Source organism: Tenrec ecaudatus, chromosome 2 (assembly GCF_050624435.1).
Source record: "Tenrec ecaudatus isolate mTenEca1 chromosome 2, mTenEca1.hap1, whole genome shotgun sequence".
Taxonomy (NCBI): domain Eukaryota; kingdom Metazoa; phylum Chordata; class Mammalia; order Afrosoricida; family Tenrecidae; genus Tenrec; species Tenrec ecaudatus.
In genome coordinates this window covers 294,355,382-294,499,560 of record NC_134531.1, presented here as the reverse complement: position 1 = coordinate 294,499,560, position 144,179 = coordinate 294,355,382, and the positions used below count along the sequence as shown (strand labels likewise).

The window sequence follows — 144,179 nt, the reverse complement described above, 5'->3', positions numbered from 1 at the left end:
ATTAAGAAGAGTTGTACAATCATCGAAATCAATTTCAGAACAGTTTCTTTGTTTTTGTAGTCATCTTCATTAGGCCCCCATTTCCCCACAATCTCTCCTATGCTTTACCTCCAAGGAACCATTAATCTAGGTACCATCACTATTGATGTATCTATCCTGAATTTCATATACAGAAAAGTATTTAGAAAAAATTAAAACAAGAACAGAGTAGAACAGATAAAACCTCAGTTGAAAGGAAAGAAGAAAATATGAAAAACTAGAGCTAATTTAAGATGAATCCATAGGGAGATCCAATGATAAGGTATTACATTTTAAGCTTACTTCATCTACAATAATCTACTTTTCAGTGTGATTCACATGCCTGGTCTATGGTCAGAGGGAATTCACTGGAGGCTTAATTCTACATGTATCTCCCCTTCACTTAAAAAAAACAACAACTGAAACACCTTGCAAATGGGTTAAGAAGGAGATCGGATGATAAGATTTTATATTTTAGCCAAACTACTTGATGTAAAATTACTTCTTGATATAAAGTTCTTTCTTATACGTGGATGGGATGAGTGCCACTTTTTTCATTTCCCTAGACAACCCAGCTTAGCACGGGAAGTACGGGAAACACCACAGGATAATCACAATTCAGTACTCTGCAGTGCCAACATCCACCGGAGAACTTAGCCCCCGTGGATTTGAGGCACTTCACTGTACTTAAATCTTCAATCAACACCAGTGAAAGCAGCAGTCAAGAAATCAACAATGATGTGTTGGACAAAGCTGCTGTAAAAGACCTCTTTAACCGGTCAACAGCAAAGGTACCACTTTGAGGACGAAGGTGCGCCTGACCCAAGCGATGGGTATTTTCTTTTTCATATAATCATTGTACTGGGGACTCTTATCACAATCCATCCATCCACCCATTGTGTCAACCACATTGGTACATGTGTTCCCATCATCAGTCTCAAAACATTTGCTTTCTACTTGAGCCCTTGGTATCAGCTCTTCATTTTTTCCCTTACCTCCCTGCTCCCCCACAGACCCTTGATAATTTATAAATCATTATTATTTTGTCATCTCTTCCACTGTCCGTGATGGTATTTTCAAGTGCCTGCTATGAGAAAGCCGGGAAATAAATCAGTAAAACTGAGAAGCATCGATGTCTTTGAATTATGGTGTTGGCAAAGAATATTGAATGAACCACGAACTGCTGGAAGAGTGAACGAATCTGTCTGAGAAGAAGTACCAACAACATGTTTCTTAGAATATGAAAAATTTGATAATTCATCGATGCCTTCCCAGTCTTTTCTCACACAAGCCTTTATCAGTTGAAAGGCTTCAAAGGCCACCTATTTTAGTGCTGTACGTCTTGTTGGCCGTGGTTGACTTGGTCTAACTCATGGTGGCGGCAGTGTTATGCACAGTGGAAGGAAACCATTCCTCCCCAGAGTCTGTACTGTGTCTGAGCCCTTTGTGCAGTCATTGTATCAATCCATCTCCTTGAGGGTTGTCCTCTTTTTCAATGATGATGTCTTCTCCAGGGACTGCTTTCTCCTAATGGGTCCAAAGTAGAGGAGACAAAGACCCGTGAGCCTTGCTTCTAAGACTGTACTTTTCTCAAGACGGATTTATTCATTCCTCTGGCAGTTCATGGCGTATCCAATCGTCTTTGCAAGCACCGTAATTCAAAGGCATACATTCTTCTTCAGTCTTCCCGATTCATTTTCTAGTTTTCTCGTGCAAATGAAGTGATTAAAAATACCATTGTTTGGGTCAGGCTCATCTTTGTCCTAAAAGTGATATCTTTGCTTTTGCACATTTTAAAGACGTCTTTTTGCAGTAGCTTTGTTCAGTCGGACACATGATTGTTAGATTTCTTGACTGCTGCTTCCATGGGATTGTGAATCGAATGCAGCGATTTCTTCTGATGTCTCTCACACTTGTGGACATGTTATCTGAAGGAACCGGTCTTTGGAGAAGGCTATCATGTTCAATAAAGCTATTGAAAAAGAGTAAAACCGTCATGAGATATATTGATAGAGTGGCTGCAACAATGGCTTCAAACCTAGCAGAGATTGTGAGGATGGCGTAGAACCAGGCAGCAGTTTGTTCGGGTGTGCTTACTATTGCTAGGAGTCACAACTGACTCAGTAACACCTACCACCACCACCACCACTTCCTCCAACAATGGCAGCAACAACAACATTTACAGAGTGAAAATAGGTGGCCCTTGTGACTTTTCAACATACCGTATATATTCATGTATAAGCTGAGTTTTTCAGCACATTTTTAATGCAGTTTTGGTAGTAAAATTAAGTGCCTCGCTGATACTCGGGTTGGCTTATACTCGAGTAGATATGGTAATTGCTTCTGTAAGAGAAGACGAGTGTGCTATTGATGAGACACACTTTCAATTTCCATGGCATAAGATTTCATAGTAGAAACCCCCTTAGCAGGTTGCAGCGGTCAGTCTGATAGTGAAGGAGAAGGAAAATGTGGATGTGAGGTCCTGATTTGCCTCTTTCTAGTCCGGGGCCTCAGGAAAGTTCCATCTCCTCTCAGATGTTTAGGTTCCTCCTACCTGCATGTCTAGAAATACTGGCTGGCCTGGGCCTCTTTGGCCCCAGGTTCTAGTCTGTAGGCATTTTTAATGGTCGAGCATGGTCAACATTTAATAACAATTGTTCTATGAGCTAGTACATATTAGGGTAAAAACCAGAAACTGTTTTAAAAGTGATGCATGTTGAGCGTGCTAAAACATTCATGATTTTGGACCAGAGTGTTGCCTTACTAGAATCAATTCGAGAGTAGTATGACATGCTCTCAACCCAAAGTGGAAGTAGATGCAGGCTCTTTTGCCTTCTCTCTCTCTCTCTCTATGGTCATGGGAGCATGCACATTTTTTTGTGGCTGCACCAAGTGTTAACCACATGAAACCAGAATCACTTAGAAATTGTGGGGCTTGAGGGACCCTAGAAGTGATCCCTCCCTTGTCACTCAGATTGTTTGACTGCTTGGTCCCCAAGCAGAGAGGGGATTCCGCTGAGTTACCATTTCTTCTCAGAGCCAGTGGCACCATTGCTGGCCCCCTCTGGGGTCCCCTACTCCAGGGGAAAATATGACTGTACAATAAGACCTGAGAGGAGATGGGGCTTGCCCAAGGTCTCAGTCGAAAGGGGCCGATCAGGACCTCACACCCACATACTTCTTGTTTCTTTGAGCTCGCATCACTACCGGGAGTGAGTATCCCCAGAGACAAAGGCCTGCTATCACAGACTTTGTTCCAAGTGAGGTCAGCCAGCCCTGCCTTTCCTGTATTGGAATGAGGAAACAGCTCACCGGGGACTTTTTGGGGGAGGGCAGTGGGAAACGACAGGAGTAGCAAACCGTTTCAGAAATGAGGTCAAGCGAAACCGGTTGCTTTTTGGTTAGTCTTGACTCATAGTGACCACGGGGCAGAGTTAAACCATCCCATAGGGTTTCTAAGGTTGTCAATCTTTGGGGAAGCAGGTCATCACATCTTTCTCCTGCACTTTTTCCTCACAAAGGCTGGTGGATTGGAGGTGCACACCTTTCAGTTAGCAATTCAGTGCGTGTGTGTGTGTGTGAATAAGGGGGCTTCATAATGTTCATGGAAAAAATGGACTTAAAAGATGATGTAATTTCCCCTAAACTTGTTAAAGGCCCCCTTATGTCTACCTGGTTTTCAAGAACTCATCCTCAGGCTGTTCCTGCTGTGTGCTGCTTTGTCCAGGGCAGTCTGTCCAGAGGCTGGACGTTCCGCTGCGATCTCTGATGGCAATGTTTGAGATCCTGGTGACATAGCTTCCAACAGCACAACAACACCCATGCCGCCACACGTGTCAGTCTGGGTAGACTAGAGACACAAATCCATGGACACATATATGCATATGAGAAAGAGATGTATGTACAAGAGTGATTGAACGTTGAGAAAACAACCCAGCCCTGTCCAGTCCAATGCCATAAGTCTCATACTAGCCCATTATCAGATACCAATATAAAGTCCTCTTTCGACTCATGAAACACATGCAATGAAGCCAAATGCAGGAACATCACAAGTCAGTGGGTAGAAAGTCTTAGGGTCCAGTCGTGTTATAAGCATCTCAGTGCTGGCAGGGGTCTCTCTGTGGCTTCTCCAGCTTCCGAGTCTGGTTGCATCCATGGGGCTTGTCTTCTGCAATGTCTCCCAGGGAGTAGGAGAGAGAGAGAGAGAGAGAGAGAGAGAGAGAGAGAGAGAGAGAGAGAGAGAGAGAGAGAGAGAGAGAAAGGTGTCTTCAACCTCCAAGGAGGAAGTACTAGATTTCCCAGAATTCTCTGGGAAATGCCCACACAGAAGTCTCATCGGCCATCTCCAGATTGACAGACTAGACCTCCATCCCTACACTCTTAACCCTTAAATTGACACATAGTGGCTGCAAAAATGGGCACCAAAATAACCATAATCGTAGGGATGGTACAAACCGGGCAGTTCCATTCTGCTGTGCAGAGGGTCACTCTGAGTCAAAGCTGGCTCAAAAGCCCTTAACAACAACAGCAGCAACAACAACACACATATACATAGGTATAACTGAGCCCAACGTTTCACAAACCATTTACCCTTAATAAATAAGATGCATTCAAAAATGTCTATCCCCTTTAAGTTTCTTCTATTCGAATAGGTTAGTTTAGGTATAGCAGGTTTGTTATCTTAGTTATGTTGCTGACAACCTAGGGATGTTTAGGGTGTCGTTTCTCCTAATACGTAACTCCTTTCTTGGAGTTAGGTTTTTAAATGCACAAAACACAACTCATAGGATTACAAAGGAAATCAATTATATTGACATGCAGTCCTAACCTCGGGCCTCTTGCGGGGATGGAGGGGTGGGTGCGATGTCCGTGAACTTCAGGTTGCAAATCCCTGAATGGCTCCATTGTTTCTTTAACCAGCTACTGGTCCATAGCCTGCAGTGTGGAAACTGTGACTGCAGACAGTCTTAGAACATGTCGTAGTAATTAAATATTTCAGACGCTTATTATCCTGTCACGGTTTTACACTCCTTCCTCTTCCTTTCCCATGCTTTCCCTATGCGACCTCTTTCTCTTCTAGTGGAGCACATGTGTGTGCAAACACACACACACATACACACAGAGAGATCTGAGGTCACATGTTTAAAAGGAGCTGACGCACTAGATCACTGTGTCCCAACCCTTCCAATCTCCTCAGTCCCTGATCCTGGCGGCCCCTCTGCCCCAGTTCCTCCGGCTTCTGCCTCAGAGCCATTTCGGTGGCTCATTATCTCCGTAGGAGAGAGCTCCCAGTCCTGGCTTTCTCGGTTTTCTTCACAGCATCGTGAGCCGATGGGTGCATCCTGCCCTAGATTAACAGCAGAGACTGGTAGTGGAACAGCCCAGAGCCCTGGACCTCTATTTTCTCAGGCTTCAGTGAACCTTCGGTGGCAGGTGTTTCTCTCTGATAGGCGGCTTCTGCCTCCCACCACAAGGCTGTACTCCATGTGTCTCTCCCAGTCTGGGCCATGCTGAACACATGTATCTCCGACACACAACAGCTCAGGGTGGGGGAGGCTGGGGGAAAATGTAGTTTCTTCCCCCACAACTGCACCACCCTGCGGGTGCTTTCTTGAACTAAAGAGTCTTGGTAATTCAGTGGGCTGTGTGGACCATACTCTAGAGTGAGAAATACATGTTGTTTCTAATTGTCAGTTATTTACTTACACATAACAGTCTATCGGCTACCGGATGTAAGAGTAAAGTCTAACATGTATATGTGTACATATATATAAAATTTAAAATTAAGAGCGCAGAAGGTGGTGGAGCATGAATATTTGGGGCCAATGGATTCGACATTCCTGCAGATATTTGACATTGCATAAGCAGCCCAGATACATTCCAGCTGGACTGTCGGGCGGACAGTAACCAGCTGGCACTGACCACAGCCTGTAATGGACGACAGAGGCCTTTTCTACCTTGTTAAAGTCCGAGTTCATTTCAAGAGGATAAATCTCCCAAGTGCACAGGTTGTTTTGAGAGGTCTCCAGGCCCCAGGAAGGGTTAGAAGAAGAGGCCTGGGCGGGGTCCCTTCCTGTTTCCACTGTCAGGAAATGGGCTCCTTCCTGCCAAAGCACTGGGGCCTGGGCGTTGTGCCTTTCTGCTTTCTCTGCTGGTAAGACATCCTTTCTTATCAAAACAAAGGGATCTCCTGAAGAAATAGAGGGTGTCCCCCACCGGGAACAGTCTAAATGGAGCCATGGGATGGTGCAGAGAGGGGAGCTCTCACGAGTGCCCAAGGGACGGGAAAGAGCTGCAGAAAGGACAGGCAGCATCTAAGGCAAGGAGCTGGACCAGCTGAGCCGTGGGTGTGCTAAGAAGCGGTCTCCACCAGCCTCGAAGTCCCCTGCAGGATTCCCAGCACCAGGGAGAGTGAAACTCCAGAAATACAAGGCGGTTCAGCAACAACAAAGGCTGGGACCAGGCCAAACTGTGCACAGAGATGAATCAAGCTAGTTCCTGCTAACGTATTAGTAGAGTTCAACGGAAACGCCTATGACTTGTTTAATTTAGAACATATGAGCTTCGCTGGGACAGGAACGTGTTCCTCCTCGCTTCTGCGGCCAGCACCACTGACACAGAGAGGGGCAGTAACTATTTGTAAAAGGGATGTCAGTTGGTCCGCCGGACACGCAAATCCTATGAAATAACAGCAATGGTGATGGTCACTGACAATTAAACAGGACTTAATAGCTTACGAATAGATTTCACAAACGCTACCTGGTTTAGTTCTCACACAGACCCATGGAATCCCAACACCATCGCGTCCAACTTAAATGTGGGGAGATTTGTCCGATTGACGCCATGAAACGTCTTGAATTTTTCACCAATTTTCTCTGATGCCAAAGCCAGGGGAGCACGGGGTCTCTTTTGGAATGGTGTACATTTAATGTGAATGTGTTGTTTTATTTTTTAAATTAGTTTTCTTTATGCATTTAACTATGTAACTAACCATACGTTGACATTGAATTTGTTATCTTCATTCATGCACAGAGTGGAGCTGGCATAGGGAGTCCTGCTGGCATAGAGCCCTGCTGGCATAGAGAGTGGAGCTGCGAGCCGCAAGGCCAGCAGTTTGAAACCAGCAGCCACTCGGTGGGAGAACGGCGGGCCTTTCAAGGCCTGTGAAGCAGTTACAGACTAGGAACTTACCGGAGTAGCTCTGCCCTGGCTTTGAGGGTCGCAATGTGTTGCCACTGACTCAAGGCAGGGAGCTCGGTTTCGGTGTCTGTGGGGGTCCTGGAGGAAGCAGAGGAGCAGGTGAGTAGGAAAGAGGAAGACATGGGAAAGAAAAGAGGAGGATGCCGCTCTAGCAATCATGGAAGGGGAACGAAATCAGCAGAGCCCCGGGAGCAGGGCAGCCCTAGCAAAGTCTTGGTCTACGCAGCAGGAGTTCCAAAGCCAGGAGTGCATTTGACGAAACTATCCAACCCCCGAAGCTTGACCCTGCTCAGACATTCTCTGGGTCTTCTCTGGGTCTGTGCTGCCCCAGGGTGAAGGCCGAGGTGGTTTCGGAGGGCGCTTAGTTGAGCCCTGTCGGTCCACGGCACTTCTTGAAGCTGGATGGTAAGCTCTTTCTTGAAGGGAAAGGCAAACATGTCAGCTCCATGTTTAACACACCGTCTATCATAATTGTTTAAAATAACATTTTTTAACAATCCCGACTGAAATTACTTTAGTAGGATTTTATTTTATCTAGACACTCTGATTATCTAATTAGTCAATGATAGCTCAGACAGAGACGAAATGTCCCAATTTGGTACAGCCAGCGTGTTCCTTAGAAGCAAGGGTAGTGAGAGTTCATCTTACATACTTTGGACATGTTGTCAGGAGAGACCAGTCCTTGGAGAAGGACCTCCTGCTTGATGAAGTGGGGGGAAGCCAGGAAGAAGGCCCTTAATGAGATGGATTGACACAGAGACCGAAAACATTGGCTCAAACATAGGAACCATCGGGAGGACAGTGGCATTTTGTTCTTCTACATAGAAGGTCCCTGTGGTTGGAAGCGATTTGATGGCACCTAACAACAACAACAACAACAACAAACAACTCTCGACAGGGTTTAGGAAAGAGAAGCTATGACATTGGGTCGAGCAATTAGAATTTGATAAACTAGCTCAGGTCAACTATTACAAAAACACAGGTGCTGCCGCTCCACTTTTCAATTCCGTGATGAATTTGGCCGATTGATCCAACACGCTTTCTCAGTGAGTTGTGTTCCCCGCCTCAAAATTATTCTCAGCATAGTGATCCTGGCAACCACTACCAATCCATCAATGTTGGCACCTGCGATGAAACCAATTTATCATTGCAACACTAGGCAATAAAGGCAATGTAGGCCTTTGAACAGATGTGTGTGTGTGCGTGTTTGTGTGCACACACGCACACACACGCTAGAGAGTGCATGGGGCTGAGGGAGAAATAATGAAAATGAACCCTCAAATTTGTGTGTTAGAGGATTATGTCTCAAAATTTTAATGTTATATGTCTGTTTGAACCCAGAACACCTTTTCTCACAGAAACTCAATATTATATATAGCTGTGTATAAGCCATACCTAAATCCCCACCTAACTGATAATATATGATCTTGAGATACTAGCACCTGGATCCTAGTAGAAAATTCAGCCTTAACACATAAGGTTTTCCTTTGTTCTGTTTTTCTCCCATAGTAAGACATTTGTAGGTCAGCAACTGTCAATATAGCCTTTGGGTTTTCATAGCCCAGCACCGTGATTCTGTAGCTGTTTCCTCCTGGCTTCGGCACAGTGGTTGCTGTTTCAGGCACTGACTCACTTCAATGTGGAAAGAATTTGGAGTTTGGGGTGGTCAGAAGTTCTCTCAGTAGCTTCCATCAGGAAATTTCCATTGACGATTCGTTTGCACCCGAACACACTCCAAGTATTGTCCCTAGCATCAGAGAAACTGGGGGAAGTGGAGATTTTTGTTTGCCAGGCTCTGTGATGGGAGACGGCACCGAGAGGTGGTTTAAGAGCAGCTTGTGGATAGGTTATCGATCATGAGAGCCACTTAGATCTAAAGAATAACAACATTCTAGAAGCTAAAGTGACTCTCACATGTTTTTGACCATGGCTCCAGCGAGAGAAAAATCCCTTGTGTTCATCTCATCCACCCACTTTCACCTTCCAGTAAAGGGATGACTCATTACCCATGAAGTGTCTCTGTCCAAGAACATTTGTTGGGTGCAAGTGGATTCTACGAACATGCGCCTTGGCAAAATAAATTGAAATAATTCAAATTTGAGTGTCAGTGAAGCTGTGTCTTAAAAGTTAGTCATCAGAGGTCAAAATACTATTAATACATGACTATTTCTCTAGGTTAACTCAACAACCTATCATGAACTAAACTGACAATACTAAAATTAGATTAACAATGCATTATAATTAAAGACAAGAATGGCAGAAATTGAAATTTCTAACCCATTTTTGTGTGGTAATAACACTCAAAATATACTAACTAAGCATCTGTATTAAGAATTATAGAAGTTTCCCATTAGCTCCATAAGCTAGTATTTCTTTGGTGGTATTCAATCTTCTTAATTGAATATGGAATTACGTCCTTGGTAGACTGCACTAATGTGTCAGTTTTAGATTGTAATGCCTGATTTTAGCAACCTTGAGCAACATTCTTGGGAGGAGACTAGAAATTAGCCTTGTTTCTATGTAAAAAAGAACATTTTAGGCATTACCTGCCAGTTGCTTTCACCGAACAATGAGAAATTGGGGGATAAATTTGTGTCCATCAATAGGACAACCTGTTGAGTCATGGTCTAGTCGTTGAGCCAGCCACACACTGGTTTGAAATAAAAGGCTGGACTTGAATTTTTCAGTCTACCTCTGACTACTACTTGCATGATTTGGGGACAATTTCTTCACTGCTCCAAGACCACTTTCCTCATCAGTAGGCTGCAAATACTGACACAGAAACTCATCTCTACTGAGAATTAGGTTGTAAGTGTATCCATTTGTAGAAACGTCGGTAATGACTAAGCCTGCTGTTGCAAACGCATTTCCAGGAATAGAAGCATGAACAAGTTTCTTGTTCTTATTCATACACGTTCTAAGCTCTATCTGCCCTTTTTTTTTCTTTCTCCAGAACTGATAGTGCTGAGTTGATTCTGACTCAGGGTGGTCACATGGGTGCCATCGTAGAACCGGGCCACCCAGGGTTTGCGGTGGCTGCTTTCTCAGAAACGGGTCACTCGTGGGCTCTTTCTCGGATGCCCTTCTGGGTGAACTTGAACCTTTTATCGTTTGAATAGCAGCCCACATGCATGAAATGTTTACATGCCCAGGGTCTCCCATGGCTGTCCGAACCCCAAACCACACTCACCGCCATGGGATAGAGGCAGACTCCGTGCCCCCGCAGAACAGGGTCGAACCGCCCCTGTGAGTTTCCAAGACAGTTGGCTCTTTACTAGAGTAGAAAAGTCCCATCTCTCCCCTGTGGCACGGCTGGCAGTTTCAACCTGCTGACTTGGCAGTTAGCGGTCCAATATATAAACACTCTGCCACCAGGGCTTCCTCGTGGATGCCCAGCAGATAGAATCGCGTGTGCCAGACAGAGGCACTGGGCATCTCCATTTTTAGAATTGAGTGAATGACATCTCCCTTCGTCACCCCCACCGGTGACATTCTGCTTTATCTCCCCTGAACGGCTGTGGAGGAAGATAACTGCCCTCTGTGGGTTCTCCTAAGTGCCTCAGGATGTGATCTTTCTCAGCCGCAGCCTCCAGCCTCAAGACCTGCCCCTTCAGTGGAGGGAATCCAGATGGGAAGAGCCGGTTGCTTTGGCTCCAGGCAGCAGCTCCAGCAGCTTCGGGAACAGTGTCCCACTGGCTTGGCTGAAAGTCTCCAAGGTTTCTCCTTCCTGGAATGGGCCTGAGGCTTCCCACCATGCAGCGTCCTGTCACACAGGAAAACTCTCCTGTCTGTCTCGTCCATTCGCTGCCTCCCTAGTCATGGGGTACCTGCTCGGGCCTTTTTCAGGCTGCCTGACTTGCTCTTTGCCCTTGAGAATAATTTCAACTCTTGAATAATTCATACTATATTCACAAGGAACCTGCCTTCTTTTTTTCCCCCACCACTTTTAATTTTTAAACTATCTTACTTCCGTTTCCATGGTAATTGTGTGTCTGTTTCAGCAGGCACTTCTCTAGAACTTGCTGGACCCGATATAGCTAGTAACGAGATAGAGCCCTTCAAAATAACCATGATGGAAGCACATTGCCCTGATGACGAACAATGCCACTTTGGACCTTCCCCAATCCACGGTTGGGATCTATTGTTTTGTGTTCTCAGAGGAGGACTTGGTTTTAATCTGCGAACAACCAGAGGTGGGAAGTTGGTAAGCAGAAGCGCGTCTGTGAGCTAACCTACTTTCTGCGCGGGTTTGTTGTGGAAATACCATCAAAGTGCCTTGCCAACTGGAAAATGCTACTCACATCTTGGCTAGCCTTTCCACGAGGCATGCCTTATTTCTGAAGTTCCATCCCAAGACCCCCTCCCCACCCCCCCGCAATGGGGATCTTCCCACCATAAGAAAAGAGGGGACCTCTGGGCTGAATCTCCTCTTCACTCCGAACACAGGGATACACACACACACACACACACACACACACGGTATAAGGAAACAGGCAGAGGTCCTGCTTCAGAGGCTTTAAGAGCATCTCACAGCAGAGTGGTGAGTGGAGACAAAATTCCTCCTTGCCAATAACTATGAGTTCTTCTCATTTTCACACCAAAAACACACCTCCCATCATTTGCTTAATGGAGGGCACCTTTCCAGTCAATCACTCGACAGATGTTCTGAATTGGATTTCCAAAAGGGACACAGGTGGAGACTAGGGTGAGGAATTGTTGTTACATTCTGGAGGGCCTGCATAAATTATACCGCTGTGATTTTCAGGTGAAAGCTTTTCCAAACAATAAGCTGGGAAGAGAAATGTACAGAAATGAGGGCGGGTGGGCACTAGCAGCAGCCCACATCTACCATCAAACAATGGAAGACCGATGATGGTGCTGTGATTGCTAATCACATACTTATAGATCAGGTGCATACAAGGGAGGGCCATGGCGATAACCCGTGGGAAAACAGACATAACTCCTTCCAAAGCGGTTTAAGCACACTACCTGGTTTGGCACAGCCTCAGATTTTTTTTTGAAAGCTGTTTTTATTCATACCTTTTACGTGCACTGAGTAGTAGACAAGTTGGGGCATTTTCTTCATCAGGAGGTTTGCAAGAATTAGCTCAAGAGGAAGAACGGATTTTAGGCAAAACTGGAACCTAGGTGAAGTCACGGCTGTAGCCCGTGCTTTATTTTAGTAACTTGAATCTCAAACCCAAGCCAGACACGCAGCCATAGAGTCCATGCTGACTCATAGTTTTATTTATTTTTAGGGGCTCTAGAAGCCCACTCTGTATTTGATATAAAAGGTGAAGGAGCAGAACCAAGACACCTTTAATTCACAGAAATCATACAGAAAATGCCATGGCTTCCTTCCAATGTGGGAATCCATTGCTCACATCGAAACTGAGATGCAATCACTCTTCCTGTCAAAAGAAGCGGTGAAGGAAACAAAAACAAAATGTCCCCATTCCTGTGCTATGACACCAACTCTGGAGAAAAGAAAGAGAAAGACGGCCTCAGGGAAACACAAAGAGAGAAGGCATTCAAAATAGCCGGAAACATTGGGCTTCATGTAGTGGAAGGCATGGCACCCTCCTGGGGAATGCAGTGGTAAGGGCTCACAGCAAGTGCCCGGGGCTCGCAGAAGAGCGCCACCGCTCTGAGTATGCAGGGAGGGCTCAGCAGATTCACCTAGGTTAGGGAAAACCCAGCTCACCTACTCTCATTAGGGGTCTGAAAGGTCAATCTGTCCCGGATTCCCTATATTTATAGCTCTTATCTGTACCAGTGTACATGCTCTGGTCTAGCCTGATTTGTAAGGTAGAAATGGTATCATGATAAGTGTGGGGGTGGGAAGAGGAGAAACATTAAAGAACTAGAGGAAAGTTGTATGTTTCATCAGTGCTATACTGCACCCTGACTGGCTCGTCTCCTCCCCACGACCCTTCTGTAAGGGGATGTCCAGTTGCCTACAGATGGGGTTTGGGTCTCCACTCTGCACTCCCCCTCATTCACAATGATATGGAATCACGATTTTAAAACATAAGTGCACAATACTCATCTATGACACAGCTTATCCATGCAACATGGCTGTCAACTGTCTAATAGACTACATTTACAGTATTCCCTCATTTTCAATTATTTTCTTTTCCCTCCCCCCCTTACAGTATTTAAAATTAAATTACCTTTTCTGACACTTTTCTAGACAGGTGTATATGGACCAACAGAACCAATAACTAAATTAGTACACAAAATGGTCAAAACCTAGTAAGCATCTAGCTTCTATAGGTCTATTTCCACCTGAGTGCTATATGTTTTACACACACACACTCATTTAATTTCTTGAACATCCCTATTTATACTAACATTATGCTCATTTGGGGGGGTGGTGTAAATAAATTCAGGTAGGTTAACGTTGCTTGATCAAGGTCAAGCAATTAGAATACGGGACATGAATTTCTAACTTGTCTGGCTCCAAAGCCCATATTATTTTCCCTCCAGATCTGGAAATACAGGAGGTACACAGTAGATAAAAATCAATGTGGTAATTACTGTTTAGCTTAGACTGGGTTATAGTGCCCTTGTCCGTAATGGAGTAAGTGCGTTTCCCTTCACTGGAAGGGAACATTATTTTAAAGCTTTGAGATACAACAGAAGACAAGCTAAAGAACCCATTAGCCTCATGGTTTTCCCCTGGGTTGTCCAGGTCAGAGGACACAGGGGTCACATTCCTGGCATGAAGATACCATGGACAGGATGTCTTTCTGGATGAAGGCATACGAATCCAGGACTTCAGTAGATTCCTCCAAGCCTCAGGCAAGTTCCTCTAGAGTCCTGTACACCTCACACCCTCCCCCAACCACCTGCCGGGGGAGATTGGCATGCTCCTGGCCAACATTTCGGACTCCAGCACTCTGAGTTCCCATCTCTGACTTATAATAGAACCTGGGGCAGGATCAGAATGTAGATAGATTTTAATTAGCCCACATGCCAAATCACAGTGTTTGAATTGGCCACTGAAACTTGATGGAAAGAATAAAGACTTAGATGTGGAATTCATATGCAGGAACACCGTGAAGTACTTTGAGTACTTTTACCAAGAGGATAGAGATGCAAGATATTGCATTTAGAAATTGTTTAGGATCAGCAAACGGAGAGAAGCAGCATTTTGCTTTAAAAAAAAAAACCAAGACAAAACAAAAAAAAACCCCATCACAACCCCTTCATTATGTACAGCACACAATTTAACAGGTGTGTGATTTATTCATTTATTCAGAGACTCGTCGGCTAACCATTCCATCACAGCACTATTGTCTGTGAAGCAAAACACATTTACAATAAACTGTGTCAGCTTCTTCAGAGAGCCTGAATTTGTCCTTCTCGGGAAATTCTACACTTCCAGTTGAAAAAGAGGGTTAATAGTCACAAAAATCGTGGCCATAAAGAATTAAACTTTGCCTCACCAAGGCCCTGTCCATCCTTGGAATTCTGGGCCATGTACAGCCAGTGACCAATAGGATTGGGACACAAAGCAATCTGGGTATTGTTCCTATGAGACTGATAATGACATAGACTCTCCCCCTGTGCCCCCCTCCCCATATCTATCTAGAATGGCCCTCTTGTGGGAGGGGCTAGGGAAGGGCCCGTTGCCCTCCTTTCTCCCCCTACTCATCTCTGCTCTGGTAAGGAGGAGGTTTCCCTGATGGGGAGTTTGGGGAAAGTTGGGCACTGCATTGGCCACATTGCTTTGTTAATTCTTCAGAGGTTGGTCAGTAGGTCGGTGGGTCATTGATATCTGTCTCCCAGTCTCTCAGCCCCAAATGGGCTCCTAGGTGGCCCCAATAGTTTATGCTCAGCTACTAACTTCAAGGTTGGCGATTCAAATCCACCCAATGGCACTCTAGAAGAAAGGTCTGTGATTCTGCTAAGAGATTGCAGCCAAGAAAATCCCATGGATGAGTCCCACATGGGGTCATCAGGAGTCAGCGTGGGAGGTAGGTGCCTACCTCAAGTCTCCCCATGGTCGGCATGACACTGGCAGGTTCGGCCAAGTCTTGCTTCTCCTCTTGCAGCTGCGTAGTACTAAGACATGGTGTCGTGGGTCGCCAGGCAGAGATCTGGAGCAGAGAGATGGTAGGTATAAAAGCGGCATCTCCCGCACGGTTTCACAAAGAGCCCTGTGTTCTCTGGCCTTTTACATGAACCCGAGATGGTGCTTGGAACGGGCGGCGTCACCCAATCCAGCATTATCGGTGGTAAAGCGGAAACTGTGCTCGGATCTCTCTGCTTGCTCCGCTTGCCAAGTTCTCACCTGAGTGGATGGCGAAGAGGAAGACTGGGGTGCGTGATTTTGTTGTTGTTGTTGTTTTTTCCCACCCTGCTCCCAAATTGCCAGAGAAACTAAGGGTTTCTGAAGAGGGGATGAGGCAACACAAGAACGAGATGAGACCAGGGTGGGGGGTGGGGGAAGGGAGGGAGAGGAAAAATAGCAATGTTTAGGTATGCTTAGGGTGTGTACGGAAATACAATGACTTTTCAGGTTTTGCCTGCCTTTTATTCAGTTCAATGTCCTAACTGAGGAAAATAAAACAGAAAGCAAGCAAGCGACATTTGAAAACGAAACCTGAGAGTATTATGTGCTGGCACCTTTTGAAGCCTGCAGTCAATAAGCAGACAGACAGACAGTGTCCACCCGAAGACCTTAGCGACATTTGTACATAGGCGCCGAACAATTAGGGGTAGATTTATTCCATAAGGGACAATTTATTTAAACATCTCCCCAACCCTGCTTTGAAATTCCAGGTGATACTGTTTCTTCGTTTGAACAAACACTGCCTGTTTGTTTCTGGCTGAGAGGAGCTTGGGCTAGCGACCATTTGGTATTCAACCTGTGACTATTTTAGTCTTGGGGATGAACTACAGGAAATTCATGCTCAGTGGAACGATTTTCTCTGACTGAGACCAATTCACGTTTTGATTCCTTCAGCGATTCATCAGTCTAATGGGAGAACTAGAAGGTATCATATTAATGAGAAGAGGCATCGAGGAGCATGAGCCAATATCAATACTTGATTTACTCATGCAAATACTATGGCTATCTGCTTGGTATCAATCCCAATTTGCTTGTGGCTACACTTTCTTGCCATTGCAGGCCCTTCTCCTTCACTCTGTCCACATGCATATACTTGCTCCCATACGCACACACACGCACATTTCTCTCTTTCTGTCTATCCGCCTGTCGTTCTTTTCACAACGGAGCACAGGAATCACATTTGGAAAGATCCTGTTGCTATTGGCAAGACCCATCCTGACACTGACCCCATGATGACGATGACGATGATGATGGTGGTGGTGGTGGTGATGATGATGATGATATCAAACCCATTTGGGGTGTGGCTGCAAGCTGGATCTGGGATAAATAAAATACATACTTCCTGCATGTGGAGATTAGGTCTATAAATAACAACGCTGAGAGGCCCAGGAAGGATTTCTCTTCTACGGTGGCACCTTAAGCGAAAGTATCGCAAACTCCAAAGTACAAACTCACTGCCATCGAGTCAATCCGACTCAGAGGGACCCCCTGGGACAGGGTAGAACTTCCTCTGTGGCTTGAAGGCAATAGAACACCTCTTCTTCCTTCGGCACCATGGCTGCTGATTTCGAACTGCTGACGTGGTGGTTTGCAGCTGAACGTGTCGCTCGCCGTGCTCCGAGCGTGAACATTTCATTACATGTCGTGACTGAACTTGCGTAACACAGGACACCCCTAAAACTTTGAACTGAAGGGCCCATTCTCCCTTCGCCTCACTGCCTTTGAATCAATCTTGGCACATAATGGCCCTGTAGAACGGCTCCTGTGGGTTTCTGAGACTACATTTTTTTTTTAACATTTTATTAGGGGCTCATACAACTCATCACAATCCATACATATACATACATCAATTGTATAAAGCACATCTGTACATTCTTTTCCCTAATCATTTTCAAAGCATTTGATCTCCACTTAAGCCCTTTGCATCAGGTCCTCTTTTTTTTTTTTTTGAGACTACATTTTTAAGGGAGGCCGAAAGCCTCCCATTTCTCCTGAAATGTCCGGTGGTTTCAAACTGCTGACCTCGGAGTTGAATTACAGAGGTAGGAAAGTCTACTGTTCCATTGAAATTGCAGAAAACTTACAAATATTTCTAGGGTAGGTTCTTCCAAGGAGCGGGTTTCTATCTATTGCAGGAGAATAATGACTAAGATCTGCTACGGGGATCTGGAATCCTATGATTTCTCCACCCTGTCTTCATCCTCGACCCCCCCCCCCCCACCATGTTGACAATCATGTCCCAGCTCCTGTCTCTTTTGATTCCAAAATGCTCCGACCCTAGGTGTGGAGTCAAAAAGTCATGCTACCAGGGTGCCAGTACCTCCGTGCGTGAGCTAATCCAAGACAAAACATGATTGCTTGTTTGAGAACATCTTTGTGGTCAGCGAATGGCTGCGGAAAAGGTCTCGCAGCAATACGATTGCCTTAGTCTTGTTCCGGTGCCTTCCAAACAAACAAACAAATAAATAAAAATGCCCAATCAAAACCGTGGCTTCTGATGGGATTTGTGGACCAGCTCAATTCAGGGCAGAGAGGGCAGCTCAAATGGTTATGGTGACTGGGGGGTTCCCAAGGGGTAATCTTGATAGATTTTCTGTAGATGCACAGGACAATCCTGAGGTTTATTAAGAATACGTTTTAAGAAAGGTAAAATTTCATTGTTGTTTAAAGGTCTAGGAAAGTGGCACCACAGAGTCCCCACCCCTCTCCACAGTGGCACAATGCACATGCTCATTCTTCATGGGGAACAAGCAGTGTCCCAGGAGCATTTTGCTGGGAACCTTACCATAACTACCTGAGAGCCCTGATCTTACCCCTTCATGCTTCTTTTTGCGTCGCAAACTCATAGAAAACGAACTCAGTTTGAGTTCCCAGGGGTTGCCCACACTGCCTTTGTGACCTGGGGAAACCCGAGTGCAGAATCCTCCTGGGAAGGGTTAGCGAGAGGGAGACACCACCTTCCGAAGCGGAGAGACCTAGAGGGAGGGCCTAGTGAGAAACAGTGGCTTCCAATTTTGAAAACAAAAATAAAATCACATGAAAGATTAAATTAACAATTTAAAAACCTAGGCTGTTATCTTCCAGGACCACTACTCTCAACTTGTCTTCTTTTTTTTTCTTTTTCTTTTTAAAAATCATTTTACTGGGGGCTCGTACAACTCTTATCACAATCCATGGATACATCCACTGTGTCCAGCACGTTTGTATATTTGTTTCCATCATTCTCAAAATATTTGCTTTCTACTTGAGTCCTTGGTATCAGCTCCTCATTTCCCCCTCCCTCCCTGTTCCTCCCTCCCTCATGAACCCTTGATAATTTATAACTTATTATTATTTTGTCATGTCTTACACTGTCTGACATCTCCCTTCACCCACTTTTCTGTTGTTCATCCCCCCCCCGGGAGGAGGTTATATGTAGATCCTTGTAATCAGTTCCCCCTTTCCACTCCCCTTCCCTCCACCCTCCCAGTATCGCCACTCTCACCACTGGTCCTGAAGGGATCATCTGTCTTGGATGCCCTGTGTTTCCAGCTCCTATCTGTACCAGTGCACATCCTCTGGTCTAGCTGAATTAGATTTGTCTCTTTATTTCCAGTTTGTTCCTCATTCTGTGTTCCTCATGCCAACAAAAACCCAAAGTCACTGTGATCGAGTCTCTGCCAACCGACAGCGATCCTATAGGGGAGGGTAGAGCTGCCCCTTGTGAGTTTCTAAGACTGCAGCTATTTGTGGGAGTAGAAAGCCCTGCCTTTCTCCCCTCTGCTCATTCATCCCCTTAATTGCTTTGCCCAGGTCTCTGACGTTGTCCTCCTCCACAACCCTCGACTCCTCTGTCCCATGACTGTTTTCAGAGGGCTAACCCCCCAGCAACTGCTGCCCTAGCTGTAGTTGTTGACCTACTTTTTCTGGTGGGCGGATTTGGACACTACAGACTCCGATGTAACTTGGCTGCTGCTCATCCCTCTTTATCCAGCCATTAAGTGTTGGATTTCCTTAAAGCTTATCCACAGGCCCTGTGAAGGAGGGCTCACATTTGTTGAGTGCTCCCTAGATACTGAGAACCGTGCTAAGAGTTTTCAATGCAGCAGGCCACACCATGCCCTCCACAGTACTATTGGGTAGGTCATATTATTGCCTCTGCTTTATAGAATGGGAAATTGTGGTTTAGAGTATTTGAATAATATCCTCATGGGCACAGGGCTAGGAACAGGCACTGGGGACACAACTGTTACACGCTCAGCTGCTACAGGGAAGGTTGGTGGTTCAGATACCCTCAGGCTCTCCATGGCAGAAAGACTTGGGAGTCTCTGCCTGCAAAGACGGTGGCTATGACCCAATGAATCAAGTTCTGACTGATCATGACCCCATGTGATAGAGAAGAATTGCCCCACAGGGTTTTCCAGGCTGGAATTTTTCTGGGAGTGGGGTCCTCAGGCCTTTCTTGTACAGCGTTAAAGTTGCAGCTGAATGTTTAAAGGTGGATGTTCCCAGTCTCTTGCCATAAACCTCATAGCCTAGAAAACCCTATGGGACAGACTGATGCTGTCACATAGGAATTGCTCTGCCTTGAAAAATGGAGGCAACCGAACAGTAAGTGGAGCCAGAGCTATGAGGTTCCTGGGGGTACCAAATATAGACTCTGGGGCCAGGGCATTGCACCCCCATCAGACTCAACCAGAAAACTCTCCTAAAGTTCAACAAACAGACCTTGAACTATTTATAGGCTTTTCTCTTTTTCTGTAGGTGTGGGTGGGTTGGGAAGAAGTGGGTATTAACAGGCCCAGGGGCAAAGGAACAACAAGTGAACTCAAATTGATGGCAAGGAGGGTATAAGAGGCCTGGTAGGGCTTGATCAAAGGCAATGTAACAAAGAGGAATTACTGAAATCCAAATGAAGGCTGAGCATGATAGTGGGACAGAGCAAAGTAAAAAGAAATAGAGGAAAGAATTAGGAGGCAAAGGACATTTATAGAGGTCTAAATACAGGCATGTACATATGTAAATATATTTTATATGATGATGGGGAAATAGATCTATGTACATATATTTATAGTTTAGTATTAAGGACATTGGGTCTCTACTCAAGTACTCCCTCAATGCAATAACACTTTGTTCTATTAATCTGGCATTCCATGATACTCACTTTCCCAACATGATTGCTGAAGACAAAGTGGGTGCATAAGCAAATGTGGTGAAGAAAGCTGATGGTGCTGGCTAGCAAAAGATATAGCATCAAGGGTCTTAAAGGCTTGAACAAGTGGCCATCTAGCTGAGAAGCAACAAAGTCCACAGGGAAGAAGCACATCAGTTTGCGTGATCATGAGGTGTCAATAGGATCGGGTATCAGGCATCAAAGACCCAGAACAAAAATATCATATCATCATAGTGAATGAGGGGGAATGCGGAGTGGAGACCCAAACCCCGTCTGTAGGCAATTGGACATCCTCTCACAGAAGGGTTACAAGGAGGAGAAAAGGCATTCTGGGTACAGTACAGCACTGAGGAAGCATACAACTTCCCCCTAGTTGTTAATGCTTCCTCCCCACTCTCCCCCTGACTATCATGACCCCAATTCTACCTTACAAATCCAGCTAGACCAGAGCATGTCCATGGGTACAGATAAGAGCTAGAATCACAGGGAATTCAGGACAGATAAACCCCCCAGGACCAATATTGAGAGTAGCCATACCTGGAGCGAAAGGGGGAAGGTGGGGGGAGATAAGGAGAACCGATTACAATGATCTATCTATAACCCTCTGGACAACAGAAAAGTGGGTAAACGGAGACATCAGTCAGTGTAAGACACAGAAAAAGAATAATAATTTACAAATTATCAAGGGTTCATGAAGGAGGGAGGGTGGAGGAGGGAGGGGAAAATGAGGAGCTGATACCAAGGGCTCCAGTAGAAAGCAAATGTTTTGAGAGTGATGATGGCAACAAATGTGCTGGACACAATGGATGGGTGGATGGATTGTGCTAAGAGTTGTACGAGACCCCAATAAAATGATTTTTAAAAAGAAAGAAAGAAAATGGACGTAACAGCTCTCAATGACAAAACAGCAGTGGAGTTTAGTAACGAGTAGGGGTGATTCTTGCCAGGACCCCCTACTCTCAACTATGACCCTCCATGGACGCATGGCTTTTCATGTGGCTTCTCTCGGCAACTCTACCCACACATACATTCAACCACAAGTCAGCAATCGGCCCATCAGCCGCTCCACAGGAGAAAGGTGAGGCTCTAGGTAAGAATGAGGCATCTTACTCGTGTGAAGATTTGTAGCCTTGGCGAGTGTGAGGCTTCTGCTCTGTCCTTCAGGATGTTTGTTGAGTCAGGCGCTCAACAGCAGTGGGTTTGGATTTTGATTCAATGGTTCCATACAGATGTCTCAAAAATCCTTTATGCTAATCACTCCCCGAAGTTAGCTCAAGGATCTCCCCCTCCAACCCCAATTCTCTTCAGTGTTCCTGCCATCATCTTCATCCTCCGCTTAATGGCACAAGCTCGACACAAGCCCCCTCTTCTTCAATCCCATACACAAACCTCCTGTGAAGTCTTACCATGGATGCATCTGAAATAGGTTTTCAAGTTGTCCTCTTTTCTCTATCTCTCAGCTGCCAGCCTTGTCTGCTCCCCCTTATCTTTTATCTGATCTAGTGACAGCAAGTTTGCTGACTCATCTCCTCATATCCACCCTCTCTTCTCCAATGCTTGACGATGTGGTCTTTTAAAAATGCGCCTCTGATAAGCAAAAAATGCGCATCTGATAAGGCTCAAACTTCAGTCATCCTCATTGATCTTAGATAAAGAACAATCTATTTAGCATGACTAATAAGGCCTTGCACAATTTGGCCCCTAGCTAATGCTCCAGCCAGGACCGGGTTCCCTCCTCTTTTTTTTCTCTGCACTCTGACTCACTTGCTTTCTTCCCTGTGGCCCAGGTCATCCTACTACAGTGGCGGCTCCAAGGACAAGCCCTTTAAAGATGGCCAGCGTGCTCCTTAAAGGCAAGGATGGCGAGACTTCGTCTCACACGCTTCGGAATGCTGTCAGGAGAGACCAGTCCTTGGAGAAGGACGCCATGTTCAGTGAAGCAGACAGAGAGCATAGAAGAGGAAGGCCTTCCATGAGAAGATGGATCGACACCGTGGACTCAAGGGCGTGGGTGAGGATGACGCAGGCCTAATCGAGCTTTCATTCTGTTGCACGTGGAGTCACTAGGAGTCAGAATTGACTTAATGGCACCGAATAACAACAGCAGCAACAGCAGCAACAACAACACTATGTACACGCTGTTCTCTGCAATGCCCCCCTGCCCCCAGTCTGGTTAACTTTTACTCATTCTTCACTTACAAGATGCATGCCAATTCCCGGGGACTCTCTCCCACCATCCTAGTCTAGACCAGGCTCTTGTGTCCTGTATTTGTATAACACCACAAAACTCACTATCACAGCACTTGGCACCGTTTCTAATTATGCATTATCAGCTAGGCGATTGTTTATCCCATTCTCCTCTCCAGTGGACTGTAAACTAGAAGACAGTGATCAAGCCGTATTTGCTCAACATTATATTACTCACAGGCACTTGGTAAATATTTGTTGAATAATAAAGGACTTATAAAAAGCATAATGAAATTAATTTAAAATGTAAACACGAAGTCAACTTGGCTAGAGCGGAATCTCTCTTGAGTGGTAGGTCATCTATTAAATTTTAATAGAGTCAAACACTTTCTGTTTCACCAACTCCTTCTATTGTGAGCTTCTTAACAGTCTCTGACTACCTCACTGCACAGCTAGGTTCATTTTCTCAATGCCATTTGACAAAAGGCAATGATCTGGTCCCTCCCATCCTTGGGTTTTGAGGACTGACCTAGCTACAGGATGGCACTGAGAGCTTGCGGTATTGATGTACTAGCCTGACAATCTCCTTCTACACCACACTCACCCACTTCCTACATCTCTGGCCTCTGGGATTCCCAGCCACCTCACCATTGCGTCAGAACATACTATTGGCCCTTCATTAGGGTGATCTTTGAGACTCCATTTCCTGCTACATCCTTAAATCCTGTGCACCTGTATCCCTTAAAGGGTGGGGGTGGGTGATGCCTCAGCTAATTCCTGGGCCCCGAGCAGGAGGGGGATTTTGTGGAGACCTGATCTGGGACCCCCAAATTGTACGATGTAATAACATGGTCTTTGAAACAAGCGAATTTTTTAGTAGTTAGCACCGTAACAAATATCTAAATTATTTTGCATTCCCCAGAAGGCTCGGAGATAAGGAAGCAAGCGAGCTGGTGGGAAATATTTCCAGGAAGTACTGAAAAGGACATGGGGAAGTGCGATAGCAAGCGTGTGCTATCAACACACTGTTCAGAAGCAAGGACAGGGAGGGATGAAAGTTGTATGGAAATGGTGCTTGAAGAGCATTGGGAGTTGGTGACTCCTGGAAGGAATCAGTGTTTCGGTACCTTGGGGACGCGAGTCAGTTCAGGCCCACTCCCTCTGAAGCTCTGGGACCGGTCCGAGACGCTGCATTTTTATTATGTAACCCAAGGATTCTGAAGCATGCGGTCCCATCCTACACTGGAGAAAAACATTGGCATAGAGACACCCTTTTTTCAGAGCAATCTTAACACCTACTCTCAAAAGAACCCGAAATAAAACAGAACCCCAAACTATATTCTCTTCTCTGCTCGCTTAGCTTGAAACGGCATCTGTACACCACCAGGTGAGCTGACTCTCTGGTTTCTCCCTTGACGAAGATGAATGGATTTTATGGTGCTTTTATGGTAAGAGGCATAGAAGAGGGGTTGCCTTTTCTTCCTGTGAGTCCCAGGAACATCTGTTGACGGACACTTGCTGTTCTCAGTAGCAGGCATGTGTACTGGAGGTGGCAATGGTTAACAAAAAAAAAAGAAAGAAAAAAAGTTATATAATGTCAGCTGAGATCACAATTTACAGCCGTCACGCCTGACAAATGGGTCTGTTGAGGTGTAAGCAACAATTTGAACAATGTGTACATATAATTTGGGGAAGTGTCACAATTTAATAGAAAGCACAGAAGAATATGACAGGACTAAGATAAGCAGGTTTCAGCTATCTAGAAACTTTAAAAAAATCATTAAAAATGTTTTTTGGGGGCTCTTACAACTCATAACATTTCATATATCAATAGTATCAAGCATATTTATACATGTGTTTCTATCATCATTTTCTAAACATTTACCTTCTATTTGAGCCCTTGGTATCAGCTCCTCTTTCCCCTCCCCCACTCCCTGAGACCCCTTGATAATTTATACATTATTATTGTTTTTATATCTTACACTGACTGCTGAAACAGAATGAAACTTGTTTTTCCCCATATATAAAGTTCTCAGTCCTTCCGTACGTATCCCTAAAAGATGCAGCTATTTTCAAAGAGTTTATGGAGGAGATGAGATTTCAAATATCATTTCAATAAAAGAAGACAGTTGTATGAGTGATGGAGAGATATTAGACAGTCTTTCTATTACTTGGCTCAAATGTTATATTATGCAGATGAGGAAATGGAGGCTCAGGGACATTATGTAATTGAGTCAGAAGGCAAATTACATTATCTTTCATTCTGTCTGAACCCAAAGCAGAACTAGAACTCATGTGTCAAATACAGTTCATTTCCCCCCCATACTTTTATTGGAGGCGCTTACATCTCTTATCACAATCCACACATCCGTCCGGTGTGTCGAGCACATTTGCACATGCACCGCCCTCATCATTTTTAAAGCATTCTCTTCCCACATGAGCCCCTGAGATCAGCTCCCCACAAATACAGTTCATTATTCTTTTCATATCACCACCCTATGCAACTAACAGTGTTGTAACCAGAGGAAATGACCAACGATACTCAGTGTCCTGCAGGGGCAGTACGGAGCACACCTGAACATACTGAAAAAAAAAAAAATCCTCACAACTGGACCACTGAACATTAAAATAAAGGGAGGGAAGATGGAAGTCGTCGAGGACTTAGCCTTGCTTGGAACCATGATCAATGTCCATCGAAGGAGCAGTAACACAAAACAAAACAAGGCAAACAAATAATGCATTACCCTGGATGAATCGGTTGCACAATATCTTTTTTGAGTGTTAAAAAGCAAAGATATCAGGGCGGGGGTGGGGGCGGGGGGGTGGGGAGAGGACCTGATGCAAAGGGCTTAAGTGGAGAGCAAATGCTTTGAAAATGATTAGGGCAAAGAATGTACGGATGTGCTTTATACAATTGATGTATGTATATGTATGGATTATGATAAGAGTTGTATGAACCCCTAATAAAATGTAAAAAAAAAAGAAAGAAAATGATTAGGGCAAAGAATGTGCAGATGTGCTTATACAATTGATGTATGTATATGTATGGATTGTGATAAGAGTGGTATGAACCCCTAATAAAAAAAAAGCAAATATATCACTTTGAAGATTCATGTGTGTCTGACCTAAGTCATGCTAATTTCAACTGCTTTATAGGCATGTGGAAAAAGTTAAGAAAAAGCTATGAAGAATTGATGCCTTGGAATTATAGTATTGGTGCAGCATATTGACTATACCATGGACAGCCAGAGTGAACACATTTGTTGTGGAAGCAATGACTGAGCACCTTGCGAGAGAAGGCACCTGAAGTGTGACCCAGGAGAAGCTGCTTTCTCAAAGTAAAGAACCATGGTGACATGAATGGACTAAAGCCTGGGGGAGCAGAGCCTTCGGGACCTTCATTTGCTGGGGGGGGGGGCACAATTCAAGGTAAGAAGATACAGTTGAAAAAAAAATCTACTAATAGGGGAGGGAGGGGGGGAAATGAGGAGCTGATAACAAGGGCTCAAGTAGAAAGCAAATGTTTTGAGAATGATGATGGCAACCAATGTACAAATATGCTTGACATATGGATGGATGAATGGATGGATTGTGATAAGAATTGTATGAGCCCCCAATAACATGATTTAAAAAACAACAAGAAGACAAAATCTCCTCATAATCAGAACTTGGAACTATGAAAGATGAAGCTAGGAAAATTGGAAGCCATCCAAAATGAAGTAGAAAACATGAAGTTCCACCAGAATCATGAGCTTCTATTTTACACCGGTATTGGCTATTTTGATTTAGAAAATCATATGGTTTACTAGACCAGGAATGACACCGTCCAGAGGAACAGTTTTGCATTCATTGTCAGTAAGGACACGTCAAGATTTATCTTGAAGTACAATGCTGCCTGCGATGGGATAGTAATGTCTGTCTTCAAGGAAATCCAATCAGTACAACAATTATTCAAATGCATGCACAACCACTAAAGCTAGGGATGAAGAAGTAGAATTCTGCGAATGTGTTCGTACGAAATTGGTCAAATATGCACTAGATACATCGATAGTTATTGGTGATTGGAACGCAACAATTGGAAACAAAAAGGAAGGAAAGGTAGTTGGAAAACACAGTCTTAGTGAGAGAAACAAAGCTAGAGGCCACATGATAGAATTTTGCAATCCTATGACTTGATCATAGGAAATGCCATTTCCAACTACACAAATGGTGACTATACACATGGATTTCTCTAGATGGAATATACAGCAGCCAAATTGACTACATCTGTGGGGAGAGAGGACGTAGAAGCTCACTATCAGCAGCTAAAACGAGGCAAGGGACTGACTGCGGAAGAGACCATCAATTGCTCAGATATAAATTAAGGTTGAAGGTTGAAGAAAATTGAAACCAAAATAGGGTCTTGAGTATATATCCCACCTGCATTTTTCAACTATGTCAAGGAAAGATTTTCCACATTGCACACTAATGATGGAAGATCTGATAACTTGTAGGAAATGTCAAGAACATCATTTATGCAGGAAGCAAAAGATCATTAAAAAGACAGGCAAGCAAGACAGGATCAAAGTGGATGTTTGAAGTGCCCTGAAACTTAAGGGGTTTCTTGTATAGTTTTCCAGAAACTTTAAAAGAACGCATACATGCATCAATAAAAGCAATAGGACTAAACTTCTAGAAGGCAAGGGATTTGGTTCATTTCTCTCACTGTCTGGGAGCTGAAACAATTTTCGATACTTAGGATATGTCCAATTAACATGAACCATTCAATGATGAAAATATTCAGTGTCTATGTTTTCATATAATGTTATGTATTTTGTTGTGTTGAGGAGCGGCATAGGAAAACATATCCCAAATCATTTCTGACACTGATTACATTCTCTAATCCTTTTCATCTGCCTTTTCTGACTTATTCCTCCCACATTACAATACATTCATTGCTTCCAAGCAACCTTTCTAAACTCTGGAATTGCTGTGTCAATCTTGTGCCATCTAGATCAATCTTAGAAGAGTCTATGCTCAAGGGAGGTTTTTTTTTTTCACACTAGTTCAGCTAAACGACTGTTTGGATTTTAAGAAGAATCAAGGTGATATTTTTGGTTTAGAGTTTGAAGATGATATCAAGGCAAGAGTTTCAGGTGTTAATCCTCCTCCATGGCTCCAAAAATCCGTATCCCGCGAAAATCTGAAATTCTGTTCGGCATTTCCCCTCTTTCGATCTGGACTTTCCTATGGAATAGTGAATGAGAATGGGAAGTGGTAGTAATGGATCACCATCCATTTCTTCTGGTCTCGTGGCAAAGCAGGTGGTTGTTATGGAGACAAGTAGCCAGACACTCCATATTTTCCTCTGTTCTAGGATCTCCTTCTTCCTTTGCTGCTCCAGGAAAATAGAGGGCAATTGTTGTGTCTTGGATGACTGCTTACAAGATTGTATGATCCCAGGCACTGTGGGGCATTGGTAACAGAACCCAAACCCCAAACTAACCAACTGCCATCATGTTAATTCTGACACATAGTGACCCTACAGGGCAAAATAGAACTTAATCTTTAGCTATAAATCTTTACAGCCTCATTTTTTAGAGGCATTAAACATTATAAGGCCAATTAACTGAGATGTCCCATGAAACCATGACCTTTAACCTCCAAATCAAAAGTCTAAAAAGGCAGGTTTAGCAGCTACTCAAGCTACTATTTATTTTTCATGGCAAATAACTCCATCACACAGCATTTGCTAACTTAACTTTTTACAGGTCACATACCTTCATTTGAACAAATAGCAGTATCCTATACACACACTTGTTTGTTTGCAACTTTATTTATTTATACATTCTAAAAATTGTTTTATTAGGGGATCATACAACTCTCATCACAATCCATACATATATCCATTGTGTAAAGCACATTTGTACATTCATTGCCCTTATCATTCTCGAAACATTTGCTCTCCACTTAAACCCCTGGCATCAGCTCCTCATTTTTCCTCTCCCTCCCAGCTCCCCCTTCCCTCATGAACCCTTGATAATTTATAAATTATTATTCTGTCATATCTTGCCCTGTCCGACGTCTCCCTTCACCCACTTTTCTATTGTCTGTCCCCCAGGGAGGAGGTCACATGTAGATCCTTGTAATTGGTTCCCCCCTTCCAACTCACGCTCCCTCTACCTTTAAGTATCGCTACTCACACCACCGGTCCTGAAGGAATCATCTGCCCTGGATTCCCTGTGTTTCCAGTTCCTATCTGTACTAGTGTACATCCTCTGGTCCAGCCAGACTTGCAAGGTAGAATTTGGATCATGATAGTGGGAGGGGAGGATGCATTTAGGAACTAGAGGAAAGTTGTATTTTTCATCGTTGCTACATCACACCCTGACTGGCTCATTTCCTCCACGAGACCCTTCTGTAAGGGGATGTCTAGTGGCCTACAAATGGGCTTTGGGTCTCTGCACTCCCCCAGCCCCTCATTCACTATGATAAGATTTTTTTGTTCTGATGATGCCTGATACCTGGTCCCTTTGACACCTTGTGAGCGCACAGGCTGGTGTGCTTCTTCCATGTGGGATTTGTTGCTTCTGAGCTAGATGACCACTTGTTTACCTTCAAGCTTTTAAGACCCCAGATGCTATATCTTTTGATAGCCGGGTACCATCAGCTTTCTTTACCACATTTGCTTATTCACCCGCTTTGTCTTCAGCAGTTGTGTCGGGAAGGTGAGCATCCTAGAATGACAATTTAATAGAAGAAAGTATTCTTGCATTGAGGGAGTACTTGAGTGGAGGCCCAATGTCGTTCTGCTACCTTAATACTAAACCTATAAATATATACACACATAGATCTTTTTCCCCATCTTCATATATAAATATATTTGCATATGTACATGTCTTTATCTAGACCTCTATAAATGCCCTTTGCCTCCCAGCTCTTTCCTCTATTTCCTTTGACTTTCCTCCTGTCCCACCATCATGCTCAGTCCCCACCAAGGTTTCAGTAATTCCTCTTGGTTACATTATCCTTGATCATGCCCTACCAGGCCTCCTACACCCTCCTCACCACCGATTTGGATCACTTGTTGTTGCCTTGTCCCTGGGTTTGTTAACACCACTACCTTTCCCCCCATCTCTCCCTCTCCCATGTGCCCCTGGAACTGCCGGTCCCATTGTTTTCTCCTCCAGATTGTTCATCCAGCTTATTTTATTTAGACAGACCTGTGGAGATAATAACATGCACAAAAACAAGACAGCAAAACCAAGCAACAATATACAACACAACAACAACAACAATAAATCAATGACAAAAAAAAAAACGCAAGAAAGAAAAGCTTGTAGTTAGTTCAAGGACTGTTTGTTGGCCTTTAGGAGTGTTTTCCAGTCCAGTCTATTGGGAAACCACACCCTGGTCCCAAAGTCCACCTTCAGCATTCCCTGGGGGACCATGTTGCCTCCATTTCCTTGCTTTTCTGTTGTACCTCCTTAGTATTTTGCCTTCATGTGGCATGATCAGATCAGGTGTAATTCCCACACTGTGTCTCCGGTGTTGTACCCTGTAGGGCTATGGGTCAGTGTGGGCCGTCACGTCCCATAGGCTTTATTTATTTAACAACATATCCAGAAGATCTTTTCTTGTTTTTATAAAAAGAACTTTTCATCCTGTTTCTCTCTCTCTTTTTTTTTTTACAGCTCGGTTATAGTCTACTATACAGATGTACTGTGATTTATTTGACCAATCTTGTATTAGTAGCTCCGTAGGTTGGCCCCCAAGTTTTTAGTTACCCTGATTCACTGCACTGAATGACTTTTGCAATGATATTTACCAGATATTTCCTAGAATCATACCATCAGTTTTTAAGAAGCCAGTCTTCCCCAAATGTCTCAGACAGTAGTGATAGAACTCTTTAACAAATGGGACCACTGATCTGGCCCAAGATGACATTTCTTACCGTATTTGTGGTGGTGATTTGAGGTTGCAGATGCTGCGTGTCTTGGGCCTCCCTTTGTGAAGGGTAGAGAGGCTGTGCAGACTGTGAGCAGCACATCAATGCTCAACACCAGGCTAAAAGATCAGAACTAAATAAAATCTAAACTCACAGGCAGCTCTGTGTGGCCATGGCTTGGATCTCTCAGCTCGTGGTTCTCATTGTGAAATGTATATTTTAATTGTCAGTTGTGTTTGGGTCATAATCCACATCTGTGTTTAATATTTTTCTAAGGACAGTTGAGTGCTCAGGGTCAATCCATAATGGCTTCTTTGCCAAGTTCACTTCATCGTAGCCTTTCATTTTCATCGTAGCCCCGGGGCTTTGATCTTATTATTTTGGCCAGACTGTGACATTGGGGACATCAGGCTGAAATGAAAGCAGCCCCCTGTGTGGTTTCAGTGTTGTTTCTTACGTGGACAATGGTGCTGAAAGAAATCTGTCTCTGAATTCTTACCGCAGACACGTATAGTTATGCTTCTTTGCGCTTCCATCGTTCCGTCTGAAACACGAAGCTAATGATATATTCCCCACACCCTTAGAGGCTGTGGTGGTGAATATTAATGAGGTCAGCTTCCAAATGCAGTTTGAGCTCTTCGGGCCTGAGGTCCTTGATAAAAATTGGGTTATGGAATTAGTGAGATAAAGAAGCATATTCGAACTATGGCCATTTTTCATTATAGAGGAGCTTGACAACTGCTTTAAGCCTCTGACTGTAACACAAAGCCTAGGAACTTTCCTGAGAGTGCATATGTCTGTTTAATACTCTGCTTTATCTTCTTATGTACTAACTGCCAAGGACTGAGGTCATTTATTCCTCCAGAAGACACGGTCCAGATGCTCACAGGATTCCGGAGTAGGAATTCATCTCCAAAAGAGACCAGGGCTGCCAGCCAGGGGGTCTGCTTTTCTCTAACCCTGCCCCAACCACTGCAATGGCCTTGGGCAGGCCACTTCAGCTGAGCCTCCGTCTACTTCTCATTAAGTCTGGGTAACGATTTAGTAGCTGTGCACCTCGGTGGATCAATCAGAAGTGAGAATTGATGTACAAGTTGTTCAGTAGATTAAGACCCATGAAAGAGTAATATTATCACTAATGTCTACACAGGGAACTTTGATGATTTCTTGGGAAATAAAGCCAGAATACTCCAGACTAGGGCCTTCCATGCTAACCTGAATGGTAGAGCAGTATTATGTTTAAGTTTTTAACTTTGGTATCTAGGTGAAAATATGTACCCAGGCTATAGATAAAGTCGGCATATATGGATATAAAATACAGGGATATCAACATTTCAATAATAGTAATAGCAAAAAAAAAAAACCAATGTATAATGAGAATTGGTTGTTTAGTTCCTGGATCCCTGGTGGTGTAGTGGTTGCAAGCTGGCCTGCTAACTGCAAGGTCAGCAGTTTGAAACCACCAACCATTCTGAGGGGAAAAATGGGTTTTTTGCTCCCCTAAAGAGTTATAGTTTCAGAAACTCACGGGGGCAGGTCTACCTGTGTCAGCACTGGCTCGATAGCAGTGAGTTTGTTTTGGAGGAACCAGAAAGTGCCCCAATTTGGAGACTTTCCAGGCTATATTTGAGCCCCATGGAAATTCGCATGGCTATGGGGCGGCCTTTGGAGCCTCGTACAGTCTATTCCATAATGTATAGGGATTTAGTGACAGGGCAACAACTTGGTAAAATACATTTTCTGAAAAGGGATGGCTAACTGTGGTCTGCTGATCCTGGTTGCGATGGTGCTAAGGTGGCGACCCGGAGCCTTGTGGTGGTGTGTTATGCTGCGGCTGTCTGCTCCTGTAGTGATTTGCAGTACTAGAACCCCAAAACGAGCAGTGCTAGTCTGTCCTGTAGGGCCACTAGGATCCAGAATTGCTTTGATGCCAGTGAATTTCATTTTTCAGTTTATGGTGGTGATTAGAGCCTCGCAAGCAGCAAAAAACCCACAAGGTTCAAGCTAAATGCCTACTGGGCAAGCAGGCCATGCATGGAAACAAACGTATTTTATGCGAGGCAACATAAACTTCAGTACCATTCTATCTAGTAACTGATATCTCCATTTCAGGAAGGCAATAGGGTGTGGGGAGGACTGAGGTATAATAGAAAATGTTAGTATTTTGGGCTGTCATGGCTGTGAATGTGGGTTTGGAATTGTAGAATCGGCGGATTTCCATGGACGTCTGAAATCGGGACTTTCATGTAAAATTGCCCTAGCTGTTGAATGTTAGTCTGTGCGTCCACCAGCTCACATCTCTGCAGCCAAGCGTCACGAGGGAAGACAAATGGGAGTATTCTTCTTGGGGCTCTCTGCATGCGCTGGGGATGAAGGTGCCACCCACGATTACAATTCAGCCTCGCAGCAACCCAGCATTCAACTCCTACCTCCTCATGCTCTCCCTTTAGAGCCCAATCCAACTTCCCAGGGGCAAGGGAGAGAGGTTTCTGGGCGATGCTGGAGAAAAAGAAATCTCCCACCTTCCCAGATAGTGAGAGTTGAGAACACCGCCTCACGATGGTTCTGGATTCCTTATTCGATTGGTCAGACGACACGTCCTCCTAAATCATGAGATGAACTTTGTGGAAAATGGAACTACACTTTGAAAGTTGCAGGAGTTTTCTGAGCTAAATCAAGACATATTGTATAGGCAAGCTGGACCCACGAAGTGGGACTTCAGGGGGAAAGATGACTAACCCATGATTACCCCTTTTACAGTTGTAAAACGGCAGTGCAGGAATATAATAGCGAAGCAATAGACTTCTTAGGAGGTGATTCCGGGCAACGGCTTTGCTTCAGAATTGGAGGGATAACTACTTTCAAATGATTCATTTCCTTGCTGCTTTCGGCTCCCTGGAATCGCCCAAATGCTAAGCAACAGGCAAGAAAGTGTTTGCCAGAGCATAGAGGACCAGTATAAATTTTGCGAGAGCACTTCTGTTCCATGGATTAGTTCAATTTTCTCACCACCCGCCACAAAAGGGAAGAGCCAAAGAATGCCTTTCCCTACACCAGGAGAGTTGATTCCTTCCTCGCTTCTCACTGCTGAGCCATTAGGCAGAAATCAACCATGCCCAGTTTAATCAGACTCATTTCTGTTCTGATTATAAGATCAAAGAACCCCTAAAGCATAGAACCCAGAGAAATGGAGGGAGTAGGTGGTGTGATCGAGGTGGTGAGAAGAAACACAGGTTGAGCACCTAATAGATGCAGTTACATACATTAGCCCATTTAATCTTAACTACTCCCCCCGATGGAGTCAACGTCACCGTTACTTATCCAGAGAAGTTTTCTTTCTGAAGGTTTCTTTTCATTACAAATCCAAACGGGAAATAAATGCAGTCCGCAGAAAACGAGGGAAGAAACTTCGATTTATGTTGACTAGTCCTTCTTAGTTTCTTTCTTCTGACCAGTACTTGTTAGCTGATGTGGATCAGCCTTTCACTTGTGGTGATCCATGGTGCTTTTACTGGCTGTTGTTTCAGGAGAAGGCTGTCAGGCCTTTCTTCTGAGTCAGCCTTAGTCTGGAAACTCCGCTGAGACCCATTCTGCATTACAGTGCCATCCAAGTCTCCATTGACAGAGAGATAGAGGTTGGGCTTGAAGTGCATTGACCAGGAATCAAGCCTGAGTCTTCCAAATGGATGTCCAGAACGCTAACCCAGGCACACCTCTCCCAGCGATCGATCCTTGTTTCCACTGTTAGGCGTTGTTGGGTTGATTCTGACCTATTGCAGCCCTGCGAAAAACAGAATAAAATACTGCCGGATCTCGTACCATCCTCACTGCTAGTCTTACGTCTGAGCCCATCAGTGCCACCGTGGTGTCCCTCCATATGGTCACAGGCCTTCTATTTGCTACCCTGCCCCCTGCTACTTCATCAAGCAGGATGTCCTTGTGGGTCCTTAATGCATTTCCACACACCCATGACTTGGTGTACTGAACTCGGGATGCCGCTCCCCATTTTCTTTGCCACTGAAATCTTATTCTCCAAGGACCAACCCTACGAATTCATTTCTGTTTCCTCCAAATTAGAATTACTTCTTTATCACAGCCTCGATCAAGCAACAAGAAGTAATATATTTCTATCATGGAACTCACTGTTGTAACTTCAAAGTATGTATACATCGTGTATCACACTAGGCTGTGAGTGCTTAGTCATATTTGTTTCCTTCAGTACCTAATGCTGTGCTGATAATGTAGTAAGTATCCATGAACTGTTTGTTGTAGTGAATGAATAAGAGGTCTATAGCTTTACACAATCTCTACCTGAAACAAAATATCCAATGATGACTCTAAATATATCCTAATATTTTTTAATAATTAAATCTAGCTAGTATAAGAGAAATCAAGTCACATTCAAGAGAAATGGTTCAGAGAAACTAAGAGATGTCTAATAAACTAGTTAATGTGTATCCTGTAGAAGCCCTACTGAAATTTGTGGTTCTATTAAACCCTGGCCAGCTTCTGGTTCAGTGTGATCAGGTCAGGGGCATTTCCTGGTATCAATAGGATGCTGCTACACAATTAAATGGATCAATGATGCAGTGAACTGAATTATTTTGCTTTTTCATGGTCAAATAATTGGACTAGTTGTGGATTGTACATTATTTCCATTATACAAGCAGGATTTTTGAGTCTGTCCGGTGGGAGGATGATTGTGCTGCATTAGCTTATTGATTTGTGATGCAGTAAATAAAAGGATGCAGTAAATAAAAGGAACTGGTAGTAGTTAGGAAGACAGTAAAGTAACATCAGTAAAAGAGTGCAGAGGATGCAGGCTTGACATGCTGAATAGCTTTATGTAGACCTAATGATTTTTTAGGACAATGTATAAATTTGGTCTAATTCAATTAGTACTGTAATCTGCCTTAAAATATAGTGGAACATCCTGTTATCCATTTATTGCATTTGGTTCTGGCCCGTGGGACACTCTAATGCTTACTATCATTGGTGTGCGGGCAAGTGATGTTTTCTTCCACTCACCAGTACACTAATGCTCATTCTGCTAAAGACTTTAAATCATGACAGTTTAAGACTGAAAGCTTTCAGAATATTCCAGTCCTACCCTAAGGAACTCTGGTGACACGTAAGCTTCAGCTGCTAAATGAAAGCTTTCAATACACGGAGTTCAGGATAGATAACCCCCTCAGGAACAGTAATGGGAGTAATGACCCCAGGATGGTAGGGAAAGGGAAGTGGGGGGGGTGAGGGCTGTGAGGAGGAACAGTTAACATTGGTGGCGGACTAATCCCCCTCGAGGGGACAAACTCCAGGATAGGAGGTGCAGGGATGGAAGGGGTGGTGTAAGATATGTATAAATAATAATAATATATAATGTATTAAGGGTTCACAAGGGTGTCAGGGCGGGCAAGGGAAGGCATAAAAATGAGTTGGTAGCAAAGGGCTCAAGAAGAGAGATAATGTTTTGAAATTGCTGATGGCAATATTTGTACATGTCCACGTGATCTAGTGGATGGATGGATTGTTATTATGTACGTAAGAGCCCCCGATAAAATGATTTATAAAAATAAAAGGTCAGTGGTTCAAACCCACCCATTGTTTCATGAGAGAACAACGTGGCAGCTTGTTGTCAAGACTTTCAGCCTTAGAAATTGTAAGGAATCATTCTACTCAGTCCTCCAGGTTTACAACCAGTGGGAATCCTGTCGTCAGCAATGCGTAGGATTGGGTTGGCTTGATTTGGTTTGGTTTGGCTTTGGGATCCCTACTTTTGCAGAAGATTGAGCCTTGAGGATAAGCAATCTGCTGACCGTCATGTAGCCAGTGGAGGATTTGGGATTGGAGTGAAAGTGTCCAAATTGCTGGTGTGGTGTGGTGTTCTAGCTACCGTCTCGTATATCGGGAGTAAGGGGGAGAGAAAAAAAAAAGAGAAAAATCCCACATTACATTGGACATGGATGGAAACATGACTTTATTATCTTGATTTTTTGTGTGGCTGGGGCTGTTTGGGTGGCAGATGCTGTGTTTATGAAGTTCCCACGAGTCTGTTCCCAGCTACCGTGAGTGCTATTTGGCAAACAAGGCAGTTCGTAACCATGGTTTGTAAGTCGCAGATCACTCAACCTTTTGGGGTTTTCATTTCCTGACTTCTCAGCAGTGACAGTTTTAGTATCAGTGGGTCAACCTCTAGTGAGCATTAGGTTATTTATTTAGGAGGCTTGGTGATAATCACGTGTGAAGAGGCTAATGTAGGTGGTCCATACTCCTCAGTCTAAGAAATGCTCCTTTAGGTCCTCTTTAAAGACTTCTTCACGGTTAAGATGTGCAATTTATTTATTTGTAGCAGGAAATTTTCTAGCGCGGTCATTCCCTGAAGTTGTTCTTCAGGTCAAACCAGACCCAAATCACCGCCACTTGAGTTGTACGCATTAGCTTCATCAAAATCACTTGAGGGAGTTTAAAAAATTTCTGACATCCTTCCTTCCACTAGCCCAGCCCAACATCTATGGAACAAAAATTGAGGATGGGAAAATGAGTATCTTATTTTTAAGCAAATAACACAAATGTATGCCAACTGCACATCCCACTTTCTCCCATGAGGTATTTTTCTTATTATGCTAATTAAAAAATTAAGTTCCTCTGTTGATTTTGGTGCACAACCAGATCTACATGTGACCTCCTCCCTGGGGGATGGATGCCAGATAGGGCAAGATATGACAAAATAATAATTTATAAATTATCAAGGGCTCATGAGGGAGTGGGGAGTGGAGAGGGAGGGGAAAAAAAGAGGACCTGATGCAAAGGGCTTAAGTGGAGAGCAAATGCTTAGAAAATGATGAGGGCAAAAATGTACAGATGTGCTTTATACAATTGATGTATGTATATGTATGGATTGTGATAAGAGTTGTATGACCCCCTAATAAAATGGTAAAAAAAAAAAGAACAGAGGTTGTTAGCCTAAAGAATTCTGTGCAAGTTAAGACAGTGATGACTAGGTGGTGACTACTGATTCATGGAAAATGAGCTATGCATAGGATCTTTAAGCCTAGTTAAGAAATTTTCAAGTAGTGTGTGATAGGTTTTGCGTCAATTAGACTGGGTAGGTTTCTAAATGGTTGGGCATCATTTAAGACCGAGTAATTCCCCATGCTGTAACCTAGCATAATACCATAATGGGGCCTGCTGTGAATTGCCCTGCAGTTGTTAGAAGATGGGGTAGAATGCAGCCTAGGGTGGAAGGTGAACTTACTCAGGTCACAGCTCTGGTGCAATTGAAAGGAAGTTTCGTTGGGGTGTGGCCTGCTTCCTATGTAAGTGGATGTTGTGGGGAAATCTTGCTTGCTTTTTGCTGGGTTTAGAGCCTGCATCTGGCTCAGTGAGGTCCAGTTCTTTGGACCTGAGCCAATGGCTTAGGTTCATCAGCCTCCTAAGCTCTACAAATCAGGAGAAACATGCAACTAAATATTTGATCCATGGATCTGGAACCTTCCTTCTACAATTGCATGGGCCACACACACACACACACACACACACACACACATGCACACACACATACATACATACACAGATCCACAAACACATATACATTTACATATGTTTCTCTAGAGAATCCAACCTAACACAGAGTGAATGGGCAAAGCAGGTGATAGAATTGAGGGTCTACTGTCTGATGGTTGATCGGGAAATGTCCTTGTGGTACTGAACCGTGCAAGGACAAAGCATGGAGGGAACCAAGGCAGGTCCCTAATGAAACACTGATGGTGAGTCAGCAAGTCACAACTTTGAACTTTGTATGTCGGAATCAAAAGCATGTAATTATAGAAATCTAATGCTCAAGACTTGTTATTTAGGCTACATTAAGATAAGCATGGTCCTTGCTCTCCTCTCCCCTGTATTTTAAATTCCAAAAGGCTTGTCAAAAAAGAGAGAAAGGAGCACAAATTGGAAAGTCAAAATTGCATCCTCTGAAATGTCATTCCTTCTTTTCTTTTGATATAAAGTTAGAATTTGGGACTTGGATATTTGACATAACAATTTATTTTAAAAAGATAGCAACAACAATAAAAACCTTGATAAAGGTTGATACTTGACCAAAAAATAAAGGCATACATTCTAGTGTGAACAAAATGCATTGATAATTACTGGCGATTGGAAAAGTGACAGGTCAGTAGTTGGGAAATATAGCCTCAGTGATAGAAAGCATACCAGATATTCTATGAAAGGATTTTGCAGAACAATGACTTAGCAAATGTGGTAAATACCTTCGTTCAACAACCCAAATGGAAATATACACTTGAACCTGGTTGGATGGAATATACACGAATCAAGAAACCATGGAAAAGCTCAAATGAAAACATAAGACATGAATCTGGAAGCAGATGAGACCGTCAATTGTTCATGTGAAAATGCAAGTTATGTTAATCACAGTTGTATGAACCCTATTATGACCTAGGGTGTATAGAATTTAGAGACTAGTTTAGTCAGGGTTCTCCAGAGAAGGAAAACCAGGACACGTATGTTTATATGTATATATGCACATATATACATAATCCACATATCTATGGATAAGTTTATATAGCAAAAAGGAATATAACAGCAAATCAGTCCACACAGTAGTACAGAGAGCTCAGTCCAACTCACTTTTATGGGATAGTTAATATACTGAAGGTCCTTCCTACTCCCAAGGTCACTAGGCCAAGGCCCAGGAAGCAGCCAATAGGAAGAAGAAGTAGTGAGGTGTAGCAGAGGCCAGGAGCACAGCAGCAGAGTAGGTCATGATGGAGCCTCATGGTGGAGTGACACGAAGTGGCTGGCTGGAGATGCGGGGTCTGGAGTGGTGACAAGATGAGTGGAGTTGGCCCACACAGACGGCACAGCCAGGTGGGGCAATGGCTAGCGTGGAGCAGCACAAGCACAGTGACACGGTCCACTACATCTGCCTCGTGGAACAGAGCACTGCAAGGCCCAAAAGTAGCACAGTACTGGTGATGAGGCGGGCAGCTAGATCATGCAGTGCGTGGCTCCGACCAACAAGGAGACGGAGAGAGGGGCAGGCCTCCAGATAGCCTTTTATCTTGGTGCCACCTCCACAAGAGGTCATCAAGCTGCAACCTGATTAACAGGCTAAACTGCACCCATATCTTCTTACAGGTGCCACATTGGCACACGAAACCCAACTATCTTAAGGACCATATTAAGACTAGATTTGACACATAAAACACTAATGATTGAAGACCCGATGGACGCTACACATGAAGGAAGCAAAATGTTATTAAAAACAGATCAAAGAAGGCCCCAAATGGATGTCAGAAAGGAATTTGGACCATGTTCTTAAATGCAGAGGAACTAAAGTGAACAGAAGCAGCAGTGGGTGAGAGAGCTGAAGAGAATGTTACAAAAGAGACAAACAAAAATACTATAATAAAATAATCATCTGTAGGGGAAGGACGCACTTGGCATTTCTCAAGCTGAAAGAATTTTAAAAAATTCAAGCCTCGAGTTGCAACATTGAAGAATTCTATGGAAAAAACATCGAACAATGCAGAAAGCATCCAAAATGGAAGGAATAGAGTCACCGGAACCCCCCTCCCCAAAAAAATCAATGTTCAACCACTTTAGGAATTAACATGGGATGAAGAATCTATTGTTGAAAGATGTCCAAGCCAAACTAAAGGCATTGGAGAAATATAATATAAGGCTGGGGCAATGAATGTACAGATGTGCTTTACACAATTGATGTATGTATGGATTGTGATAAGAGTTGTATGAGCCCCTAATAAAATGATTTTTAAAAACAGTAAAAAAATATAAGGCTGAAGGAATTGACAGAATACTGAAATTTGGAAGACAGACACCTGGGTAATTTACTGAAGAGACCCATATTTGTGCCCATTACAAAGAACAATGACTCAATAGAATGTTGAAAGTATCAAACAATATGATTTATGTCTCCCACAAGTAAAATTTTGTGGAGTTAATTAAAAATAGTTGCCACAGTGAACTGCCAGAAATTCAAGCCAAATTTAGAAAAGGATGTGGCATGAGGGATATCGCTGCTGATGTCAGATGATCTTGGCTTCTTGGCTGGAAGCAAAGAAAAGCAGAGTAATGCTTGCCTGTGTTTCCTTGATTACGCAAACACATGAAATCACGTGAGCAGAACAAATTATGGCCAGCACTGAGTAGAACAGGAATTTCAGAACACTTAATTGTGCTCATACAGATCCTGAACATAGGCCAAGGGGCGGCCATTTCAACAAAGCAAGGCCAAACTGCGCGGTTTAAAATTAAGAAAGGTGTGCATCAGGACTGTATCCTTTCGCCATACGTATTCCTTCTGTATGCTGAGCAAATGATCCAGGAAACTGAACCATGTGAAGAAGAATGTGGCATCAGGGTTGGTAGAAGACTCATAAATAACCTGCAATATGTCGAGATACAATCTTGTTCGCTAAAAGTGAAGAGAACTTGAAGTGTTTACTTGTGGTTTTTGTTGTTAGGCGCCACCTCCTCAGTTCCAACCCATAGCGACCTATGTACGTATGATAGAACGAAGCACTGCCCTGTTCCATGCCATCCTCGCAAGTGTTTCTGTGCTGGGGCCCATTGTTGCTGTAATGATGTCCATGCATCTCCTGGAGGGCCGGCTTCCTGTTCGCTTCCCTTCTACTTTACCAAACAGGATGTCCTTCTTCAGGGACTGGCCTTTCATGACAGCATGTCCTAAGTATGTAAAATGAAGTCTGGCCATTCTTACATTTAAGGAGCACTCTGACCTTACTTCTTCTAAGACCAGTCGGGTGGTCCTTTTAGCAGCCCGTGATGTGTGTTCAGTAGTCTTCCCCACCACTACAATTCAACTGCATTAATTCTTCTTCCATCTTCCTTATTTATGTCAAACTTGCACATCCATCTGAGGCCATCAAAAATACCATGGCTCGGGACAGGCACACCTTAGTCCTCAAAGTAACATCCTTGCTTTCCAATACTCTGAAGAGGTCTTAGGTAGCAGATTTTCCGAATGCAATTCGTCTTTTGGTCTCTTGACTGCTGTTTCCATGAGCATTGATTGTGGATCCAAGTAAAACAAAATCCTTGGAAACTTCAACTTTTCCTCCATTTATTATGATTTTGCCTATTGGTCCGGCTGTGAGGATTTCTGTCTTCTTCACATTTAGTTGAAATCCATACTGAAGGCTGTAATCCTAGATCTTCATCAGCAAATGCCTCAAGCCCTCCTTACTTTCAGCAAGCAAGGTTGTGTATCTCAGGTTGTTCATAAGCCTTTCTCTTATCCGGATGCCACTTTCTTCCTCATATAAACCAGCTTTGTTGATGATTTGCTCATGATACATACAGACAGAATAAGTATGTAAGAGGATACAACCCTGAAATACACCTGTCTTGATTCTAAACCGTGCAGTATCCCCTTGTTCTGTTTACACGATTATCTCTTGATCCATGTACAAGTTCCCCTTGAGCATAATCAAGTTTTCTGGAATTCTCTCTTCTCAAGGTTGGCCACAATTTATTATGGTCCACATAGTCAAATGCTTTGACATCGTCAATAAGACACAAGTAGACATATTTTTGGTGTTTTCTGCCTTGAGTCAAGATCCATCTGACATCAACAATGATATTCCTTATTCCAAGTCCTCTTCTAACTCCGGCATGGGCCCCTGGCAGCTCCCTGTCAATGTACGGCTGCAATCATCGTTGGATGATCTTCAGCAAAGCTTTGTTTTCATGTGAGATCCATGGTATTGTTCTGTAATTTGAGCATCCTGTTGGGACGCCTTTCTTTGGAATGGATAGGAAGATGGATCTCTTCCAGTCTGTTGGCCAAACCGCTGTCTTCACAATTTCCTGGCAGAGACTCCGGAGTGCTCCCAGTGCTCCATCAGCTGGTGGAGACATTTCAGTTGGTGTGCCATCAATTCCTGGAGGCTTGTTTTTTGGCAAATGCATTCAGTCCAGCTTGAACTTCCTTAAGTACCATTGGTCCTTGCTCTCTTGCGACCTCCTGAGGGGTGGGGTGCTTTCGTTCATTTCGGTACAGTGGCTCTGTGTAATCTTTACACCTTCTTTTGAGGCTTCCTACCTCATTCAATGTTTGCCCATAGAATCTTTTACTATTTCAACTCAAGGCTTGACTTTGGTTTAGTCCTTTCAGTTTAAGATATGCTGAGCAGATTTTCCCTTTTGGGCTTCCTAGCACATTTCCTGGTAATGTTGGGTTTGTCTTCTCAAGCTACCCTTTGAAATGTTCTATTGAGCTCTTTGACTTCATGATTTCTCCCATTGTCTTTAGATACTCTACGAATAAGGGCAGTTTGGAGTCTCTTCTGACATCCACATTTTTGTTGTTGTTCTTTTTTATCTAAAAAACTTTAAAACAGTTTTATCGGCACATAATATGCAATGCGTACAACTCAATAGTTTTATCATATCAACAAGAGTTGTACAATCACTGCCACAACCAATTTTAGAACATTTCTTCTTTCTTGCATTCATTCTTATTAGCTCCCAATTTCCCCCCAGCCGCCACTGCCATACGCCAAAGAAACCGTTAATCTCTATAGATTTGCTTTCCCTGGATTTCATATCTAGAGAAACAAACAAACACAAAAAACCGCACAAAACTAACAACAGTAACAAAGTAAATCAGAGAAAAAGCGCAACCAAAAAGAAAGCAGAAAACATTAAAAAAGAGAACAACTTTAAAATCGGTAAAACGGGAGATCAAGTGATAAGGCATTACATTTTAACCTCACCATATCTGCAATAATCCACTTTCCAAGGCCCTCTGCATGATAGCAAGGCAATTCACATCCCTGGTCTATGGGCAGAGGGGATTCCACTGAGGCTTAAGTCACCCTTTCTTCCTTCCTTCCTTCCTTCCTTCCTTCCTTCCTTCCTTCCTTCCTTCCTTTTTTTTCCCCACTGAAATGTTAAAATGTGTCACAAGGGAGATAAAATACTATTGCATTTTGACCTAACTATATCTACCATAATAGACTTTACTATGATTTCCGTTTGATAGAAAGGCTGTTCACAGCCCTTGACTGTGGTCAGAGAGGAGTCACTGGAAACTTGATTCACGTCTGGCCCCTGCAAATGGATCTGGGTTTCCACTCTTGTACATAGTCTTCTGCCAACCAGGTGTTTACAATTAAAGCTCAGATGTCATTCCCACCTTTGGATTTGGATGACATCCGTTTTGATCTTTTCTTGCTTTCCAGTCTTTTGAATGGCCCTTTGTTTTCTTCATGCATGATGTTCTGGGTAACCTTTCACAGCTCCTCAGGGCTACTGGCAGTGCTCATTGCATCTAATTTGCTCTTGAAGTGTTCTCAAAATTCAAGTGAAGTAGATTCAAGGTTATATTTTGACTGTCATGGACTTGTTTTAATTTTATTCAGCTTTATCCCAAACTTAGATGTGAGCAATTGAGGCTCTGCTCCTCAGTCAGTCCCTTGCCTAGTTTTAGGCACCAATTTAGTCCATGTGATTTCTGTGTATTCCCTCTGGGGAAGTCCACGTGTATATGTGCCTTTTGTGTTGTGTAAAAAAAGGTATTTGCTATGAATAAGTTGTTGTGTTCTTTTGCAAAACCCTAACATGGGACCTCCGGCTCCATTTCTATCACCAAGTCCATATATTTTTCAACTACTATTCCTTTCTTTGGGTTTCCAACTTTTACATTTCAATCACTAAGAACTCTCAATGTATCTTGATTGCATTTTAAAAATCAATTTCAGACTAATTAATGGTAGAATTTTCAATTTCTTCATCATTGGCTTTTATGAAGGGTGCATTAGATTTGAACAATAATGTTCTATATGTTCTTCTCCTAGATTCCTAAATACTACCAACTTCCCACTCTTCCTTTACTATTGTTCTCTTTATCTGTATATGCAAACACATACACATGCATTTACAGTGTGATGGTTACTGGTATGTTGTTAACGATTCTCAGAATTATGTAATAATTATTATTTACTTTGTGGACTGTTGTAAGGGGAGCTTTCTTGGACTTGTGGTCTACATCCAATATATATGGATGTTTTGGAAAATTTCTCTTTTCTGCTTCCTACTCATTATTGCCTGACCTCTGATTCTTGGAATGTGGGTCACCAGCATGCCAACTGCCCTGATAAATTCAGGTCCATCAGTGCAAGCAACCACGAGTCAGGGGACGCCTACAGCATAATCGACTAGGGATCTGGGGGCTGCTAGCCTGCACAATTGCATGAGCCATTTCCTTGAAATTTCCCTCTCTCACATGATTTTCCTGGTTGTCTCAACAACTTCCTTTATAATGATAATAATAATCATAATCTAGGGTCTAAGATTTTTTCTACTCTAGGATCATTGTTATTTAGTTATCATGTTTAGTTTCCTTTAATCTCTTAATAGTTTCTCAGTTTTGTTTTCATGACTACTGGTCTAATCCTGTGTTAGGCCGGGTTAGGCTTCTAGAGAAACAAACCAAGACACTCCTCTAGGTAAAAGAAAGAGTTTTATATCAAGAACTAATCTTAGATGAGGAAAGCATCTGATTTCTTAGTTTATGATAGTTAGTCCAGATCAGGTCTATAAGTCCAATAAATCCCGCTTTGGACCCACAAAACCACAAGCAATGATGCAAAATGTAGGAACATCACCAGCTGGTGGGTGCAGTCTTGTGGATCCAATGGCAGTAGGCACATCTCCAGGGCTCTGACAGGTCTCCAAGTGCGTAGATGGCAGGAAGGGGAAGGCAGAGAGAGAGGTGTGTGGGGGTTGGGAGGTCATCATGTCCATGAGACACCATCAAGCTGTGACCTGATTGACAGACTAGACCCCAGTCCTCCACTTCAAGTTGACATGTAATTATGTAACTACCACAAATCCTTATGATTAATTTCAGGCTATGCATTTCCAGCAGGACATGTGGACATGTATGTCCTTTTCAGTGCATTACAGCCGGGGGGACATGTCCATTTGGTTCTATTGATGGTGATTGCCAACTGATCACTTAGTTAAGGTGGTGACTACCAGATATCTCTGCTGTGGTTATAATTGTTCTCTTTGTGGAATTATCTTAGTCTTTGAAATCATATAAATATCCTATGCCTCCAAAGTTCAGAGACTTAGGAAAGACGAAGGAACAGAAATTAGAAAAACAGGGAAGTAGGAGGAGTTGAAACAAACATGTCTATGAATTATTTAATATGACTGCTGATCTGCTCTGTAAACATTCACAGTACAAAGTTTTAAAAATATATCCTGTTTTTTACTCAGCCTTCATGAAGTAATTTTAGCATCCATTGATTCTTTCCCCAAACAATTATCCTATGGTAGTAGCCAGATAGTGATTTTCTAAATCTATTCTTTTCACATTACTTATTACTTGATTGAAAGAAGGTTCTCCTCTCACCATTTATTTATTAATATATTACTTATCTCAGTATGGGATCACAGTTGATTTTACTCTATGGATTATGATTTTTATTATATGTATATATTTTGTTCAGATTCTCCCGGGTTGACCAGTGGACTCTTCCTTCAACCTGAATGTGCCCTCTGAATCAATTTCTGTATTTTGAGTACTTTTGGCAGAACAAGATATTTGAGGCTTACCTTGCACTCTTCCTATCATGGCATGGGAATTTGCTATTTTCCTAGGAAGTCTGATTTCTTTTTATTAGTTTATGATAGTTAGTAAACATGATCTGGGTGCGAATTCCTATCATTGCTATTGGACTATTACGGTTTCCAGAACCTCTCAAAATACGAAGTTGGAATATATGTGAATGCATGCGCATTCACTTTTTACATTTGCAAACCCCACTGTTTTTCTACTTCTATATGTATCTGGAATACTGCATGGTGCAAAATCAAGACAAGGTGTGTGTGGTCGTTGAATCCATACTTATTCAATTTATATGCTGAGCAAATACTTTAGGAAGCCAGATTAGATGAGGAAGAACTCAGCATCCGGTTTGAAGGCTTATCCACAACAGAGATATGGAGATGACAAACTTCCTTCCTGAAGATGAGGAAGAATGGAAGCGCTTGCGAGTGAAGATCAAGGATTGCATCCTTCAGGATGGATCACAACTCAATGCAAAGAAAATCCAAATCCTTACGACTGGGCCGATAGGTAACGTCATGATAAAGAAAGAAAAGGTTGAAGTTTTCAAGGATTTCATCTTGTTTGGGTCCATAATCAATGCTCTCGGCAGCAGCAATCAGGACATCAAATGACGTCCTACAATGAGAACATCTTTTGCACAAATTCTTCCAAAGTGCTGAAGAGCAAGGATGTCCTTTTGAGGACTATGGTGTGCCTGACCCAACCCACGGTACTTTCAATGACCTCATATCCATATAAAAGTTGGACAATGGATAAGAAAGACGGAAGAATCGATGCATTTGAATTATAGTGCTGGTTAAGACTACTGAAAATACAATGGACTGCCAAAAGACATCCAAACTTCTTTTGGAAGGACAGCCAGAGTGCTCATTGGAAGAGGTTGAGATGAGCCTGAAGTGCTTTGGGCATGTTCTCAGGAGAGACCTGTCCCTGTGAGGACCTAATGCTTGGCACAGTAGAAGGGCAGAGAAAAAGCAAAGGCCCCTCAACGAGATGAATTAGCCCAGAGCCTAGTGGTTCAGACGTGGCATCAATTGTGAGGATGGTACAGTGTTCTGTTCTGTTGTTCCCAGGGATGTTATGTATCGGCACTGGCTTGACAGCCCCCAACAACAACACAGCATCTGTATGTATGCATGTAGAATATAAAACAAACAAAAAATGGGAGTTCGTACTGATGACTTCAATTTCAAACCCAAACCATGGAAAAGATGATAAAGTCTAAGTTTTAAGTCCTATCTTGAAACTGTGCCAAAGCCCACAGTCCAGAAGTCCTTAATTTGCCCGGTTAAAGAACAAGGATTAGAAGATGCCCTCCAACTGCGTAACGCTGGTCAGCCATGCATGCATGTATTCATTTAAGAATGTGTTCAGCACAGGGCTAGGAGTATGGACATGAGCAAGATTTGTCCGTATTCTTAAGGAGCTCCATCTACTAGGGAAGAGTGAGGAATGAAATGCACAATTACAATGATGTAAAATTAGTTCCATATTTCAGGTGTGTACAGCACGCTACGGGAACAAGCCAAGTTGAGTAAATGGATTATTTCTGAAACAAAATTAGGTTACTCATTTTTCATTGTTAAGAGTTCTTAGATTACTGTTTGCACACAACAGGCTATACTCTGCTTCTAAGCAAAAGTGCATTTTATGGAGAGCTCGGGTTTACTCTGAAGAGCTCTCTGCAACGAGAAATGCATCAAAACTTGCTCGGCCATGGCAACAGCCACGTAAGCAAGTTCCTGGTGATTCAGCGTTCGCCCGTGGGAAAGCTTTCCCTGCCTCCTGGGCTCCGCCACATGAGCAAAAGGGCCGAGGACCTGTTCAGACAGAGTCCAAGTGCTTATTGCCTCTGTTTCCTCTTTCCCTCTCTCTTCTTCTGGAAGTATAAATTAAATAAACTGCTGTGTCACTGGGCTGATTGCTACTCTCTTGTGTCTAGAGTTGTTCATGCACACGCATTTTTTCCCATTATCTAAACAAACTAGTGTAGTGGATTATTTATTTATTAAGTAGGTGACCTTAGATTCTAGAAGCTATGTACCTGATAAAATCACTCAAGTCATGAAATACTCGTGAAAAATAAAAGACTTTGAACATAAATAAGGACACTGGGTTTTTCTGTACTCTTTTTTCCCCTTACCATGTCTATTTTGGTTAGCCATAAAGCTGAGACAAGGTAGCATAAATTCTTTTGGATCAGGACTTGTGACACTGCACTGTGGGTCAGACACTGGCTTGTGCAAACGCAAAGATCAGTTAGAAGAATGAGTCAGCTGTAACAATGTGGGAGCTTCAGTATATGTAATGATTAGCAAACGTCTTTGAAAGTGAGACTTTTTTCATTACTTTATTCAATCTTGGGTTCAAAGGTACAAATCATCCATAATCACCGTTATAGAATGTGTGTATACATATAAAAATACTGTTTGACATACATTAAGACATATATAATCGTGTTTTGAACACGATGCCATATGCAATACAATTCAGTTTTAAAAAAACCAACCAGATGCACGGAAAACAGTATGCTTTAATAAGAGCCGATGGCAGACTCTGGAATAACTGTGGCATGCATGTCCCTAGTCATGTTGGACTTCTCCTTTAGCTTTGACTGGAGTAACGTATGTTCCACGACACCGATTCTAATGTCCATCTGAATGGTTTCCTGCTTCAGTTTTGTTAAGCTCTGTTTAATCTTCACCAAAGGAGCTGCCAAACGAAAACAGCATGGGATAAAAATGTTCAGTTGGAGTATCAGTCATTACAGAGTTGTATGACATTTTCCTCACTTAGTTCTAAGCCAAAAATAGGGTTAGAAACACAGCCAACGACTTGCTGACATTCACACAGTTTTGCTGTGGCATTTTAAGCACCTGAGCTTTTGGGGATGGGAAATGGTGCCGCATTTGATGTCCCCACACTAAACTTGCCTTCTTCCAGAGAAAGGGCTGTGAAAGGATGTTGAAGGAGATCCTCAATATGATTTTATGGCTACTGTATTTTTGTAGAAAAAGAGGGTATGAGGGAGGAAAAAGAGGAGAATTACCTTTGATATCTAGGTAATAGGCTCATTCAAATAAAATGTAGCCAAGAAAACCATATATATCTCCTTTGGAGTAATCACTCACTATAAAACACTAGAAATCTAAAAATCTTTCCAGGGCATGGAGCAGTCTTAGGCAATTACCACTGGGCCAGGTCAAAGTGGCTAGCCTCACAATGGAGGATGATTACTGGAGGATTATTAATTCTTCTCTGTTTGACCCCTGCCCAAGGTCTACAGGGAAGAGGCAAAACAACAAAGGCCATGACATTACTGCTTCAGTGCCATCTGCGCATACACTTAGTGCACTTAGAAGCATAGAATGGAACAATAAAGCTCATTTCACACACACACACACACACACACACACACAATAAAAAACCAAACTATTTTTCAGGCTGGCATAATAAAATGCATCTTTAAATATTTACCATTCTAACTCTAAATCAAATTTAAATCATAGTTTAACATGAAAAACCTAAATGATACTGCTCTTTCCATTTTCAGTTGTTTGGTAAGGACAACAGTATAGGATTCCTGGACATCAGTTTTACACGATGTCCTCATCTGAAAAAACACGCCTTCTATTGATTAGTAGCACTTTACCAGGCAGACTTTTGCACACAGTTATTCTTCTCTCGCTCACGTTGTCTCCTTAAAGTGAGTGTACTCACCACCGTCAGTCATGCTGCTGCCTTTTTCTTCCATTTCTTGTTTCACCTTTTCTAATTCTTCAGTAACCTTTGATAGAAGAAAATTTTATAAGCACTTAATCTTGAATTTGAATGATAGATGAGAAAAAGTAGTTAGTTATTAAACACACATAAAGGGATGTGAGGATATTAGAGGTAGTCTTGACCTAATTTGAATAGTGAGATACATGATGTAGATACACAAACTTTTATCTTCTGAGAATATGCCTAACATTTCACTTCACCAAAATACTTTCTTGTTAGCTTTCTCATGTTGAAATAAGACAGTATAAAAGTGATTACTCAAAGAACAAAATATCATATCAGTGTGTGCCCACCTTCCAGAGCTGATCACTGAAGACCAATGGGTGCATAAGCAAATGTGGTGAAGAAAGCTGATGGTGCCCAGCGATCAAAAGATACAGCATTTGGGATCTTAAAGGCTTAAAGATAAACAAGAGGCCATCTAACTCAAAAGCAAGAAACCCCACATGGTGTCGATAGGATCAGGTATCAGGCATCAAAGAACAAAAAGTCATACCATTGTAAATGAGGGAGAGTGTGTAGTGGAGACCCAAAGCCCATCTGTAGACCACTGGACCTCCCCCTTACGGAAGGGTCACGGGGAGGAGATGAGCCAGTCAGGGTGCAGGGTAGCAACTTTCCTCTAGTTCTTAAATGCTTCCTCCCCTCACACCCCCCACCCCCACCACCGCCATCATGATTCCAACTCTACCTTACAAATCCAGCTAGACCAGTGGATGTACGCTGGTACAGATAGGAACTGGAAACACAGGGAATCCAAGACAGATGATCCCTGCAGGACCAGTGGTGAGAGTGGTGATACTGGGAGGGTGGAGGGAAGGTGGAGTGGAAAGGGGGAACCGATTATAAGGATCTACATATAACCTCCTCCCTAGGGGACGGACAACAGAAAAGTGGGTGAAGGTAGATGTAGGACAGTGTAAGATATGACAAAATAATAATAATTTATTAATTATCAAGGTTTCTTGAGGGAGAGTGGGGAGGGAGGGTGGAAAATGAGGAGCTGATATCAAGGGCTCAAGCAGAAAGCAAATGCTTTGAGAATGATGATGGCAACAAATGTACAAATGTGCTTGACGTGATGCATGTATGGATTGTGATAAGAGTTGTATGAGCCCCCAATAAAGTAACAATAATTTATAAAAGTGATTACTGTTGTTGTTTTAACACTCGCGGCTTCAGCCTTTCAGTGACCTTACAGCATCAATGACCTCATGCTCTATAAACCCATTAGTAAGTAAAAGAGTTAAGTACCCTAAAGAGATTTTGGATTTCTAAGAGTTCACTAAGTATCATTAAAAAGGCTACCATCACACATTTATACAAATACACATGTTCAAATATGCCATTAAGAAGCAATATGCCACCTTTTCCCTCTACACGAAAACCCAACACCCAAACCAAACCCATTACCATGGAGCTGATTCTGATTCAGAGCAACTCTGGAGAGGGGACTTCTTAGGCTCCAAATCTTTTTTTATCATTTTACTGGGGGCTCTTACAAATCTTGTTACAAACCATACATCAGTTTTATTGGACATATTCCTACATATATTCTACCATTCCTTTCTAGACAATTACTTTCCATTGAGGCCTTGGGATCAGCTCTTTTGTCCCCTCCCTCCCTCCACCCCCCCAACCCTCATGGCCCCCTGGAAGATTGTAGATTGCTAATTATTTTCAAATCTCATTCCAACCCCTATGGTTTCTGCTGCTACTTTCCCTGGCTGAGGGGTGTGTGGTTATGTGCCATCCGTTGTGATCAGTGCTCCCCTCCCTCCCTCCCTCTCTCCCTATACTTTGGTATCTCTATTCCCCCTCTTGTTCCTGGGTTCCATGTGGTGTGAGTGTTATCTCTTGCTGACATCTATGCACATGCTCCCGTCTCGAGTCTAGGTTGGGAGCTCTAACTCTTCCTGGCAGCAGGCGGCTTCATCTTCCTCCCGCGGAGCACCAGCCACTGCCTTGCTGTTAACAGTCCAAGGTGCGGCCCACCAGCTACCAGGACTCTCTCTAGTAAAACACAATGCTAACATAGGGCCATAGTCTAGCCATGAACTCTAGGAAGCACACAGGCCTGCTATATGGGCTCTGATCTGTATTCTACAGAGACCATACTACTAGAGCCACTTTTACTAGCAAAATTCCCAAAGGCCATTTAATATGAATGAAAACTACTGTTTTAAAAAGTGCACCTTTAGATATGACAAGGCGTGAGCATCGGAACTTAGTAGCCTTATTTTTATCATGCTGGTGAGTAAAATCTTCCCTGGGAATGAAATACTCATCTAAGTAAAGCAAATTAATTTTTTTCAGACACCTGAAATTTTACAAATGGGAATAAAAACCTACTCCAAAAGCATGAAATCGTTCCCTGGTCTCCCCTTCAAGTGTTAATGTGCCTGATATCCGTGAGCACTCTACTGCTACATAATGCTTTATTTGCCTAGGAGAAGCACAGGATGAGATTCTAGATATTTCTAATGTTATAGATGCAATATTTTAGAATAACTACTTATTCCTTATATGATCTCTGTAAAGTAAGTTTAATTATATTGCACAGTAAGGTTTTGTACAATTATATTGGGTTGAAATCCAAACGAATCTTGGATTCTAGCTCCAGATTGGCTTGCCCTGCACCCTCACCAACTGGTTACTGAAAAATAGAAATACTTGCACATGTATCAGTTCCTTTTTTACAAGATCATCAAATTAAACGTAGTATGTGTCATTATTCCGAGGTGCCCTGGTGATTATGCGCTGGGCTGGGATCCTCATGGTTGGCAGTTCGAAACCACCAGTAGCTCCATTGGAGAAATATTGGGCTTTCTACTCCTATAGATAATCGCAGTCTCGGAAACCCACAGGGGGTTGCTATGCGTCAGCATTGACTTGAGGGAAGAGAGTCTAGTTTATTCCAGAAGTTACCAGAAAACCCAAAACTGAACTCACTGTCAGCAAGCAGATGCCAACTCATTATTACACTCTCCAGGGTCTTGGAGACTGTAAATGTTTAGAGAAGCAAGCAACCTCATCTTTTCCCTGTGGAGGGGCGGGGGGATTCGAGCTGCCAGTCTTGCAGTTAGCAACCCAACCAACGCCTAACCCATACCTTAAGGGGGTTATAAGTCACTCCAGAGTTGTGTACGAAACAGAACTCAGGATCGCAAAGCCAGCAATAGAAAATATTAAAAATATATTTTATACCATGTACACTATCATTGAAATTTGTTATGGACTCGTAAGCCAGGGTTTTTTAGCTATGTTTTTATATACTAATTATAATTGTGAAAAATGATTAAGATTAAGGAAGGCTAGACATTTACTAATATCATGAACAGTTTTTATGTTGAATAGAAGTAATACAGCAACATCAAACGTTTTATGGAGATAGGAAGTTTATAAATTAATTGACTCACTGGTAAGATAATTAGGATTTTTCTCCTAAAGAAAATGTTCTGAAACTATAGGAAACGATTGCTGAAATAACAGCCCACCGTTGGAGTAGTCTTAAGCCATCTGATGGCTCAGAGAGGCTAAGCCTGAGTGACCTGGTGGGAAGCACAGCGTGGACACACAGTGTATACCTCAGACAGGAGCCTGGTCCTTTCCGTTACCCCACCATTTCCCTGCTGGTACCGCTCCTTTGCCTGTAGGGAGAAACACGTTATTAAAAAATAATAATTCAACATAGAAGATGATTATTTACATATGACCTCTTTGTGTTTGCAATTTCTACATCTTATTTTTATGACAACCTCCTCGTTTGTGAATATATTCATGAAAGTGACATTTAACTGTAGTTATTTCCTGTCCCTAACAGACTTCACGTCCTGAATGGAAGCAGTAACGATGATGAACTACCTTAACCTCCATACGCTGACCGTGGGTTAAACTGTCCACAGCCGCTCCTAAACAGTTTTGGACGGAGGCTTCTGGTCATTGTAATTTGCATAGTACGCAGAGAAAACCAGTCGGTCTCAGCAATTAACAAGGATTAACCAAAGGTGTGAGAGGGCAATCAACTAAGAACACATTCTTAGGAAACAATCTAATAGCCGGGTATGTAATATTCATGTTTGATCCAGGCTTCCAAGGCTTGACATCCTCATGGGACCAGAAAGCCTCAGCTTGGTCCTTTGCGGCAGCCGGTAAGTTCAAATTGCTGATCTTACAGGTCGCAGCTCAGTGGAGAACCCACTAGGCCACCAAGACTCCTTTTAATGTTTTCAGATTCATGGTATCTTTAGTGAGAGAATTTGATAAAATTTTTAAAGTAAATGCTCATATTCACATATCCACGAAGAAATAAACACATAAGACAATGAAAAAGTGTATCTAATACTTTTGCTTGGTCTTTGAGACCTTCTGAAAGTATACAAGTATCTCAAATATAGTTCCATATTTTCCTTTCTTCTAACCTGTCTGCTGAAAGAAAAGAACATGCCTTTATTTCATGTTTACAGTGTTATTATCAGCCTGCCATGACATGAAGAAATAGGGGCTTAGATTCCAAAGAAAAGCTTTTAGATCCCTACTGCTGGGACAAGTAAGTACTGCTTTCAAACGTGGATTTTTTTTTGGTTCTGTGAGTTTTTTTTTATTTGTGTGTGTGTGTGTGTGCGGGGGGTGGGTGGGGGTGGGTGGGGGCTGGTGGGTTGTGGGTATGAACTTAAAATTCTAAAACTTTGAAAGCATTTAACTTTATTTTTCCTCATTTCATTTGAAACTACTTGTTTGAACATGTCTTGCCTTTATACTTTTGATTATGTGGTTATAAATCATTATGGCAAAGACTGAACTTTTTCCTCTGAGACTACCCATCTGACTTGCTTCGTCCTGTGTAAGCCTATAAATTCCGCAGCTTGCCCAGTTGGGTATTGGTTCCACCATTAGCGTATAAGAGCAAATGCCATAGAATACTGAAACATCCATCTAGCTTATATCTAATTAACCTCTTCTGCTAACCCGTTTCTTGTGAGTCTTTTCCTCTCTGGAGAGTATCCACTGTATCAAGCAAGTAGTGGGCAAACAGTCCTAACCCACAGCAGATGCTGGAATAAAAGAGTTTTCATCAAGGAACAAAAAGTTGCTGGACAAACGTTACCAGACCAACCTGGACAGCTTTTGGGAGGGAGCAGTCAGACAGGCCGCCTCTTGGTCCAGAAGTGTAACTCACCCCAATTAATATTCATGACTATTCCTTAGAAATCCGTTACATATTCATAAGCCCCTCTGTTGCACATGTATAAAATGGCAAATCCCTCCCTGCTTTCAGTGGCTTGCCTTGGAGATGCTAGTCCTGGCTTGCTGCTTGCTTGATCAACGCAAACCTTCTTTGTCCCTTCTCTCCAGTCTGTCTTTGTTTGTGAGACCTGGGTTGAGAAGATCTCTGACACATGTAAACACACACTGCATCCTCCTCCTCAAACAGTGTATGAACAGCAGGGGTGAAAACAAAGTACCTGGTACTATGTTTCAGTTCTAAAACATGCTCGTCAGCAATATATGCCTTCATTTATTAAAATCGTAGTTCTCAAACTTATTTGGCCGACTGCCGCTCTTCAGAAAGAAAAATTACTCAGGAGCCCCCTGGCAATGCAGTTTTTTCTTATCGCTGTCATCGAGGGTAAACTATAGGTATCTCCATTTGCAGCACCCCTTGGATCATTGCAGTGCCCCACAAGCGGCAGGACTGGCCATTTTGAGAAATAATGATTTTGATGAAATGAACGTTGGCTTAAAAAATATTTTCTGAGATAATTCTTCACTTCCTGATTACCTCATTATCTGATCTGACATTTCACATTTGAACAAAAAATAAGAACAGGCAGACAAACTATGGGTTATTCTTGCATAGTCATGATATAGAACTGGCAGTGATAGATGTTAAGAAGGTTATTACCCGATCTGCCCTACTGGACATGCACACCAAGGACAGCCACCAGTTACCCTGGCTGTGATGGCTGAGGTTATTGTGTGTCCACTGGGCTGCGCCACGATGCTCAGGGGCTCTGCAATTACAGCACAGTGTAATGTGGCCATTGTATAATGACGCAGTCAGCCCCCATCTCGTAATCTCATGTGGTGATCCTCCGTTTTCACATAAAATTGATTTCCACACATCAATAACATATCAGTAACATAACCACTCTACAGCACGAAGTGTGTTGTTCTCTGAGAACCTTGAAAGGCATGTCAATCAAAGGACTAGGGCAATGCACTGGAATAAGTCCCTGGAGGTCTCTCTCACATAAATTACCTCACTCAGCTGGGCTTGAGCTGTCCGATATTCTTGAACTAGGTGCTCAAGTTGATTGTTGATATACTTCTCTCGGCTGCCAATCTTTTCCAGAGTTCTACTAATCTCATTGTGGAGTTTGTCCAAAAATCCCTGAAATTCCATTGGATTTTAGTAAATAAAATAATTCACAAAAGTTTTCAAAAAACACATTTAGAATTGACTAAATATTCTTAAATCCTACCCCTGCCCCTCAAGGAATGAGTAATCACACGTGGAAAATGTAGGCAGTTTGACAAAAAAATATCTGCAATGAGAAATATTTCAGTCACACTTTGTAGAATGTTAAAATTAAAAAGCACCTGGTAGTATTAGGTCAATTCATTTAGCCTTATGTACACGTAAAATGCTTTCTAAAATTTGCTTTTTTTGATTGATCACAATCAAAGTAAGACAGGGAATAACGGAACTTCTCTACAGCGCCATGCAAAGAGGCCAACTGAAAGTCGATGCTGAGATTTACAACTCTTCTCTGGGACCCGCGATCCCTCATCCCAGTTTTGTTTCCGTGTGGCGTCCTTGAATAGTACCTGCTCCTGACTGGATAGCAGACCTGGAAAGCTGTGGGCTCCAGGCATGGCTGGCCTGGTGCCCCATCATCCCTTTAGATTCAGAAAGCAAATACTAAGGACATACTTCTTTATATCGAGTTAGCCTTTTCCGGTTGGTTTCAATGTTCAATGGTTAAACGATGAACAGCAATATGGTACAATCGGCTAGTAAGTTCTCACAAAGCCAGGAGCGTGTCTCCCCCCCTTTAGTTTTCTCCCATGATTGGTTCACCATAACCGAGTGCCTTCATGACGAGTCACATGCCTTGGTTTCCTTTAGCGCAGATTCAATCCCACTTTTGTGCTGGTGCATTTGGTCGACGTGGACTCTCCAGTCCTACAGGTGTAAGCACATAGGAACAAGGTTAAAAAAAAGGATACTTCCTTCTTTCCTCCGCTTGTTACAGAGCGGAGTTCTTCATTCTAAGTACGTCTGTTGCTGCCCTATTTCAGGTGGAAGGCTTCCCACATAAAGCGTGCCATCAGATTATCAAGAAACATGTGTAGAACACGTTAGGATAAAAATTCTAAATAACTGTAAATGACGTGTTCCCAGACTGATGTCTGACAATTTGAATATAAATGATTCCTGCACTGCTGGTGGTTAATATTTATGACTACCCATCAAAATTAAAAAAAAATTCTAATTACTAGAAAAGAAATACTTGCTTAAACAGTAATAATTATGCTTGCCCAAAGCAGCCCTGGGCTCAAATATCATATTAAAGATTATTTCGTTTCTTGGAAATTAAAACGGCGCTCTCTTCTTCAGCATGAGTTTTGAGACCCTTGCTTAAGCGAGGCGGTCCGTATCATTAATAGAGCTCGGCTATTTTGAGAACTGTCAACCTTACTAGACGTGTTTGAAGTAGTGTGCATATTTAAAATCTACGCCAACTTTTTAGTTTCCTACCATGTATATTGAGAATATTTCAGTTTGTAATACTCTAGGCTAACTTTTTATATGAGAAAAATATGATGTTCACTCGAAATAAAGGATGTCTTCTATCACACATATCTACTTGCACATGCTGGTGTTTCACTCTGCTACCTGTTTTTAACAAACTATTTTGTGAAGAGGAAAACACTTTGTAACTAGTTCCATTAAGAGATATTTCTTAATTTTGAAATGAGGGCTAGCTTAAGAAAATCATTGGGTGCTTCAAACAAACCAATTATTCAATTATAATATATTAAAGCTTCAAAATACCTCCAAGAGCACCTAGTCCCATGCTTACCATTTCACAGATAAGCTCATAGAAGCCTAGAGGTACAAAGCATAGCAGGATCACACACTACATCGGGTTCAGAAGCCAAAAGTACTGAATTTAGCAGCTAGTTCAGTGTTCATCAAAGAGGTAAGTGGCGACCTCACATCAATGATGGTGCTGAAGCAGAGAAAATATCAACACTTTCCTTTATTTCTTATGCATTTTATTTTTCTTTGGTCTTAAAAGCAAAATGTGTCATAGGGTGTGAGAGCTGGGAAGGACCTGAGAGATCACCCACTCATCCCTTCAACAACCATTGAGTGTGAAGTTTTCAGTTTACAGTTGAGGGAACTATTTGCCCCCCTTGAAGGGTGATGCGTATGATCGCACAGATTTGCCAAAGGGGCACGGGCCCGCCAACTCAGCCGGTTAACAGCGCAGCAGGGAGGAAGCACAACTCGTTGGCTGTGCAACTGGATCACATATGGCGAAGTCTCAAAACAGAAAGCGGTTGAAGCCCAATTAAGCATCCTGATGAACGACAATGAGCCTAACAAGTATTGCCATTATTTATTTATTTTTAAAACCATTAATCCTGCCTAGTTCCAAAAAGAATTCTGTGAAAAAACACTAGGCTTAGATATTTAAAATTTCCCCTCTTCGCATCAGTCTTGTCTATTTCTCTTTCCCTCTTTGTACATAGACACCACACACACGTACACGCACTATTCACTTAGTTATTTGTTTATTGATTGGTTGTAACTGATATGTTTAAAATAGTTTGTGTTCAGTTTTTTACCACTTAGCATTTTATGAATATATTTATATATATTGATAAATTTACATTAAAAGTATTTGTCTTTTTGAGCTAAGTAGCTAGGCCTAATTCTGTATAAAAATGATAATATTTTGGCTCCTGTGGACTTAAACTTATTTTAATTTTCTTCTGTTTCTACCTGAACTTGCTTTTGACCTATTACCGGTCTGTTCCAATTCCACTATCAGTTTCTTATAAGCAAGTTCAGGGAGAAGCTGTCCACTAGAGCCAAAATATTATCTTGACCTTGAGTATATTGCATCTCAAGTTAGAGATCCTCTCAAGGGCAGGTCTGATGCACTGAATCTAATGACCAAAGACCAAATGGTTGTTAGGAACATGAAGAACACAATAAGTCAGTAAAAGACAAAAAAGACCTATGTGGATGTCAGAAGAGAGTGAAACTTGCTCCTGAATGCAGACTAAGTAAGGCAAAAGGAATAAATGCGGAAGTAGAAGAGCTGAAAGGGAACACTCCAAAGCTTCTGTTCAACTCTTAGACTTGTGGCACAGTGGTGACAGGTTGGGCTGCTAAGTCCAATATCGGCAGTTCAGAGCTACCATCCACCCAGTGGGAGAGACTCTTCTTTCTACTCCCATAAGGAGTTATAGTCTTGACAACCCACGGGAACAGTTCTACTCTGTTCTATGGGGTCACAAGGAGTTGGAAATCAACTTGATGGCAGTGAGTTTGGGGATTTTTTTTTGGCCCAGAGTTGGTCCCTGCCCATTTTTGCTGTTGATGATATTGTTTCTCCACGGCCCTTTCCCACAGTTGTTTTCAATTTGATTCAGGTGCATTCCACCCGGCAAGGTCTGCATGCATTTTTGCCATTTATGCTGCTGAAAAGGGGCATCCGCAACAAAGAAGCCATTGGTCTTGCACAATTCTGTCCCATAATTCTCACCTTCATTTCTATCATCAACTAGCAAACAAATTCAACTACTGACCTTTCCTACTTGTTTCCAACTTAGGCATTACAACTCCCAGTAATGACCAATTCATCTAAACTATGTGATAAATTTAAGACCACAGAAGTTGACACGCACAGTTTTTCAATTTCTTTAGTGACTGGTGGGTAAATTCATGAAAAACAATTGTAATTAGTTGTAGGTGGTACAGATAGTATTCTACCAGGCAGCACTGCACTTCAAGACAGATCTTGAAATGTTCTTTATGATGAATTTGACATGATTCCGCTTGAATCTGTCATTCCCATCACAGACAACCAGATAGTTGTCTGATTCAAAATGGCCAATACCAGTCCATGTTAGCTCAGTAATGCCTAGGATTAGCAATTTTTCAGTTCCACTTCATTTTTGACAATTTCCAATATACTTTGTACATTCCACTTTCTAATTATTTAAAATTTTTTTCCCACTTTCTAATTATTAATTGATATTTACAATTGCTTCTTCTCTTTTTGAATTGTGTCCCATCAGCAGAGGAAGGCTCTGAAAACTTTGCTCCATCCATGTCATTCAGGATGACTCTACTTTGAAGAGGAATCTCTTCCCCAGTCACTGTTCAGCCTCACTTCCCAGCACTCCAATTGAAAACATCTCCCTGCAACTCACAGGGTGTGCAGGGGCTAGTTCCTCAGATGCAGACAGCCTTTTCCTTCTTCTTCCTCTGTCCTGACCTGGAAGATCACTGAGACCTATCCACAATGGGCAACCCTGCTGGTGTTCTAGCTTCCAGCATCATAGCGGCATGCTATGCTGACAGACTGAAATGTCAAACTGTCACGAAGAGCCAGATATTAAGAAATATAAACTAGTTACAAAGGAGGATTTCTATATTCACAAAAAACAACCATCTAAGTGAAGGGTCAACTAAGTCCACACAGAAGAAGCACACCAGCTTGTGTGATTCAAAATTGACAACAATAAAATCCAAAGATGATGAAAGGAAAAGTATAAGAGCTTAAATTGTGGACACCCCATTTGTAGAAGGTTATGGAGGGCAGTGGGAGCCCAAAATCCATCTGCAGACTAGTCGGATTAAGACTGGCAGATTCCCTCTAGCCATAGGCAAGGGACTCGACCTGCTTTTTTTTCTCTTTCAGACAGAGATAAACTTGATTACAGTGGATTGAACCATGGTGTAATATGATACTTGGTCAGCTGACCTCCCTCTTGATTCAACCTGAATTGACTTTAGGCTGAAGTAGTTCTTACCTGTTCCAGGACAGAAATTTATTCTCTGACCTTTCCAACACCAATGGTGGTCTTTTCTTTGTTCACTTAATTTGTAATTTTATCTTTGTATTATTATTATTATTTTCTTAGTGCTGTTTTGTTTTTGTTTCTTGTTGTTTCTGTTGGGATTCCTAGCTTGTGAAGCACAGGAGTGGATGCAGAGACAATAACCGATGCAGAGGTTTATCACAGACATGGAATGGGGAAAGGCAGTGTGAAGGATTCGGGGACTTGGGGAGTAAACCATGAATACAGGACTGGGGAGGGAGCACTAGAACTGATTGTGATGATATATAGACAACTATTGAAAAAAGCGATTTAACCACAGAAGTGCATGATACGTGAATACTCTATTAATGAAACTACTAAAAGGAAAGAACCCCAGACTGGTCCGATGGTTAACACGAGTGAAGGAGATAGCTGTTACTTCAGGGGCATTGAGTTTGTGTCAACGGTGGTGGAATGACTCGGACACGGATATCAAGAATGGTTGCACAGCAGGAAGAGTACAATCAATGGAACTGAATTATACATGTAGAAATTGTAGACTTGGAGAACGTTTAGTTGCGTTATATTTTTGCCACAATTAGAAAAAATAATTACAATGAATACAAGAAGAATATGTCCTAGAAATGAATATGGTGATAACAGAACAACTCTTCTTGATATGACTGAATTACTGAACTGTATGACATATGGATGAAGTGCTAATAAAACTGTTTAAAAAACTCAACCTGAGTAGAAAAAGGGGACAATTGCCAACGTATTTTATAAGATCTGAGTAGTACTACACAACACCTGAAGGAGCATCTAAAAATAAAAAATGTATACTAAAACCTTTTATAAGCACAGATACAAAAATCCTACACAAAATATAATCATAGCAAACAAAGCAATCAATAAAAAAGATAATACATGATTAAGTTACATTTACTTCAAAGGGCAAGGTTGGTTTAACATTAAAAAATGAATCAATATTTTTGATTTTTAATGTAACTTAATAGTAAGAAAAAATAATTTAACCATATCGAATAGATGAAAAACAATCATTTGAAAAAAGCATATCCTTTCATAATAAAGTTCTCAGCAAAGAAGAAATCAAAGAACTTTCTTTAATCTACTAAGAAAATCCATAAAGCTGACACTATATTTGACATTGAACTGAAAATATCAAACAGCTTCTCTCTCAACCCCATGTTTACGCAATATAAAACTAGAGTTCTTAACAAGTACCACAGGCAATATAAAGGAATAAAAAATATAAGCTTGCAAAGAAAGAAATAAGCTTGATTTTATTTATAGAAGGCATAATTCTATATACAGAAAAAGCAAGGGAATCTACAGATCAACTCTTAGAAGATGTGAACTTAGCAAGATGGTGAGCTATTACAACAAATGATAATTAAGAAAAAGAGAACTGTATTTCTGTATACCAGTGATATTAAATAGAATAATATCTAAACAAATTGAATAGCTTAAACAACGACAAACAGGCCTATGTAATAAATATAAACCTTGAACACAGATCGCACAGGCTTCTCTCTTGAATTATGACAAACCAGTACATATGTGGAAAGATACTTTTTAAAACAAACTGTTAGAAACAGTTGTATACACATGGGAAAAATGAAAATCTTACAATGAGATGTACAAAGACCTAGAGTTAGAAAACCAAAGGGAAGAACACGCTCAGCATACCTTAGACTGAAAGAACTCAATAAAACATTTACGCCTCGAGTTGCAATATTGAAAGTTATTATGGGAAAATGTTGACTGATAAAAGAAGCATCAAAAGACGATGGAGAGAATAAACAGTCACTGCATTAAAAAAAAAAACCCAACCAGTCAACATTCAATCATTTTAATGCATCAACGTAGAATGGATAAATCAATCGTGGTAGAATCATGCAATATAATATGATTTAGAAATTATAATGAACAAACTATTGCTGTGCCGAGAGAGCAATAATGAGAGTGCTAAATGTACAGGCACTACCATAGTATGTTAGTCTGGGTTGACTAAGGGAACAAATTCATAGATACTCATATGTGTGTAAGAGAGAACTTCCTATCAAAGAGCAATTAAGTAAATATCCCAGCTTAGTCCAGATCAAGCCCATAAATCTGGTGTATTAGTCTGGGTACTTTAGAGAAACAAATCCACAGCAACTCATACATAAGAGAAAGTTTTATGTGAAGGTTAAGTGTGCAACAAGAAAACATCCCAACCCAGTGCTGCCCAAGCCCACAAGTCCAACATTAACCCATTAACCCATATGTCCAACACCAATCCACAAAGTCCTCCTCCATCTCACAAAACAGAGGCAATGATGCCGACTGCAGGAGGAAAGCCGAGTCAGTGAATGTATAAGCATCTCAGTATTGGCAGGGTCTCCACATGGCTGTTCCAGCACCCAGGGCTGCATTGGGGTAGGTCCATGTGGCTTCTCCTCAAGGATGTCTTGCAGGAAGTCAGCCTTGCCAGCTGAAGCAGGGAACTGGCTAAGGCCGCTGCACCCTGGTGCGACCATCACAAAGGAAGAGACCTGAGAACTAGAAAGGCAAGTCTCACAGAGGCATTTATCCCTCCACCCTTCCATTAACCCCACTTGTGTTTATTGGTCAGGTTGGCACAATAAACTAACTAACTCATCTAGCATTACCCGATATGTCGATACTAGTCCATAAATTCCTCTTTAGACTCACACAGCCATGCAATGACACCGAATGCAGGAAGATCACAGGCCAGCAGGGAGAAAGTCTTGTGAATCGGTGGTGATGGAAGCATCTCAGCGCTGGCGTGGGTCTCCAGGTGGCTCCTCCAGCTTCAGGACTCTGGGTGCAATCAGCATAGCTCCATGTGGCTTGTCAGCAGGAAGACTATGCAGAGAGTGTAGCAGAGAGAGTGTGTCCCGCCTCTAGCGAAGAAGACGGGAGTTCCCAGAATCCTCAGGAGAAGGCCATGACCACACAGAGGCCTCATTGGCTATGTCTTGATTGGCAGGCTAGACTCCACTTTGTCGCAAATTGACAGATTATGTAACTGACACACATAGTTTGGACTGTAATATAGCTGAATAATGGTTACTCTGATCAGCAATGTCCTGCCATACTCGACAAATCCTTATTTGTGGTTTCTACATTACAGGTAAATATTAAACACACCTAAAAATCAGAACCTATCTATAAGATGCACATGTGGGAGCAGAAGTAATGATCCAAAATGAGGTATCTCTATGTGTTAGCCCGGGTAGACTAGAGAAACAAATCCAGGGAGACTCAGATGTGCAGAAAAGAGAGTTTTAGATAAAGGGTAATTGTACATTAAGAAAATATTCCAACCCTGTCCAGATCAAGTCCATAAGTTTGATATTAGCCCAAATGTCCGATACCAATCTATAAAGTCCTCTTCTGACTCACAAAACACATGCGATGATGCTGAATGCAGGAAGACCACAGGCCCGTGGGTGGGAAGTCTTTGGATCCAGTGGCACTGGAAGCATCTCAGCGCTGGCAGGGGTCTTCGCGTGACTTCTCCAGCACCCAGGGCTGCATCAGGGTGGGTCCATGTGGCTTCTCCTCAGGGATGTCTCACAGGGAGTCAGACTTGCCAGTAGTGAGTCTCCAAGGGAGAAGCTGAGAGGGAGTGTCTCCTGCCTCCAAGGAGGAAAAATACCAGAGTTTCCAAAATTTTCAGAAGAAGGCCAAGCCCACATAGAGGGCTCATTGGCTATGATCCGATTGACAGACTAAACTGCACCCCTTCACTCTTAATCCTCTCAAGGCCCAAACTGACAACAGGCGATGTAACTACCACACGATAAAAGCTATAAAACAGCATTTCTAGCCAATTAGGTGCACATATTTAATAGGGTATGTTGTGGATTAGGTTCTTCAGTAGCACACATTGCGAGGGAGTTTGAGGGTTGACACTTGTGAAAGGTAAGGAGGGGAAGCCGGATTGGGCAGAGGGTGCTACTGAACTGAGAGCTGCAAGCCTGACAAAGCTTCAGCCAGCTCACCTACAGGGCACTTCAGGGACAGGGTTGCCTCTCAGAGAGTAGTGCACAGGTCAGCATGGCTGGGTCTCCCTCTGCTCTCTCATCAGATGGGGGCTGCCCTTGGAAGGATGTGACCCAGGCTAGACAGTGCCCAGGTCTAGAGCCTGTAGAAGAAGACTGCTGAAGCCTCTCTGCTCTCCAGACTCCCCCGGGGCTGGGCAGCAAGTCCTTCCTGGAAGGGGGATCTGGAGAGCACTAGACATCTTTTAAAACTTGTCACCGCAGCTGCAGCAAATCTGAGTTACAGACTCAAAATGACGAGCATCCAGCTTCTCATCTGAAATTCTATGTTTCCGTAATAAATTTAAAAGCTGCAACCACTGTCTACGACAGAAACCCTAGCAAACACAAAGAGACTTCAAAACATTTTAGAGACATGGAGTTAAGAGCTAATGGAATTTTTCCATCAATTTTTTGAAGCCCACTCCTACAAGGACATAAAATCAGATTAAGCGAAGGAGGCAGGGAAGAGAACTTGATAGAAGCCGCTGCAGATGTCTAAGTTCACTGTAGAAAATATTCCTGGGCTAGGCCTATAATTTATCATGCTTTCTGCAGAGATACGAGCAGCGCATTTCCCTCCTCCACAAAGAACACTTCCTTCCCTGAGAAAAGAACATTAGCTGTGGTCTCTTTTCAAGACTACACCGTTTTGCTGTTACATCTTCTTGCTCTTCTTGTCACAACTTTCAGCTTCCTCCCTACCCAAGCTTGTACGTGTATGTGCACATGAGAGAGACAAAACCAGAAGGGGGGTTGTCTGTTCCCTTAAATCATTTGTTCATGAGCTTGAATTATTTTCTTAATTAAAAACGTCCATTAGAATGTAGTCTTCCTGACCACGTTTAAAATGTAGTGCTAGCACCTTAAGAGTGCTCTGTGTTACACCTTGGTGGTGTGAACGCATGCTTTTCAATTTTCAAGTGGTCAAACAATAAGCATGACTGTCGAGCTAAGTATAAGTGAGTGCGCGCATGTGTGTGTTGCAGGGGGTGAGGGAATAGTGTGAGTGCTGGAACAATGTGTCCCCTCATGAAAGTTCCTACATTCTTCTTACAGTGAAAACTACGACAGTGTGCACAGAGCGCATATAAGACTATCATAACAGTCACTGGTTTTCTCACACCTGCCTGTCATTGAACAGAACTGGAGACTCATAATCTCTAAATAAAAATACCTTGTTAGTTAAATAATTATATTCATAATGTGTGCTCAGTGATCATCTTTAATGACGACCATCTGTTACTTAAGAATTTTCAGATGTTGACTCAGACAACATATTCCAGTTTACTCCATTTACATCCTTTCATACGGGCCCACAAATCTTCTGAGTAAGAGTTTTCAGGCATTAAAAGGAGTTAAAAGTGCAGAGACAGACATGGAATGGCAAAAGTAGTGAATTGGATTCCTTAGAGATTTGGGGAACACCCAGGCCGAATCAGAAATAATGAGAATCTATGGTAGATAGTTGGATAAGTTGACCTTGGTAGTTCCTCCCAATCTAACAAATCTACTAATAAAGCCTTTAATTTTATACTGATATTTAAGTACTCTAAAAAAATCCAGAAGTATCCAAGCATATATGAAGAGTCAAGACACTTAAAATATTTGTCATTTTGGCATTAAGAAAATGGAAGCATTTATAATGGGATAAAAAACCATGTGAAAAATTGTCCAAATGTTAGAAAGGTTTTTAATAAAACACAATGACAGTGAGGACTAATCTGATACGCTATGCGTTAGGCCAGGTTAACTAGAGAAACAAATTCACTGACACTCACATAACAGAGAACATTCTATCAAGAAGTAATTATGCATCAATAAAACATCCCAGTTCAGATCAAGTCCATAATGCTGATATTAGCTCATCTGTCTGATACTAATCCATAAATTCCTCTTTAGACTCACGAAGCATATGCAATGATGCCAAATGCAGGAAAATCACAGGCTGGTGGGTATAAAATCTTGTGGATCCAGTGGCGGTGGAAGCAGCTCAATGCTGGAACAGGTCTCCATGTGGCTCCTCCAGCTCTCTGAGTTTCTCAACAGCCATTTATCCTTGCTGTGTCACCAAATGAGGTCATCAAGTTGCAACCTGATTGACAGACTAAACCCCACTCCTTCACCCTTAATATCCTCAAGTTGACAGGAGATTATGTAACTACCACACGACTGATTAGAAAAATAAGTTAAACTCAATCAAAAGTTTATTTTGTAATGGAGGCCCATATAATCTCTGCTTCAATTCATACTTTACATTAGTTAACATCTATTCTTCATTTATGGACCCGGTCAAGTTCCAAGATGAAGTCATAATTATATTAGCATTATGTAAAATGGAGGATGAACATATGAGATCAGAGAATGGAGGGTAACTATATCATTAAATAACTGTCAAATTACACCATCTAACAATGAAGAAACCACTGAGAATCGTGGCCCAGTCAAGATGACACATAATCTTAACTCTGACAGTCAGTATTACTTCTGTCTGACACCACAGTGTTCATAATTGTCAGATGTACTTTGTTAGTGAGCAAAATAGTTAGATAGTAGATTCTTTTCTTATAGTCATTATGGTCAATATATCATCGTTTGCCAATTTGAGGATTAAGAGTGTAGGGCTGTCAATCTGGAGATAGCCAGTGAGACTTCCGTGTGGGCATGGCCTTTTCCGGAGAACTCTGGGAAATCTTTGAATTCCTTCTTGGAGGCAGGAGACACTCTCTCTTTCGGTTCATTCCCTTGGAAAACTCTCTACTGACAAGGCTGACTTCCTGCAAGGCATCCCTAAGGAGATGCCACATGGACCTACCCTGATGCAGCCCTGGGAACTGGAATGGTCATGTGGAGACCCCTGCCAGCGCTGAGATGCTTCTACCACCAAAGACTTTCTACCCACTGGCCTGTGATCTTTGACAGTCAGTGTCATTATATGTGTTTTGGGGCCTGAAGAGGACTTTACAGATATCTGTTGGACATATGGGCTAATATTGGACTTATGACCTTGGACTGATCTGGGTTGGGATGTTTCCTCAATGTTCAATTGCTCTTGTGTATAAATATCTTTCTTATACACATATGTGCCCATGGATTTGTTTCTCTAGTCTACCTAGACTAACAGGTATAAAAGCAAATTTTCGTGTAATGAGACACAGTGACAAGGATGTACAATTCCAATTTAAAATGAGAGAAAGAAATGAAGTAAAAAGGACTGAACAAAAGACTTCACAGGGTGGCTCAAGAAGACAAAGCATCATAATGCAAATTGTAGAGTTAGAAAGTCAAAAAGGAGAATTTGCCTGACATTACTTAAGCTGAAATAACTGAGGGAGGGTGGGGGAGCCTTGAGATGCAGTACTGAAGAAGTCTATGGCCAAAGCACTGACCAGCATAGAAAACATTAAAAAAAAAAAAAAAAAGAAGAAGGATCATACAGAATCAGTGTAAGTTCAAAATCCACTACCAATCTTGTGGATTCTAATTCATAGTGACCCTATAAACCAGAGGAAAATTGTTCCTTAGAGTTTCTGAGACCAAAAGTCTTTCCGGGAACAGACAGCCTCTTTTTTCTCCAGAGGAGCGGCTGATGGGTTTGAACTGCTGACCTTGAGGTTAGTAACACAATGCCATCAGGGTTCTTTCAAACTTTTGAAACAGTTGAATGTTGACCAATCATTTTTGGTAAAATTCAAAAATAAACGGTTGACGTCCAACCATTTCAAGGGATAGTATATGATCGAGAACTGATGGTACTGAAAGAAGATATCCAAGCTGCACTGAAGGCATTTGCAAAACACAAAGCTCCAGGTAGTGACAGAATACGAATGAGATGCTTCAACACATGGATTCAGCACTGGAATAAACACTGTTTATACATCTATGCCAATATACGCGGAGAGCGCTCCCTGGGAGCCCTGATAGCAGGGTCAGCAGTTTGAACCCACCAGTCCCCCTGTGAGAGAAAGACTAGGCGTTCGACTTCCATATAAACAGGTGCAGTGTTGGAAACACTTAGGCAGCTAGACTGTCTTACAGAGCTGCCATGAGTTGGAATTGAATCAATGGCAATGAGCTTTGTTTTGTTTTTTTACCTGGTCACCTGACCAGAAGAGAACCACATGTGTCCATTTCAAAGAAAGATGACTCATCAGGATGTGGAAATTATTGAACAATAGCATTAATACTACACGAGTAACAATATACTGAAGATGATTACAAAGTAGTTCTAGTAAATTAACATGGAACGTCTAAAAATTCAGGCCAGACTCAGAACTGGGTGTGGAATGGGTGTTATCATTGTTGATGCCAAATGAACTTTGTGGGTAAGCACAGAAGAAATAGGTTTACCTGTATTTTACTGACTATGCAGCGGTAAATGACTGCGGACCAGAAAAATTATGGGTAATATTGCAAATGGGCATTCCATCACACTTAATCGAGCTCATGTAGAAAACCAGCACATAGACCAAGAGGCAATCTTCGGATCAGAATAAACAGATGCTTGCTGCTGTTGTGAGGATATACGGTGACACTACGTTACAGACAAAAGCTCAGCCTGGCCCTGCACCACGCTCATCGTTCTGTTTGAGCCCATTGTTACAGCCACTACATCAGTCCATCCTTCAGATTCCTCCAGTTTTTCACGGACCCTCCTTCCCCACAGACTGGCCTTTCCTATGTCCAAAGTATGTGAGACAAGCTCTTCCCATTCAGGCTCCAAAGAGGCAGGCTGGCTCCTAGACAGACTTGTTCTTCTGGCAGTCTCGGTCTCTTGCACTTTAAATACTCTCACCCAAACCGTGATTCTAATGCATCCCTGTTGTTACGGTTTTCTTTAGTCGCAGGCCAGCTCTTACATGCATATGAGACTACTGAAAATGCCCTGGGAACACCTTCATCCTCAGAGTGACATCTTTGCTTAAGATCTTAGAGGCTTTAAAAAAAGTCCAGTGTAGCAGATTTTCCCAATGCAGTATTTCTTTGATTTCTTGATCGTTGCTTCCATAACCACAGAATAAGGTTGTCGTTGTTGTTAGGTACCATTCAGTTGGCTCTGAACCATAGCAACCTTTTGCACAGCAGAACGAAACACTGCCCAGCACTGCTTCATATTCACAACTGTTCCTGTGGAATATATGTTGCAGTCACGCGGTCAATCCACCTCCATGAGGATCTTCCGCTTTTTCACTGCCCCTCTACTTTACCAAATGGGATTTTCTTCTTGAGGACCTCACATGTCCAAAGTATGTATGATGAAGTTGGCCTGGTCTCGCCTGACAAGTGCAAAGTATGTAAGACGAAGTTCACTGTCCTTGCCTCTAAGGAGCAGAGCACGCTGGCCCCAAACAGCAGGTGGTCTTTTGAGCAGTCCATGGTACTTTCAAGATTCGTCTCCAGCACAATTCAAATGCATCGCTTCTTCTTGCGGTCTTCTTTATTTCAAGGCCCAACATTCACACGCGTGATGCAACTGCAAATGCCATGGCTTCACTCAGGTTCACCTAGAAGAGTCTCAAAGTAACATCCTTGCTTTACAACCCTTTGAACAGGTCCTGTGCAGCAGAGTCGCCTAAGGTAACTCATCTTTTGATCTCCTGACTGCTGCTTCCATGACCATGGGTTGTAGATCCAAGCAAGGTAAAATCCTTTTTCTCCATTTACCATGATGATACCCACTGGACCAGTTGTAAGGATTTTCATTTTCTTGACATTGAATTGTAATCCACGCTGAAGGCTGCAATTCTTGATCTTCATTAGTAAGAGCGTCAAGTCTTCCTCACTTTCTGAAAACAAGGCTGGGTCATCTGCATGTTGTAGGCTATTAATAAGCCTTCCCCCAATCCTGATGTCACTGTTTTCTTCATAGGATCAGGCTTCTCTGATGACACGTCAGCGTACAGACTGAATAATTATGGTGAAAGGAGACAGCCCTGGCACACAGCTTTCCTGATTTTACACCAGGCAGCTTTCCCAAGTCTGTTCGCACAATTGACTGGATTTATGTACAAGTTCCATTCGAATACAATGAAGTGTTCTGGAATTCCCATTCTCAAAACTATCCACAGTTTGTTATGATCCACACAGTCGAATGCCATGGCATAGTTAATATAACACAAGGAAACATCTTTTTGGTATTCTCTGCTTTTAGCTAAGAGCCATCAGACATAAGCAATAATAATCTATTTAAAACATTAACAGAAAAAACCCAATAAAGTGTTAAAACAAAACAAAGGTGTTACTTTGAGAACTGATGTATGCTTAGACCAAGGTTTAATATTTTTAATTACCTCATGTAATTGGAATCTGAATAATAAAGAGGAAGATCAAAGATGATTGACACATTTGAATTACGGTGCTGGCAAAAAACACTGCATATATCATGAACTGCCAAAAGAGGGGCACCTCTGACTGGAAGAAGTGCAAGCAGAATACTATCTAGAGCAGTGGTTCTCAACCTTCCGAATGCCGTGACCCTTCAAATTATTTTCGTTGCTACTTTATCACTGTCATTTTGCTGCTGTCATGAATAGGGCGATCCCTGCGAAAGGGTCCTTCGACTCCCAAAGGGGTTGCGACCCACAGGTAGAGAACCGCTGATCTAGATAGAAGTGAGTGTTGGGAAGCATCATTGCATGTACCCTGAGCAAGTTCTCAGGAGGGACCAGTCCCTGGAGAAGGGCCTCATGCTTCTGTTTCACACTGGGTAAACTGAGAAAGACCCTCCATGACATGGACTGACCCAGAGGCTGCAGCAATGGACTTAAACAGCGCAGCCATCGTAAGGCTAGGGCAGGAACGGGCAGGGTTGCTGTCTGTGGCGCCTATGGTCTTTGTTGGTGCCATCGTGAAGAACTCTTTAGACCAGTGGTTCTCAACCTGTGGGTCCAACCACTTTGGGGGTGGAATCTTTTCACAGGGATCGCCCAATTCATAACAGTAGCAAAGTTACAGTGATGAAGTAACAACCAAAATAATTTTATGGTTGAGGTATTAGGACGGTTGAGAACCACTGATTTAGACAGTCACAGGAATTTTAATTACGATCAATATGTATTAATTCACTGTTCTCAAGCACAATCTATCTGAGGTATTTGAAGTGGGACATTGACGCCTTTCCTTTGTAGTATTTACCTAGCATTGAAGCCTTTCATTGGCTATTTCCTTAACATGTGCTACCACTCTGATGTTCTCGGGCTATAGCTGATGCTAATCTGTAAAGGAAAACACTTGTTCTCCTATTTCAACTTGTGATAAATGGAACCTTTCCCTGTATCGGCTGAAACATTCATCACACAGGGTAAATATTCGGGAAGGCATCATCAACTATCTTTAAACATAAACATCCTGAATGTTCAGCAAGACTGTGACAGAAACTAGTAAAAAACATTTTCTGGTTACTTAAGGATGGCTGAGATTTTCTTTGACTCTTCAGTTTTTACATGCACGTGTATATGTCTAACTACGGTATTATTCCTGTAACCCTCATATCGGTCTATGACTCACCTGAAACAAAAAGCTGACCTTGCAAAAGAAAATTTAAGTGAAAAAAAAAAAACACCCACTATACTTTAAAACTATACAGACCAGAAATAATATCGTTTTGTAGTCTTTTGAAGAAAGCGTGCATCTAAAATCTAGTTTACACTCCCATCAGTGAATATTTCCATTTATTCTTTGAGACAATGTGGCAGTTGAGTAAGCATCCAGGATGCTCTAAAAAAATGTGTGCATCTAGTTAATGAAGGTAGTCTATTTTGATAGCATTCACCTCCTTTTGATTATAGCAGGTGTTTCAAGGGTAAATTTGCTGAAAATTGTATTTTGTTTAAACAACAGCAGCATGTACATTTATGGCCTTACTATATTAAAAAGCATTTATTGTCTGGCAGCAATAGATACAATTAGAAACATTTGTGACAGTAATTGGAGCTATTACTCCTGCATGGAGCCTCATGGAGACTTATTGCCACCTGTATTTACATTTGTTACTGGTACTTGTAAAAGCTGGCTTAAAATAAAAAATTGGTGCCTTATTTTTCTCTAATTATGTGAGTGTATCTCAACAGAAGGCCTATTTACAAGGAGATCTACAGGAAGTATAAATTCAGTCTCTCCATCATTCAAATGGCAGGTAGAATCCCATTTTAATGACCTGTTTATAAACATAAAATATCCTGTATCGCAGCCCACAAAATACAATGTCTCCTTTTGTTCATGAATGCAATTGTCCTATTCTATTTCAGACCAAGGGGCGGGGGGGGGGGGAAGAAATACTTTCTGTCCCAAAATATATCAATATCTAAATACTTCAGACATGCATGCATGTCAGAAAAGCGAATTTGTATTAACACTAACTTACACTGTATTCAAACACGGTGATAGCAGATTGGGGATGAGAAAAAGACCAGGTTCTCTACTGTTTCCCAATGCAGATTGTCTACAATAGTAACAAGAGAGAGTCTATTGTACTTTTTCTGCAGGATTTGGCTGCCAATTTGAAAAGACTTAGATCTAATATAGCAATCCTGAGGTCCCACCCCCAGCCCCCCAGGTTCATTTAAATGGGATTCCACCTGCAGAGCACTGAAGGTCTCTCTCCTGCCTTTGGGGTGTTAGTGTCACAGAGACCAGGGAGCCCAAGGGCTCAAGACAATTGCAATGGTCCCACCCTTAGCACAGGCACTCCTTCCCAAAGCTTCCCTGCTGTGAATCACCCGAGGCAACACCTGTGTAGTTTATTTAGGTTACAACAAAATCCAACTGCTTGGAGTTAAATTCTATTTTATGGTTCTTTTTAAAACTGTACCCAGATACCGAAGAAGAACGGAAAAGGATTTTATAAAAAGCACTACAGTGAATCAAAGGTTTGAAATAATTAGAAACGCATTCTATAGTACTTTCAAAGCCTTAAAAAATAATCTCTTTATCTAAATTCCTTGTAATGAACCTGAAGATTTACATAATTACTAGAAACATTTTTGGTGGAATAAAGGGGGTAGCCAACAAACCATCTTTTAAAACAACAAAGCAGGAAACATTTAATTATAATTTGAAAAAAATTCTATTTAAGTCATTAATCAAAATTTTAATTATACTATCTACAGGGCATTAAAGCATGTTAGAACATTTGTTCAATGCATTAAATACTTTATATTAAATCATTATAATGTATAATCTTTTAGAAATAATAACTGCATAATTGAAGAAAAGGGACTGTAAGATTTAGTTAAAAATTGATTTCACACTTTCTGCTCTTCCTTATTTGTGAGAAACAGGAATAAATATTATTAATGAAGTCTTGGTCTCAACTGTGGTGAAAAGTCCTTGGTCTGAAAAAAATGTCATTCTTACAATATAGATGAGTAAGATTGATCATTGTGAAAGGAAGTCTTCCTTTGGCTCAATGAATTAAGCCAAATAAAGACTTGCTTTTAATAACAAACAGGAAACTTAAGAAGATAGAGAAATTCTCCTCAAGGAACAGCATTAAGTACTTATTTATAGATGAAAAATTAACAAGAAACAGAAAGTGGGAATCTGTATGCATATGCATCCACATTTCTCATTTTCCCAGAAACATGGGCCCTGAAGAATTTTCTAGCAGCTGTTTTAACTATTATTCAAGAAAACATGTAATGATTCATTTAAAATTAATATGCACATACAGAATATATAAGGGTCTTTAATAAGGCTGTGCGTTAACAGTTAGACAGCTACTTTTAAGGTCAGCAGTTAAACCTGCATCTGTGAGAGAACAATAAATCTATCTGTACTAACACAGATTTATTGTTTTGGAAACCTTGTATAGGGTAAAGAGTTGGAATTAACTCTCTGGCAATAGAGTTGGTGTAGGGGACACACACACACTGATTCCAACCCATAGCAACCTCATGCAGGGTTTGTGAGACTATAAATCTTTATGGGAGCAGGACGCCTCATCTTCCTCCTAGAACAGGGACTAGTGAGGTTGAACTGTTGACTTTTCCAATAGCTATCTGGTGCTTAACCCACTGCAACACCAGGACTCGCTTATTTTTATATTACATTCTTTAAAGCTTAGCTCAATAAATCATGAACTGACAATGAGACTGCACATACGATCACTGGCTTCTAATTTACAGTGGAATCCATACTTCCTTCCTCTGGAAAAAACTGTTTTAGTATAATTTTTATAGGTAAAACGAAAGTTTAATAAGACTCAGAAGTTGGGATGATTCTTGACTAGTCACAGATGTAAATCGAATCTAAGTATATTCACAGATACTCGCTGTAATTGAGCTGTATTCCACTAGAGCGGTGATGTAACATTTGTGAGGCATCACTCACGTGTTTAAAGAATATTAACAAGGGGGGAGCAACAGAACACACCAAGCAAGATGACAGGCGAGGGAGGGGTAAGAAAAAGAAGGAAGGAAGACTTCCACAAGCAGAAGACACAGAGCTCCATGCTAGGTGACCCCATGTCTAGGTGTCCTCAAACGATGTTTCAGCGTCCTCGGGCCTCCCTCCAACACAGCTGACCACTACTTGCTTATAACTGGGGTAACTCACTAGAGCTGAGGGATCTAGGATTTGGCTCAATTTATTGACTCATAACAGAACTAAGAATTATGTCTTTAGATTCATTGTTATAAATAAATCAGGGCAGACTCAAATTGGTAACTGAGTATAAATTACCCTTTAGGTAATCACCAGGAGTATGTTCTATAAGCAACACTAAAAAAGGAAAATACTAACATCGTCCATTCAAATCATTATAGAATAAAATATTTTATATTTTAGCTATGGAACATATTATTTGCATTTTTATTGACATACTTATTTTCTTAGTTGTATTTTGTTTAAGCTAATATTAAAATCAATTTCCATTCGGTGAGAACCAGCAACAATAGCAAGTGGTGTTAGACAACAGGAAGAAGCTGTTGTGGGTATTGTGAGGGGCTGTCCAGTCGGTTCCAACTCAGAGTGACCTTACGTCCAACAGAGTGAAACCATCACCCAGGCCTGCACCACCTTCACAATTATTACGCTTAAGCTCATGGCTACACCCACTGTGCCAATCCAACTAGTCGAGGGCCTCCCTCTTTTCACTGCCTGCCCTGCACCCCAGCCCCCTCCCGACCAACGTTACCAAGCATGGTGTCCGTCTCCAGGGGCTGGTCTCTCTTGATAACATGTCCAAAGTACATAAGACAAGGTCACCACCCTTGCCTCTAAGGGGCATTCTGGCCGTACTGCTTCCAAGAAAGATGTTTGTTCATTTGGAAGTCAACGTGATGCTCAATATTCGCCATCGACAACATTGTTCAGAATGCATCAATTTTTCTTCAGTCTTCTTTATTCTATGTCCAACTTTCACATGCATATGAGATACTTGGAAAACATCATGGCTTGGGTCAGGTGCAACTTAACTCCTCAAAGTAATACCCTTGCTTTTAAGCATGTTAAAGAGGTTTTGTGTAGCAGAATGCTCACTACAATGCATCCTTTCTTCTCTTGACTGCTGCTTCCATGATCATTGATTGTGGATCCAATCAAGACAAAATCCTTGACAATTTCAACCTTTTCTCAATTGATCATGATGTCACCTATTGGTCCAGTTGTGAGGAATTTCGTTCGTTTACATTGAGTTGTAGTCCACAATGAAGGCTGCAGTTCTTGATCTTCATTTGTAAGTGCTTCAAGTCCTCCTCACTTTCAGCAAGAAGGGTTGGGCCATCTGCGTACCTCAGGTTGTTACTAAACCCTCCTCCAATCCGGATGCCCCAATCTTCTTCATACGGTCCAGCTTCTCTGAGCATTTTCTCAGCATACAGACTGAATAAGTACGTGAGAGGAAACAGCCATGACACACACCATTCCTGATGTGAAACCATGCAGTTTCCCCCTTTTCCATTTGTCCATGTATGAGCTCCAAAGGAGCACAGTAAAGTATTTGGCAATCCCATTCTTCTCAAGGCTATCCATAGTTTGCTATCATCCACACAGTCAGATGCCTTGGCATAGCTAATGAAACACAAGTAAACACTGTTCTGGGATTCTCTACTTTCAACCAAGACCCATCTAAAATCAGCAATGACATCCCTTGTCCCACATCGTTCTTCTGAGTCCAGCCTGAATCTCTGGCAGTTCCCTGTCAATGAACTACTGCAACTGTTGTTGGATGATGGTCAGCAAAATTTTACTTGTACGTGAAATAAATGATATCGTTCTGTATTTGTGTATGACTAAACAGAATAGGCACAAATATGGATCTCTTCCAGTCAGTTGGCCAAACAGTTGTTTTCCAAATTTCCTGGCATAGACAAGTGTGTGTTTCCCGTGCTTTATCATCTTGTTGAAATGTTTCCGTTGCCATTCTGTCAATTCCTGGAGCCTTGCTTTTGGCTGGTGTTTTCAGTGCAGCTTAGACTTCTGCCTTCAGCACCCTTGGCTCCTGCTCACATGCTACCTCTTGTAATGGCTGAGCGCCGACCATTCCTTTTTCTTACAGTGACTCCGTGTATTTATTGCACCTTCTTTTGAGGCTTCCTACATCATTCCGTATTTTATTCCACATTATAGCCTTTCCATGTAGTAACTTAGGGCTTGAATTTTTTTTTGAGTTTTTTTTTTTTTTCAATTTCAGAGACACACTGAGTGTGTTCTTCCTTTTTGGAAGGAAGCAGCTAGGCTCACAATAAAAACATGATGGCAACACTGTGGTGAGTATTCAAAGATAAAAGTGACAGTCTGCAGGGCTTTGCACTGGCTGGAACTGTTTCATTTATGACCAACAAAGCAAATTTGGGACAGATTCAAATTTTTGAAATGTGGGTAAAGTAAAATAGTGTCTGGAATAAGAAAAATTCAGGTGGAAGTCCTGGTGTGAGCAACTCAGCGGAGTCGATGGGGGAGGGCAGAGCGTTGTCAGGACTTCAGGGAATGACATGGATTCCAAGCAGGGGGGTCACCCTTCCTCTTGGAGGGGACACTGCTCTTTCCGGTTTTACTGGTCAAGAGATTCGATTGCTGTGATACGCATGCTGCCCGGGTTTTAAGATGAAGACTCAAGTTTTATCGGGGAACTCATCTATAATTTTTTCCTGTTCTAATTATCATTCCATGTTCCTACATTTTACAAATTTGCATCTGCCCCGTGGTTTACTTCATTTGTCATGACTGAACCACAAAGAACCAGTTCAAAGTCCCGACAGGATCTCAAGTATATACTATAACATGCAAAAATAAAAGAAAGGGAGATTTACTTTTTAAAAAAATTCTGTGTTAAAAAGTTTTTGGGAAAACTCAATATGTACAAAAATTATAAAAAATATTTGATTCAGTGCCAAATTAATGTGCAACTTATTTACAGTGACAAAAGCAACCTAGAAGAAATGTATAATGGATTCAAACAATGGAGGTCATTTTTACTTACCCCTCACACTCCTGCTACATGAAAAACCACCCACATAGTGACCAGGAAACATGGTGACCATAAAACAAATTTTCCCTCCTCAAGCACAAGGTAAGCTCTCTAAACTTCCTAAATCAAAAAGGCTGTGTGAAGTGGGAGGTGGTCTTAGCAGGAGTGAGGGAGAGATTTTGTGTTGATGATGAGTCAGGAGCTGAGGAAGAATGGTATCGACTGTGATTCTGGAGTCAACTCCTTCTGGTGGAAGAGGACCGATGAGTCTGTGAGAAGATCCCTCACGTATAGCCAGGCCATGCCAGTTCTGAGTCATTGTACAGATTTCTATTCATTAGCCAACATATAATTCTACTATCATTAAATAAGGTGAATAAAGAGTTGAGTCTAAAATTGTATTTTTGATATGCTTTCACTTCAGATCTGTTAGTAATACTGGAAACAAACACCCAAAAATTGAGAGAGAAATTCTGAAACAATAGTCAGTATGACTACAGGTCAGTTTACCTGCTAAAAATCTAAATGTAACATGATATGAATTATTCTTTAAAAATGCAAAAACACAATGAAAAAGAATGGCATCTTGAGATAACACTGTGAGATGCTGCCTAAAACTTGATCGTATCATATCCTTAGTACAGTAAATTCTCATAAAATCAGCACTGGTAATACAGGGTGTACATCCATCTTTCAACTAGTTCAATCCTTAAATCAGGGGGATGTCAATTCTCCTTGGAATTGGTATCGCAATCATTGTAATATTGGTCTGTATTCGAATTTGGCCTTCATTTAATTTTGTTAAGACCACATGTTTTAGCAGTTAAGTTTATATTCTGTCTTTCTTTATCAGGTTATTTCTATATTGTGGAAATCAATGATGTCTTAAAAAAAAATCTCCTGTGGCCCCGTTAGGACTAATTGAGATGTTTGATTCAAGAGTTTACTTAGACGGAAAGCTAGCGGATGAAACTTGCTTCCTCATGGGATTAAGAGGGGCTTGTAAAAGTACCCATATGTATGATTATTTTGACATGCCATTCTAACTAGAATCACAGTCATATTGATTTTTAATTTTTATGAAGATAATCTGTTCTGATGAGGCCAAAGAATAAACTGCAGTTTCACAAGCTAAGACTTCTCACAGAAAAGATTTAATTAGTGAAAAAGAAAGTATTAGTAATATACAAAGGGGGCTTTAAAAGTGGGGGAAGCTGTGTTGTATGTTTTTTGTGTTTTGGGAGATAAAACCCAGGACTGATGAATTTATAGGGGCAGGAAGTAGAATAAGGGTTTGGGGGGTAGTGGTGGGGTACAGTGGTGGTGATGGTGGAGTGGTAAAAGGGAGATGATGTCAGGGAGTCCAGGAAGAAAAGCAGGTTTGGAAACTGAATGTGGTACCAATTGTACAATTCTGCTTGACGTGATTGAACTATGGAATGATGTGGTATGTGTTTTAACTCCCACTTAATAATAAATTTTGATAAAAAAGAAAATGGAAATAAAAAATAAAATAAAAACTCAAAAATATTGGTGGAAAAAAAGGAAATAAAACATACTGGTTTTTTTCCCAGGGAGTTTTTGAAGCCATCTCATATCGTTTACATAGAAGATATGAAAACAAAGATGTCAGCCAAGGTCAATGAATAGTAGATGTCGTCCTTTTGAGGCTGCAGGGCTTGTCCACTTACCTTGAATAAAGTTTGTTTCACCACTGCTCAGAGACAAGTAAGATTCTTGCATCTTGGGTAGAGTGTGGAACTGCCCTAGCCATCTACAACGCTTTTTATTTTCTCTGGACTATGGTAATTGAAGTCAAAATGCAGACGTTCCAAGAAAGAATTCGCTTCTCAGGTACTCTGCAAAAGGTCCTCTTCTCGGGCTTCTTTTGGGGGGTTTACACAAGACTAACCTGGCTTTCCAGAGGAACGGCTTTCCTACAGCCTTGTTCCACGATGTTGGCACTTATCCCCAGCCTCCAAGGGTGACAATGAAAGAAATTGTTTAGTTTTTTACCTAGCTACCTTTTTAGTCCCTCGTGTAGTGGGGGTTATTAGAACATTCACAAGAAAAACACTGTCTAGTCGCTGCTTAGCTTTTCCGAAAGGCATTTTTAAAGAAAGTGAACACAAAATGAAAGCAGAAACATGACTGAGTTCATCTGCTTTAATCACTTAATTTTGTTACATAAGGTTCTGCTGTTATATTCTTATGTTACTTTCACACATAGTTTTAATAAGATATTCTACAGCAATTCCCAGGTATCTTTTGTTTTGCCATCCAGAAGAATTCAAGCCATCCTTTCACCTGGATCAGTTGGTATTAATTACAGAACTCCAATGTCATTCAATCATCACCTCAACGAAAATATGATTTCCAAGAAGATACATTTCTGTTCTCATGCCTTAATTTCAAGAAAACATGATATATTCGAAATCATTATTTTAAAAATCTGCTCCTTGCTTTTGGATTCATTTGGCAACAGTTTGTCAAATCTTATTAAAACAAAATGCTGGACACTGAATCCCACAGCCCTACATAGATCATGTAGTCAAGTCTACTCCTTACCTAAAACTGCCTTATAAAATGTTCTCCGAAACATAAAGTCCCATGTGTACCTTATTGTCAGTCCTGACCGTGACTTTCAGTTGTGGTAGTACACGTTCCACTTCTAGACTCCATTCCGCAGCATCTGTTGTGGATTCCAAAATATCTTCTTGTTTGGCAGACTCGTTCGTATCCTAAGAAAGGAAAGATATCACAAGATTGAGAATTTATAAAAAGAAATGGTAAAAAAAAAAAAAGGAAGCATTTTAGCAGCACCGAGCAGTTTAAATCAAGCTCGGTAGTGTTAAAATTACAGTGGCAGTGCAAACTCTTTTCTGTCCTCCTATCAGCGTTGATTATATGAAGAGGCATCAGGATTGGAAGGAGGCTTATTAACAACCTTGTGATAATACAGGTGACACACAAGCTTGCTTGCTGAACGTGAGCAGGACTTGAAACCCTTGCTGATGAGGTTCAAGAACGTCAGCCTTCAGTACAGATTATAAGAAAACCAAACTCCTCACAACTGGACCAACAGGCAACATCGGGATAAGTGGAGGAAAGGGTGAAGTTGTCAAGGATTTTCTCTTAGTTGGGTCCACAATCAATCAATGCTATGGAAGCTGGAGTTGAGAGATCACAGGATGCATTGCACTGGTTAAATCCGGTACACGAGACCCCTTTAAAAATGTCCAAAAGCAAGGGTATTATTTTGTGGACTAAAGTGCACCCGACCCAAGCCATGGTATTTTCAATTGCCTTGCATGTATGTGAAAGATGGAGACTGTATAAGGAAGACCAAAGAAGAATCTATGCATTTGAATTATGATGCTGGCAAAGAATACTGAAAATCCCACGGACTGCTAAAAGGACAAACTGATCTGTACAAGGGGAAGTACGGCCACCGTGCTCCTTAGAGGCAAAGATGGTAAGACTTTGTCTTACATAAATGCTGTCATACTGTCAGCAGAGACCAGTCCCTGGAGGACATCATGTTTGGTAAAGTAGTGGGCAGTGAAAAAGAGGAAGACCCTCCATGAGGCCGATTGATAGTGTGCTTGTAATAATAGGCTCAAACACAAGAACAACTGTGTGAGGATGGCGCAGGACTGGGCGGTGTTTTGTTCTGTTGTATGTAGGTTTGCCTGAGTTGTAATCAACATGACGACACCTAACATCACCACTACCACACTCATGTTGAGAGAAAAGAAAGCTCCAGCACAGAAGAAGAGCAAAATAAATTATTTCAAAAGTTGAAAACCAATGATTCGACTCTTCATTGTGAGGTATGAGATTGAGCTCAATGGAAATATCAAGTGCGCAAATCACCTGGCTATGTTAATTGGCAACAACAGAGATCAGACACTCAGACATGTTTACTAAGAATACAGTGTTAGCTTGAATTTACTACACTGAAATGCAAACCCAAAATCAGAGAAAGGAAACAATAAAATCTAAGGAGCAAAGGATTGCTTCTTTCAAAATTGTGTATTAATAATTAACATATTTCCTTTGTGTCACACTGTAGCACATCTTTGAAAAGTGACTTAATATAGCTCTACTGGAACTCAAATAGGATGGAGGGAAGACTTCTGTACTGGGTTTCAACCCATGAGTGCAAAAGTCAATTCGTGACTGTTTCTGAATCAAACAAAGAACTCCCCCCACCCACCCCACAAACCCCCTGCCACATCAGGTATAAGCATCTATGGATTTAGAATGTACAAATTAATGATTTAAAGATGATGCCTGAGGTACTAAAGGATCCCTGGTAGCCTAGTGGGTTACTCATTGGGCTGCTAACCACAAGGCCAGCAGTTCAGAACCAGCAGTCACCCCTAGGGGGAAGGAGGAGGCTTTCTACTCCCACAGAGGTACAGACTTGGAAACCCACAGAGGCCGCTCAATTTTGTCCTATAGGGTAGCTATGAGTAAGAATTGACTCGATAGCAGGATTTTGTTTTGTACTGCCTAGAATGTTGGTAGCAATTTTTCTGTTAAACTTTACATTTATTGCTGTAGGAAAAAGAGACTGAGGGAAAATAAAGAAGCAATTTTAGTGTATGGACCAAGGGTCCTTCAAAAATTCATGATCTCAAAAGATTCCAATATATTTACTTCAATTTTTTCATGAACATTTTGAAGATCCTTTGATATATGGATTCTAGTTTGAACAAATATAGATGCTTTGAGACAGGAAAATTTGAATGCGGAAGAGTATTAGATGATAATAAAGAATTATTATATATTGTTATTAACTTTATAAGTGTGATAGTAGTATGACTATAGAAAAGTATTTTAAAGCTATTGGTTACTTAGCCTGGCATTTGGGATTTAGTATAAAATATTATGAGAAAGAAAAATGATAAAATGGTCATAACTATTCAAGCCAGATAATGTTGCATAACGGTTTATTATTACCTTATTCTCCCTCATTTTGTGGGTGTATGACATTTTATATAATACAAAATTTAAAATAAAATTTAAAAATAAAAGACAACCTCATGGTGAATCACATCTTCAATGCAAATTTCTGTCACTAAAACATACTTCCTAAATGAAAGGCTCATTCTGATCCAATCCAACACCAAGTAAGAGATTCATCTGAAATTGAGGGAGGTTTAAATTTAGGTTGGAACATAGGATGGGCTCCTTAGATTACAGCTCACCCCAGACTGAAACATGGCGCTGCTTACATTTGAAAGCCTCTCCAACCTTTCAGCTCAGCAAGTTCTGAATAGACTTAGGGTCTTAAAAGGTGTATTTTCTGCTTTTTGTCAGAAATTCAGGAGGCAGTATATTTCTACCCTCGCTATTGGATGATTAATAACTAAATACATGCGTTTACCTTTTATAATATGTGGCTTGAGATATTCAGTTAGATTCCATTTAGAAACCAGAAGTATAAAGACGTACAGGCATTCATTTTTTTTAGGGACAGTAAAATGTGGAAACTAGATGACAAAATTTGACAAAAGCTCAACGTTAGTGTTCATTTAAATATAAACACATTGCTACTGTTTAATGTCATCAGTGGAATACTGTATACTTTGTATATAAATTGAGTCCAGGGAAGCACATAGCTGGAGGTAGGCGTGGAGGAAGCATCATGCACAAAGCAGACTTGTAACATTGTGAGACCATGTGTGGTAGCAATGGGAACATTCTCTCTCATGAGTGTGTGATTCCTAACATCTGGGACGGGGGTGGGGGGGGTGTATGAAGGTCAACACAGGATTCCTGGTTCCAGGGTATGAACTCGTATCTGGCAGCCAGGTTGAGCCAAGGAGGAGGCACATCCTCTCAGCAGCAGTTTTCTAGGAGTCTTGACTGGATGTAGATGCACTGATTAAAAGATGTGTTTAATTTATAAAGCCATTGTTGGGATGAATTGAAACTGGATGCTACTGATTATAGAGTCAGTTTCCCCCAAATTTATCTTCTCATTTCAACCTCTCCTTCTTTCCTTTCTTTAAAAAACCGTGAGCAAGCCTATTGCTATAGAGTTAATTCCAACTCATTGTCACGCTATGCAGAACCAAACAGAAAGGAGCTCCATGAAGTTTTATTAGCTGACTTCTCCCAGGACTTTCCTTCGTGAAGCTGCTGGTGGGTTTGAACTGACAACTTTTCATTCAACAGATGAAGGCAAACCATTTGTGTCACACCAGAGGCCTTTTTAAAAGTTCAGAATCATCAGACAAGGCCAGAGGGGTACCCATGTACATTCCCACTTTTTTTTTTTTTTGAGACCTGAATGCAGGGATGCTTACAATGTGAATAGATTCACTTAGATTTTCACTCAAGAAAGGGGACACTTTCATAATTTTCACAAAGGCAATGGACCGGCAATGGCCTTATTTCAACCAGAGCTTGATCTAAGTATTAGAAGGTTAAATGAAGACTAAACACTTCATTAGAAAATCCCAGTATGTAATTTACTATTTGTTTTACACTGGGTCCATAAGTGGGTTGTCTTTACCCTTACTAGTTCGTGATCTGACTCTTTTGACTACCAATGTGCTGGAGTGATTTAATGTATCTGCTCAAATCTTGCATTTGCTCGTTGACCATAGCTAATATACATGGGAGGAAGGGTGTGTGAAAAGAGATTGCACATCATAGAGCAGCATTACCTTAGTCTACTGGCACATAAATTTCATAATCTTGTTCCTCACTCCAAATTTCCCAATGCCTAGTAGCTGGAAACATCATCTGAGCAAGTTCAACATATGAACTACAAGTCACTTTGAACTCTATCCTTTGGCTTTGGTTCTAACACTTTGAGAAAACCTTTCCCTGCAATTGTTTATCCATTTAACAAATGCTATTTTATGTGGCGCTATTAGTACAAGGGAAATAAACTGCTGTTTCCATTTAATCAAAATTTTATATCATCATGACAAAGTCCCTCTCTAAAACAACAGTAGCTGGGATAAAACATAGCTCTTGGGAAATTGCATTTTCCAGCTACTGCTGCTATAGAAATAATTAGAAGCTCAATAAGACACGGGCTATCCAAAGTTTCATTTATAATTAATTAATTTAACCAATAAGCCATTTGTTAAGTTCCTATAACGTGTAGAGTCAGGACCAGGCACTGTGCAGAGTCTATTATTAAGGTCTTGAGTGCAGTGATTGGGTTAAGCAATGGCCCTGGGTCAAAGCAGCAAGGGATGAGATGGCAAGTGATTCAAAGACTGACAGGGAAAGAACTGAAGAAACTGTCCACATCATCCTGGGCAGCTCAACATCAAGGTCACTGAGAAAATCAAACACGCAGTGTCCATTGCTTGCTCAGAATTCTGCTCCTTTAAGTTACCGCCCCGCTTCCTAGATAACACTGTGTGATAGGCGAATACTCTGTATACATTAAGGAATATTGTGTGTTTTATGCGTTCAGGGTTATGGTGAGAAGAGTGAGTATTTCAGCAAAGTAGATCATGTGAATGTAGACAAATCCCTCCACAGCCTCTGAAATGTTGGGTGGTCTGTGCAGTGCTGCAAAGCTGTTCTGGTCACACTGAGTCACGTGTGATTATGACACTTGACAACGCCTGCAAAATGTCATCACCCTTGTTAACTCTGGAGAACCTAGGTAGGCCCTCACTGCTTAGCAGGGGGAATGATGAACTAGATACTAACAGAGGGAGACAGACTCATTAACAAATGAATACTAACATATTAAAAATCTGTTATTTGGTGACAAAATATAGGATGTGAGCATTGGTCAAGTTTTTAATGAATTGTTATTCATCAAAAAAGGGAGGGCCAACACAATCACTGAAGACAAAATGGGTGCATAAGTAAATGTGGTGAAAAAAGCTGATGGTGCCTGGCTATCAAACGATATAGTGTGTGGGATCTTAAAGGGTTGAAGATAAACAAGTGGCCATGGTAGATGAGAAGCAACAAAGCCCACATGGAAAAAGCACACCAGTCTGTGTGACCATGAGGTGTCAATGGGTTCAGGTAGCAGGCATCAAAGACCCAGAACAAAAAATCATATCCATGTAAATGAGGGGAGGGCAGAGTGGAGGCCCAAAGCCCATCTGTAGACAACTGGACATCCCCTTACAGAAGGGTCACAAGGAAGAGACGAGTCAGTCAGGGTGCAGTATAGCACCGATGAAGACAAAACATACAACGTTCCTCTAGTTCTTTAATGCTTCCTTTCCCCACCATCATGACCCCAATTCTACCTTACAAACCCAGCTAGACCACAACATGGACAGGTAAGAGCTGGAAACACAGGGAATCTAGGACAGATAAACCCCTCAGGACCAACAGTGAGAATAGTGATACCAGGAGTGTAAGGAGAAGGTGGGTGGAGAAAGGGGGAACCGATCACAATGATCGACACATAACCCCCTCCCAGGGGGACTGACAGTAGAAAAGTGGGTGAAGGGAGACATTCATTAGCGTAAGACATGAAAAAATAATAATTTATGCATTACCAAGGGTTCATGAGGGAGGGCGAGAAGGTAGGGGAGGTAGGGGCAAAAATGAGTAGCTGACACCAAGGGCTCAAATAGAAAGAAAATGTTTTGAAAATGATGATGGCAACAAATGTACAAATGTGCTTGATACCATGGATGGATGTGTAGATTGTGATAAAAGTTGTATGAGCCACCAATAAAATGATTAAGAAAGAAAAAAAAGACATCGGATGGTGCTGTTGAACCTTTTTGACACATACACAGGATAATTTGAAAGACTAAAATTTTTCTTCTTTTTTTAATTAATAATTTTATTGGGGGTGCTTACAACTCATATCACAATCGATACATCCATCCATTGTATGTCAAACACATTTGTACATTTGTTGCCCTCATTATTCTCAAAACATTTGCTTTCTGCTTGAACCCTTGGTATCAGCTCCTCATATTTCCCCTCGCTCCCTGCTCCTTTCTTCCTCATGAACCCTTGATAATTTATAAATTATTATTATTTTGTCATGTCTTACACTGTCTGATGTCTCCCTGCACCCACTTTTCTGTTGTCCATCCCCAACAGAGGAGGTTATATGTAGATCCTTGCAATCGGTTCCCCTTTTTTACCCCACCTTCCCTCCACCCTTCAGGCATCGGCACTCTCATCACTGGTCCTGAAGGGATAAACATTTTTTTAATAAATTTGTTCAGCTGTCAAAAAAAAAAAAAAGGAGGGGACTTTGTTGCTTTCCTGCTAGATGGCCGCTTGTTTAACTTTAAGCCTTTGAGACCCCAGACACTTTGTCTTTTAATAGCCGGGCACCATCTGCTTTCTTCATCACACTTGTTTATGTACCCATTTCGTCTTCAGTGATAGTGTTGGAAAGGTGAGTATCATACAGTGCCAAAATATTAGAACAAACCGTTCTTGTACTGAGATCAGATTTGAGTAGAGGCCCAAAGTCCATCTAATTCCTTGTCGCATTTACATATAAATATATATTTACATGGTCAAATAAACATATCTCTGTAATTTTTACTTTCTTCTTCCTTCTTTTTTTTCTTTCATCCTGCCCCACCATCATGGTTATCTGCTGTTCACCTCTCAGTAACTCAGTAACATAAAAACAAGGGTTCCTGAGGAGTAGGGTGGGGGACAGAGCAGATAAAGGGGAGCTGATATCAAGGAGTTCATGAAGAAGATGTTTCGAAACTGTTGGCAGCAGCAATTGATCTAATTGAATTGTGAACAGTTATAACACCTGTAATAGCACCCCCACAATTTTTTTAAAGGAGGGGGGAAGCAAATTCTTAGAGGTAATACTATTCATAATACATCCTGTGTAACCATTACTGAAAAACTCCATGCAAGAACAGAAATTAAATAAGATACCAGATGGACGAGTGTTGACCATGACTTCTGATAACAGAGTTACCTTGTAACTAATTTCAACTCTGCTATGTTCAAAGCAGTATAAGTCTAGTACTGTAGGATGTTTCAGATCCCAAGGTTTCAAGTTAGGCTGAACAAATGGCACAGTTAAGAAACTTACCCATTGGAATGAAAGAAGAGAAGAAAAGTAGAAAAGGGGCCATGTAGTATGTATGCTTGATTCGAATTCTTCCCCTGACTGCTTCTGGAGTAAGACTTTGTTGAGTAAAGTTAATACATATGACTACACGGCTCAAGGCTCAGGAAAACATGAGAAGACAATTTCTTACGAATGGAGAACCCCAAATCAGAAGGAACAAAGAAATCACAAATTTATCTGGGAACTTGGCCAGCAGAACCTAATCTAGATTTCAAAGTAAGAAGGGGAAAGGAAGGGAAGGACAGAAAATTGTAAAACTGCACTAGTAATGAACCATGAATAAGTGCAGATGTTTGAGTCTTCAATAACGAAGCTAAAATCCCTATCTCATGGGAAGGAGACTGCTAGTCTGGATAATACTTGATGCCAACATTTTTATTAACTACATTTTTCCATGATATCTATAAGCCATGATTGCCAATACTACTTTTTACTATTCTGTAATACAATGATTCCCTAAGGGCTAAGAAAGCAAGATATGACTGACCCAAAGTTAAATGATACCAAAAACCACACCAACATCATTGCCATTGTCTATTCTGAAGCGACCCTAAAGAGGAGGGTAGAACTGCTCTGTGGGTTTCCAAAACAATAACAGCTTACAGGAGTAGAAAACTTTATCTTTCTCCCAAGGAGAAGCCATTGGCTTTGAACTGCTCATCCTGTGATTAGGAGTCCAACAAGGGACCACTATGCCACCAGAGCTCCTTAAATGATACCACAGAGTTGTGGGTTTTTTTTTTTCATTCTAATGTCTGCTTTTAAAATGTCTGTATGTCCTCATGTTATCAAAATGCCAGGGTCAACTTCTGTTTGTTCATGTGACTGCTTGTACTACTCCTAAAATTCCTAAGCTGCTGTGAGTACCATATTGCTATCCACGCTTATTAGAATTTAGACAGAAAAGTGACAGCTTGGGAGGAGAGTGGGCTAGGACATCGTAGACATTTCTATAGGCAGAAACAATACCTCTTTTGGTTACATAAGGGCTTTTTTTTTTTGCATTCTTCTTCATTTAATTCTTTGCTCAAGATAGGGCAAGTTGGTAAGAAAAGAAGTATTCAATATAATACACAAGGTATTACTATGAGTTAAACAAGGTTTCTCCAAGGGACATCTAGTCCTCCTCTTTTTTCCTATCTATCAATGAAAAATTTCATACAGGGAAAAATACAAGTTATTTCACCAAGATAAATACCTTCTTGAAATACAATGTTTTTAAGCATATCATATTAAAAGCACAAAGATTAGATCTTTCAAGTTCCATCAACCTTCATATTGATCCTTCTTTATGATTACAAAACCATAAGTCACGAATTTGATTCACTGTTTTCTTTCTAAATTACATTTTAAAGGAATGAACAGTACATCCCTATGGTAAAAAAAATGCATAATACTATGGAAAAAAGAGCTTTTGATTTATTCTGAATGATTGAATGTAAGTCTGGTTATAATCTATCAAAAGTAGTAGATAGGCAGTACTCTCTGTCTTTAAATATATGTGGTTTATAAAGTTTTTCTTTAAGTTTAATTTCAAGCTTAATCAAAACAAATCTTATCCTGAGTTATTGTGTGAACTCAAGATTTGCATATATTATGCTCTCATATTTTTTAAGTTAAAAAAATCCCCAAACTCACACAAAATCAATTTATTTCTCCAAAGAGATAAAAAAATTATTTCTGAAAGAGAACTAAGCATTCAACATTATTGCTTAATATAGCAATGCTCATCTTTACTATTACTTAGATTACAGTAATTTACACTGAGCCCTGGTGGCATGAACAAGTTAAGAGCTGGTCGGCTCACAGTGTGGGAATTGCACCTGACCTGATCCCACCACACCGAGGCAAATCACTGGGGGAGTGCAGCGGAACAGCAAGGGAATGGAGTGGCAAGGTCCCCAGGGAATGCTGAAAATGGACTTTCGGGCCAGAGCGTGGTGCCCCAACAGACTGGACTGGAAAACGCTCCTAAGGGCCAGCAAACGATCCCTGAACTAACTACAAGCTTTTCTCTTGTGAACTGTTTTGTTCTGTTCTTTGTCAGTGGTTTGTTTTTGTTGTTTTGTTGTCTGGTTGCATACTGTTGCTTTGTTTTCCTCTGTCTTGTTTTCATGCATGTTAGTGTCTCCACAGGTCTGTCTGAATAGGACAGGCTGGATAAACTATCTGGAGGAAAAACAACGGGACTGACAGTTCTGGGGGGACTTGGGGTGGGGGGCTAGGGGGGGTAAGGAAGTGGTGTTAACAAACCCAGGGACAAGGGAAAAACATGGGACCCCAAATGATAGAGAAGGGGGAGTGGCAGGCCTGGTGGGAAATGATCAAGGGTAAGGTTGCTTAGAGAAGAGGTACACTCTAGCCCAGGTGGCGACGAAGCATGGTAGTAGGGCAGGAGGAAAGTCAAGGGAGATGGAGGAAAGAGCTAGGAGTCAAAGGGCATTCATGGAGGTCTAGACAAAGACATGTACATGCAAATATATATAGGAGGATGGGGAAATATATCTATGTGTCTATATTTATAGGTCAAGTATTAAGGTGGCGGAAGTACCTTGGGCCTCTACTCAAACACTCCCTCAATGCATGAATACCTTCTTTTATTAAATTGGAACTCTATGATGCTCACTCTCCCGACACAACGGCTGGAGCCAAAGTGGGTGAACAAGTAAATGTGGTGAAGAAAGCTGATGGTGCCCGGCTATCAAAAGAGATAGTGACTGGGGTCTTAAAGGCTTGAAGATAAACAAGCGGCCATCTAGCTCAGAAGCAACAAAGTCCACATGGAAGAACACACCAGTCTGTGCGATCGAGTGGTCCCGAAGGGATCAGTTACCAGGCATCAAAGAACAAAAAATCATATCATTGACTGCACACCTCCATGATAGGATCGCTGAAGACAAATGGGTGCATAAGCAAATGTGGTGAAGAAAGCTGATGGTGCCCGGCTATCAAAAGAGATAGTGTCTGGGGTCTTAAAGGCTTGAAGGTGAACAAGCGGCCATCTAGCTCAGAAGCAAAAAAGCCCACATGGAAGAAGCACACCGGCCGGTGCGATCACGAGGTGCCAAGGTACCAGGTATAAGGCATCATGCAAAAAAAAAAAAGATATAAGTGTGTGTATGTATGTGTATATATGTGTATATGTATATATGTATATGTATATATATACCATATTAAATGAAGGGGGAAGTGCAGAGTGGAGATCCAAGGCCCAAGTGTCGGCCAATGGAGATCCCCTCATAGAGGGGTTTAGGAGAGGAGATGGGTTAATTAGGGTGAGAGGTAGTACCGATGAAGAACACAGCTTTCCCCCAGATCCTGGATGCTTCCTCCCCCCAACTACCATGATCCGAATTCTACCTTGCAGGGCTGGATAGGACAGAGGCTGTACACTGGTACATATGAGGGCTGGAGGTACAGGGAATCCAGGGTGGATGATACCTTCAGGACCAAGGGTGTGAGGGACGATGCTGGGAGAGTGGAGGGTGAGTGGGTTGGAAAGGGGGAACTGATTACAAGGATCCACATGTGACCTCTTCCCTGGGAGAGGGACAGCAGAGAAGGGGGGAAGCGAGACTCCGTATAGGGCAAGATATGACAAAATAACGATGTATAAATTACCAAGGGCACATGAGGGAGGGGGGAATGGGAAGGGAGGGGAACAAAAAAGAGGACCTGATGCAAGGGGCTTAAGTGGAGAGCAAATGCCTTGAGAATGATTGGGGCAGGGAATGTATGGATGTGCTTTATACAATTGATGTATGTATATGTATGGATTGTGATAAGAGTTGTATGAGTCCCTAATAAAATGTAAAAAAAGAAAAGAGGAGAAAAAATGATTACGGCAAAGACTGTACAGATGTGCTTTATACAATTGATGTATGTATATGTATGAACTGTGATAAGAATTGTATGAGCCCCTAATAAATTGTTAAAAAAAAAAGAATCACAGTCACAGGGAAAGGAGTGTTGGTGGTGAGGTGGTTATGCATTGGATGAGGCAAAGCACAAGCTCAGCTGTTTGAAACCATAAGCTGCTCCTCAGAAAGAAAGGCTTTCCCCTCCCAAAGAAATTACCATCTCAGAAACTCAAAAGAGCAGTTAGATCCTGTCCTGTAGGATCTCTATGAGTTGGCATTGACTCAATGGCAGTAAGAAAGCTTAATTTATTACAGGGATCAAAGATACCTATTTTCAATGTTAACAAATGAATACTTTTTGAAAATGTCATTTCTCTGTTAAATATTTAGTATGCTGTATTTTAATCTAATGACAATTATTGACATTCGTGTTTTATTAAAATGTGATAAATAATTAAAATAAAAAAGAGCTTGTCTGCTAACCAAAAGGCCAGCAGTTCAAATCCACCTGCTGCTCTCAGAAATTTATAGACAAAACAAAGACTAAGAAAAAAATACGTGTATCACCTCCATGTGAACTTTCAGGTATAAAGGAGGAATCCAGCCCTTTCTCCAAATGGACAGCCTGGGAGCCCATCAGCATGTGACCAGCTGTTCAGTTTGCTTTGCTTCATATTTTACTGTTACCATATATTTGGACAGTTTATATACTCTAACCTATGTATTACTCTATTTCTGTATCAATATCACAATTTATTTTTCAGATTGATAAAACATCGCAAACATACAAATTCCTATAGCAGTGTCCCCAAATGTTAGTATAATATTTAACTAAAGGGCTGTTGTTGGTAGGTACGATCCCGTCAGCTCCAACCCATAGTGCCCCTATGGACAATAGAAGGGGAAATGGAAAGAATACACAGGGTCACTGCGTACCAAAAATAACTAGCGGCATCCCACCATTTCAAGAGGAAGCATATGGGTAAGAACCAGCGGTACTGATGGAAAAAGTTCAAACTGCACTGAACGCATTCACTGAAAACAAGGCTCTAGGAATTGGCAGACTACCCACTGAAATGTTTCAGCACGCTGAAGCAGCACTGGAAACACTCATCTACGCCTGGACATTTGGAAGGGAGCTATCTGACCAACTGACTGTACGAGATCTATGTTTGTGCCCATTCCAAAGAAAGGTAAGCCAACATGATGCTCACACTATAGAATCACTGATAACACTCATGAGTAAGATTTTGCTTAAGATCATTCAACAATGATTGAGCAGTACTTTGCCAGGGAACTGCCCGGAGTTCAGGTGAGACTCAGCAGAGGATGTAGAACAAGGGCTATCATTGCTGATGTCAGATGGATCTTGGCTTAAAGCAGAGACGACCAGAAAGATTTTCGCATATGGTTTTTTGACTATGCAAAGGCATTAACTAAAGATTTATAATATTTATATCTGGGTGTGGAGATTTGGGGGACTTTTGTACTTCCTTGTAGAAATTTCTACTTTTTTTCATCAAAATATCGTTCATGAAATAATATTTTGGTTTCAACAATAAGTTATGTTTGATTACCTTCAGAAAACTAGCTGGTACCCATAGTAAATGGTTTAGAAATTCGAATGAGAGACAATGCTGTTTCAGTGGAGACAGAAAGATGTAAATTTGGCCTTACATGGATGCATGATGGGTAAATAAGCAGAAAAGAAAGGCAGCCAGCACTTCTCATGAGCCAAAATACATCGTTTATGGAGATGACACTAGGGAAATGGATTAAAGGTTTAGAAAGTTGATTATTGAGGGGAAGAGAGTTAGATACATTATGAAAGACCTGGATGTAAAATTTCTAATCTAATCAAGAGGGAAAGCAAAGAGAAATCGCAAGCAAGGCATGACGATATCATTTATTTGTCCCACAGATGTCTACTTAGTGTCAGGTACCATCCTAGTCTGTACCACTAAATAAAATGACAAACACTCTCAAGTTATACCTTATGACGATTTATTTCTTGATGGGGTTATAGGACGAAGTTGGTTGAAGTGATTAAGGCAAAGCCTACTTGAGGACATAGAATTTCATCTGAACATTTACAAACCAGGTGGTAAAAGGGCATTTTAGGAAGAGATAACGAGAAGAGAAAGGAAGGGCTAGGATCAGATGTGCTCACAATGCATTTGCAAACCTTTCCTCTGGGTTAGCTGGAATAAAACAACTGTAGAAGAAAATAGGTCAGACTATGTAGACACATGTCAAAATGCTAAGGGCCCTAGAACACAGACCAGAATTTTATTGTTTTATAATCTGTGTAAATAGAACACTAGATAGTGAAAAGCTATGAGATGTTTTTGAACTCAGAATAACCTGGTTTGAGTTAGAGGACTTAGGTAAAACATATTTGGGGGGAAAGGTAGAGGTAAGGCTAAAGGATGAGGACCAAAGACCATTCAGAACATTCCTGTAACACAGTCCAGGCAGGAGACAGAGAGAGCCTCGTCGTGCAGGGCAGAGGAAGGGGTGCATTCAAGAGGTATTTCAAAGGGAGCAGGCACAAGTTAGTGACCGGATATTCTGGATAAAAGAGAACAATAAGTCCAAGGTGACTCCCAGACTTCCAAACATCTGAAGGTGAAATATACAAAGCATTAACACTGCCAGGTGGAGGAAGGAAGGGGCTGGGAGGAGAGAGTAGAGATGGGGCTGCTGGTTTTCTGTTTGTTGTGTTTTGTAGGAATACTGGTTTATAGAAAAATGAGAAATGCCTATCTTCTGGATCCTCAACTAGTAAATTGAGTTAATAAGAAAGATTTTATATTGGTATGGATCCAGGAAATTAATCTACCCAACTAAAGACAAAAAAGCTATCAAATAGTATCAGAACAGACTGATCTATTGACATCCACCTGAATTCCCTTGGTCATATTTGCAGAGGAAATGTTATCCTGTGGCAGCTTAGTGGAGCGGGCCTTCCACAACCATCTCTGTAGCATTAGGAAAGCAAAGCCATGGCATCTCCGGGAATTGGTCATTGACACGAAGGTGCAAGCTTCTCCATCATTTGCATTCCCTGTAAATTTGCTATTCAAAAGCATTCCCGGCAATCTATGGCATTACTTATATGGGCACCTTTTCTATTCCCTGAAGCCACGTAAGAATGACAGTAACTGAGTCCAGTCTCTAGAAAATGTGAAAATAATACAACGAATAGTGCCAACTGTGTGTTCTATGCCAACACCACCATAGCCACTGACCACAAGTTAGGGTCCCTACTCTCAAGCGAACTTGTGGAGACTTCGTTTTGTCTACATTTTACACATGTGTTTTAGCAACCAAACCCTGACATAGATAACATAAAGCCAAGTGTCTTGTAGAAGGAAGCAGTCGCAGAGAGGTTAATTAACTTTCCGTGGTCCTGTGGCTAGTGAAGTACAGCCAGGATTTCAGCTAAGGCTGTTCTTTCTGCCTCGCATCTGCCTTGAAGGTAGGCTTCAGAGCTAGAAGGAACCTTTCTTCTTGAAAAGTCTTTGTGTCTTACTTCTTGCTAGGTCTAAAATAGGGCAGAGAGATGGAAATAAGGATCTCTCATATTTCAAGTGTGGGCTCAGAAGTTACATAAACTGAAAAATACAGTCAAACCAACCTCGGCTTTTACAGCTAGTAAGAACTGCCATGTGAGCCTCCGCTGAGTAGTGAGGACATGCGTTCTCTCTAGCCCACATTTCCCATTTGCCTCCAGAGGTCAGACTGATGGGGATGGTGTCGGTCAGTCACTACCTGAAGAGGAAGCGCATTTCCCCAATCATAATGTGTCCCATCACACTCAAGCATGTGGTGTTTCAATCACATCTCCTGTGACTGAATACCAACCATAGACTTAGGAAGCTTCACATTCCAATGTTTTAGGAACGTAGGAAAAACATTTGCTTCAAGAATGAATAGTTACTCCTGAGGCAAGCTATGCTGTATTGACAAGTATTTTTTTCAGTAATTAATTTTGTCCAGAATGAAAGTATCAATTATATACAGGATTAAAAAATTACAGTATTTAAGAGATTAACCAAAACAGATATATCTCCTTTCCCTCTTGGATCATAAATACTGCTGATTTGCTTAGATGAAACTGTACACTAAAAGTGAAATGACATTTTTATTTTAAGCTCATATTTTAACTTCCTTAGAGCTTTTGATTTTTAAATTAAAAAAAATCTCTCATTCTTGGTACAATGATTGTTTTTTTGCTAAGTAATTAAAACCCCATTGTACTGAAACCTTTTGAGGTACTTGGTTTCGTGCTGTATAACTCAGGATTTGGTTTCTAAAACCTCAAATTTAGCATCTCAAGAAAGAATAGTATCTGTGGCATGTTTGAAAAAATGTTTTGAAATGAAGTGATGGGCATTTAAAAATAGAATTCAGAGAGCGCACGGCTCCCTCCCGTCTTTCTTTCAGTGGGGGAGGAGAATGACACATCTGCGTTATGCTGCCAGAGCAGTTGCTGATCTTCTGCTGAGTTTCACAATGGAGACCAAACTCCAGCACAGCCACCACGAACATGCAGGCAGTTTCCAAACGACACAGGACTTAGGAATGGAAATGACTAACATATACCCCTCGACCATCTTGTTCCCAAAGCCTTCCTTCTCTGCCCACTACCCTCCCCCCACCTATAAACGTTGTTTCCTACCGCTGACCATCAAGGATCCTTAAACTAAAGGCCATCTGATCTGTTAGAGCTTTAGTCCAGGAGCAGCGTCCGCCCCCATGACCAGTCTCTCTGGTTCTGGCTAAATTTCAGATTTCAATAGAAAGACACAGAGAAGGAAGAACTTTGTAAGCTAGACTTAAAGCCAAATGCCCCCCCCCCACCTTTTTTTTTTCCTTCTAAGAAAAGCAATCTCAAGTTCAAATAGCTAGCAAATGAAATTCTGGAATATGAAATCATCTCTTACCAATCACATGAGTTCGGTTTCTGAGAAGTATTGTGTTTAGCAAAATGATAGGGTATGAAAACTAGGGAAGAGGGGAGGGAGATCACATGGCAAGAATGGCTTTAAAAATATTTTTGAAACCCCCAAATAAATAAATGTTCTGCAAAGTACCTGGTTCCAAAACGAACCCGTTCCATTGATGCAAGCATTGTGCACAGGAGGAAACCTTGAGCAACACCTTGTTTGATCTTCAACAAGCATCTCACTACTTGGGCATTCCAATGCTTAGGCAAGAGGCAGACAGCATCTCTTTATGAAGTTTCGATCGAGTGGCTACAGGCTTCAGATATGCTGCCCTAGGGAGGACTATGGGTCACCTAAGTCCTCCTCTAAGGAAGAATTTATTGCCCAGCTATCCAGAATGGGGCCAGCAAACCAGCCTGCTGCTGTCAGCTCCTCCTGAGCCTATGTGACCTGCAAAGAGCCACCTTGTCCTGCAGGTATGCCCTGCCCAGGGCTGCCTGCATCCCGAGACTGAGCCGAGCGGACCATACTTGTTCTGGGCACAGCACCAGGCAGACAAGCTTTCATCCAGTCTCGCATCAAAGTCACGCTCTGCCGAGGCATGCTTTCTTCCCATGTCAAATCACGGATGCTTATTTCCTTTTTCTTTTAATGTTTGCTTCAAATAAATATTTTGCACCCCAAATTCTCAGTGTTACCAAAGAGCATGTTTACAAGGCTTTAATAATAATTAATACACTTTAATGAAAGGAAGGAGTGTGCGTCGACTTCTCCCTGCATGTGCCTAGTCAGCATGAGAAAGATCAAACAATTATAGTTGACAAGTTCATTTCTTTATGAAGATTAAAATACATCTTCCTATAAAAATGCAAATGCAAAATAGCCTTCATTCATCCTATATTACTAGGCACATTCTACATTGCAGGCATGAGTGAAAGAAGAGTGGACAAGAGGACTTGGCCTTCTAGTGGTCAAGGACAGCCAATAAACAAGTCAGGCATGGATGTGATACAACACAATGTCGGGGGCTCTGAAGGAAACACATGAAGCTGGGTGGGGGATAGTGGAGGACTGTAGAGGCATCTATTGCTCCCAGTCCACAGGTAGGGAGTGATTGCTGTCATCCACATATTTCTGGGCTTGTAGAATCACATACACATTTGCTACATCAATTTCCTAGATAGTGTGCATCACGCTTATGCTAGTGGAGAATTCATCACATTTAAGCCTTCCTAAAATAATATTTCTTCCGCATTGTGAGTCCACCTGCTGCACGAAACATAAAATCTTAAATCTGTGTTACTAACCCAGAGAGCAATTCTGTCTTGGGGAAGGAGCAACGTGAGCCGTCAGAAGCTATAGTCATACACAGCTGTCTACGGCAGATGGCTTTAGTGGGCAATATCATAAACTTGCCAGATTTTTTAAAATATGAAAGTGTTTTCTGCCTCATTAGAACTTGACGGTTGACCATCTACAAACACCTGGTATTCAGGCTTCTTCCTCTTCTTAATGTAAAACGCACCCTAATCTAGTCTTAGCTCTAATGGGTATATGTTATGGAATCTTTGTCTGAAGGATCTAATGACTTATGAGAGCACAATAAGGAAAGACTCATTTTTCATACAACCTGAAAGAGGTGACAAACTGAAATCAGGAGAACTGAAATTTAGACAGTAATGGTGGAGGCAAATCAAATGGCTTTGCTCCTTCCAAATACTGAGAGATTAGTTTTTCATAGGGAATCCCAGGTGGCCTTCACAGACCTCTGTTTAAACCATCAGCAGCAGAAAAAAAAATAACGCCAATGCCATTTTCACTTACTGAGTAACTATTTCTGCATCTCTCAACTTTTCCTTTGTTATACATTAGGACCATTCTGTGCTCACCACCATCTTCAGCACCTGTATCGCATCACCACCAGCACCAGCTCACAGGAAACTGCACTTGCTCGAGCTAAACTGAGCTCTCTCTACCTTGCTAACCTCTTGTTATGAGAGAGGAATATACATGAATTTGGAGAACTGAGTTCAAATGCATATCCTGTGATTTATCAGCTTTAAAAGATTAAACTGTGCCAAGATTATAATTTCAGTTTTTATAGCTATAACACTGACATAAAAATTACTAGTAAAAAAACAAAAAAAACCCTTACTTATGTCTTGGAAGATCAATGACAGGATATGTTTTAAAGTCCTTGTGTGGTAAACAGCTTGAGAGGAGGACCACATGACCTCTTCTAGCTGTCCTATTGCCACAAGGCAGGGGTCAGACATACCACTACTTCTCATCTTTCTTTTCCCTGTTCTGGAATCAACCATTTCTCTCCTTCTCTGCTGGGTTTGATAATGTGTTGCAATGGACACACAGAAATCAGACAATATTTAGGATTTAAGGGGTTTATTGGGGGAGTTGACAGGTTACCATAGTCAGGATTAGTAAACAGAAAGGATACAGTTATTGGTCCACAGCAATATCCCTCCTTAGCCATCAGCCAAGTCTCTCTCTGATTCTTAGCCTCTCAGCCACGTGATCCCTTGGCCAATGCCCCCAGGGACCAGGATGCCCACCAGCCTCTCTCTCTCACAGGCCCATCGTCTCAGGTCAGATGAAGAGAAGGTACCCTTTAGTCTCTGCACTGCTCCACTTAGTCTCAACCCCACAGTCTCTGGTGCCTCAGGTCTCAGCCTCCACCAAGTCAGACCGAGATCTCAAATCTGCTCTTCCGATGGTCACGGGCTTTCTTTCTCTCTGCAACCGAGATGGCTCTTATACACAGAGGAATGGCATTGATGGAGGTGTGGTTGTGTCTTTTAGCAGAATATACACATGGCAAGGAAATAAAAAGTATGACTTGGTTCATACCCACTACTAGACCGACCGACCAACCGACCGACCGACCGACCAACCAACCAACCACAAACTCACTGTCATCTCGTTGATTCTGACTCATAGTGACCCTATAGGACAGGTTAGAATTGTGCCTGTGGGTTTACAGACTGTAGGTCTTTATAGTAGAGTGCCTCGTCTTTCTCCTGCGGAGCTGCTGGCAGTTTCAAATTGCTAGCCTTGCAGATAGCGGTCAAATACGTAACCACTATCCCTAAACCTTCTACTAAAGTCAGGACTTAATCCTATCTTAATCCTGTTCAGTGAAGGAGCCTTGGTGGTGTAGTGTTTACACAATAGGCTGTGACCCGCAAGGTCAGCAGTTCAAAACCACCAGTCTTTCTGATGGCGAAAGATGGGTTTTCTATTTCCGTAAAGAATTTCAGTATTGGAAACACTCAGGGGCAGTTTTACCGTCTCCTCGAGGGTCACCATGAGTCAGAATTAATTCAATGGCAAGAAGTTTGGTTTGGGTTTGAATACTAACCAATAGTATAGCACAGAAATCCTCCAAAATGGCATTATATCCACTGGTATAGAGTCCAGAATTAGAATACATCACATAGGAATTTTGGCTACAAGGACCATATTATTGACTACATCTCACTTTGAATACTACAAAGTAATCTATAAATGTAAGGAACTGCCAAGAATTGAAGTTCATATGTTTTTGTTTCATTTTAAATATTAGATTATTATTCTAAGTTTCCATTTATTCATCAAAATATATTCATTCATTATGAAATTTATTTAGCACCTTCTATGCTTTACTGTGGGAGAAAGACTGGGCTTTCTACTCCTATAAACAATTATAGTCTCAGAAAACCACAGGGGGTAGCTATGAATCATAATTGACTCAACGGCAGTGATTAAATATGATGCTACACTATGTGGAATCCTGGTGGTGTAGTGGTTGCGTACTGAACTGCTAACCACAAGGTCGATAGTATGAATCCACTAGCATCTTTGTGAGAGAAAGATGAGGCTTCCTACTCCCATAATGAGTTATACTTTTAGAAATCCACAGGGGCAGTTCTACCTTATCCTACAGGTTCATAATGAGTAGCAATCGACTCAATGGCAATGAGTTTTGAGTTTATACTATACTACAGGGAATATCATATCATAAAATATATATACTGCACACACACACACACATATAAAATAGTTGCCACTGTTATCAAGGTATTTACAGGGGGTAGTAAGAAAGTATTTACAGGGGATAGTATCAAGGTATTTACAGGGGGTAGTGAATAATTATTAAATATGTTCTATGTATCAGATATATTTCCAAGTACCTTATTCATAATCCTCACAACTCTATGACATAAGTGAGATTTGTTTACCCTCATTTTACAGATGAAGCTGAGGCATAAGAAGCTTGAAAGTTAGCACAAAGTCCCTCTACTCAAGCACTCCTCAATGCAAGAACACTTTGTTCTAATAACTGGCATTCTGTGATGCTCACCTTCCTGACACGATTGCTGAAGACAAAATAGGTGCAAAAGCGAATATGATGAAGAAAGCTGATGGTTCCCAGCTATAAAAAGATATGGCATCTGGGGTCTTAAAGGTTTGAAGATAAACAAGCAGCCATCTAGCTGAAAAGCAACAAAGTCCACATGGAAGAAGCATACCAGCCTGTGTGACCATAAGGAGTCGATGGGGTCAGGTATCAGGCATCAAAGACCCAGAACAAAAAATCATATGGATGTGAATGAGGGGGAGGGCAGAGTGGAGACCCAAAGCCCATCTGTAGACACTTATAGAAGGGTCACAAGGAAGAGACAAGGCAGTCAGGGTGTAGGATAGCACCGATGAAACACACAACTTTGCTCTAGTTCTTTAATGCTTCCTACGCCCCCCCCGCCACTATCATGACCCCAATTCTACCTTACAAATCCAGCTAGACCAGAGCATGTACATTGGTACAGAGAGCTAGAAACATAGGGACTCCAGGACAGATAAACCCCTTGGGACCAGTAACTCAAGTAGTGATAGCAGGAAGGTAAGGGAAGGTGAGGGGAGAAAGGGGGAACTGAGCACAATGACTGATATATAACTACCTCCCGGGGGATGGACAACAGAAAAGTGGGTGAAGGGAGACATCAGTCAGTATAAGACATGGCAAAATAATACTTTTTAGATTATCAAGGGTTTATGAAAGAGGGAGTGTTGGGGAGGGCAGGAAATAAGTTGACACCATGGGTTCAAGTAGAAAAAACATGTTTTGAAAATGATGACAGCCACATATGCACAAATATGTTTGACACTATGGATGTATGTATGGATTGTGATGAGTTTTAAGAGCCCCCAATTAAAAAAAAGTTTGCCCAAAGTCAGATATTACATTAGTATATAAAGTTAAATGATAAACTCTTAGCAAAATACACACATATTAGTAAAAACAATAATTCTCAGTACTATGACAACAAAATCACCATCTGACAGTAAAATGATAATCTGGTAAATACTTCTGGGATGGGTGATCAATAAAGTTCCCATGATATAAAATTATTAGTAGATCCAAACTCATTTGTAGAATTTAGTTAGAAAAATGAAAGGACAAACAAGAGTATTATATACCTTATATCTTTCTTTTGAGTGCGGAAGAGTAATATAGTATTTTAAACCTTAACATACATATAGAAAAGGACATAGGTTCCACATGTACTTCTGAAACACAATCAATTCCCAAAGCCATATCTTTTACCAATGCCTTCAGGACAGTTAGGAATTCTCTCTTCAATGCCACCAACACTTGATTATATGCTCCCTCCTAAAATGACTGATCACTGACCAACTCTTGTTGGAACAGTGACTCTATATTCCTTCCATTTGCTTTTGATGCTTCCTGCATCCTTCAACTTTTTGCCCAGAGAAAATCTAAACTCAGAGCTAGAATCTTTTCAATTTTTCCAACTTGAGAAATGCTAAGTGTGCTCCTCCCTCTTGGCTTTCTAACTCCAGGCCTTTGCCCATTTCATTAAAATGCTTTCCTCTGTCTCTGGACCTACTCTGAAATCGTCTGTTCAGCTCTGCTCCACTTCATCATTTCTTCTATTTGAATTCATTACTACTGTATGTCCAAAATGAAGTTTGAATCTCCTCTAGCATCTATTTTGTTGTTCCCCCCCCCCCCTTTCTTGCCCTTTTAATGACCTCCTCCTGTCTTCATGTACCAAGTGAAGACTTTAATTTTACTTGGATCCACAATCAATGCCCATGTAAACAGTCAAGAAATGAAACAACATGTTCCATTGGACAGATATTCTGCAAAAAGACTTCTTTAAGGTGTTAAAAGGTGAAGATGAGAGTTTGAGTACCTAACCCAAACCACATTATTTATAACTGCCTAACATGCATGGGGAAGCTAGACAATCCATAAGGAAGGCTGAAGGAGAGTTGATGTTTTCGAAGCATGGTGTTGGCAAAAACTGTTGCGTCTACCACAGATGCCAGCAGACAGAGCGTATCTGTCTTGGAAGACGTCCAGCTAGAATGCTGCTTAAAGTGAAAGCTTCAGCTCAGGTACTTTGGCCATGTTAGGAGGAGACACCAATTCCTGACAAAAGACATCAGGCTGGGAAAGTAAAAGGTGTACAGCGCGGTGCTTCCATAAGATGTACAGCACGGTGCCCGTAACAAAGGTTTCAAACACAGGCATAATTCTGAAGGTGACGTAGGACAAGACAGTGCTTTGACTTGCCATATAGGGTCGCTATACTTAGGCACTGACCTGACAGAGCTTAACAACAACACTTTTTTTTTTTGAGAGATTAAAAAAATCATTTCATTCAGGGCATTGACTGCTCTTATAACATTCTATACATTAATTATGTAGGCATATTTATACATATGTTACCATCATCATTTTCTAAACATGTACTTTTTTTTAACAATTTATTGGGGCTCATACAATTCTTATCACAGTTCATATATATACATACATCAATTGTATAAAGCACATCTGTACAGTCTTTTCCCTAATCATTTTTTTCTCCTCTTTTCTTTTTTTACAACAACAACACTTTTAAAGTAACTCACTGAGTCTGTACTCCTTTAGACACTGCTTTGTTTCATAATTAAAACAGAACAAAAAACTGACTACTTATTCTTGTACTAATCTTAAGATAATTTATTTGAAAGAAGCATAAATGATTTAAATATTTTCTGATAATCAAATATTTTAATATTGACCTAGGTAACAGAAAGTAACTTGAAATAGGATAATATATATCTTTCATCTAATGAAAAAGTGCCACTAGGCAAATAAATTAGTTTCAGTTTTTACAAGAAGATCAATGTTAGATGGATAGGAAGCTGCGCAAGTTATTCTTAGAGATTTATATTTGCTCTAATTTTAACATTTTGTATATAGGAAAGCATTTTTTCTCAGTTACTTTCAAATGACATAAAAACAATAGCCATTAAGAGCATTGACTCATTTTACTCTCTGGCAGAGCAGGTAAACTGATGGCTTGGCTCTATACGTACTGAATACAACTTACCAAACGATAGGTCTGGGCCTTTAACACATTGAGATCAATGAAGTTTTCTTCATTGTCTGTCTCCTCCTCCTTAAATGAAAGAATTTTTCAATTAGTAAAGTTAACAATTATAAAAAAATTACAGTATAAAAAGCATGTTGTTTTTACACGTCATCTATATGAATATATATACATATATATATATAGCTTGACATAAAGACTAATGCAGTAAAAAATATTTAAAAGCCTAGTGATACACCCTTCATAGATCATACCAGAAGATCACAAAGAATTGGAAACCCCACCAACTCAACTGGGCTTTACCTTAAACTCTCTTGTCGCAGATATAAGGGACTGAGATATTTCCTTGAACTTAGAACAGAAATGCCCCAGTGAAGCAGCAGATGACCACCCTCCCAAGGGACCCACATACACTTGCTGTTTTCACACTTTCGGCTCTTTTGTGACACGTGCTAAGCTACCAGCAATGGTTCTGCTTCAGTAAATGAGTGTCACACCAATTCTCATGGTTTGTGTAACTGGTGTCCTAGCACCTAAATTTCCAAGGTGTACAGGTAAAACTATTCATGTCTTGTAGTCTAAGAGAACGTCCTATACACGTACAAATCCCTTTTCCCAACAGTGGTTAACTTCTATACTATTGACTAAGATAATACCATCAATAGAATTACTTTATGCTCCATGCAGATAATTCATGATTTACTCTAATGAAATGATAATGTTGTCCCTAAAGCGAGCCAGGGAAATATATACCGTAGATATATGAGTGGATTTTTGAGTTCTATATGGCTGTAGCACTCATATAAGAACAGCAAGTTCTTATAGTGCCTGGCATTTGCCCTCATGAGATCATCACTGAATATCTGGGTACAGTATCAAAGAAGTCCTAATCGCATAGCGGCTACACATGGGGCTGCTAGTCCCAAGATCCACAGTTCAATCACCAGACACTTCTCGAGAGAAAGACGGGTTTTCTACTTCCATAAACATTTACAGGCTCCAAAACTCACACAGGCAATTCTACCCTATCTTATAAGGTTGGTCGCTATGAGTCCACATTGACTCAATGGTAGTGAGTTTTTTCTCATCCAAAACGTGAAGAAAACAGTTGATGTCCAGCTTTTGGAAAAAAATAGCCGCCAGGGGCTTAAAGTCTTTTCTCATAAACGAGCAGCTATTTAAGTGAGAAGCCAGTGATGTCCATATGGAAGAACACCACAGCCTGTGTAATCCAAAGATTGTAAAGAATAAACTCTAAGTCTGGAGGAAGGAATGGTACGGGAGCATAAATCCTAAACGCCCGGTATGTGGAATGCGACCTATGAGTATGGAAACCCATAATCCATTTGTAGCGTCCCTACGTGGACTGAATCTCTGATTAATACCCACTGACCACATTCTAAGAATGTGAATAGAAGCAATACCAGACAACAAGTATCGGGAGTGCGTTTTAGCCACTGGAATTAGGCTGGAAAGGAACACTTTATCATTAGCTCTCCCTAAATATCTCTGAGATGGGTCTCTCTTTGCAATTGAGGCTTTCCTCCATTTCTTTGGTCACTGTTGCTGAATGCTGGTTTATGTTTCCCTCTGTGTTGTATATGTTTGCATGAATAGGGAAATCAGGATGGGTGGAGCTATAAAGACAGTAACAGGATTAATAATAATTTCCTGAGACATGGAAGGGGAGGGGGATGGGAAGGCAACAGCAATGGGCACAAGGAGAAAGAAACCGTTCCAAAGGTGGTGATAAATGCACAAATCTTATCATGACTGAACTTATGAATTGTATGATGTTAATTATACCTCGATAAAGCTTATTTTAAAGATAAATAAAAGCCAAGTGAAAGCTTACGTAATATAATGTGTGGTATTCGGTGACCTATCTTTAGAAGTTTGGATGGTGCCATTTATTAAGAACCTACTTTTGCCATCGTTGGATAGGGGTGGTGATGGAGAAAGACTAGAGCTCTGACACAAAACTATGCTACGGATCAACTTAGAAAGAGGAGAAGGAAACAGCTATCAGCAGCATATCTGAGACAGATACTGGGAGGGGTTAAAATACGTTTTGAGAAAGTTTCCTGAAATAGAAAACAATGAGATTTGTCGAACATTCTCACCCTTTTCAGAGACCCCCCTCATAGATATTTTTGACGTCGTATTTTTTATATGAGGGTAGTCAAATAGTATTGTTAAACATCATAGAAACCTTTACTAAGTAAAAAATATTGATAAATGATGCTTTTGTTTCTCAACATAGCCTCTCTATTCCATCCTCAGTAACTCTGCACTCTTTATTTTATGCTAAGTCAAAACAGCAGTCTGGCAACCTAGAGGGACACAAATCGTGTCCACTTTCCTTGTTCTTTCAGGGGCAAGATCAGGCTTGTAGGGAGAATGGAATAGGCTTCCCTGATATGGTAGTTATATAATTTCATGTCAACTGGAAGATATCTAAAATTGTAGGGGTGGAATTTAGCCTGTCAATCATGTCGTAACCTGACGACCTCACTTGGAGGTGAGACAGAGAAATAATGCTCTCTGAAGACCTCTCTCTCTCTCTGCCTTCACCTTCCTGTTTGCTGACCACCCTGAGGGCTGCGGTAACCTTACCATGTTTTTCAACGACCATCCTGCATTCTGCATCATTGTATGTGATTGCATTGGGGTCTGAAGAGGGACTTATGGACTACTATCAGACTTAGGGCTTGAGATGGACTGGGCTAGATATTTTCTTGAGATATAATTACTTCTTGATATAAAGCCCTTTCTGAAATATATATGAATATCACTGGATTTTTTTTCTCTAGTCAACCCACTCTAATACACTTGAAGAATGAGGAGATATTGTCCTCAGGGAAAATAAAATTCCTCTCCCCAACTTTCCTGTCCTTTTCCTCAGGAATGTGACTTTCAGTTTTCTTAAAACTGCTTAATAATAAACCCCTGTAGCAGTCCTGTATCCTTTGAGAAAAAGCAATATTACTCCTTAGGAATCTTTTAATAAATATTTTATTGAGTGCTCTTACAGCTTTTGTAATAATCCATACATCAATTTTATCAAGCACATCTGTATATATGTTGCCATCACTATTTTCTAGACATTTATTTTCTATTTAGCCCTTGGTATCAGCTCCTCTTCCCTCCTCTCCCCCCACTCTCGTGGCCCCTTGATAAATTATAAATATTTTCATATCTTAAACTGACCGCTGTGTCCCTTCACCCACCATTTCTGTTGTCTGTCCCCCTGAAGGGGGTATGTGTTGATTATTGCAGTAGGTTCCTCCTTCCTTCCCTCCTCTCCCCATCTTCCCCCTGCCCTCCTGGAATCACCACTCCCATATCCTGTTCCTGGATTCCATGTGCCATGAGCTCTTATGTCTTATCTATACCTGTGCATTAGCCTGCAGTGAAAGTTAGTATTAGGGTCACGATAGTGGGGGCTGAGGAAACCAGAGTATTGTATGTTTCATCAGTGCTTTACTGTACCCTGATGGACTCATCCCTTCCCTGTGACCCCTCTGTGAGGGGATGTCCTATTGTTTAGAGTTGGGCTTTGGGCCTCTGCTACAACCCCCCTTGTTCTCAACAATGGGTTTTTTTGTTTGGGGTCTTCTGATGCCTGTTACCCGGTGACACATCATGATAACACAGGCTGGTGTGCTTCTTCCATGGGGGCTTTGTTGCTTCTGAGCTAGATGGCTGCTTGTTTAACTTAAAGCCTTTAAGACCCTAGACGCTATATCTTTTGATAGCCAGGCACCATCAGCTTTCTTCACCACATTTGCTTATGCACCCATTTGTCTTCAGCGATTGTGCTGGGAAGGTGAGCATCACAGAATGCCAGGTTGTTTGAACAAAGTGTTCTTGCATTGAGGGAGGGCAAGAGCAGAGGCCTGAAGTTTAGGTATCTTTAAAAAAAGGGGGGGGGGAGGGAGCTCATATATTTTTCCTCTTGATCATAGGTATGGCTCAGAGTATATTTAGTGTACATTTAAAAGGGGATTGTCTCTCCAAGCGTGCTCCACTCTAGCCCCATGTGTCTCAGGATCCGGACTGATGTGTGGCATGCACCTGAATCGTCCTTTTTAACAACTATCAGGACCATGGGCCAAGGGGTTCTGATGACCATTATCCAACTCAAGCCTAGCAGAGATGCTATTATTGCTCAGTGCTGTTGAGCTGATTGTCAGCTCTGTCTACATCTGTGACAGAGTAGGGTGGCCCCATACGATTTCCTAGGCTTTGCTGTTTAGGGAGCAGATTGTCAGTCCTTTCTCCTCCGCAACAGGTGAGTGGGTTGGGACTGCCAACCTCTCGTTTAGCACCCAAACTCTTCATAATTGGGCCACCAGCCCCTCCCTGGAAGGCAGTCAGTTTGGCCTTTGAAATGGCTGGTCTGTATTTCATGGCTGTGAGGAAATTAGTTATGAGGTTGCCATTCAGTATAAACTGACATATCTAAAAAGGCTACTTTAATCTTTAAAATGTTTCCAGGAAAATGTTAGCTATAATTTCCGAAAGTTACACAAGGTACTGACAGACAAATTTAATGATCAAACATTTAATGAACCTCTTCTATGTGCCAGGCACTGCACAATAAACTAAAGATACAAGTGAGCAAAACTAGACATAGGTTCTGCCCTGTTTTCTTTATGACTGGCAGGTCTTTGTGAACTATTTTTTCTGACTAGCAATATTTAGGTCTGTCTCTACAGCAAATTGCTAAGCACTAAGAACAGTGATCTGTAGAGAAATGTTAATTGTAAAGACAGTGGGATGTATGTATTATAGTAAAATAAGAGAGGTGAACAATGAGGTACATGTGTGGAGCTAAAAGCATTTCTGAACTTAAATGGTAAAATCTGCTCTATTACAAAAAATGTTCTGAACCTAGTCCATTTCACAGCTAATTTGAAGCACCCTCCCCGCACTCGGTAGCTCTGGCCAGTGGTCTGCTCTCCGCTCCTTGACCATGCCGAGTCCGTCCTCGTCACAGAGCTTTGTCACGTGCTGCCAGCAGCCTCAACAGGTACTCAACAAGTGCACGCAGAAAGAATACATATACTTTTATTTCAACTCTTCAGATAGATCCCATTTTTAAAAAGATACATTTCAAACAGACTGATCTAACAATGGTCTTTTCTTTGGTGAATAGTTGATTGGATGCATTTATTAAGATATTGGTGAGAACCAAAAGCAAAGCAAACTCACTGCTATCGAGTCACTACCAATTCATAGCAACCCTAGACAACAGGGTAGATGTGCCAATGTGAGTTTCTAAGACTGTAACATTTTATGGAACTAGAAAATCCTGTCTTGCTCAGAGGAGCAGCTGGTGGCTTTGAACTGCTGGCCTTGTGGATCTCAGCCCAAAGGAGAACGAATGTACTACCAGGGCTCCTAAATATGAGGCAAGATTGGAAAATACAATAGATGCAGTGAAAAAAACATATAACCAATGTTAACATATTGATATATTTTCCTCTTTCATATATTTTGTAATAATTTAATGCAAGATCATATAAAACTTAAAAATCCATTTTGGAGTCAATTTTATAGCATAGAGAAAAATATAAGCCTAACGTATAATATAAACATCATCTCCCTGTCACAAATATTTCTTTGTAAACAATTTTTTATGGGTACATAATATTCTACTCACTGGAGATGGTCTATTTAACCACAACTATTTTTCCCCAACTACATTTTAATTGACATATCTAATTCATTCCAATATATCCCTTCCTTTCCCATACAGTTCTGTTGGTCAGTCCAATGGGTGGGGCTATACAATCATCAATGCTATGAACTCCCCCACCCCCACCCCACCCACCTCACTGATTTTCAGCACTTGCTATTAAAGTAAAACAGTACTTAATATCGTTGGAAAACATGGTAGCTTAATAACTTACTTCAAATTGAAAATAAAGAGTTCTTTATTACCTACTGATTTCCTAAACTATCTGAAAACATAAATTGGTGTATTATAGTAAGCTGAGTATAGCTCAAGTTATTTTTTCCTATACTTCTGTTTCAGATCACATTTTTACTTCCAGAGGCAAATTAAAACACAAGGCTTAATCTAGCTCTAGTTTTGAGAAGAATTTTCTGGAGAAAAAGTCCTTTTGTTTCTACCACTTCGTCTAATCAATTAGAGAGACTTCTCCTTTAGCTTCACACCATGCACACAATGTTAAACATGGAAAAAGGGTCAGAGGCTGCTAAACAAATTACCTATTTCTGGTTACTTAGAAGCAGTTTTTTATTCTTTCAGAGAAGGACTTGTCTTAGTTTAAGAAGAACAAATGAGTTTCTGAGAATTGAACATAATGGTATCCCTATGAGGCAGAATGAATCCATCCTAAATTCTACTGTTCTCTTGTAAATGCCTTATTAGTCATGGCTTATTTAAGATGATGACTGGTTGTTAATAAAATATTTACTCATACAGCTCGCACTGCAGGCTTCTGTCTATAGTTTAACACCTCCGCTAAAATTCAGACCTGAATCATTAGAATTAACTGAACCAATGATCTAAAAGACCTAAAACTTTATTTAAAATCTTCCTTACTCTAGAAATAACGAAATAGTATATGCTCTTAAAAACGGAAGAGCTCAGAGAAGGGAGAGACACCGCATAGCAGATCAGCAGGACACCTACCACTGATTCTTCGTCCACTTTATTTAATGTTAACTCTGCATCGTCTTCCTGAACACTTTCTTCGTCTAATTCTTCTACAGGATATGTTGGCCTAAAACAATAAGGCTTAGTATGAAATGGGTTTTTAAAAATCTTAGCAGGACACACAAGTGTAATTTGAATATCAATATTCACTAGATTTTAGCTCCCCCTTTTCTTGCCTCCCCCCACCATAACCACTCTGAAATGTTTCATGCATTCTTCCTGAAACTTCTAATATGAACAAACAAAAACGTTCAGCGCTGGATTTTAAAAACAAAGGTATACAAATGAGATCATACGATGACTACTGTCATCTAACATTTTGCTTCCTTACCAACACATTCTATTTCAGTATTTAACTATCTTTCCCATTATTTAAAGCTTCCGCCACCTCATTCCACGGAACAGTACTATCAAAGGAAGCCTGCGTGGTGCAAATGGTAAAGTTTCACTCCTGAGAGGTACTTCAAAAGACAGGCCTGGCTGGATGCGTCTGGAAGGCCAAATCCTTGAAAACGCCACGAAGCAGTTCTCCTCTGCACACATGGGGTTAATAAGAGTCATTCTTAACTTGATAGCAAGCACCAATAGCAGAGACATACTCCATTGACCTGGCAGCCAATAATGTAGCACTGAGGCTATCTCTAGGTTCTTTCATTGTTGTTGTTAGACAACGTTGCAAAAATCATCCTTGTACATGTACCTTTAGGAAACAATTTAGAATAAACTCCGAAAAGTAGAATGGCTGGGTCAATAGCTTTGTACATTTGTACATTTCTTTTAGATGAGAGTAGCTTGAACATCTTTTCATGTTTTAGTTTAGTTATTTCTGTTTCTTTTTCAATGGAATACCTATTTATGTATTTACCCTTTGACTTTGTATGTTAGGGATAGTAATGTTCTGCCTAACTTGTGTGAAAAGCATTTTTCTAGTTTATTACTTAATGAGTAATAAATGGCTATTCAAATTAAGAACATTTCTTACTACATAAACATGGCAAATTTTTCTTGTGTGGACCTAATTGCTAGAGGTCTCAACACTAAACAGAGAACAATCCATCACGTTCCATTGAGATTAAAAAAAAAAACCCAAATGTATTTGGGATTATTTCTGATATCTTTTCTTAAAAATCAGAAACACAGAAAGGTTAACAAAAGGCATAATCAATATTTACTATTTAAAAAGTCAAGCATTCTGAATACATTAATCTAAGACTAGAATAAGTTTCCTAACTTGGCACTAATTAGCATTAGATGATAACTCAAAGGCAATGTTCTTGTAGGATTCATTTAAGTATATTTAGATATATACATAATCATCCATAAATACATAACATCATTTATAATTGCTAATATACTGTATTATACCTGAGCAGAAGCCGAGGCACCTAATTTCACCACAAAAAAACTCGGGGTGGGGGATTGAGCATAAAAAATGTGCTGAAAAAACTCAGTTTATACTCTAGTGTATACGGTAGTCACTAATGTTTATAATTTTCCCATGGTTCCTCCTCTTTCCTCCCTATGTAGTCTAGTTCCTTACACTTTAGTGTATACGGTAGTCACTAATGTTTATAATTTTCCCATAGTTCCTCCTCTTTCCTCCCCTATGTAGTCTATGTGGTTACTATCATTGAGCACACCCCAACTTATGAAGACTCGCTGCTTTGTATTATACCATCGGCATGATTGTGCTATACCATTATACCATCCTCATCCATTGGGATAAAAGATCATCACACCTTTTCTCCTAGTGTGTTTTAGAGTGGACTCTTCAGTGACACCTTTTCAGCATTGTAACAACATGGAAGCTTCCAATACTTTGGATGGTGAACCTTTGCCCCTCACATGGAAAGCAAGAATTCTACCATACTGCCTTCATAATTTTCCAAGTTCCTATACATTAGCCAGTAGATATGATGTGCCTGGAAACAAGAATTTGTAAAATTCAATAGGGGTTGACAGAATAGCTTCTGATGAGCTTAAAACACATTGAACTATGTTTGGTACTGTTAGGAGCCATTCATTCCGTTGGTACTGACTCGTGGCATCCCGCATAACAGAACTACTGCCTGGTCCTATATCCTCCTCACAATTGCTGCTGTGTTGTATCCCATTGTTGCAGCCACTATGTCGATCCGTCTCATCAAGAGTCTTCCTCTTTTTCTCACTAAACCTTCACTTTATGAAGCAGGATGTTTTTCACTAGGGACTGGTCTCTCTGGATAGCATGTCCAACGTATGTGAGATGAAGTCTCGTCATCCTCCCTTCTAGCCGTACTTCTTCCTCGAAGACAAATGTGTTTGTTCCTCTGTCAGCCCGTGGTATTTTCAGTATTAATCACCAACACCATAACTCAAATGCATTAATTCCTCTTCAGGCTTAGTAACAAAATAAAAATGTCAAATGGAGCAACACATCTCATATCTTTTTTGAAATCCAATAAAGAGATGCTTTGGATCACATGGTCATTCCTCGCTCCTGGTGTTAAGTGCCATTCATGTGGTTCCGACTCACAGTGTCTCTGTGTAAACCAGGGGGAAACATTACCTAGTCTTGTACTAGTCTCACAACTGTTGTCATGTGGGAACTCATTGTTGCAGCCAGTGCGCCCACCCACCTCACTCAAAGTCCTCTTCTTCTACACGGACTCTCTGCTCTCCCCAGCCTGATGTCCTTTCCCAGGGACTGCTCTCCCGGCAACATGTCCAAAGTATGTGAGATGAAGTCTTGTCGTTCTTGCTTCCATTGAGCATTCTGGATGTACGATTTCTGAGACAGATCTGTTTGTTCTTCTGGCAGTCCACAGCACTTTTGATATTATTCACCATGATTCAAATAATCAATGGTTATTTTGATTATCACCATAATTCAAATAATCCATTGTTCAGTGATCTCCTACTTACATTGTGCAACTTTCCCACGCGTATGAAGCAACTGGAAATCCTGAGGCTCGGGTCAAGCACACTTGAGTCTTCTTAGGAAGAAGGAAAAGTCGGCCTGCCGCTCCCTCTCGGGGACTAGCCCTGAACTCTTTAGGAACAGTAGCAATCATTCTTTAAACTGTTTCAAATGATAATGTTTATTTTGGAGCATATAAAAATATTTTTCAGGTCACAAGTATCTGAATAAAAGTAATTCTATTTGGTTTAACTAAATGAGAACTACGGTCAGAGAAGTTTTTAAATGTTCTTATTAAGAGACCTGATGAAGTCATAGGTTAAGTGTGGGGCTGCTCAGTAACATATAGGTCTTCCAGAGCCACCAGATGATGCGTGGGAGAAAGGCGAGGGCGAGGGTGCCTGCTTCGGTGCAGACTGACGGCATCAGACACTTGGTCCTACGGAGTTGGTATGAGTCAGGACCAACTGGACCAGTGGGCATTAAAAAAGGGTGTACATTATTCATCTGAGACAATGTAACTGAATATTATAAAATTAGCAAGAACAATATGCACAACGTTTTAGTTCTAATTAAGAAAATTACTGTTTTCTCACATTTTACCTGGATAGTGCCTTTCATGTCCTCTAACCAATCAATAATCCCATTATTCAAAATGCCACATTCACATATTTTCTCATTTTAACTTATAAAATGAAGATAGTTTTGAGTGTTTTATTTCCACAATCATATGATAAACACTAATTGAGCATATATGACTAAGCAAACACCATGCTGTCAGAGTACATAATTTCTAGCAAAAAAATAGGCCCAGCCTATAAATAAATGATTCATATAAATGCAATGTGATAATAGAAATATAAACAAAGGGCTGACAAGTCAGAAAAAGCAATGCACAAGGTCATTGACAGTGGCACATGGCTTCTTCCAGTATTATTTGTGACCACAAATCACTATAAGCAAGAGACAATGCCACTTGAACTTCCATTTTTCCTTAAATCTACAGCTACCAGGTTTTCCATGTGCTGGCAATGCTTGTGCGTACACAGACATTTTAATATTTTGTCTAAAACTAATAATAATGCAGTTGATAATTTTATACATGTTGAATCACACAATGTCTAGATTGGTTTTTCTTAATTACTGTGGCATTTTCAGTTTATAACAATGAAAAGCAAATAAATTCCTATCAATGTGATTAGGAAACTCTGAACCTTTAGAAGCAGCTGCTATCTACATATAATTACAAATATTAGGTTAGGCAAATTTTACCTTTTCCAGGTGAAACCAATATACTTTAATGCTTCTTCAGCTAAACAGTCAAGAACATAGCATACATGTTCTCCATAACCGGACTTTAATTTTGAAGGGGGAAAATCTGCCGTTCTTCCCTGAAATGCAACAGATAAACGGAATATAACTTGTTACTTATACTCCAAATGCAAAAATATTTTAGTCAGAAATTTCTAAAGAGATTGATCATTTTTGCAATTTCCAAATGTGAACTAAAACAAGGGTAATTACATTATCACGCAGACAGTGTAAGTGAGACAAAGTTCTCTCTCTCGCTCTTATTTTTAATCTGCTGGCATATAAAAAATATCAAAAAATTAAGGCATTTTGGTGTCAAAAGTATTAAAGGCAATAGCTCCGTGACAAGCGAACAAATCAATGATCCTGTTAAAATGATGATCAGTAATATTATCAGCTTCGCATCACAGGACAGCCAGATGAAGGACAGAGGCACACGCAAACATGATTAACGAGTGTGGTAACCATGTCTCACTGCCTGTCCCCAGGAAAAGTCAAAATGAACAAAGTGTTACACTGCTCCATAAACCAACATTCTCTCTCAGAATATGAAGTGTTTCAGTTTCCTGGTGTAGCATTTTAAAGGAGAACTAAGGCCCCATAAATCTACCTCGACGATATGTCAAGATTAAGAAAAATAAAGTTTACTTTGAGCTATGAAGAATGTACACTGAAGCAGCCATTCTGAGGTTTCAGCTGAAAATAAATTCCGATAGAATTCCCTATGCTCGGAGAGGATTTATCAAAAAGCTAGCATCTACATATTGAACGATCAGGGTTGTAACTCATCACTTGAGAACCTTCAGAGAGAGAGTCGTTTACACTCACCAGTGACCGGAGCTCTGAGAGTATGTTAGATATGGTTGCATTAGGATCATCGTATTCTTGAGGCTGTTCAAAGGGTCGCCCTGCTCGGTTAATCAACCAAGCAGCAAGTGTGCAAAACATGTAGAACTGCTCCCCGGGGTTGGTAGGCAGTGCAAAGTAGTGTCTGTTTCAAAACAAAGCAGACGACATGAAATAACGAAAGGAGTCCCTGGTGACTCAAGATGATCGGTTCAAATTGCCAATGGGCTTTTCTCTTTAGTGGCTTTCAAACCCAAAGGCACTGGTTTTACCCTGTGGGCTCTCCATGAATCTGGAAGCTTCTGACAAACAGGTTTAGGGCAATCGCTGCTGCACCCACCATATTCGTTCTGAGTCCTTACACACAAATCATGAAGTGCACGTTAGACAACACAGCAGGTAAAAGTTTGCCCAAATGATTAAAGTATCAAGAATAATTAAAAAGAGTGCCTCTTTAAAGTGAGAACTTGGAACTCAGAGACTCTGGGCTGAAACAGACCACAGATTATTGACGATGCCTTTTTGCAGTGACTGCTATTTTTATATTGGCTATGTTGATCAGTTGCTCTCAAATTGCTCATGCTGGCTGTGTCTGTGAATAACCAGAACACCGATGCCCCTCCAAATATTGCCTCTTCCTTAAATGCATTAAATAAGAGCATGTAAAAAGTCCCTTACATGATTCTAGTGGTATGGAGAGGATTAAAAAGCACGTCCCCACTCTAACAAATATCGGTTGAAATTTACTAACTCTCCTACCTAATGAAAACAGTCCTATGAAGATCAGTATGATTTGTACCTAGACAATGGAGGAATAAGAGCTCTAATGGTTAAAGTACTCAGTTGCTAATGGAAAGGTCTAGGGTTCAAGTTCATCGGTCACTCTGAGAAAGGTGTGGCCGTTCACTTCCTTAGAGACTACAGGGCGTTGGAACCCTTACAGGGCAGAGCAACTCTGTTCTAGTAGGTCCTTAGGAGTAGAGATTGACTAGATGGCAGTGGGTATGTTAAGAGTAAAACATGCTAACAACAATATTGCAGTCAGTTTGAACAAAAATCGTAACTTGCTGTTTTATTTGTAGCTAATATTATTGTGCTTACAGTATTGGTATTACCAACCTTCCATAAGCAGGGGCCTATTTCTTCATGTTTCCCAAACTTTTTCCCCTGAATTGTCTAAGTATAACTACTCTGGGCAATAACATAAAGTTGAGAAGGAACAAAAGGGGGTGGGAGGGGTATGAAGTCCTTACAGGTATGTGTTTACAACCCTTTCAAAGTGCCCACCAACCCAAAACTCACTGCTTCCATCCGGGTTAATAACTGTTCCATGGTAGCATCGATACTGGTAGACCTAAGCCAGTGGTTCTCAAACGGTGTGTACACCCAAATGCCCTGGCAGGCTTAGTTCAGCACTGGCTGCTAGCTTCCACCCTCATGATTTCTAAGAGAGAAAACACATTTCTATTAAGCTACCCAGGTGACACTGGTGGGACCACTGACCTAGTTAATGCGTATCCACTCAGATTTATAATTCTCAGTACCCTGCTGACCCTCTGAGGAAATAGTACATAGTGCTATCAACAGAACTTAGAGGCCATTTTCCTTTCATTTCAAACATGTTTGGAAGGGAAAAATGGTCATGCATTTTGATGAACAGAAAATGTAAACTATATGTATTTAAAGAAAACAACCAAATTCACTGCCATGAGTCCATGCCAATTCACAGGGACCCTGCAGGCAGGTTCGAATTGCACCATGGATATCTGAGGCTGAAACTCTTTACTCAGTAGAACGCCCCATCTGTCTCCTGTGTAGAACTGCTGACAATTTCAAACTGCTGACCTAATTGATTAGCACCCCAACACTTAACCACTAGCCACCAGGGCTCCCCTACATTAGCCTGATCAATTGCTTTAAAGTAATAACTCCCAATCCTACAACTTGTATCACAGATCAATCAAGGTTACTTCTTATCCCTGGAACTTTTCTGCTATCATGAAATGACATAGCAATATGGACTGTCTACATAAAGTCTACATAGCATAGAATTATTGGAAGAGCGTAAAATCAAGAAAATGATTGAATGAATCAAAATTGTCCAGGGAAGTTATCTGAGCTATAGACATCAACAGAAAGCAGTGAAGATGTGTAATCTTACTTCTTCTAACACAACAAAATAAACAAATAGGCATAGTAAAGAGAAGGCAAAGTTGTGAAATGCACTTATTACTCGGCTATCCGAGTACACAGCCAAGCTACAGGGACTTAAGGACAGAGCTCCAGCACCCTCAGCCACAAATAGTACTGCCTTCAGGATCTGATGAGCTTTTTCCCACCAAAAGTAAGGGTTGAACTTTATATTCTATGATAAGGGGGCAATTCCACTAGCTGCCATTTCATGTCTTTTTCTTTTTTAATCATTTTATTGGGTGCTCGTACACATCACAATCCATACATTCTATCCACTGTACATCTGTACATTTGTTGCCCTCATCATTCTCAAAACATGCTGTTTCTGAGCGCAGTGTCAATACCAAAGCAGAGCCCTGGCAGCAAGTTTATCAACAGCACACAAAACAAGTTTACCAACGAAGTGCTCAGCTGGGTGGGCGTGGGGGGGGGGGGTGTCGGGTCAGGTTCTCCCAAAGAACCACAAAGAATGAGAAACAGATCTAAGTGACATCGGAGCTGGACTCTGCGGATGAGATTGTAGCATGTTCCCACACGTTTTCTTGCACTTTTTTTTTCTGACATGCACCATGGATATTTTTTTAACGCACCACGGATATTTTTGCTTTAACAATTACAAGACACAGTTTTGTGCTTCGTGGAGGAGTGTGATTGCGCGTGTGTGTGTGTGTGTGTGTGTGTGTGTACAAATGGGAGGCACACATCCAGTCTTTCCGGCTGTCCCAAAACATGTTTACAAAAGCACCAAGTCAGAATCTTGCACCCCCAGTTTTGCATGGGGGCGGGGCGGAAGAGAAGGCTGGCGATCCCGCCCCCCGCGGCCGGCGGGAGGCATCCCCCTGGGCTCCGCCCGCACCCAGGCGCTCGCGGACCAGGAGACCCACCTGGACGGGGGCTTCAGGTTGCTCTTCCGGAGGAGTTCCTCCTCGTAGCGGAGCAGCTTCAGCTTCTCCACCAGGTCCTCCATCACCACGAACATGTGGTAGGCCGCGCCAGGCCCGCGCTCCACGACCGCCTCGCAGGGCCCTTCTCCGCGCGACCGAGACACGCCGTCCTCCAGCCCAGACGGCGTGACCACTGCCGCGGCCGCGGCCATGGCTCAACGCACCGAAAGACCCGGGCGGAGATTCCGACCCACAAACCTCTCGGGCCTCCGCCGCCAGCGCTAGCGCAGCCCGGACCGCCGCGACCCGTTACCAGGCGACCGCCTGGCAACCCGTCGCCAGGGAAACCAGTCTCCACCTTCTTCCTGGGACTGCCCTCCAATCAGGGAGGGCCTCCCGACTACGTCACGGATGACTCCGCCCCTCTAACTAACACTGGGGAGAAGGTCGCTCGCAATCAGCGACCCCACCCTCGCGGAGGCGTGGCGTCTTCAGCCGCGTCAGGACCCGCCTATTCCCGCTGTGACTTAAAGGCGGGGGCGGGGCCTTCCGAGTTTCTGCTCCGCTTGCAGAAGGATGTGCAGTCAGGGCTTGCTGTTCACAGTTAAAAAATCGAAAGGAAGACTGAAGGTGCTCAGTATTGAGAACTACTCTGAGATATACATATGTATGTAATATGTTTGATTTCGTTAGAAAAATGAGCAGAGGAGCACTTTGATTTCAATTATCAGTCTGCAAGCTGACTAGTTGAATACTGAAGAGAGTCAAAGTGAGATTTCAGAAAGGCAAATACCTTTTTCTATTTACCAGAGAGAAAATGCAAAACCAAAACAACAGCAACAACAAAAACCTGATGTATGTAGAAAGTAGCCCTAAAGGGAAGGCCAACTGAGAAACACTTTTTAAAAATAACACTATTTCCTTGGTATGAGTCATTAACCAGGGTTTTAAAAATAAAAATAAAGTGGGAATAATAGAGTATGACTCTATATCACTGCCAAATTGATCTTTCCTTTTCCAAGCATTATGAAAGTAGTGATTCTCCCCACACATCCCACTACCACCTGTTTGGAAGTTGTATTGCGGTACATGTGCAGAACTTTCAGGGTACAAAATAGATGTATAGATTTTTTTAGGAGGAAAAAAATCAATAAAAGCTAAGAGACATGCTTTGGTATACATGATTAATGAATAGCAATTTGTGACCTTTAAAATGACTGGAAAAGTTGTCAGAAGCCAATGGCTAAATTGGCTTCACCCAGAAAGATGGGTATTTTACATAGGACATGCTGCTTAGAAAGATGTTCTGAAAAAGTCAGGACGGTAAATAGCATGCAGTGTGCTAGAGCCAAGCATTGCTCTTTGGCTGATGTAAAGGTTCCAGAAATGATAGAGGCCTGTTACTGGGGGGTGGGGGTGTGTGTGGGGGATGTTGACTAAGGATCCTAGAATCTAGCTTTCTTTCTTTCCCAGGTACAATATTGACTCAGCCTGGCTGGAAAACCGTATGAAGAATTATTCTCCTTTTTTCTTCTGCCTAAAAAGAGAAGAAGCAATCACTCTAAAATACAAAATGTCCCTAGTAATCATAGCACAAAGAAAGGAAAAGCCAACTTTTCAATACTGTGTCTTTTCCCCACAGCAGAAAGATGGGAAATAACTTTGAATTGTCATTTTATTTTTAGAAGGCCCAGGATTCATCTTTGATGATTCTTTGGTTATGCACAGTAGTTGATAAGGTCTTATCACCAAAAGGTCTTATTCTTCAGGCGGGTAGTTTTCTTCATGTGCACGAGAGAATGCATGCTCAAATCCTGTCTCGGCCACTTGGAAACTTTGGGATACATCTGGGTTAGTTTAGTTTTTTTTTATCCTTCAAGATTCGCTCATTTATTGGCACACAAAAAAAGTTAGGACTCAGGGAAAACAGAATGTTGAAATGTTCATGCTGCCTTAAGAGAATGTTCAAGAGTCTTAAGAGGGATCAATTCCTGGCCCGACTGTGTTAACCACAATTAATAGCTGAGCTTCTGACTTGGATTATGTATCTCACAAACTATCTGGGAAATGACTAGAGGTCATTTTGCAGCCCTCACGGTCTCTCTGTGAATGAGTGAAAACGGAGTAGCTCCTGATTGAAAACTGGCCGAAGAGCACCACAACAAGAAGGTATCTGAGCTCACTGGTGTCTCTGAAAAGTCCTCAGCAAGACAGGCGACAAAAAGGAGACTGATTCAGAGATGGGGGAGAGTTTTTTTCGCGGCTGCGTCTCAAGGTCTGAAGGGAAGTCTAAAAGCGTGGCTGCTGAGGTCAAGTTCATCCATGTGCTGGTTTGATCCAAGTAAAACGTGTTTAAACATGTTTCTGCAATCCGAGGATGACTGCAAACAGTTCTCTTGTGGATAAACTTGTCTTTGTCGTCTTTGGGTGGTGCCTTTAAAAAAGAAAAGATACGTTTTGTGCCATTAGAGAAAAATTATCTTGAGCCTGGGGATAATGCCAGATGGTTAACATAAGCCTTGCTTCCCCCAATTGATGTAGCTTTCCAACAATTTCACAGCAATGGTGCCTTACATAAAACCACAGTTTTTAGCTGGGTTACATGCTTTAAGGAAGACCTCACAGCTGAGCGAAGAACACAAAACCTGCAGAAGAATGCAAATGCTGCGGATCCTGGGACCTCGCATTGTTCCACAGGTTTCACATGCAAGGAACAACTTGGCCTCTGCAGGCTGTCCCCTCAAAGGGTACCAAAGGCATTACTGGAAGATCAACTAGTGCAAACAGCTGCTTTGGCCCTAGTCTCTTAAGCAAGATCAAAGCTAATGAAGATGACCTTATAGCATGAATCAGAACTGAGAGTCAATTTACACATACGAACAAGCGAGCACGGGCCAACCAAAACAGTGGCTTCTGACTCTGGTGGGTCGATTAAACTCAGGGGAGAGAGGTCAGCTCAGAAAGTTATGATAAATGATCTTTGGATTCCCAACGCGGTAACCTTAGATTTTTCTCAAAGGATGCAGGTCAATTACGGAGACTTATTTAAAAAGAACAACAGCAGCAACAAAATAAGTCCAACTCACTGCCATCGAGTCAAAGCTGATTCATAGTGAGACACGCTGTGGGTTTCTGAGAATGCAATGGTTTATGGGAGTAGAAAGCCCAGTCTTTCTTCCGTCGAGTTGCTGGAGGTTTCGAACTGCTGACCTTTCAGATCACAGTTCAATGTATAACCACTACATCACCAGGGCTCCTTTATTATAAAGAGGTTTAAAGAAAAATGGAAAACTGCTTTGGGGAGAAAAAAGACAGGAAGTTGTCCTGAGGAATTGTTTTCCATTATGACAAGGCACCTGCTTCTTCTTCTTCTTCTTCTTTTTTTAAAAATAATTTTATTAGGGGCTCATACATCTCTTAGCACAATCCATACGTACATCAGTTGTGTAAAGCACATTTGTACATTAATTGCCCTCATCATTCTCAAAACCTTTGCTCTCCACTTAAGTCCTTGGCATCAGCTTCTAATTTCCTCCCCTCCTTTCCCGCTCCACCTCCCTCATGAACCCTTGATAATTTAGAAATCATTATTTTGTCATATCTTACACTGTCTGACATCTCTCTTCACCCACTTTTCTGTTGTCCATCCACCAGGGAGGAGGTCACATGTAGATCCTTGTAATCGGTTCCCTCTTTCCACCCCACCCTCCCTCCATCCTCCTGGTATCGCCACTTTCACCACTGGTCCTGACGGGATCATCCACCCTGGATTCCCTGTGTTTCCAGTTCCTATCTGGACCCGTGTGCAGATTTGTGGGTAGAATTGGGATCATCATAGTGCAGGGAAGAAGCATTTAGGAACTACAGGAAAGTTGTATGTTTCATCATTGCTACACTGCACCTGACTGGCTTGTCTCACCTGCTTATTCTTCAAGAAGAGCCTGGGCTGCTCTAGGAGAACTTTGTTGAGAAACCTTAGCACATCTCTCCCATTGCCCTGGGCTTACCCTTTTAGACGTCTTAGTCCCCAACTGAAATACCATTGACAAAGAGCACTGTTTGAGTCCCTTGAAAATGCCAGAACTGCTGTTTTGATGTGGTGTGAATTAAAGAATGCAGAACGCTTCTGGGAAGAATAGAGACAGAAACATCATGTTCAGAAGTGTACATAGAGACTTAGATAGAAGATGTGTGAATAATCAGTAGAATGTAGATTTTGGTATCCTGTTCTTAATGAAGGTTTCTTTAAAGCAAGACTTTTAAGACGGTTTCTTTGTAGCGATGCTTTTAGTCTACTCTTCTATATAAACAAGTCCTCTGAGAAGAATAGGCAGGCTAAAAGACCAAAGCTTCTTTGTGCAATAAAATGGGCTGCTCGTTCATTAGCTTAAGAACAAACCATTGTTCCATTAGTAGAAGGCCGCTAATAGAATAAGACTCCTTTAATGTAATGAGAAATCTATTCTTAAAATCTAGAGGGGAAAGTCATATATGTGTGAAGCATTTGATGCTGCCTCAATTACCTAGAGCACTATAACAGAAATATCACAAGTGAGTGACTTTAGGAAATAGAATATTCCTCTCTCAGTTCAGGAGGTTCAAGCCACAATGCAAAAAGCTAGTCCAAGGGAAGACTTCTTCTCTCTATTAGAATCAGGGAAGGCCCCTGCCCAGTTGTAAGGATTTGGGTCTTCTTGACATTGAGTTGTAACCCACGCTTATGACTGCAATCCTGCATCTTCATCAGCAAGTGCTTCAATTCCTCCCCACTTTCAGCAAGAAAGCAAGGTTGTGTTAAAAACAGGGAATCGCCAGAAGTTCAGGCCAGATTCAGAAGAGGACATGGAACAAGGGATACCATTGTTGATGTCTGATAGATCTTGGCTCAAAGCAGAGAAGACCGGAAATATGTTTACCTGTGTTTCATTGACTATGCCAAGGCATCCAACTGTGTGGACCATACAACACTGTGGATAACATTGAGAAGAATGAGAATACCAGAACATTTAGATCCTGTAGGTGGGTCACGAGGCAATTGTGCAAACAGCAAAGGAAATACCGCATGGTTTAAAATCAGGAAGGGTTTGTGTCAGGCTTGCATCCTCTCACTACACTTGTTTAGTTTATATGCTGAGAAAATTCCTAATGAAGCTGGATTATATGAAGAAGACTGCTACATCAGGATTAGAGGAAGGCTTATTAACGACTTGCAGTATGCAGATGAACTGGCTTGCTTGCTTGCTCAGACCAGGTAGTCCCCCAGGTACTAAAGAATTCAGTTCTTAAGTCTCTCTTTCAATGGAGTGTATATGAAAAAAAGTTGAGATAATTAGGTGTGGCTCATATCTAATGTCAGTCAAATGTCTATCTTAGTGTACAGTGTAGTTTCTTGGCATAAAAATATTAAAAAAACACTTTCAGATACACTAAAACATGTTCAAAATAATGAGACATAATAATCATGCTCTGATGCGTGTTACCAAGGAGTGACATTTGTTATTACAAACTGCTGTATGAACTTTGAATTTTTAATATAATCATCTTTATGAGGTTTGACTTTAACTGCTGGTTGTATGGAATTTAGGTATTCATAATTTGGTACTGTTCATATAAGACACAGCTTTGCCAATTAGTGGAAAAGGATAACTATTCAATAAATACTATTGTCAATGTGGATACCCCTATGGAACCAATTACATCTCTGATTTCCATGACACCAATTCCATATGGAATAAAAAAATAAATGTGAAATACATATCGGTAGCTCAGAAAAATAATCAATAAAATTTAATAAATTTGATAAATGGATTTGATCTGGAAAAGGGAAAGAGTTCTTGAAGTAAATAAGCTAGGATCAAATTTTAGACCAGCATCTAGGGCCCTGAAGGTGTGCCTCAAAACAAGCAGACCATCTAAGTGAGGAGTCAGCTGTGTCCACAGGGAAGAAGCACATGAGCCTGTAGTGCTGTGACAGCAATGGGAACAAGACGGAAGGAAAGGTTCCAAAGTTGATTGGTGTGATGATGGCACAATCCTTCGCGGTATCATTGAACTATTGAATTGTATGATATGTTCATTATAGCTCAATGAAATGTTAAAAATTAAAAGAGGAGAGAGGCTAAGACCATGCCCAACCTGCTTAGACCCACCCATATAAACCTGCAAATCCCTCTGTTGGGGACTTGTCTCGGTCACTCTAATCCTGACGTGCTCCCTGCTCAATCAACCAAAGCAAAATCTTCATTCACTTTCACCTAGGTTCTGTCTTTGTATCCTAAGCCTTGCCCAGGATACGCGGGTTGATAACATGAACTTTCCAGAAAATGATAGGACTTGGGTTTCTCATATTGAATTTATACACATGTCCTCTGTTCATAGATGACATCTATTTTATTAGGAAATACGGAAGGTGGGAAGTTGCTTCAAAAAGTTCCTGGAAAAGGAATGAAAAGATAATATAATTTTTAATGAACTTTTTAAATGTAATTTTTATGAACTTTTTGAAGCACTTTGGTATATAAGGGAGAGAATTACTGCTCATAGACTATGGTTGTTGACTTTATAAAATAATGCTACACGTACCAATTAGAATGCTCAAAAGCATTTTGGAAAGTTTCATTAGCATATAATTAACATAGCATGCATTTCAATCGCATCGAGAAGAGTTGTACAACCATCACCACAGGCAGTTTTAGAACATTTTCTTCATTCTGTGTCATTGACATTAGCTCCCCATTTCCTCCATCTCGCCTTCCCTACCCCCAAGAAACCATTAATCCAGTTACTGTCTCTATAGATTTACCTATCCTGGATTTCATATACAGCAATATATTAAAAAGAAAAGTAAGATAAAACAAAACAAAAGGAAAAATAGCAACTAAAAGCTTCAGTAAAAACCCAGTGCTCCAAGATGTGAATGTAACATGCCGGTGTGGAGTAGGGGATCAGTGGAGAGGTCTGAGGGGCTGGCCCAAATCCCAACTACTAAGTGGACACCTGCCCCTCCCCAGAAGAATTTACTTCAAAGGACAGCATCGAATCTGCAACTCCAAGAGAAAGACATATTTGATCAGAACACACGGGTGCAGATGAAGGGAGAGGAGGAGAGAGTGGAGCACATCAAGGCACACCAGGCCGTGAGGTCTATGTTCCCAATTAGAGCAGCCAGTCCACAGAGAGGACCACATGGCTGGCCCCACTATGAGACATGATGCCCCTCACTGACCCATAGCCCCACAGGGGACAACACCGGAGACACAGTGTGGGAATTGCACCCGATCTGATCCCGCCACACCGAGGCAAGGTGCTAAGGGGATGCAACAGAACAGCAAGGGAATGGAGCAGCAAGGTCCTCAGGGAATGCTGAAGGTGGACTTTGGGGCCAGGATGTGGTACCCCAACAGACTGGACTGGAAAACACTCCTAAAGGCCAACAAACGAACCTTGAACTAACTACAGGCTTTACTTTCTTGTTGTGTTTTGTTTTGTTCTTTGTCAGTGGTTTGTTGTTGTTGTTTTGTTGTATATTGTTGCTTGGTTTTGCTCTGTCTTGTTTTTGTGCATGTTGTCTCCGCAGGTCTGTCTAAATAAGATAGGCTGGATGAACAATCTGGAGGAGAAAACAATGGGACAGACAATTCTGGGGGACACATGGGAGAGGGGAGGTGGGGGAAATGTAGTGATGTTAACAAACCCAGGGAAAAGGGAACAACAAGTCATCCAAATCGGTGGTGATGAGGGTGTGGGAGAACTGGTTGGGCATGATCAAGAGTAATGTAACAAAGAGGTATTGCTGAAACCCAGGTGGGGATGGAGCATGATAGTGGGACAGGAGGAAAGTCAAGGGAAATAGAGGAAAGAACTGGGAGGCAAAGGGCATTTACAGAGCTCTAGATAAACTTGTATATATATAAATATATTTATATATGAGGATGGGGAAGTGGATCTATGTGTATATGTTTATAAGTTTAGTATTAAGGTTTATAGTATTTAGTATTAATCTGTATGAGCCCTTAATAAAATGATTAAAAAAAACTTCAGTAAAAAGAAATCAGACAAAATTAAAAGTAGAAGAAATTAAAATGGATCAAAAGGGAGATCAAGTGATAAGGTGCTATGTGTTAACTACCTCTATCATCAACAATCCACTTTCCCAAGCATTCTGAATCACAGGAAGCTATTTACATCCCTGGTCCATGGTCAGAGGAGCTTTACTAGAGGCTTACTCCGTGTGTACCTTTCCCTTCTTTTTAAACCTTTGAAACAACTTTAAAATGGGTCAAAGGAGACATCAAATGATAGGATACTACATTTTAATCTAACTATGTCTGACTTTGTTGATTTTACAATGCTTCCTTGTTTAACAATGTTATTCACGTCCCTCAACTAATATCACAGAGGGGATTCACTGAAGGTTTCTGGGGGTCCTCAAGCTTTTTAAACAGGGGGCCAGTACACTGTTCCTCTGACCCATTGGAGGGCCGGACTAGAGTTTAAATAAACACTATGAACAAATTCCTGTGTACACTGCACATATATATCTTATTTTCAAGTAAAAAAACAAACAGGGCAAAAACACCTGGTGGACGGGATCAATGTCCTGGGCTGGCCACATGTGGCCAGCGGGCCGTAGTTTGAGGCAAATGGATTTTGGGCATCCACTGTTGTCGATAGCCTTCTGCAAAACAGGTGCTCACCATTTAAGCTCTGATACCATTTCCTCCTTTAGATTTGGATGGCATAATTTACAGTCCTTGGATCACACAGGCTGGTGTGCTTCTTCCATGTGGACTTACTTGGGGCTCCACTTACATGGCTGCTGGTTTGAAGATAAGGCTTTACGATCCCAAATGATGTTCTTTCTAAGATCCAGGCACCATCTTGTTTCTTCATCACACTTTGCTCTAGCACCCGTCTTCATGAGGGTGAGCATCAATTAGAGCCATGCCGTACAAACGAATTGTTCTTAGTTTGGGGGTAGAATTAAGTACAAATCCAAAATCCATTTTATATGTATAGTTTATATATGTCTCTGGTTCACTTTATTTTTTCCTGGTTTTATTTTAGTATCATTTTAAATCATTTTATTTGAGTCGTACAGCTCTTATCACAATTCATCCATTATTTCTAGCACATTTGTACATAAGTTGCCATCACCATTTTCAAAACATTTTCTTCCTACTTGAGTCTTTGGCATCAGCTCCTCATTTTCCCTTCCCTATCCCTCCCCTTGTCTTGTGAACCCTTGATAATCTATAATTTTTTTTTCATGTCTTACACTGACCAATGTCTCCCTTCACCCACTTTTCTGTTGTCTACCTCCCTGGGAAGGGGTTATATGCAGATCATTGTGATTGGTTCCCGCTTTCTCCTCCCACATTTCCCTTACCCTCCTGGTATCACTACTCTCATTATTAGTCCTGGGGAGTTTATCTGTCTTGGATTCCCTGTGTTTCCAACTCTTATCTGTACCAGTGTACCTGCTCTGGTCTAGCCAGATTTGTAAGGTAGAATTGGGGTCTTGATAGTGGGGAAATGGAGCATTAAAGAGCTGGAGGAAAGTTTTATGTTTCATTGGTGCTATACTGAACCCTGATAAGCTTGTCTCTTCCTTGTGACACTTCTGTAAGGGGTTGGTGCATTATATAGGGTTCTCTATAGAAACAAAACCAGGATACTTATGATTATATATACTATATACAACTTTCCTCCAGTTTTTTAATGCTTTCAAGACCCCAATTCTACCTTACAAATCTGGCTAGACCAGAGCATGTACACTGGTACAGCTGAGAGCTGGAAACACAGGGAATCCAAGACAGATAACCCCCCAGGATAGATAGATAGATAGATAGATAGATAGATAGATAGATAGATAGATATAGATTCATACATACAGCATGCAGGAATATAATAGCTCATTAGTCCACACAACAGTACAGAGGGTTCAGTTCAACTTACTTCCATGGAACAGTTAATATACTGGAAGTCCTTCAACTTACGAAGGTCACTAGGTCCCAGGTCAAGGAAGTAGGCAGCTGAGTCTTCTGTAGAGCACTGCAGGCAGTCTGGCCACAGGCAGTAAAGAGCAGGACGGGTCACCAACAGTCAGCAAGATGACACAATCCAACAGCCCCAAACTCAAGCAATGTACACACCAGCAGCATGGTAAAGCAGGTCTCGAAGGAACCTCAAGTTCTAGTGACAGGATCCACAGGATGACAATCCCACAGGTAGTGTAGCTCACAAGTTGAGGCAGAGAAGCAGCAACCCCAAACTGGTCCAATCACAAGAAAGCAAGAGAGAGAGACAGAGGTGGGGATTGCTGAGCCATTTATCTCTTTGCCCTCCAATCAAACTGCAACCTTATTAATCCGACATGTTCCTATTGGCCAGGTTGGCATAATAAAAGTAAGATATGACAAAATAATAATAATTTATAAATTATCAAGGGTTCATGAGGGAGAGAGTAGGGGGAGGGAGGGGAAAAATGAGGAGCTGATACCAAGGGCTTAAGTAGAAAGCAAATGTTTTGAGAATGATGATGGCAACAAATGTACAAATGTGCTTGACATACAATGGATGGATGTATGGATTGTGATAAGAGTTGTATGAGCCCACAATAAAATGATTAAGAAAAACCTACCTATCACAGATGTACAATTGTCTACAGATGGGCTTTGTGTCTCCACTCTGTACTGCCCTTCATTTACTTTGATATGATTTTTTTGTCTGCATCTTGGATGCCTCATACCTGATGCCATCGACACCTCATGATCACACAGGCTGGTGTGTTTTGTCCAGTTGGACTTTATTGCTTCTCAGCTAGATGGCTGCTTGTTTATCTTCAAGCCTTTAAGACTCCAGCTGATATATCTTTTGATAGCCAGGCACCATGATAGTGGGACCAGAGGAAAGCAAAAGGAAATAGAGGCAAGAACTAGCAGACAAAGGACATTTATAGAGGTCTAAATACAGACATGTACATATATAAACATATTTATATATAATGATAGGGAAATAGATCTATGTACATATTTTTATATATCAAGTATTAAGATAGCATACAGACATGGGGCCTCTACTAAAGTACTCCCTTACTGCAAGGACCCTTTGTTCTAATAACCCAGAATTCTGTGATGCTCCCCTTCCTGACATAGAGACAAAATGGGCACATAAGCAAATGTGGTGAAGAAAGCTGATGGTGTCTGACTATCAAAAGATATCACATCTCTGGTTCACTTTAAAGGCATCACTTCCACTGTCATGGAGTCAAGGCTGACTCATAGCGATGCTAAAACACAGGGTGGAACTCCCCCTGTGAGTTTCCAAAATTGCAGATCTTCACAGGAGTAGAAAGCCTCATCCTGCCCTCTCGGAACTGGCTGATGGTTCAAACTGCAGACCTTTGGGTTAGTAGCCCAGTGTGTAGGCACTACACATTGCTAGTTCCATTAATTTAGCCAAAGGTATAGAATTTAAAACACTGTGCAGAAAAGAAACTTATGTGAGAATAGACCAGTTATGAGTCACAATACATAAATTGTTGATTTGTATTGATTTAACTCCTAAGTGACTGGACACTATACAAACCATGGGACTGGTGACATTCTACTTTGCCCTATAGGGTGGCTATGGGTCATAATTGAAGTGATGGCAATAAGGCCTTTTTTTAGTTCTTACCTTCTGTTAGAGGCCTTCTAACCAAACTCATATTATAGTTAACTGATTCAGCTAACTTTGCTTCTCAAGGTAGATAAACATCATTCAACTATGTTGAACATATTTCAATACTTTGCCTGGTTGCACCGTATTATTTTGGTGAGCAAAGGATTAAGGAGATACACAATTTATTTGTCAATTGGCTGCAGTTTACTACCTCTGCATGATCATTATTGAAATGTTTCAAGAAGGCGCGCGTGTGTGTGTGTGTGTTAGAACAATCTAGTAATGTAGTAGCCAGGTTAGAGATGATTCAAAAGACAACTTGAAAAGTTAGTTTGGAGACTGCCCTGAACCTGGATGGATGGCAGTGGGGGATGGTGAGAAATGGTAATTAACAGATCTAGAAAGCAGACTCTACAGAGTTTAGTGGCTGACACCATAAGATGCATTGTAGTGTATAAATGGTGCCACAAAATGTGTCCCTTTGGGGGACAAGAGAGTTGGACCGTCTTACTTGATTACTGCCTATTGACTGCACCCAACTCTCGATGAGGTGATGTCTATTCGCCCAGGGCAGTTTTCTGTGCACAGTGAGCAGTCATTACTCATAGCAACCGGGGGATGGATATGTCAGCCTGGTCAAAAGAGATCTGGGCAGACACAGCAGATTTTATTTTAATTGTTGGCCTTAAAATGCAATATTTTATATGGAATGCATGCTGATACAGTAAAGATGAGCTTCAATTTAGATTTTTTTAAAGTAAGACTGCTCAAAGTATAAAACACAAAACTTCGCTATTATATAAACAATTAGATGGGAAACATAGCAGATAAGTAACTCTCAGCAAACATTCAAACATTCAGCCCAGGTTTTGGATAAGATTTCTATTCCATCAAATAGGTTGGTAGCACTTTGAGTTGATACATCACTGGGTACTAACAAGAAGGACTGATCTGATGTGTCAGACTTTTTGAATGTTAAAGAGTAATAGGTTTATCCTTCAAGGGCTAGATTAAGAAGATTCAATTTATTGTACAGTCTTGGATGACGTTTTTCCCCCAAGCAAAAGTTAGATTCAAGACTGAGGTTAGAGTTAACAATAAATGTCATAGTAGAAAGCTCTTTTAATGGAAATTCCTATTGTTTAATAGAATCAAACTCGGCTAAATGCCTCCTCCTGTGAAATTACCACAACTTCATGATCCGATTATGCCTTTCAATTGTACAGTTTGCCAGACTTCTTGAAAGCCTATTTAACAAATGGCTATTGGCACCTTGTCTTGGGGTTTGGGAACCTGTTGCCCAAACCATTATATGGCAATAAAACATCAAATCTAAATGCCTTATTTTATTCTTAGTTCTTAAGTATAGTTACATTTTTTCCTCTACACCTATACAATTTCCTTATGACTGGAATATATATATATATTAAGGATAAGTGCACATCAATAAAACATTCCAACCCAGCGCTGCCCAAGCCCACAAGTCCAACATTAGCACCTAAGTCTAACACCAATCCACAAAGTCCTCTTCAATCTCACAAAACAAACACAATGATGCCAACTGCAAGAGCAAAGCAGAGTCAGTGAATGTGTAAGCATCTCAGCGCTGGCAGGGCTGCATCGGGGTAAGTCCATTTGGTTTCTCCTCAAGGATGTCTCACAAGAATTGAGTCTTGCCAGCTGAAGCAGGGCACTGGCTAAGAGGGCTGCACCCTGGTCCAACTGTCAGAGAGGGAGGGAGGTGAGAGCCAGAAAGGCGAGGCTCACTGAGCTATTTATCTCTGCCCTTCAAGTAATCCCACATGTGTTTATCAGCCAGGTTGGCACAATAAACCCTAACTATCTCGGTCCATTTTGCTCTGCACGGTAGAGAAAGATTGATATTGAGAAACCTTTTTAAAATTTTTAATTAAAATCTTTTCCCTGAAAGGGTGACTCTGAAGGCCAAACTAAAGAGATCTAGGTTCAGCATTTTGTTTTTGACAGCAGCATAAAAGTATTTTCTAGGATTTGCTTATAAATGTAATTTTGCACCACTATTTGATTAGATATTTTATGTTATAAATGGCTTTGGCAATAGCAACACAAAGATTCATGGTCCTGTTCTCTGTGCCTGTCCTAGACTGGGTGTCTAGAAGAAGAGAAAAACCAGTGGAAAAATATATATATTCCACTGCTTTTGCATATACATATGTATATATGTATACATGTATATGTGCGTGCATGTGTGTTCTCCCCTCCTCTCTCCAAAGGAATGGCTCAAACAATCATTGGAGCTAGACAATCCCAGTTTCTTCTGTGAAATGTTAGGTTGAAGCTCCTCCTGGTTCATGTGGTTGTAACACACTCAAAGATAGCAGGTCAGGTGGAAGGCTGCTGGCACGTAAGTTCATGAGAGCTGGTACTCCCAAATCTTCAGGTCAGGCAGCAGGCTCACATCCCAAGGAATGGAGTTCGGGTGAGAATGAGTCAGATGCAAGATTGGGAGAGCTGTCCACAACATCCACATCCATCAGGCGCAGGCCATATGCCAAGGAAACTTCCATTTCAACTAATAGGCTCCTTACATCAAATCACAAAAAGGAGGATGATTATGTAGCTGTCAAACAACCGAGAATCACTACTTGGCTGCGTTTTCATGACATTAGCCATCCCAGTCCACCATTGTCAACTTGGCACCTGTCTCCATCTTATTAGACCAAACAGTCTCCAAAATAAAGACAATTACAGCAGCATACTCACCTTTAACACAACGTAATTAATAGGTGTCTCATCTAGTGCCGCTCTAGAAGTACCACAGGTTGATACTGGCAATACACAGCCATTTATTCTCTCACAGTTAAGGAGGCTTCAAGTTCAAATTCCTGGCACAGCTCTAAGGGACGTCTTTCTCTTGGATGGGCTCACAGCTTAGGACTCAGGTGCTTTCCTTCCTTTCAGTCTCTATAGGCACAATATTCCTTGAAGATCTCTGTGTGTCTTGGCAACAATCTTCCCCCGGATCTAAGAGGTTGCCTGTGCAGAAACCTGGATCCCAAAGTGAAGCTCTTCCCCCAGCTCTTCTTTCTTGGAGGCAGTCACTTCTGTTCTCTCTCCTTGGTTTATCTTATGAGAGATATCTTACAAGTGATGCATGTTGCCGGCGACACCCTCGACAGCAGATCAGCACAGTTACAAAATGGAGAGTATTGCATCCCACCCTTAATCATTTTAAAACTAATTGTTTTATTATCTCTGATCACATCATAGAGGATAATTACTTAACTTGCCCATTACATCACTACACAACTGTCAAACTATTGAGAATCATAGCACAGCCATGTTGGCACATATTTTGGGGGGAACAATTCAATTCAGGGCACATGCATATAACCAAAACCACACTAGCTACATTTACATTTACATAGTTTGTTATAAAGGAGAGATGAAAGGAAAGATATTTGGTGCGTGTATGTGTGTGTGTGCACGCATGTGTGCACAGGCCAAGGTATACAAGCACCACTCAAAAGTAGGCAACAGTAGCACTGTAGCCTATTTTGGGACCTCCTTGAAGGATAATGGCTAAGGAAAGTCCTTGCAGTGTACACGACTATGAGTAATGCTTCTGGTTGTTCACTCTGCTTGGAAGGAGACACGGCTAGATGTGAGATTCTATACTGGACCATGGGCCAGGACCAGTGGTTAGGTTGCAGAGCAAGAAAGTTGGAAGGAATAGGATTGGAAAATTGATGACAAGGAGGTCTGGGGAAGGAGCATGTGGACAGACCATTCTGAATGAACCAAAGAAGTGAAGATATTTGTGTCTCATGTGAATGGTCATCATAGGTTGACCTTAGCAGAAGAGGATTTTTTAAAAATCAAGTGGATCGGATGGTACTTTCTGTGGATTCCACAGAATTTCCTGTCATTGTTCAATAGGGTCATGAGCAAAGCAGCCATGCTGTCCAGGATGGAGGTTATGCATGAGACGAGCCACACAGACTTCGACTCACCAATAGCAATTTGACTACAGCCACTGCTGACTGTGCAAACTGCCAACAGAGACCAACACTGAGTTTCCATATGGGACCATTTCTCAGGGTGGGCAGTTGTAAGACAAGCAGCTAGAAAATTTGTCCTATCTATCTATCTATCTATCTATCTATCTATCTATCTATCTATCTATCTATCTATCTATACACACATATACACACATGTATATCTATCTTGGTATATGTGTGTATGTATACTCATGCACATACACCCATGCGTGGAGCAGGATTTCATGCTTATCAAAGCAGGTCAGTGAAAAAGAGCAAGGCCTTTAACAAGAGAGACTGACACAGCACCTACAACCATAGGCTCTAGCACAGCAATTATTGTGATAATGGCACAGGTCTGGGCAGTGTTTTGTTCTGTTGTGCATGGGATCATTAAGAATAAGAATGAATTTGATGCAACTGAACAACACCATACACATATACCCAAACAAGGAACAAAGCTTCACTTTTGCAACTGGTCAGATGGCTAAAAGTGGCCTTTAGAACTATCTTCTTCTAGAGCTCATCTGTATTCCATTTATGCCCAGCAAGTACCTCAATTGCTGTGTTTCTTTGTTTGCCGACCACACTTTCGTTTCTGGAGTGCCTGGGTCATTAGACTTATGTCAGAATTGGGTTGCTGTAGTTTTCCATTGGCTTGAATCACAGTGAGAGGGACCTAAGGTATCTCTTGTTACACAGAAATTCTCGTTTACATCCATCAATCTGATTTCCCTTTCATAATCAGTATCAATGACACAACTCAGTAGAGTAACTCCATGCTTTGCCTGTTGATACAGAGTTCATGAGGAGCCCAAAGTGGCCAAGAGTCACTTAGCTTCCTGTTGAACTGAACCCATGTTGTGTCATCAGGTGGAAGATTTCTTCCTTTGGAATTCACCCCAAAATAATGCTAAGCCTTTATGACTTTCTAATAACTTGGTATTTTCAAAAGGATTTTTGCTTAATCTACATGCATAGTATACATGAAAAAATATGGCTGCAACTTCAGAGGAATACTCATAAGTTCTATACAAGACAATTCCTCTTTCTCCCTAGTGCACAAGGAAAAAATATGGATTTTTTTCCACGTTGTTTTCAATTACTTTTTCAGGAAGACTCTACAAACTGATTATATATAGACTAAGAGCCCCACAAGAAGGGAATATCTTTTCCCCATTTCCTTACTGTTGCTGTTGGTAGGTGCCATTGACTCAGTTCTGACCCATATGCACAATAGAACAGAATACTGCTTGGTCTTGTGTCATCCTCACACTTGTTCTGGTCCTTGAGACCATTGTTGCAGCCACTGAGTCAATCCATCTCATTGAGGGCTGTGTCAGTCCAGGTAGACTAGAGAAACAAATCCATACACACTTTTATATAAAGGATAATTATACATTAAGGAAACATCTCAACCCAGTCCAGTCCATGCCCATGAGTCTGATACTAGCCCATATGTCCGACACTAATCTATAAAGTCCTCTTCAGACTCATGGAACACATGAAATGACACTGAATGACAGACGATCGTAGACCACTGGGTAGAAAGTATTTGGATCCAGTGGCATTGTAAGTCTCTCAGCTCTGGCAGGGGTCACCCCTGGGCTCCTCCAGTTCCCATGGCATGGGGTTTATCAGTGTAGTGCCATGTGTCTTGTCAGTAGACCGTCTCCAAGGGAGTGAGTTGAGAGAGAGAATTTCCAAGGAGGAAAATACAGGAGTTCCCAGAATTCTCAGGAGAAGGCCATACCCACACAGAGGCCATATTGGCTGTGATCTGATTGACAGACTAGACTCCACCCCTCCACTCTTAATCCTCTCAAGTCCCAAATTGGCACCAGATTATGTAACTATCACAATGGCTTTCCTATTTTTTGCTGCTCCTCTGCTTTGCTAAGCATGATGACCTTCTCTAGGGACTGGTCTCTCCAGACAAGGGTCCAAAGAATGGAAAATGAAGTCTCACTGTGTTTACTCTAAAGAGCACTCTGGCCTTCTAAGATCCGTTTGTCCTTTTTGGCAGTCCACAGTACTTTCAGTATTCTTCTCCAGCATCACTCTTCACATGCATGGATTCTTCCTTAGTCTTCCTTATTCAGCGTTCAACTTCCACATGCATATGAAGCAATTGAAAATAGCATGACTTGGGTTGGGTGCATCTCAGTCGTCCAAATAACATCCTTCTTTTTCAGTGCTCTAAAAAGTTCTTGTACAGTGGACTTACCTAGTGCAACTCATATTTTGTGATCTGACTGCTGCTGCCACGTGATCCAAGTAAGAAAAAATCCTTGACATCTTCAACCTTTTCTCAATTTATTATACTGCTACTTCCCATTGGTCCAATTGTGAGGATTTGGGTCTTCCTTACATTGAGTTGTAATCCATGCTGAAGGCTGCGATCCTTGACCTTCACCAGCAACTTTCAGCAAGCAAGACTGTGTCATCTACATATCAAATGCTGTTAATAAGCTTTCCTCCAATCCTGATGAGACATTCTTCTCCATATAATCTACCTTCTTTGATGATTTGCTCATCATACAACCCTGACACACACTGCCTGATTCTGAACCATGAGATTTTCCCTTGTTGCATTCAAACAACTGCCTCTTATCCATGTACAAGTTCCACGTGAACACAAAGAATTGCCCTGGAATTCCCTTTCTTCTCAAGGCTGTCCATAGTTGGTTATGGACACAGTCAAATGCCTTTTCACAGTCAATGAAAAACAAGCAAATGAATTTCTGGTATTCTCTGCTTTCAGACAAGATTCATCTGACATGATATCCCTTGTTCCATATCCTCCTTTTTTAAAAAAAAAGATCATTTTATTGGGGGCTCTGACAGCTCGTATGACAACCCATACATCAGTTGTATATACATATTTGTACATATGTTACCATCATTATTTTCTAAACATTTACATTCTATTTGAACCATTGATATCAGCTCCTCTTTTACCCTCCCTCCTACCCTTCCACCCTCATGGCACCTTGATAAATTATAAGTTATTATTAATTCTATATTTTACACTGAATGCTGTCTCTCTTCTCCCGAGTTTTTTTTCCCCACTCCTTTTCCCATTCCTCCTGGTATCGCTACTCCCATTTCTGTTCTTGAGGGGTTTATTTGACATGGATTCTATGTGTTGTTAGCTCTTATGTCTTATCTGTCCCTGTGCACATGCTCCAGTATAGCCTGCAGTGAAAGGCAGGACTGGGGTCACAGTGGTGGGGAGTGAGGAAGCCTCAAGGAACCAGAGGGATATTGTGTGCTTCATTGGTGCTGTACTGCACCCTGATTGACTCACCCCTTCCCTGTGACCCATCTGTGAAAGGATGTCCCATTGTCTACAGATGGTCTTTGGTCTCTGCTCCAATCCCCCTCTTTCTCAACAATATGTGTTTTTTTAATTGTTTGTTTGTTTGTTTGTTACGGGTCTTCTGATGCCTCTTACCTGGTCCCAAAAAAAGATCCTTTTATTGAGGGCTCTTACAGCTCTTAGAATCCATACATCAAGTGTATCAAGCATATTTGTACATATGTTGCCATCATTCGTTTCTAGACATTTACTTTCTATTGAGCCCTTGGTATCAGCTCCTCTTTTCCCCCTCTCGCCTCCCCCTACCCTCGTGATTCCTTGATAAATTATAAATTATTATTATTTTCATATCTTACACTGACCACTGACTCCCTTCCCCCATGGTTTCTGTCATTCATCCCCCTGGAGGGTGTGTGTGTGTGGTTTTGTGTCCATCATTGCAATCAATTCCCCCTCCATCCCCTCCTCTCCTCACCTTCCCTCTACCCTTCTGGTATCACTATTCCCATTCCTGTTCCTGGATTAAGTGTGTCATGAGCTCTTATCTGTACCTTATGCACATGCTCTGGTCTAACCCACAGTGAAAGGCAGTACTGGAGTCATGATGTTGGGGGTGGGGAAGCCTTAAAGAACCAGAGGAGTATTGTGTGTTTCATTGGTGCTTTACTGTGCTCTCGTTGACTCATCCCTTCCCTGTGACCCTCTGTGACGTGATGTCCTATTGATTACAGATGGATTTGGGGGCTCTTATCCAACCCCCCTCATTCTCAACAATATGGTGGTTTGTTTGTTATGGGTCTTCTGATGCCTGTTACCCAGTCCCGCAGACACATCATGATCACACAGACAAGTGTGCTTCTTCCATGTGAGCTTGTTGCTTCTCTACTAGATGGCTGCTTGTTTGGCTTCAAGCTTTTAATTCACCAGACACTATAACTTTTGATAGCTTGGCACCGTCAGCTTTCTTTACCACATTTGCTTGTGCACCCATTTTGTCTTCTGCAATCGTGCTGGGAGGCTGAGCATCACAGAATTCCAGGTTGTTAGAACAAAGTGTTCTTGAGTTTTGGGAGAGCTTGAGCAGAGGCCCCAAATCCATCCACTTCCTCAATGTATTGCCACATAAATAAAACTACCTATGACAAGACCTTTATATGAATTAATATATTTAAATAAGTTCATACCTATGTTTATACCTCTTCTGAATCTGGCCCACAACTCTGGCAGCTCCCTTTCAATCTACTGCTGCAGCCATTGTTGGATGATCTTCAGAAACATTTTACTTGCATGTGATGTCAATGATATTGTTCTGTAATTTGAGAAGTCTGTTGGGTTGCCTTTCTTTGGAATGGGTATAAATACAAATTTTTTTCAAATCAGGTGGTCAAGTGGCTGTCTTCTAAATTTCCTTGCCTAGACAAGCGAGTGATTCCAGGGTTTCATCAACCTATTGAAACATTACAATTGGTATTCCATCCTTTCCAGGAGCCTTGTTTTTGGCTAATTATTTCAGTTTTTTCATTTGTTTATTTTGATACCGATTCATTCTTTTCCTCTTGTCCTGAAATATTCAATCTTTCTTTACTTGATCCATTTGAAAGCTTTAAACATCTAATAGACTTTTGTGGATCTTTCTTCTTCCTGTCATGTTGTGCAATTTTTGCCTACATGCCTTTAAAATAAAGTTTCCTTTCTGGTAGAGCAGCATACTTCTTCAATTTTTTTCATTTCTCTTGATAATCATGCATTTTTAAAGATAAACTAAATGTGTTTGTTAATGATTAAATATGCATGCTTAAGATAACGTCCATGTGTGGAGATTGCCATCCAGGTCTACAGCTAACACTGCGAGTCTTTTTTTGTATTTTTAATACCGTGAGTCTTTTAACGGGTTGAAAAAAAGGCACGGAAGAACTCTCTTCTCTATTTTTAAGCTGAGAGTCAATTTTGAAACAGAAATATTTGATATTTTCCTTATGCTACTAAGGTTAGTTCTGTGGCATATAGAAATTTCATATTTTACTTTCTGTACTCTTCTATACTAAGTAAGAATAAGCTACTACACTGTAAAAGATTTGAATCTCACAGGCTTTTTGAAGAAAGAATCGTACTCCTGAAATGGGAGGGGGACATGCTTTTATAAGTAAAATTAAAAATGCCCCAGTGGATCTTGCTCTTTCAAAGGACATGCCAAGTCTTTTTATAAAAGTAAAAGCGAGAGGCCTTTATTTCTCGTCTGAAATACAATGGTGACTTCCATATGGTTTTCCCTGCAGATCTAGGCCTCTTTTTAAACTTTTGTCCACATTGTTCTCCAAGCAATCTTTCTGAAATGGAAATATGGACATGTCACTCTCCTCCTATTCAACACCTTTACATGGCTCCCTCATTCAGGATTGGATCCAAATGTCTCAGCTTTTATACAAGCCACTTGGGACAGACTCGGGCTTTGTGGGGACCGAAAGCTTATACAACTGGGGAAAGAAGCTTTGCAATCGAAAGAAATGCAAAATTAGAATTTATAATCAGCTACACGGCCTGAGGGTTCTATAAGTAAGATTCCCAGACACATAAACTTCACTTTTTTTTTTTTTTTTGGTAAATCTCCCTGCAAAATTTTTGAACAATGGTTGCAGTTGCTCATCCAGCCTCCCGTGGCAGTACATCCATCTTTTCACAAATCCAGTCTCAGGGTCCTCCTTTTTCCTGTAACTGTTAAGTCTGCATTCAAGCCTCCTCTAGTTAGAGCCCCTCCCCCCGCCTGTTCTATAGCACACACGAAAAATAACCCAGATTGATTAGTACTTGGAAATAGTTGCACACACACAGGACAGGAAAGGTTGGACGGAGGTGATTGCGCATTTTGTGACAGAGGGCAGTGGACTGTGCATCTCAGGTCTTTCCTTTCTCCAGGAAGTCTTATCTTTCCAAGGTAGCGCCTTATCTCCACAGGTCACATTTCTGCCTTGAGGGGAACAGAAACAGCCATGACATCGCTCCTTTTGTTTTCCGGAAACATTTCAGAATATGTCTCAACCCAAGCAGAAATATACTTAAACCACATCACTTACGCTAGTTTGATGAAAGTCTAGGAAAGAAGAGGAAATCATTTTCATGTTGGACTTAGGCCAGTGTTTCTCAAACTGTTATCTCCAGATCAGCAATACCAATATTTCCAGGGAAAATAATATCGCTACATTGTTATAAATTCTGCCCCAGCGTGACTCTTTGTATCCAAGAAGCTAAAGAGATTCGGCTCAGTGTTACCCTCACTAGCTGTGTTAGACAGGTTTCTTTTTTTTTTTTTATTTTAACAATTTATTGGGGCTGATACAATTCTTTTCACAGTTCATACATATACATACATCAATTGTATAAAGCACATCTGTACAGTCTTTGCCCTAATCATTTTTTTCTCTTTTCTTCTTTTACATTTTATTAGGGACTCAAACAACTCTTACCACAATCCATACATATACATACATCAATTGTATAAAGCACATCCATACATTCCCTGCCCCAATCATTCTCAAGGCATTTGCTCTCCACTTAAGCCCCTTGCATCAGGTCCTCTTTTTTTCCCCCTCCCTCCCCTTTCCCCCCTCCCTCATATGCCCTTGGTAATTTATACCTCGTTATTTTGTCATATCTTGCCTTATCCGGAGTCTCCCTTCCCCCCTTCTCTGCTGTCCCTCTCCCAGGGAAGAGGTCACATGTGGATCCTTGTAATCAGTTCCCCCTTTCCAACCCACTCACCCTCCACTCTCCCAGCATCGTCCCTCACACCCTTGGTCCTGAAGGTATCATCCACCCTGGATTCCCTGTACCTCCAACCCTCATATGTACCAGTGTACAGCCTCTGTCCTATCCAGCCTAGACAGGTTTCTTTAGGGAAACAAAACCAGGTCGTTAATAATGATATATATATATTTATAAATATAGATATATAATACAAGAAATGAACAGTTAAATTATAAAGCAGTACAAATGGCTCAATGTAACTCACTCCCATGAGACAGTTGTGAGACACTAGCAGTCCTTCAAGTCTTGAGGGCTGCCAGGTAGTCCTCTGTAGAGAGATTCAGGCTAGCCCAGCATAGCCAGCAAACAGCAAGGCAGGTCGCCAACAGTCAGCCAGGTCACCAACAGTCAGTCCCCAGCTCAAAAAATGTAAATTCCAATTGTGTGGTGAAGTAGGTCTTGAAGGAACCTCAAGTTACAGCGACACAGTCCATGGGTCCCGCAGGTAGTGTAGCTTACAAATTGAGGCACAGAACAAGCCAGGCAGCCTCACACTGGTCTGATGATCAAAGAGCAAGAGACAAGAGTAACGTTTAATAAAAGAAAATTCTCTTGAAGTAATTTTGAGTGAACCATTAAGTAAAATACACATGATAAAAATAATATAACCTATTTATTAGCAATATGAATAAAGGATTTTTAAAAAGTCAGCACACCTAAGTGGCCCAGTATATCGGTGCTCAAAGAGTGCAGACTGTTGTACTGAACTAAGAGTGCTTGCTGTTGGCAAAGGACACAACCCCAAACCAACCAACCAGTCATCAAGTCACTTCCGATTCGTAGCAACCCCTTAGAGGAGGGTAGAACTGTCCCCTGTGTGTTTCTGAGACTGTAACTCTGTACAGGAGTACAAAGTCTTTCTATTGCCAAGCGGCTGGAGTTTTGAACTGCTATGCTTGCAGTTAGCAGCCCAATATATAACCCCTAAGCCACCATCCTACTGTCCATCCACGCCGCAAGGCTATTGTGTGGCTCAACTGACACCTTCCTGGATGGTAATTTTTAACAATATCTGTAATAATTTAAAATCAAGAGGAAGCTTAGTTAGGAACTGGGAAAACAAAGCTGTACCTGCTTCACTCCTTAAAGAAAGGAAAATATTCTACACTGAGGGAAAAAGAAAACATGGGAGAATTTGTTTTGACGGTAGGTTTGGAAAATCAGGGAAGGTCTTTCTAAACAAGATAAAAAGAGACATATTGGTAAAACATATTAGATAAAAAGTCATGACAAAGATAAAATCAAGATAGCCGTGTAAATGAATATAAAACATGGCAGATAACGGAATTAATTTCCTAAATATCTAAACCTATAACATGATGTTATAAATTTGTAGCACCCAAATCCAAAGAGCATCAGATATAACTAGGCCATTTACACACACACAAAAAGTTATAAATATGGAAAAGATGTAGGACTTTGGTTATTATAGAGATGCAAATTAAGATGCCATCTCTAAATTTTATGATAGAGACCAAAGATGTATTACTAATCTCTATTAAACCACTGTTAGTAACATATATTTGCACCTCTTGAGAGTAATTACCATATGTCGGAATCAGAAATACACACTTACATTAGTTCAGCAATTTCATTTTAAGAATTTGTTTTACAAAACTAAAACACATACAGGAAAACCATAAAACATGGGACTGCTCATTGCTGCATTCTTGAAGAAATGGGAAAACAGAATGAATTTCCATCAAAAGGAAATTAGGAAA

At 41.3% G+C, this 144,179-nt stretch overlaps 1 protein-coding gene across 1 annotated transcript; it reads right to left on the bottom strand.

The window, feature by feature from the left end:
• Nucleotides 1-48,541: 48,541 nt before the first annotated feature.
• IFT57 (intraflagellar transport 57) lies at nt 48,542-120,000 on the bottom strand. Its single transcript, XM_075542563.1, has 11 exons — nt 119,653-120,000; nt 116,558-116,720; nt 115,691-115,809; nt 111,496-111,586; nt 104,829-104,897; nt 81,163-81,285; nt 57,111-57,182; nt 56,256-56,387; nt 53,581-53,643; nt 49,931-49,997; nt 48,542-48,922 (listed from the first exon to the last, which is right to left on the bottom strand). The coding sequence occupies exons 1-11, from the start codon at nt 119,862-119,864 to the stop codon at nt 48,744-48,746; spliced, it is 1,290 nt and encodes a 429-aa protein (XP_075398678.1). The 5' UTR covers nt 119,865-120,000; the 3' UTR covers nt 48,542-48,743.
• Nucleotides 120,001-144,179: the final 24,179 nt, after the last annotated feature.

Coding starts and splice junctions, on each gene's coding strand:
- IFT57 (XM_075542563.1), bottom strand. CDS start 119,864: ATGGCCGCGGCCGCGGCAGTGGTCACGCCGTCTGGGCTGGAGGACGGC. Junction 115,810..116,557: donor TCTCAGAGCTCCGGTCACTG/GTGAGTGTAAAC, acceptor GTTGCATTTCAG/GGAAGAACGGCAGATTTTCC. Junction 53,644..56,255: donor CTCAAGCCCAGCTGAGTGAG/GTAATTTATGTG, acceptor TTCTCCCTACAG/GCAAAGGAGCGGTACCAGCA.